At 40.3% G+C, this 134,500-nt stretch overlaps 1 protein-coding gene across 1 annotated transcript; it reads left to right on the plus strand.

Annotated features, from left to right (window-relative positions):
• Positions 1-15,192: 15,192 nt before the first annotated feature.
• LOC308687897 (uncharacterized protein) lies at positions 15,193-95,944 on the plus strand (the record flags this gene model as incomplete). The annotated part of the gene is made up of 8 exons (XM_081360722.1): positions 15,193-15,328; positions 66,134-66,228; positions 66,486-66,547; positions 66,711-66,868; positions 93,808-94,571; positions 94,733-94,794; positions 95,295-95,452; positions 95,788-95,944. 8 exons carry the CDS (start codon positions 15,193-15,195, stop codon positions 95,907-95,909), a joined length of 1,557 nt encoding a protein of 518 aa, XP_081216848.1. The 3' UTR covers positions 95,910-95,944.
• Positions 95,945-134,500: the final 38,556 nt, after the last annotated feature.

Consider the following 134,500-nt stretch of genomic DNA (forward strand, 5'->3'; position numbering starts at 1 on the left):
GCATGATTAGCATTTTGCTAGCATGTTTTTAGCTAGATGCTAACAGGATTAGCATGTTGCTAGCATGATGCTAGCTTGATTAGCATGTTGCTAGCATGATTAGCATGTTGCTAACATGATGCTAGCTTGATTAGCATGTTGCTAGCATGATGCTAGCTTGATTAGCATGTTGCCAGCATGTTTTTAGCAAGATGCTGTTGCCAGGTGGTTGCTAGGGTGTTCTGGGTGGTTGCTATGGTGTTGCTAGGCAGTTGCTAAGGTGTTCTGGGTGGTTGCTAGGCAGTTGCTAGGGTATTCTTGGTGGTTGCTAGGGCGTTGCTAGGTGGTTGCTAGGGTGTTCTGGGTGGTTGCTATGGTGTTGCTAGGCAGTTGCTATGGTATTCTGGGTGGATACTAGGGCATTGCTAGGCAGTTGCTAGGGTGTTCTGGTTGGTTGCTAGGTGTTCTGGGTGGTTGCTAGGCAGTTGCTAGGTGTTCTAGGTGGTTGCTAGGCAGTTGCTAGGGTGTTCTGGGTGCTTGCTAGAGTTTTTTGTGGTTACTAGAGCATTTCTAGACGTTGCTAGGGTGTTCAGGGTGGTTGCTAAGGTGTTTTTGTTAGTTGCTATGGTGTTACTAGGTGGTTGGTAGTTGTCAAATATGGTTACTATGGAGTTTTTATAGAGTTCTTAAAATCTTTAATAACGAGTGCCTTCTGTACGGCACTCGGCCTGCGGCCTCGTGCCTATGGCCGAATAGGCACAAGCATGGAGCAATATCGCAAGGCCACGAGTGTAATATTGCGTTAAAAAATACAAAAAAATGTAAAAAAAATGTTTTTTTTTGGTTTAGGGTGGTTGCTAGGGAGCTCTTAGTGGTTGCTAGGGTGCTAAAACTGGTTGCTAGGGTGTGGCTATGAAGATTGTAGGCCATTACTTATTGGCTGCTTGATAATATAATCCTCTGAGGGAGAGAGAGAGGGAGAGACGCAGGGGTGACAGGCCCTTTGGAGTCTGTGTGTGTGAAAACGTCGGTTGGGATTCAAATATTTTTAGAATGCCCAATGTTAAGTCAATGGGACTTTTTTGGCCGCTTTTTCGTCCGCTGTGCGAACATCGTACACCCGATCGCTTAGAAAAGATATAGCACACCTCTCCTAAATGAGCCGGTCGATTTGACACCTCACTCAGGGGTCTGAGACAAACGGTGTGGGGCGAGTTACGCGCCAAACTTTTGTCCAGAATAAGTATGAGCAATAACAATAGTGATGCTTTCAAAAAAGCACCACTAATAAGTATGAGCAATAACAATAGTGATGCCTTGCTTTCAGCAAGCACCACTAATAAGTATGAGCAATAACAATAGTGATGCCTTGCTTTCAGCAAGCACCACTAATAATAAGTATGAGCAATAACAATAGTGATGCTTTTAAAAAAGCACCACTAATAATAAGTATGAGCAATAACAATAGTGATGCTTTCAAAAAAGCACCACTAATAATAATAATAAGAATAATAAGTATGAGCAATAACAATAGTGATGCCTTGCTTTCAGCAAGCACCACTAATAAGTTTAAATAGGATTTCAATATGTTGGCTCTCTCAAGCCAACTTAATAATAAGTTTAAATAGGATTTCAATATGTTGGCTCTCTCAAGCCAACTTAATAATAATAAGTTTAAATAGAATTTCAATATGTTGGCTCTCTCAACCCAACTTAATAAGTTTAAATAGGATTTCAGTAAGTTGGCTCTCTCAAGCCAACTTAATAATAAGTTTAAATAGGATTTCAGTAAGTTGGCTCTCTCAAGCCAACTTAATAATAATAATAATAATAAGTTTAAATAGGATTTCAGTAAGTTGGCTCTCTCAAGCCAACTTAATAATAAGTTTTAATAGGATTTCAGTAAGTTGGCTCTCTCAAGCCAACTTAATAATAATAATAATAATAAGTTTAAATAGGATTTCAGTAAGTTGGCTCTCTCAAGCCAACTTAATAATAAGTTTAAATAGGATTTCAGTAAGTTGGCTCTCTCAAGCCAACTTAATAAGTTTAAGTACAATATCAGTAAGTTGGCTTTTCCAAGCCAACTTAATAATGTTTGACTAAACACCTGTATACTATGTATAATGTACAGTATTTCACATAGTCATGACCTTTTAATGAGTAAAGAATATGAAGACCTCTCTCTCTCTCTCTCTCTCTGAGCGGAAGTTGCGTGAGTGGATGCGAGATTGGGAGCGTGGATTTTGAGTGAGTGTTTTTTCTATCTTTTCTATCTTTTTTTCTATGTTCTTTTAGTTTTATTTAGTTTATCGTTAGTGGTGTAGTTTAAGTGGGTTAGTTGTTGTGGTGGAGGCGACGACCGGTGTAACCGGGAGTCATGCCGGTTCGCGGTGTTGGAGGCGCGGGGCTTGAAACGCTCACGCGTCGACATGCTTTTAAACTTTGTCCAACTATAGACTGTTCCGTGGAGGATTGCGCTTTGGCAGTCGGAGGGATTATTGGATATGATAGCGTTAAATCCGTGTCAAGGATGAACAATGGTGTTGTGATCTTTGTAGATAGCTTTGATAAAGTTGCAACGATTGTTGAACAAGGAGTAACGATCAAAGATATCTTGGTTCAAGCGGTGCTGCTCGTTAATCCGGCAAAAAAGATCATTTTGTCGCAAGTCCCTCCGTTTATTAGTAACGAAATGTTAGAGAGGGAACTTTCGAGACATGGACAGCTAATGTCTCCGATTAAAACAATTGGCCTTGGCTGTAAATCTCCGCATTTGAGACATGTTGTTTCTTTTAGAAGGCAGGTTTTCATGATTCTTAAAAACAACAATGAAGAATTAAATTTAGTGTTCAAGTTCAGAGTGGATGATTATGATTACAACGTTTATGTAACGTCTGAAAAAATGAAATGTTTTGGATGTGGAATGGAGGGTCACCTTATACGATCATGCCCAGAAAAATACCCTGCTGAAATTAATAATAAGACCATAGAACAGGGTGAGTCAAGTAAATCTCAGAGACAAAAACAAAATGAATCAAACGAATTTCAGGGACAAAAATTGGACAAAACAAATAAATTACAAGGACAAACACAGAATGTATTAAAGGAGTCTCAGGGACTTAAACAAAGTAAGCTCAATGAAATTCAGGGACAAAAACAAAGTGAATCAAATCAAACTCAGGGACAAAAACAAAGAGAATTAAATGAAACTCAGGGTCAAAAACAGAGTGAATCAATTGAAACTCAGGGACAAAAACAAAGTGAATTAATTGAGATTCAGGAACAAAAACAGAGTGAATCGGATAAAACTGAGGGACAAAAACAGAATGAATCAATTGAAACTCAGGGACAAAAACAAAGTGAATCAAATGAAATTCAGGGACTTAAACAGAGTGAATCAGATAAAACTCAGGGACAAAAACAGAATGAACCAAAACACTCTCAGGGACAAAAACGGAATGAATCAGACGGTTTAAAAACGAAAAAATCGTACAAAGCTCAGAAGCTTGAACAAAATAAAAGATCAATACAGAAGAATGAAGTGCTTTTTCAGGCTTCCTCTCCAGTTGAGAATAGTCGACAGCACGATATGGAAGAGGCCAGTAGTAGCACTCAGAAAGAAGTAGAGGAGGTAGAATGTCCTTTGACTGAAGAAAGTGAGATGCTAGTAGATGACAAATCTGATGAAGATAATGTTAAGAAAAGAAAAACAAGAGATGGTTTTCAATTCTCTGAAAAAACGACAACTTTTCCTCTTCATGATTTCTCCCAAACTTCTTATAGTGACGTAGAGGTAGACTCTGATGCAGAATCTATAGTTTCATCGCAATCTTTGCCCCTGGAAAGAGGTGGCTACTCTATGTTGAGTATTAAGAAGTTTCTCAAGAGTACTAAGGGAGCTAGGAATGTTAAACTTGAGAGTGCTTTTTCTGATCTACAACTTTTTATTGATTCAGTTAAGAATTTTCAAAAAAGTTCTGAAAGTGCCGGGGAGAAAATCTTTACTGATCAAGAAAGGTATTGCTCCGGCTGTTGGTAAAGACAGATTGACTTTTTTGGAAAAGGTAAATGATGCTATTAGAGATTGCAATGATAAAGAGTTTTTATTTATAGGTGGAGACTGGAATTGTACAGAGAGTAGACTTGACAGGAATCATGTAGAGCCTCATCCTGCCTCTCGCACTCGTCTGATTCAACTGTTAGAGACTTATGAGTTACATGATGTGTGGAGAGGGTTACATGGTAATCAAAGTCAGTATACCTGGACTCATTGTAAAGACAATTTATTGTCTATGGCCAGACTTGACCGTTTTTATTGTTTTAAGCATCATTCTAATGTTGTTAAAAACTGCTTTATTAGCCCTGTTGGGTTTTCTGATCACTCACTTGTTGTGATTTGTGTTTTTCTGAAGTGTGTAAAGCCCAGTAGTGCTTACTGGCATTTTAATACAGCTCTACTCGAAGATGCAAATTTTAAAGAAATTTTTGTATCTTTTTGGAAAAACCACCAAAGTACAAAAAATGTTTTTATGTCTTTACAACAATGGTGGGACTTTGGAAAAGTTCAAACAAAACAGTTGTGTCAGCAGTATAATTGTAATGTTACCAAAGTCTTAGTGAAGTCGGTAAAAGCTCTGGAGTCTGAAGTAGAAGAACTCCAGGTTTTGGCTGAGGCCACAAAGGATCAACGTTATCTGGAAGCTCTTGAGGTCAAAAAGACTGTGTTAACGACCCTGCTTGGGGTATCAGCACAAGGGGCTCTTATTAGGTCCCGCTTTAAGAATGTGGCAGAAATGGATGTTCCTTCACACTTTTTTTTTGGATTGGAGCGGAAAAATGGCCAAAAGAGGTTTATTCACAGTTTAAAGTCTGACTCTGGACATGTGTTGTCTGATCCTGCTGCTATTCGTAGGCATGCTGTGAGTTTTTACTGTGATTTGTATAAATGTGAACACCAAGAAGAGCAGATGTTAGCTCAGAGTTTTTATTCTGGTCTTCCCCAGGTGAAACAAGAAAGTAATGTGGTGCTTGAAGCAGATATTTCCCTGGGTGAACTGTATGTAGCTTTGCAGAGTATGCAGAGCAAGAAAACTCCTGGACTAGACGGTCTACCTGTTGATTTTTATAAGTTTTTTTGGTTCATACTTGGAGAAGATCTTCTGGCGGTGTTGAAGGATAGTCTAGCCAATGGACATCTGCCTTTGAGTTGCAGGAGGGCAGTTCTTACCTTGCTGCCAAAGAAAGGTGACCTGCAGCTCATAAAAAACTGGAGACCCGTGTCCCTGCTTTGTACTGACTATAAGATACTCTCCAAAGTATTGGCAAATAGACTCAGTAAAGTGATGGAGCAAGTTGTTTTGCCTGATCAGACCTACTGCATCCCGGGCAGGCTGATTTCTGATAACATTGTTCTCATTCGAGACTTGTTAGAAATATCGAAGCTTAAAATGGGAATTATTTCTATCGATCAGGAAAAAGCATTTGATCGTGTTGAACACAAATATTTATGGCAGACAATGATCGCTTTTGGGTTTACTTCTGGTTTTATCAACAAGATCAAGACTTTGTATTGTGATGTTCAGAGTGTTTTGAAAGTCAATGGTGTTTTGAGCGCTCCTCTTCAGGTCCAGCGGGGAATTAGACAGGGCTGTACCCTTTCTGGCATGTTATATTCCCTGGCTTTCGAACCTTTATTACATAGACTCAGATCTGTTTTACAAGGTGTGATTTTACCAGGGTGCAATATACCTTTAAAGTTATCTGCATATGCAGATGATTTAGTCATCATGGTGGATAATCAACAAGACATTGATATGCTAGCAAATGTTCTAGTTCAATATGGCATCATTTCTTCAGCCAGAGTAAACTGGAGCAAAAGCGAAGCTCTCTGTATAGGAGTGATGGAAAACAAGTTTCAATTGCCGTTGGGTTTAAATTGGAAGATAGACGGGGGGTTAAAATATTTAGGCGTTTTTCTGGGCGATGAAACTTTTGTCCTTGAAAACTGGGATAATGTTCTTGAAAGGACTAAAGGTTGTTTTGCTAGATGGAAGTGGATTTTACCGAAAATGTCTTATAGAGGTCGAGTTCTTGTGATTAACAACCTGATTTCATCCACTTTATGGCATCGTTTATCGTGTGTAGATCCTCCCCCAGATTTGCTGTCAAAGATTCAGGCACTTCTTGTCGACTTCTTTTGGGATCGTCTGCATTGGACGCCTCAAAGTGTGTTATTTCTGTCGAAAGATGAAGGAGGACAAGGCTTAATTCATCTGAACAGTAGAGGGGCAACTTTCCGTTTCCAGTTCGTGCAGAGGTTTCTGTGTGGTCCCGCAGACCTAGTGTGGAGACCGTTGGCATGTACTATCTTGAACCAGCTAGGTGGACTTGGCCTGAACAGAACACTGTTTCTGATGGACTTAAAGCAGCTCAATACCAGTGGATTGCCAAGTTTCTACCGTGGACTGTTCGGAGTCTGGAATCTGTTTAAAACGGAGAGGACAGAGCATCACAGGTCACTGTACTGGCTTCTTCAAGAGCCAGTTGTGTATGGGACCCGTTTGAGTGCGGCCTGTCAAATAGGTCCCAGTTTATTCAAACAATTCTGTTTGTCCAATGTAGTGACTTTGGGACATGTAATTCACTTTACAGGAGCAAACATGGACAATGCTCAACTCCTTGCTTCTCATTTGAAGGTGCATTCTATTCGCATAATTGAATTGTTGCTAAAAAAGTGGAAAGAGGCTTTAACAGATGCCGAACGCACATTGTTGCATTTTTATTGTGATGGTTCTGTTCAACATAGTGTTGATGATATTTTTCCTTTGGTGAAGGTTCTCCCAGACTTTAAGGACTGTACAGGTTTTTTTTTTAGAAACCAATAATCCCTGTTTGTCTATTCATGATGCCGATAAGAAATTGTTATACAGATTGATTGTAAAAATCTTGAACAAAGATAAATTAAATGGTAAAATTGACACTCCATGGAGAGCTCGCTTAGGTCTGATAGACGGTGTTGGACCTGAATGGAGATCGCTGTATAAACCACCATTGTTGAAGAAGGTTGCTGATTTGCAGTGGAGAGTTTTACATACAGCCGTGGCTGTTAATTCTTTTATCTCTGTTTTAAACCCTGATATTAATCATGACTGTCCTTTTTGCACTCTTCGTGAGACAGTTTTTCACTGTTTTATGGACTGTTGTCGTCCTGTGCCACTGTTTTCTATGCTGGAAGTGTCACGTTTAAATCAAGAAACATAAACGAGGACTCAAATGCAGATGAAAAAAAGGTAAGATTTTAATTAACAAACCAAACAAAAGTACAAAGAATAAACAAAACTCCCACGTGGGGGAAAACACTAGAACAAATACTAAACAGGTTTAAACACTAAGAACAAAACACAAGAACATAAGACAACGTAACAGCACAAGACTACAGACACAAGGAGACTAAATAGGGGAGCAAACCAAGGAGGGTAACGAACACAACAGGTGGGACAAATTAACCAATAACTAGATAACAAGACGGGAGGGGCTAGACAATGGACACGAGCACATGGCTCAAAACAACAAAACACCCAAGTGCAAAACAAGACAGGACAAGCTTGTGACAGGAAGATCTTTTTAAATTGTTTGGTGTAGTTTTTTCCAAACAGTTGTTTATCTTAGGTTACAGGTATTCCCAAAAAAACAGAGAGCAGTGTCAACTCTTTAATTTTATTTTGGGAAGAGCAAAGATGGCTGTGTATATGAGTAGACGAAATAAGGTTGAAGGATCTACAGATGATGATGCTGTTTTTGTATTTGTCAAAATGTTGAAATCGCGTTTACGAATAGATTTTAATTACTACAGTTTGATTAACGATCTAGAAAAGTTTTCCAATATTTGGTGTCACAGGCATGTGCTTTGCTCTATTGTAGAGAATAATCTCATTTTCAAGAGTGTGTTGATTTAATGTGATTTATTTGATTGAGTCTTGTTTTTTTATAACTGTTTTAATAAAGTAATTGTAAAATCTCAAAAATCTCTCTCTCTCTCTCTCTCTCTCTCTCTCTCTCTCTCTCTCTCTCTCTCTCTCTCTCTCACACACACACACACACACTCATCCATGTAGGGCTTCCAGCTGGCATGCACAATAGCTCAGCTGTCATTACACATCTGCACACACACACAGAATACCAGTGGTGTTGACAAGACTGATATTGAATTATACGTTAGAAAAACCCCGTACATGGGTAGATTGTTTACATAAGGCTGTCACCAATTGCTGGAACAAATGTGTGTGCAAGTGCGTGAAAGAGAGAGAAATAATCAGTCTAAGCCTCAAAGTCGCTTCACAAGCTATAGCGGTCTTCAGCAGAGAGGAAATGCATCATAAACGGTCCATTTCTATGATTATTAACTCCATAATAAAAACTCTATCATCATTTACTCACCCTCATGTCATTCCAAACCCATTCAGGTTCTATTAAAAAAAACATAACAGTATAAGAGTGATGAAAGTGAGAAAATGACAATTTCATTTAGGCCCAAAGTAGGAAAGAGGTGTTTAAGATATGATTCTCATGTGTCTGATTTCAGGTTGGATGAGATGAGAGACAGAGAGACAGTCAATCCACAGACATTATATTGACAGAGGGCTTAATGTCCTGCAGAGACATGACTCTAAACTGGGCCGGTTATTGACAGGTGATGAACCAAGTGGCATTCAAACTTTCAAGAGGAAGAATCAACTGCTGATCATGCAGACACACGTATAACTGCTTGATGGAATACACATAACAGGGCTTAGGCCCAGGCAGTTAGACTACACCACGATGGGACTTACACCCAAAGAATTAACTATTTTGTTCCAACCAGGCACTCAAGTTTGTTGATGGATAGCCAGAGACAGTGGTCCAGTACAAAAATAGAATTTTTATTTTCACTCCAACAATGATTGATTTCTCACAGCAAACATGCACTGTACACCAAATCAAATAACAAAACACTCAATATTCACTCCACTCACTAACTCTATTCACAACGCACACACACCCCCGAGAGAGGGGAATAGGGCGGAATCTTACCAGTGGAAGGCTAGTGGTCAAGCAATGAGCATCCATGAAAAACACCCCAATCACACGTGTCAAATTTCAGACACACCCCGCAAGAGAAATGACCACACTTGGTGAACACGCAGTCACCGCACACACCAAGGGACCCGCCACCGCAAGGGGCACTGATCCCACTGGCAGTTCTCAGCACCTGGACAATGGAAGTTAAACAAAATGACACAAATTACAATACACAATGTCTAATAAGCCACCCGTTCTAAAGCAAAAGGTGGTACTGAGGTTAGGAATATGAACAGAGACTCACAGTCACACAATAAATCAAAATAAACAATTAAACATGGACAACTCATAAAACAAAAGATCAAACAAAAACAAAAGGTCAAACAAAAGAAATCACAATTAGGCCAACCCTCTTGGATATCAGCAGCAAGAAAAGGCCTCCATACAAGAGTTAAAAGAAATAAAAAAATTAAAGTGGTGTCAATCCATCAAACGCTCTACACTCAAAGACTAATTCACAACAAAGACAGGAAGAATGATCAAGCAGTATTAATATATATATATATACTGTGGGAATTTCTTATGTGACTCTGCCAATTTACTGTAGCTGTGTGTTGACATACATGTAGGCCTACATGTTTACATGTAGCTCATCAGGTTTACCATTCGCATTTTACACATTCTGTCTTTCTAAATGAAAGAGAAACCAGTTTATTGTAATGTATTGTTTATTGTAACAATCTTGAACAATTAGTTGGCCTTTTCTATTAATGCGAGGACAAGATATGTGTCACACACTCTCTCAATTATACTGTGTACCAGGGCTGCCAACTCTCACGCATTGAGCGTGAGACTCACGCAATTGACACTTTTCACACGCTCTCACGCCACACATCCATTTTCTCACGCACAGAAAAATTGCGGAGCAAAGAGGTCCTTTTAATATTAAACTAATTCTCAGCTCTTAGATTCCATCAATTTTATTACGAAATTCGGACAAACATACATTTGGCGCTTGTAAATGTGACATGACAGATCGCTGAGCGCCTCAGTTCAAGTGCACGTAAACCGATCATCAGCTGTTACTTTTTTATTTAAAGATTCAGTACAACTTACCGAAAGTATACATAATATCGACCAATTAGTGTTTTTCAACCACGGAAAGAGGTCAATGTAACAGCAGGAGAACACATAACGTTACATTTATCTAAAGGAAAGCCATTTAATGACCATATCATGTTAATTGAATAGAAAAAATAGTAAGAGAGGAGATTTTGCTGAGCACTATAATACATATTTATTATATTTTTACTTATGTCATTAAATAATTGTTATTATAACAAAAACTGCATTATATTTGATTTAATTTGTTATTTTCAACCTTTAATAATACCAGCAGATTGGGCCCTCTATGTTTACAGCATTAGGTGAGATTATTTTTTTAAATAAAATGTAAAATGAACATGTATCCAAATTAGTCAATATTGAATCAAAATCGGAATCAAATCACAAGAATGGAATTGAAATCTTTAAATTTTTGTCAAGCAATAATAAAAACTGTATCCTACCAGTCATTGTACAATGTAAACATTGTAACATGTTGTCACTAAACTTCATAAAATTCTATTTAGTTACCAAATGTTTTGACAATCACAATTACACTTATTGTGATGCAATATTTGTTTTTACATAACCACCACCCCATATATATTCATCCCAATTAAGAAATTATTAGAATTATTAGTGTGGCACGCAGGTGATGCTCATTAGCAATTATTAGCCCCCGTGTATCACGCCACTCCAAATGTAGCAAAGTTGATAAATAAAAACTATTGTACAAATTATTTTAGAAAAAAAAATCTCCTTTAAGGCGTTTTTGACAGGTGCCAGAAACTTTTCACAGTATAGGCCACTGTACCTTTGTAGGTTGGTTACAAAATGTAGAGATCTAAAATATTATCTTTCTGTGGCAGAATAGCTATATTATATCAACATCAACTCCATAGGTCAGAATTTCCATAGGTTCCATCCACCATAACATTAAAATGATCTCAAAGAAAATGGGCAAATTTGTGCCCAGGGTGTTCATCCAGTGACAGAACTAAAAACAAAAGAGATATCACAGTATCATGTTCAGTACAAACATGACAGCAGCAACAATACTTTAGAACTGAACTACCCGAATAAAATGCCAATGCTTGCGAAACAACAACAGAAAGAGCCACTCCTGAAAAGTGCGTCATGAGTATGACAGCGAGGACAACAAATTTGACAAGCCTATATCTTTGCAATAGTTTGCTGCGTGGGATGTGTTTTGGAATTGTCACTATGTCCTTAATGTATTTGAGCTTGGGTTATGCAGTACATTTTTTTCTGACTGCAATTCTCTAAAGGAATTCACTAAATTCACCTAAGTAGGGGGAGACCGGGTATGGTTGTAACACTTTTTACTTCAGTATACTTAACTCAGTGATTTTTTTTTTAGCTATAGTGCTGAAGATTTTATACAAAGTACCCAAAATTGTTTACTACAAAAGGCACCAATCCAAACCTCTGTACAAATATCACATCCCCTATGAGTTAATGTCAAATACATGGTGTGCCTTTGTTACAACCCACCCCAATACCGTGCCCGGTTTATAGGTTGTAATACTGAGGCAAGTTGGCCACAAAAAATAGTGGCCACACCATGAAATATGTGTCAAAAACAGGTTTATTGACACAATCCAAAAGAATAATCTAAAACAATGCCTCTCTCTCTATGACTGACCATAACTCATATCCACTTTCCGTTTTGAGTGTGTGCATGTGTAAATTAGTCTCCCAGAACTATTATTAACTATTAACTATTAGATCTTAACGATATTTATGCTTAGTTAAGACTCGACTCCAGTGTACCTGTGTAAAGAATGTTTTTTTAGTTCTAACAAAAACTCTCTAATTCTCATCGTCACAATGGTGACAAATTAAAAGTTTTTAACCCTATAGTGCAGGCTTGGTGGGCCCAGGGACTGCATAGGGCACATTTTATGCCTAGATTTTGGGCTGTCCTAGACGAAAGATGACCAATCGTGGTGATTTGTGGCTCCTAAACGGTGGTCGTACAGTGAGAGACAGACAGTACAGACAGTCTTGCGACCAAAGATAGACTGCAATAATTTTCTGAGAGTGTCACAATCTTACAGTGTGTTTGCTGCTACGACCTACATTTACTGACGAGCCAATAAAAATTCAACATGAAATAGTGTATTGATCAACGCGACATGGCACAAAAACTTAAAACTACTTACCTCAAGCTCCATTTGCAAAATCGGCATGTCAAGTTGTCCTCTTTTCCCAAGCCATGACCGCATCCATATTCTCCTTTTTTCAGCGCACGTAAATATCACAATTGCCAAAGTGCGATTCATCTTGCTCTATTTTCTTTACTATTAGCACATGCTAATGACGTTTTATTCTTCTATACTAACCTCCGTTGTAGCCTACGATTCAATGTCATCATCATACAGTCTACATGCATGTCATACCCAAGTTTATTAGATCCATGTCGTACAGTGTGATTTGTAATGATCTTACAGGATTGCTGAAATCACCCTGTCAGTAGCAGGGATTACCCAGACTTCCTTTGAATTTGAGTTTCCAAATGGCTCTATACAAATAACACAAAAGTTTTCATTGTCTACATTCTCATAATTCTCTTCACTGGCTTTCAGCATTGTCTTCACAACTGATCTGCCCTCCTTTGAAACCCCATTAGTTGCTTTAAAAAAAAGTGGGCAGGCACACCTCTCTCTGTATCTCTTTTAATTTTCTTGGCATTCTGCAAAATTATTAAAAACAAACTGTTCTTAGTTGTTAGCAAGGGATGGATGTAAGTTAACACTTTTAAAAGTTGCGTTACTTTTTCTTTATTAAATCTGCATGTGCCTATTTCCAGCCTTGACAACCATTCATATAGGATCCGAGAGGATGTGGCTAAACAATGAAATTATCATAGCTTATCCCTGATTGATGGAATTGGTGGTTTTACAACCCTCCCCATGTTACAACCATACCCAGTCTCCCCTATGAGGATTGTTCATTAAATAAAGTTTTCTGCAGTTGAGATACATCATGCAAACCTACGGAGCCCCTAAAGGGGTGTGGTTGTGGAAAAAATTTTAGGATGGGAGAATTTTTTTTTCCAAATCTTTTGCGTTCCCTCGCAAAACTTTTGCGTTCCCCCAAGAAACTTTGTGTTCCCTTTCAAAAGCTACAATCGATGGTGCGCTGCTTAGCGCATTGGGAAAGTCTTTAATCGTGAACTGCTGTGAATATAGTGTGTAAACCAAGTGGCAACCTCCCTGTCTCTCTCTTGAAACCAACACGGAAGTGAATTAAACAGCCATTCATCAACTGGCCGTTTGAGGCGGGCTGCAAAAGTGAGTCAAATCTGCATCTCCCCCATGTTAAAATGCCCAACTTTACAGCAGAAAAAAAACATGTTTACAGCCTGGAGCAAAAAAGTGGCTTTGGTCTATACAGCTAATTTTGCCCTTCATGACAATTGTGAGGAACTCATCCGTTTAATTTATATTAAGCCTTAAATTCCTGCATAATTAAGGGTGTCCACTTTTGAGTGACAGGTGGATTCCCGCTGCAGTGGTCATTAGTCATCATTAGCCGTTTGTCTGCTGTTTGTTAGCCGCCACATTACCTCAGCTAATTGTCTGACTGTAAAAATAAATACATTCGGGAGTGACGCGCTACCAAGATGGCGCCACGCCCACTTTAGGCTTCAAAAACGAACCTGCATCGTCAGGTCTTTTGTCTTCAGAGACCTCTCTGTGTTTGGTGTGCAAGCATCTATTTCCTCTCTGTCTACTACAGATCTTGGTTAGGAGATATTTGGTTTTACATCTGGCAGTGTGCAGATTTTTTTTCTTTCTCATCTCTGAACAATCTAATAAAAGAGTTTAAAAGTCAAAAAGAGAAATGAGTCAGCAAAGTAAGCGCTGTGTCCCTCCATGTTCTCGTCCTATGTCAGAACTGGATACACACACTTACTGCTTTGTGTGTATGGGGTAGGAGCATGCGATCACTGCATTGGAGTCAGGAGAGTGCGAGCATTGTGAACTGTTCATAGTTAAGATGCTTTGTGCTCGTCTTGGCTACTTTCAGTCCGCACCCGCATTAACATCGTGGGGCTCCCAAATGGATTTGGCTGACGAGCAAGAGACGGGTCCGTCCCTTTCGCTTGCTTGCTCACCAGATCCACAAGTTCCCTCGCATGATCCCAAAGTGCACCCTGGTGCTTCTTCGGCTCACGCAAGGGACGATGTTGAATCTCTTGGGTCTACAGACTTCAAGCAGCCAACCTCTGTGCATTCCTCGCACATCGATAAGTCCGTCGAGGAATTACTCGAGGTGGTTACTGTTACCTCCAGTATCTCTTCTCCCGGGAGTTCTATCCAGAGTTCGCCAACAAGGGTCTTGCCTCTTACTGATAGCACCGCGTTGGCCGAACAGAGTATGGTTCTCAGAGATAATATCTCTCCTCGACGGCTCGCCATGGGCGATTCTGGAGAGGAGGGACCTTCTGTCCCAGGTGGAGGGCACGATATTCCATCCCAGGCCCAACCTGTGGAACCTTCATGTTTGGCCCCTGATGGGTACCAACTTAGGGACACTGGGCTTTCGCCTGCCGTTATTGAGACCATTCTAAGAGACCTCCTCCACTAGAAAGAGTTATGCCAACAAATGGGGTGTCTTTGAAAGGTGATGTGTCAGATTGCTTCAGTTCTGGACTTCATGCAGGAAAAATTATCAACAGGCACATGCCCCGCCACTCTCAAGGTTTATGTGGCTGCTCTTTCGGCTTGCCACGCCTTGGTTGACGGGGTGCCACTCGGGAGACATCCTCTGGTCGCTCGCTTCATTCGAGGGGCCAGACGACTGAGGCCTCCCGTAAGTACCAAGATCCCTTCATGGGACTTAGTTAATGTCCTCGAGGGTCTGGTTGAGACCCCCTTGGAACCTCTAGAGTCAGCATCTGACAAACTTCTGACCCTAAAGTAAACCCTGTTTTTTCTTATGGCTATAACGTCTCTAAAAAGAATCGGGGATATGCAGGCACTGTCAATATCGCCATCCTGCTTAGACTTTGCCCCAGGAATGGTGAAAGTGATTTTGCATCCTCATCCTGATTACCTGCCTAAGGTACCTTTCTCAGTTGTACATTCGGTCACTCTTGAGGCCTTCTGCCCTCTGCCGTTCACAACGCCGGAGCAGGAGAGATCTCACAGACTGTGTGAGACTTCTGCACATTTTATATTATTAAACATATTCAGTAGCTTCACTGTGACACACTGTACTGTCACCAAATTCAGTTCACACATCACTGCTCTGCAGGCAACGGGTCAGACTAAGAGCGGTTCAAAAACCCCTAATGAGAAGAATTAAAACGAGGACCATGACGTCGCCCGGTATGACGCAGCCGGGGCCCCACCCTGGAGCCAGGCCCGGGGTTGGGGCTCGTATGCGAGGGCCTGGTGGCCGGGTCTCTCCCCACGGGGTCGGCCGGGCTCAGACCGAAGGAGCGACGTGGGGCCACCTTCCCGTGGGCTCACCACCTGCAGGAGGGACCGTAAGGGGCCGGTGCTGAGAGGATCGGGCGGCAGTCGAAGGCTGGGGCCTCGACAACCCGATCCCTGGACACGGAAGCTAGCTCTAGGGATATGGAATGTCACCTCGCTGGCGGAGAAGGAGCCTGAGCTTGTGCGTGAGGTTGAGAGGTTCCGACTAGAGATAGTCGGGATCACCTCCACGCACGGCTTGGGCTCTGGAACCACACTCTTCGAGAGAGGATGGACTCTTCACCACTCTGGAGTTGCCCATGGTGAGAGGCGGCGGGCTGGTGTGGGTTTGCTTATAGCCCCCCAGCTCAGCTGCCATGTGTTGGAGTTCACCCCGGTGAACAAGAGGGTCGTTTCCCTGCGCCTATGGGTCGGGGATAGGTCTCTCACTGTCGTGTGTGCCTACGGGCCAAACAGCAGTGTAGAGTACCCGACCTTCTTAGGGTCTCTGGGAGGGGTGCTGGAAAGTGCTCCAACTAGGGACTCCATCGTTCTACTGGAGGCAGTAAGTCAGACTTCCACCTGGAGGGGCGTGATTGGGAGGAACGGCCCCCCTGATCTGAACCCGAGTGGTGTTCTGTTATTGGACTTCAGTGCTAGTTACAGTTTGTCCATAACGAACACCATGTTCAAGCATAAGGGTGTCCACCAGTGCACGTGGCACCAGGACACCCTAGTCCATAGGTCGATGATCGACTTTGTGGTCGTCTCATCTGACCTGCAGCCGTATGTCTTGGACACTCATGTGAAGAGAGGGGCGGAGCTGTCAACTGATCACCACCTGGTGGTGAGTTGGATCCGATGGCGGGGGAGGAAGCTGGACAGACTCGGCAGACCCAAGCGTATTGTGAGGGTCTGCTGGGAACGTTTGGCCGAGTCTCCTGTCAGAGAGATCTTCAACTCCCACCTCCGGCGAAGCTTCGACCGGATCCCGAGGGAGGCTGGAGATATTGAGTCCGAGTGGACCATGTTCTCCACCTCCATTGTCAAAGCGGCCGATCGCGGCTATGGCCGTAAGGTCTCCGGTGCCTGTTGAGGCGGCAATCCCCGAACCCGGTGGTGGACACCGGAAGTAAGGGATGCCATCAAGCTGAAGAAGGAGTCCTATCGGGCCAGGTTGGCTTGTGGGACTCCTGAGGCGGCTGACGGGTACCGGCAGGCCAAGCGAACTGCAGCCAGGGTGGTTGTGGAGGCAAAAAGTTGGGCCTGGGAGGAGTTCGGTGAGGCCATGGAGAAGGACTATCGGCTGGCCTCGAAGAGATTCTGGCAAACCGTCCAACGCCTCAGGAGGGGGAAGCAGTGCCCTACCAACGCTGTCTACAGTAGAGGTGGGGAGCTGTTGACCTCAACTGGGGATGTTGTTGGACGGTGGAAGGAATACTTCGAGGATCTCCTCAATCCCGCTGTCACGTCTTCCATTGAGGAAGCAGAGGCTGAGGGGCTCAGAGGTGGACTCGTCCATCACCCAAGCTGAAGTCACCGAGGTAGTCAAGAAACTTCTCGGTGGCAAGACACCGATGAGATCTGCCCTGAGTACCTCAAGTCTCTGGATGTTGTGGGGCTGTCTTGGCTGACACGCCTCTGCAGCATCACGTGGCGGTCGGGGACAGTGCCTCTGGGATGGCAGACCGGGGTGGTGGTCCCTCTTTTTAAGAAGGGGGACCGGAGGGTGTGTTCCAACTACAGGGGGATCACACTTCTCAGCCTCCCTGGGAAAGTCTATGCCAGGGTACTGGAGAGGAGAATACGGCCGATAGTAGAACCTCGGATTCAGGAGGAACAGTGTGGTTTTCGTCCGGGCCGTGGAACACTGGACCAGCTCTATACCCTCTACAGGGTGCTGGAGGGTTCATGGGAGTTTGCCCAACCAGTCCACATGTGCTTTGTGGATTTGGAGAAGGCATTCGACTGTGTCCCTCGCGGCGGCCTGTGGAGGGTGCTCCGGGAGTATGGGGTCCGGGGTCCTTTACTAAGGGCTGTCCGGTCCCTGTACAACCGAAGCAGGAGCTTGATTCGCATTGCCGGCAGTAAGTCAGACTTGTTCCCGGTGCATGTTGGACTCCGGCAGGGCTGCCCTTTGTCGCCGGTTCTGTTCATAATTTTTATGGACAGAATTTCTAGGCGCAGCCAGGGGCCGGAGGGTGTCAGGTTTGGTGACAACACGATTTCGTCTCTGCTCTTTGCAGATGATGTTGTCGTGTTGGCTTCATCAAACCGGGACCTTCAGCATGCACTGGGACGGTTTGCAGCCGAGTGTGAAGCGGCTGGGATGAGAATCAGCACCTCCAAATCCGAGGCCATGGTCCTCAGTCGGAAAAGGGTGGCATGCCCACTTCAGGTTGGTGGAGAGATCCTGCCTCAAGTGGAGGAGTTTAAGTATCTTGGGGTTTTGTTCACGAGTGAGGGAAGGATGGAACGGATCGGTGCAGCTTCTGCAGTAATGCGGTCGATGTACCGGTCTGTCGTGGTGAAGAAAGAGCTCAGCAGCAAGGCGAAGCTCTCGATTTACCGGTCAATCTACGTTCCTACTCTCACCTATGGTCATGAGCTTTGGGTCATGACCGAAAGGACAAGATCCCGGATACAGGAGGCCGAAATGAGTTTTCTCCGCAGGGTGGCTGGACGATCCCTTAGAGATAGGGTGAGAAGCTCGGTCACTCGGGAGGAGCTCAGAGTAGAGCCGCTGCTCCTCCACATCGAGAGGGGTCAGCTGAGGTGGCTTGGGCATCTGTTCCGGATGCCTCCTGGACGCCTTCCCGGGAGGGTGTTCTGGGCGCGTCCCACTGAGAGGAGACCCCGGGGAAGACCTAGGACACGCTGGAGAGACTATGTCTCCCGGCTGGCCTGGGAACGCTTCGGCGTCCCCCCGGAAGAGCTGGAGGAAGTGTCTAGGGAGAGGGAATCTGGGCATCTCTGCTTAGACTGCTGCCCCCGCGACCCGGCCCCGGATGAGCGGAGGAAGATGGATGGATGGATGGACATCACTGCTCTCCTGCTTGTTATACTACAATACTTAGTTTGATAAAAAAAAATCATATTTTATGATTATTTATTATGAAATAAAATCAATAACTTAATGTTATACCTTTTTAGAAAAAATATTCAATAACTTCACACTGTTATACAGAGTAAGACCATCAAATTCAGTAAGTAAATATAATGCAAAACCTATGGTTGTAACTATTATGTTAGCTGCGTACGGTACCAATATAATTTGTGTAAAGAATATAGGCCTACTTATTTTTTATGTGCAATTACTTTCCAAACTAAGTGTTGTATAACCAACATTAGAGCAGTGATGTGTGAATGAAATTTGGTGTGTTACAGTGAAGTTACTGAATATTTTTCATAATATAAAATGTGCAAAAGCAGTGTAGTATGACCAGTGGGTCACCATTGATGTGTAAACTGAATTGGGTGGCCCTACATGTTGCGGCATATACTTTAAAAACAATCCAAAAGCCGCCGCAGGCTAAGACATGAGGAGATTATACTAAAGACGCGTCACGGTGCCATAGTTACAAATGACGTCACACCGCAAGTGCACATACACAACAGTATAGAAGGAAAGAAGAAATATCACAAAAGACTAATCAAACCCGATGTTTGGCTCCTACATTCCGGCCCCAAATTATTTCATAGTAATAATTAACCACCACTATTACCTTGTGGGAGACAGACACCAATCAGAATATGAAGAATGAACTATTAGTCCTTTAAAGTCCAATAATAACAAAGTTCATTCAATGTACAAGATCTTCACTGCCCTTCTGCTTCCTGCAGAAGGCAGACTTTGGTTATTAGTCTGTTCAAATAGCTAGTTTTGGTCTTAATCCGTACACTTCGTACCAGTCCATTTTTGTCTAGAACAGTATCCACAATTCTTCCTGTAATTCAAGTGTTTCAAGGTGCCATATCATCCACCAGCACCACCAGATCTCCTGAAACAAAGTTTCTTTTTACGGAATTCCACTTCTGGCGCTCCTGAAGTCCAGGAAGGTACTCCTTTACCCAGCGCTTCCAGAACAAGTCCGAGATGTACTGAACCTGTCTCCAGCGACGACGAGAATAAACATCCTCCTCCTTGAACAATCCTGGAGGCAATAACGGCCGCGATTTAACCCTCTGGGGTCTAGGGTGTTTTTGGGGTCCTTGAGATGTTCTGACATGCCCTGACATTTGTGCTTTTTTCAGTTGCTTATAAACATATTAATGGCAAAAAATTACACACTATTTAGCACAAACAGGGCTACCATAATATGTGAGCAACAAGAATGTACATGTCTGCATTTTTGAGAGAATAATGTTTATGCATGGTTATTGAAAAAAATAAAAAATAAAGTTTCTGAAATAAGGCCATAAAACACATTCTAAATATGTGCCAATAAGACTTTTGTCTAATGGATGTCATCACCTAGTGTTTTTTCTTCAAAATGATGTGAAAATCACCCTGCCTTATCATTCACATAACACAATACATTTATTTGAATTTTGCAAAGCACTTTCTGTTTGGTAAGGCAATATGCGGAGTGGGCGTCAACGGTTTAGTGGTTCACACCTAAGGAGACAATGGGGCCTGCATACTTAATTAGCCATTCATTCAGGTGAGTCACTGAGCCACAAGAATGCAAGAGCAACAGTTGGAAGCATCTCAATTCTTTTTTATTTTTCCACATATTGTGCTTGCAATTTGGCCTATAATATCCAAGGAAAACATGTCTAGTAATTGTGCAGTTAATTCTCATACTGTATTTTCAGTTTTGGAATATTTATCCTCTCCCCAAATTTGTCACTAATAAAACACAATAAAAAATATTTAAAGAAACGGCTTATATTTACCTTTTAATAGTTTGTTTACATCTACCTTGTAAATATATTTTTTTTATTAAAAAGGTTACAATTACAACAACAATTCAAGTGTAATCTTTCTTTGTAAAAACTAAAGTATACATTTTATCATACATATTTCAAAGTTAAGGATTTGATTGATTATTTGATTACTTTATTTTTGACAAAACATACTATATTTAACATGAGCCAATATTGGCAAACAAAAGCTGATTTGAGGTGGCAGATATTTTACAGTAAAAATGTATAATCTATCCAAAACTAATCAACGAAATGTTGTCTTTCATATGTCTGTAACATAGGTCTTTCATTTTTAATTTTTAATAATTTTCACTTATACAAATACATTTTATTTCAACATATTTCAGTCGATTTTTACTCAGTTTGCTAAACCGAAACATTTATTCACAAACAGAAACGCCTGACTGTAACGTTGTTTTTATGAAATATTAGGGCATATAAATGTTCATGTTCAGTTTAATGCGTTGCTTATACAAATAGCCTACATTTTATTTCAACATATTTCTGTCGATTTTTACTCAACTCAGTATAGCAATACAGTTTGCTAAAACATCATCATTCATTCACAGAGACGCAATTTAAATTTAAATTTAAATTTAAACTGTTTTTTTGCGAGCTGTGATAAACAGCGCGCATCTCTGCGGCTGCCATTCATTCATTCACAGAAACGCGATTAACTTGAGAAGGAAAAAAAAACTTAATACAGTATTCGGATCCTCTCTCCTGCAATACCCGCACTCTGAGGTAGATTTTCCATTATTATTATTCCTCACAGCGCTGCCAGATGGTGTAAACAGTAGGCTACAATGATATGATTAAACTTGTGTTTTCTCGAGCTGATATGGGGGGCGTTCACAGGTTTGCTTGGATTGCCTCAGTAATTTGCGTTTGAATAGCACACGCTCTCCGTGGGCAGAGTCACAGTACATTTGAATTAGCTCTAATGAGCTCGACTGGAATCGCTCTCTTTTAATACAGATTTCACAAGATGAGAATATTTGTTTTTTATATAAATTACCTCATTTAAAAGAATAGAATTCAAGCTTCATGCCTGTGTGTCTGTATCCCTGTTTGACTGAGTATTCGCTGAGTTACAGTTAATTTTCGGACGCGTTTCAGAATGGTCTTCACTGACAGAGAGAAGGCAGAACTCGCATCACGTTTATTTTTCTTTATTTGGCAAAAAGCACAACACTTTGTTTTTATTGTAAGTATACACAAAAATAATACACATTTAACAGAATCGATTGATGTATGAAACTTGCTTGTAATATCAAAGAATGGTCTTAATTGCAGAAGGGCCCCCATTCGCTGCATGAACCACTTCTCACGGTTCCAGAGCTTGAGGGATGTTAGTGCAGATCAGAAGGTCTACATCAGCATTGATCTCTGGCATTTTTATATCTCTCAGATACGACCATCTTTGGAGGTCTTTCAAGCATGAAATATTACCTTGATGAACAGGCATACTCTTCTGAGTAAAAACCTCAGGCAGGCCACAAAAGTTGTCCGAATCTAATCCGGCTACTTCCAAGTCTGACAGCTTATAACTGTCCACCACTTTCTCTTGTCCCATAGTTCTAAGGAGAATTCCCAGTTTTTTTCCTGTAAGATTAAGCCGATTCATGAGTCGCTCTGTACATTTACATTTACATTTATTCATTTAGCTGACGCTTTTATCCAAAGCGACTTACAATTGCTATATATATGTCAGAGGTCGCACGCCTCTGGAGCAACTAGGGGTTAAGTGTCTTGCTCAGGGACACATTGGTGTCTCACAGTGGATTCGAACCCGGGTCTCTCACACCAAAGGCATGTGTCTTATCCATTGCGCCACACCACCCCTTGTACACCCCCTGTACAAAATGAAGAAGTACTCCCTGGATCCAAAAACGCAAATGTGACAAAAGTCTCTTGCCCTCTCTTGGATCTTACTTGAACAGGCAAAATAGAGAGCGTGCAGTCCTGTTTACCGGCCCCAGTCAAACCACTGGACTGAACTGACACCACAGCACCTTCTCTGGTCATTTCCAAGCCACTGATGGCCTGAGTCAAACTCTTTTGTTTAGCTTTGGAGTGGATAGGCAACAACGTAGGGTGTCTATAATTGCATATTCTACATATCAGTTGTTTTCTGAAATCCTTACTCATGTGCCCAACGCACAGACATCCAAAGCACATACGATTTTCCTTCAAAAAATACATTTTTTCATCTTGAGTCCTTTTATCCAAAAGAAGACAAACATCCAACGAATGTCCAGCTTCACAAAACAAAGCTTTTACTATTGAATTCTTCTCCCTTTTATTCACAGACTCTACTTTCTTCTCAGCAGGTGCTACAGCAGTGGCAAAGCTACTGCCTCTAGCCTTTGAACCAGTTTGAGACTTGACCATTTTTAATTCTTTTCTTCCTGTCACAGGTGTATCTTGGAAATTTCCAAAGAGAGGATCACTTGCTGCTATCTTGACCTGTCTCTCAACAAACTCCACTATGTCCAAAAATTTAGCTCTACGATGAAACTTCTCCTGAATATCACCAGCCACACTTCTCCAATGATCCCGCAGCTTATAAGGCAGCCTTGTCACAATAGTTTGCATATTTGTTGGTACATTTAGGTCACTTACGGCGGTCCCCATGGAGTTGCAACATTCCTGTAACATTAGACTGTAGGCCCGTAAAGCCTTGATATCTTCAGCTTTAACCAACGGCCATGAAAGCACCTTATCCATATAAGCGGAGGCTACTTTGAATGGATCGCCAAAATGTTCCTGAAGTAATGACTTTGCCTTAGTGTATCCATGAGACAGTAGCAGATGTTGACAGCTTCGGACCAAATCTCTGGGCTGACCTCTTGTATACTGCTCAAGGAAATATAAACAGTCCTTTTGACTTTGTGTTCTCCCTTCTATGTTGTGTTCAAATCCTCTTATGAAGGTTTGATACTCCAGTGGATCTCTGTCGAAAACTTGTAAGTCTTGCTTGGGTAATAGAAAAAGTGACTGTTGCCCAACCAATAAAGACGTAATTTGATTTTGCCTTTCCAAAACTGTGAGAAAACGCTGATCAGAGTTATTCACTGTTACAGGTGCAGCTTCATATTGAAGGCGAGTAACTGGTGGATGAAAAGCACCCCTGACAGAGTGGGGAGACCAGCATTATTCGTGACAACAGGCTGAAAAGATAAAGTGGATGGATCATCTCTGGTCACAACAGCAGGCAGCCCAATTTTATTGTGTGTCTTGGGCCTCACAGCAGTATAACCTGAAAGCAAAGCTTCATCTTCAGCCTCTGCAGCTGATGGTTGAGTGTTGAACTCAGGGACAAATGTTGCAGCGTCATGGCTTAACTGTGTATTTTTTCCTTTTTCCAAATAGGAGTTCTTCCCATCTGATCTCACAGATGCATGAGACGCACAAGATACTTCTGAAGCCTTCTCAAACCAAGCATTCTGTTTTTCTTGTTCTTCAGGTGGGATCATAGAAATCACAACACCATGAAGATGACTTGCTTCATTAAACAGGCTTGATATATTTTCAAGATGTGACCGTATTTCTTCAGCACTATCAGCACTTTGCATTAGGTCTTTAATATCTCTAATTGCACTTTTAATCTTTCTTATTTTTGTTTGACGTTCTTCTTGGAGCTTTCCCAATTTATATTCGAAAGCCCTAGGTGTCAATGATATCTGCCTTTTCGCTTTCAATCTGGTATCACTCAACTCAATTTTATCTGCAAGATAATCCAAAACAAATCACAAAAAATATCTGCTAATGACACTTAAACAGCACACTTTCATTAAATTTCCACCCAGAAACAAGATACGATGCACTGGTCTTTATTTCCCTCTAAATTATCCACAAAAGCTAAGCTAAACTCAACCTTAGTCTTCTGTGCATACTAGCGGTGGGTATTTATGTACCTCTATACCGATAGTCTTGAACCAGACCAACCGTCTTGGGACCAGAACTACGGCAGCACTCCCAAGCGCAATGCTTCACCCGCTTGACACACGAAACAAAATACTACAAAGGGTAACAAAACAAACAAACCAGTACGATCACCTTATGTGAAAGTACCGCTAAGCCTAGCAGGGAATACAATCCTTTTTTGACCAGCAACCCACATTGTTTACAGTGTACTTTTCAAATACAAACGGCTGTAGTAATCAAAAGTAAGCGTCGATTGTAATAGAACATTTGTGAATGAAATGAAAAGTTTTACACGAGACAAATGCGCGTTCACGTCTATCGCTTAACAACCTTGAACAAAATCAAACATCCATCCAGAGTTAAACAACACTATGTTTGAATCTGCGCTTCATAAAACTTTCTTTTGACATATTGTTGCGGCGTATACTTTAAAAACAATCCAAAAGCCACAGCAGGCTAAGACATGAGGAGATTATACTAAAGACGCGTCACATCGAAGCATTACATCTGATGTTATTTTATTACTCCGTTTCACCAGCAGAAAGAACAAACACCAATCACTTACTTTGATAGATGCATTCAGTCGAGGGAAGATACATCAAACAGCGCATAGAAACAGATAGTGATGGTAGTAACGTCATTGACAGTATTGACGGTCAAAAGAAAGTTTTATTGAATTTTTACATTGTTATTGAATGTATGAATCTTCCGTAAATTTTGCCTGTTCCAGTTCTGAGTTTTACCAAGTCTTTGTTAATTAAATTCTATTGCTGCATTTAGATCCGACTACAGTCTCTGCTTCCATGCAGTTCATGACAGAATAACTGACCCCGAACAAAAGAACACACAGGGTTTAAATACACAGCGGGATGAGGGAACAAGACACAGCTGGGGCAAATGAGCACAATAATCAGGACCATACAAACTGATAAGACCACACACCTGAAACAAGGGAACTAATAATTAACATGACTAGCAGACTAGGACTAACTGAATACAATAAACAGAAACAAGAAACTGAATGTAAAAACCAAAAACAGAGAAAACACAAACCAGAAACATGACAAAATAACACACCGTTACAATTCTAGAGCTGCTATTAAGCCAAAACAATCTCTGTTACTTTAATTTCCAATTATCAATGTAAAGCCGCTTTGGAAAAATCTACATTGTTAAAAGCGCTATATAAATAAAGATGACTTGACTTGACTAAAGGGCACATAACACACTCATCTTCAATACCTATAGTGTAGTATTGCATCCTCCATATCTCCGAAGAGTCTTTAGTTTTAGCAGATTTATAAAAGACTAATACAGCTGTACCGATTCTTTCCGAAAACAGTCAAGCTCCTGGAGGTGTGCCGTGCCCATACAAGGACTTCCGCTCTTTGTGATATCATTCAATGCCAATACTCGAAAAAAAACTTTCTGAAACTTACGTCCAACTCATTTTTTGGAACTTTGGCCTTGTTTAGCATGAAAATGCAACTCTTTAACAGTGTAAATAAGTCAGAATAGCATTAGACATCCCAATGTTAAAATCAGCAAAATTATGCATTAGTCATTGCTAACATAATTAGCTTTATTAAAAACCGACAATCAGTAATTTGTGCAGTTCATCTTAAAATTTTCTTTGTATTGCAGATCCACAATGTGTGAGAATGGAAACGTTGTGCTGATGAAGGTTTGTGAGGTAAAGTAAAGATTACTGTTACTAGGAAACTCAGAAGAGAAGACCAGGATACTTGGTTGTATCTTCAGCAGGATTCATTATTGAGAGGACGAGCTGTCGGTGGCTGCAGTCATCAAGTCTGACTAAGACAGTGTAGCCTACATTGTAGTTTATATAGATTTTAGTGAGAAGTGCTTAGATATGGAGACGCATACAAATTAAGTGTCCAGGTTTAGGAACCCACCCTAGACTCTAGAGTGTTACCAATCCCAATCCAATCAGCATAACTATTCAACGACTGGGACACGGGGCTCCAAGAGCCATTAAAGACAAAGGGTGTGAGTCTCAGTAATCTGACTCATTTAACTTACAATAAAGAGAACAGGACTGGCAGGAATCTCTTGCTGGAAACTTTGCTTAGCAGCTGATATCATCATCATAACCTTAAATGCTAAATTCAGTGTACTCTACCTTAGTTTTTTATGTTATGTTATGTAAGGACATGAGAGCAGCAGATCTTAAACAGATTCTCTAATTTGTAATCCTACACTGTATTAGAATAATATTGTGAATAATCATTGCTACTGGATAAAAAATTATATATTATATTATATTATATTATATTATATTATATTATATTATATTATATTATATTATATTATATTATTCCATATAAAGCACTTCTCCGAGGCCTGGTTTCACATCATCTGAGTCCACCACAACCGAAATTACCTTAAGACTAAACTTCTTTATGCTTCTTTTATGACTTGTATAGTTGCTTATTGCTTGTTACATATTTTAAAAATCTATTTCAATACTTGTATTCAATAAATATCTCTGAAATGTTACAGAAATGTTTAATGTCCAAATAATTATTTTAATGAGATTTAAACTAGGTCAAAATTGCAAACAAATTACACAATATGAAGACACCAGTTAATGCACTACGATCAATAAGAAACTGACAAACTCGTTTAGAGAGTATCTGTGCATTACTTTCAAAATCGGGAAACAGTCCCACAAGAAGTGAATGTGAAGAATGCTTTGGTTAACCAGGTGTCTTTTGACATCTCAAATGAGTAGCAAGCATGTTTGACGTAGGAAAAATAAACATGCAAATGCAAATGAGCTGCATGATGATCTAAATGAAAACATGCATGTATGCTCACACCTGACATCAATCCAAGTCTTACAGATTTTTGTATAGCTTTTTGTTTGTTGTTTAATTCAAAGAAAACTCTAAATGTAGGCTTGTAATTTGTCCTGTATCATTAAAAAAGAATAGACTGTTTATCTAAATAATTTTTTTAATTTTATGTTTGTAATATACATATATAAAATATTGGCATAAATGGAAAATGTTCTTCAATCTCATTTTTAAGGTTAACCAATGGCTTTTGGTAGCATAAGCTAAATGTGTATAGATTTAAGATATATTTCCAATATGGGTGCTTGATTGTCATAAAATATTAATGACAAGATAAGTATGCCGAAAAGGAATTCAAAGCATCGTAAAAAAGGCAATATGCATTAAGCATTTTTTTCTTTCATGACAGAAATTTTAATTTATCATTTATTTTTTTCACTTACTTTTTAAGTTACAATTAGATAAAAACATATAATCTTTGTGTCTCAATAATAATGACAATCAGCAAACAAGATAAGCTTCTGACATCACAAAAAAATATAAACGTGTCAACAAAAACAACAACAGCAGCAAGTCTAAAAAAAGAAAACTCTAGACAGTAGCAATCTCAACACAATTTACGAATTGTAAAAATTCCATATCATATAATATTGTCACATTTAGATTTGTTGTATTAACCTTTTAGAGAGAGGGAATGTCAAGTTGCTTAACATCCTCTATTTATAAACCTGGGATATTTTCTTTAGCATCACCACAGCTGTAATAAATTATTGTGCAAACAATACAAACTGTTGACTCATGAAAAAAAAAAAAAAAATTCAAAGCCTCAGCCAAGAAGCATTCCAATTGCTTATTTGTGCATTTCAATGAAGGCAAAAAACTAAACAAGAAAAAAAAAATCTGTCAGGTTGCCATAACATTCTACTTAAGAGGCAGTATTGACACAGGTGAGTCTAAATCTTGAGCACAGCATAACGTGGACTTGAAGCACTTGAGCCAACAGTGGAATAACAATTTTCTTTTTACAATTCAGTGTTCAATATATTTGCTCAAGGATTGGTAAGGGCTTTTTTATTGTTATATTATTATTATTATAGATGTTTGTTTTATTAATTATGAAGAAAGCGGGAAATTGTAACAATACATTTCTGTAATTAGAAAAAAAAATGATAACACTTAGCTGTGTAGATATGCTGTAGTCTGTATGATTAAAGTAGAGGTGTGTAGAATATGTCCTGTAAATATATTCTGTAAGGTTCTCAAGATGAATTTCTTCTTTTTACACATGGACTCAAATTTCTTGTTTTTTCTTGACTTGAATTTTTTTAATTCTGTAACACTTTTAACAGATACTTTGCTACTACTTCTGATGCGGTGTAAAATTTTGTGAAATTGTTTCAATATTTAAGTATTGTTTGAAGTTTAGGGTTATTCTAGCTGACAGTTGTATGTACCGACACCGGTTGTTCCTAGGCTGCAGTGATGTTTTTATATGTTTGTGCTTTGTTTTCCTCCAACATCTCTTTGATGATGGAAAATGTGTATGTATAAAAAAAAATCTTCAGTGATATATTGCTTACTTTCCAGACTCTTCTTCACCAATTGACCTTTACCAGGATGGAGAGGAGAACTTTTATTATAATGTGGATTTTCATCTGTAAGTTAATTATTAATTAATTAATAATTCAATTAATGAATTAAAAAGAAAACAAATATTGTTTTTGTGTTTTTTTTTTCTCACTTCAAAATCTGAAGTGAGGAGAAACTGAGGATATAGTTCTGATGATATTCTTGACTTCTAGTGCAATTGGCCAGTTTTACTGCTCAGGGGAAACAAGGGACTCATGGAAAACCAAATGGGAATGTGCGAAAGTGTACGTAAACTTTTGAACAGGGTCATTTTTATAAATTCAACTTTTATTTCGTCTTGTGGACTATATGTAAATGTCTTTTATGTAAAATATCTCATTCAGGACAGTACTAAATGAAAAAATTACATGCATTTTGTATGATCTCTAATTATTTTGTTAAAATAATTAACATTTTGAATATTCTGCAAGGTGTATGTAAACTTATGAACAGGACTGTATGTATTTAGGCACATTCAAAAATTAATAGACAGGAAGAATTTAGAGATTAGCACATAGTGTTATTTAGACTGTAAATATTATAACGCTACCTTGTGGCTGATTCTCGTCAAATGTATACAGCCTGTGTGGACTAATATTTAAAAAAAAAAAATCCTCAACTTCCTTAATCAAATAGTTTCATAGTTACTCTTGTGCATCCTGATTTTTTCAGACTTAGACACATTCCTGGGTCAACATATTTTGATGATCCTGAAAAACATTACGGTCCAAGATTTTTATTATAACCATATCCCTACCCTTAAACCTGCAGCAACAACAACAGCATTGTCATCAGCCACAACAACTGTGAGCACAAATTGTAAAACTGAGGCAACTACACCAGCCACAACAACTGAGAGCACAACTTTTAGTACAGCTAAAACAACTACACCAGCCACAACAACTGAAAGCACAACTGTTAGTACAACTGAAACAACTACACCAGCCACAATAACTGAGAGCACAACTTTTAGTACAACTGAGACAACTACATCAGCCACAACAACTGAAAGCACAACTGTTAGTACAACTGAAACAACTACACCAGCCACAACAACTGAGAGCACAACTATTAGTACAACTGAAACAACTAAACCAGCCACAATAACTGATAGCACAACTTTTAGTACACATGAGACAACTACACCAGCCACAACAACTGAGAGCACAACTGTTAGTACAGCTAAAACAACTACACCAGCCACAACAACTGAAAGCACAACTGTTAGTACAGCTAAAACAACTACACCAGCCACAACAACTGAAAGCACAACTGTTAGTACAACTGAAACAACTACACCAGCCACAATAACTGAGAGCACAACTTTTAGTACATCTGAGACAACTACACCAGCCACAACAACTGAGAGCACAACTGTTAGTACAGCTGAAACAACAACACCAGCCACAACAACTGAAAGCACAACTGTTAGTACAGCTAAAACAACTACACCAGCCACAACTGAAAGCACAACTGTTAGTACAACTGAAACAACTACACCAGCCACAATAACTGAGAGCACAACTTTTAGTACATCTGAGACAACTACACCAGCCACAACAACTGAGAGCACAACTGTTAGTACAGCTGAAACAACAACACCAGCCACAACAACTGAGAGCACAACTCTTAGTACAACTGAAACAACAACACCAGCCACAACAACTGAAAGCACAACTGTTAGTACAGCTGAAACAACAACACCAGCCACAACAACTGAAAGAACAACTGTTAGTACAGCTGAATCAACAACACCAGCCACAACAACTGAAAGCACAACTGTTAGTACAGCTGAATCAACAACACCAGCCACAACAACTGAAAGCACAACTGTTAGTACAGCTGAAACAACAACACCAGCCACAACAACTGAAAGCAAAACTGTTAGCACGGCTGAAACAACAACACCAGCCACAACAACTGAAAGCACAACTGTTAGTACAGCTGAAACAACAACAACAGCCACAACAACTGAAAGCACAATTGTTAGTACAAATGAAACAACTACACCAGCCACAACAACTGAAAGCACAACTGTTAGTTCAACTGAAAAAACTACACCAGCAACAACTCAGAGCACAACTATTAGTACAGCTGAATCAACAACACCAGCCACAACAACTGAAAGCACAACAGTTAGTACAGCTGAAACAACAACACCAGCCACAACAACTGAGAGCACAACTCTTAGTACAGCCGAATCAACAACACCAGCCACAACAACTGAAAGCACAACAGTTAGTACAACTGAAACAACTACACCAGCCACAACAACTGACAGCACAGCTGCTATTACAGCTAAAATAATAACACAAACCACAACAACTGAGAGCACAACTGTTAATACAACTGAAACAACTACACCAGCCACAACAACTGAGAGCACAACTGTTAGTAGAGCTGAATCAACAACACCAGCCACAACAACTGAGAGCACAACTGTTAGTACAACTGAAACAACAACACCAGCCACAACAACTGAAAGCACAACTGTTAGTACAGCTGAATCAACAACACCAGCCACAACAACTGAAAGCACAACTGTTAGTACAGCTGAAACAACAACACCACCCACAACAACTGAAAGCACAACTGTTAGTACAGCTGAAACAACAACACCAGCCACAACAACTGAAAGCACAACTGTTCGTACAGCTGAAACAACAACACCAGCCACAACAACTGAAAGCACAACTGTTAGTACAGCTGAAACAACAACACCAGCCACAACAACTGAAAGAACAACTGTTAGTACAGCTGAAACAACAACACCAGCCAAAACAACTGAAAGCACAACTGTTAGTACAGCTGAAACAACAACACCAGCCACAACAACTGAAAGAACAGCTGTTACTACAGCTGAATCAACAACACCAGCCACAATAACTGAGAGCACAACTATTAGTACAGCTGAATCAACAACACCAGCCACAACAACTGAGAGCGCAACTCTTAGTACAGCTGAAACAACTACACCAGCCACAACAACTGAGAGCACAACTGTTTCTACAGCTGAATCAACAACACCAGCCACAATAACTGAGAGCACAACTATTAGTACAGCTGAATCAACAACACCAGCCACAACAACTGAGAGCACAACTCTTAGTACAGCTGAAACAACTACACCAGCCACAACAACTGAGAGCACAACTCTTAGTACAGCTGAATCAACAACACCAGCCACCACAACTGAAAGCACAACTCTTAGTACAGCTGAATCAACAACACCAGCCACAACAACTGAAAGCACAACAGTTACTACAACTGAAACAACTACACCAGCCACAACAACTGAGAGCACAACTCTTGGTACAGCTGAAACAACTACACCAGCCACAACAACTGAGAGCACAACTGTTAGTACAACTGAATCAACAACACCAGCCACAACTGAGAGCACAACTGTTAGTAAAACTGAAACAACTACACCAGCCACAACAACTGAGAGCACAACATTTACTACAACTGAAACAACTACACCAGCCACAACAACTGAGAGCACAACTGTTAGTACAACTGAATCAACAACACCAGCCATAACAACTGAGAGCACAACTGTTAGTACAACTGAATCAACAACACCAGCCACAACAACTGAGAGCACAACTCTTAGTACAGCTGAAACAACTACACCAGCCACAACAACTGACAGCACAACTCTTAGTACAGCTGAATCAACTACACCAGCCACAACAACTGAGAGCACAACTGTTTCTACAGCTGAATCAACTACACCAGCCACAACAACTGAGAGCTCAACTGTTAGTACAACTGAAACAACTACACCAGCCACAAATGAGAGCACAACTGTTAGTACAACTGAATCAAAAACACCAGCCACAACAACTGAAAGCACAACTGTTAGTACAACTGAAACAACTGCACCAGCCACAACTGAAAGCACAACTGTTAGTACAACTGAATCAACAAAACCAGCCACAACAACTGAAAGCACAACTGTTAGTACAGCTGAATCAACAACACCAGCCACAACAACTGAAAGAACAACTGTTAGTACAGCTGAAACAACAATACCAGCCACAACAACTGAAAGCACAACTGTTAGTACAGCTGAATCAACAACACCAGCCACAACAACTGAAAGCACAACTCTTATTACAACTGAATCAACAACACCAGCCACAACAACTGACAGCACAACTGTTAGTACAGCTGAATCAACAACACCAGCCACAACAACTGAAAGCACAACTGTTAGTACAGCTGAAACAACAACACAAGCCACAACAACTGAAAGCAAAACTGTTAGTACAGCTGAATCAACAACACCAGCCACAATAACTGAGAGCACAACTCTTAGTACAACTGAAACAACAACACCAGCCACAACAACTGAAAGCACAACAGTTAGTACAACTGAAACAACTACACCAGCCACAACAACTGAAAGCACAACTGTTAGTACAGCTGAATCAACAACACCAGCCACAATAACTGAGAGCACAACTAGTAGTACAGCTGAATCAGCAACACCAGCCACAACAACTGAGAGCACAACTCTTAGTACAGCTGAAACAACTACACCAGCCACAACAACTGAGAGCACAACGCTTGGTACAGCTGAATCAACAACACCAGCCACAACAACTGAAAGCACAACTCTTAGTACAGCTGAATCAACAACACCAGCCACAACAACTGAAAGCACAACAGTTACTACAAATGAAACAACTACACCAGCCACAACAACTACACCAGCCACAACAACTGAGAGCACAACTCTTAGTACAGCTGAATCAACAACACCAGCCACAACAACTGAAAGCACAACAGTTACCTCAACTGAAACAACTACACCAGCCACAACAACTGAGAGCACAACTGTTAGTACAGCTGAATCAACTACACCAGCCACAACAACTGAAAGCACAACTGTTAGTACAACTGAAACAACAACACCAGCCACAACAACTGAAAGCACAACTGTTAGTACAACTGAAACAACAACACCAGCCACAACAACTGAAAGCACAACTGTTAGTACAGCTGAAACAACAACACCAGCCACAACAACTGAAAGCACAACTGTTAGTACAGCTGAAACAACAACACCAGCCACAACAACTGAAAGCACAACTGTTAGTACTGCTGAATCAACAACACCAGCCACCACATCTGACAGCACAACTCTTAGTACAGCTGAAACAACACCAGCCACAACAACTAAAAGCACAACTGTTAGTACAGCTGAAACAACTACACCAGCCAAAACAACTGAAAGCACAACTGTTAGTTCAACTGAAACAACTACACCAGCAACAACTCAGAGCACAACTATTAGTACAGCTGAATCAACTACACCAGCCACAACAACTGAAAGCACAAAAGTTAGTACAACTGAAACAACTACACTAGCCACAACAACTGAGAGCACAACTCTTAGTACAGCTGAAACAACACCAGCCACAACAACTAAAAGCACAACAGTTAGTACAACTGAAACAACTACACCAGCCACAACAACTGAAAGCACAACTATTAGTTCAACTGAAACAACTACACCAGCAACAACTCAGAGCACAACTATTAGTACAGCTGAATCAACTACACCAGCCACAACAACTGAAAGCACAAAAGTTAGTACAACTGAAACAACTACACTAGCCACAACAACTGAGAGCACAACTGCTATTATAGCTAAAATAATAACACCAACCACAACAACTGAAAGCACAACTGTTAATACAACTGAAACAACTACTCCAGCCACAACAAGTGAGAGCACAACTGTTAGTACAGCTGAATCAACAACACCAGCCACAACAACTGAAAGCACAACTCTTAGTACAGCTGAATCAACAACACCAGCCACAACAACTGAAAGCACAACAGTTACTACAACTGAAACAACTACACCAGTCAAAACAACTGAGAGCACAACTGTTTCTACAGCTGAATCAACTACACCAGCCACAACAACTGAAAGCTCAACTGTTAGTACAGCTGAAACAACTACACCAGCCACAACAGCTGAGAGCAGAACTGCTATTACAGCTGAAATAATTACACCAACCACAACAACTGAGAGCACAACTGTTAATACAACTGAAACAACTACACCAGCCACAACAACTGAGAGCTCAACTGTTAGTACAGCTGAAACAACTACACCAGCCACAACTGAGAGCACAACTGTTAGTACAACTGAATCAACAACACCAGCCACAACAACTGAAAGCACAACTGTTAGTACAACTGGAACAACTACACCAGCCACAACAACTGAGAGCACAACTGTTTCTAACACTGAATCAACTACACCAGCCACAACAACTGAGAGCACAACAGTTAGTACAACTGAATCAACAACACCAGCCACAACAACTGAGAGCACAACTGTTTCTACAGCTGAATCAACTACACCAGCCACAACAACTGAGAGCTCAACTGTTAGTACATGTGAAACAACTACACCAGCCACAACTGAGAGCACAACTGTTAGTACAACTGAATCAACAACACCAGCCACAACAACTGAAAGCACAACTGTTAGTACACCTGAAACAACAACACCAGCCACAACAACTGAGAGCACAACTGTTAGTACAACTGAATCAACTACACCAGCCACAACAACTGAAAGCAAAACTGTAAGTACAACTGAATCCACAACACCAGCCGCAACAACTGAGAGCACAACTCTTAGTACAGCTGAAACAACTACACCAGCCACAACAACAGACAGCACAACTGTTAGTACAACTGAAACAACTACACAAGCCACAACAGCTGAGAGCACAACTGCTATTAAAGCTGAAATAATTACACCAACCACAACAACTGAGAGCACAACTGTTAATACAACTGAAACAACTACACCAGCCACAACAACTGAGAGCTCAACGGTTAGTACAGCTGAAACAACTACACCAGCCACAACTGAGAGCACAACTGTTAGTACAACTGAATCAACTACACCAGCCACAACAACTGAGAGCACAACTCTTAGTACAGCTGAATCAACTATACCAGCCACAACAACTGAGAGGACAACTGTTTCTACAGCTGAATCAACTACACCAGCCACAACAACTGAGAGCTTAACTGTTAGTACAGCTGAAACAACTACACCAGCCACAACTGAGAGCACAACTGTTAGTACAACTGAATCAACAACACCAGCCACAACAACTGAAAGCACAACTGTTAGTACAACTGAAACAACAACACCAGCCACAACAACTGAGAGCACAACTGTTAGTACAACTGAATCAACTACACCAGCCACAACAACTGAGAGCACAACTGTTAGTACAACTGAATCAACTACACCAGCCACAACAACTGAAAGCACAACTGTAAGTACAACTGAATCAACAACACCAGCCACAACAATTAAGAGCACAACTCTTAGTACAGCTGAAACAACTACACCAGCAACAACAACGGACAGCACAACTGTTAGTACAACTGAAACAACTACACCAGCCACAACAGCTGAGAGCACAACTGCTATTACAGCTGAAATAATTACACCAACCACAACAACTGAGAGCACAACTGTTAATACAACTGAAACAACTACACCAGCCACAACAACTGAGAGCTCAACTGTTAGTACAGCTGAAACAACTGCACCAGCCACAACTGAGAGCACAACTGTTAGTACAGCTGAACCAACAACACCAGCCACAACAACTGAAAGCACAACTGTTAGTACAACTGAAACACCTACACCAGCCACAACAAATGAGAACACAACTGTTAGTACAACTGAAACAACAACACCTGCCACAACAACTGAGAGCACAACTCTTAGTACAGCTGAATCAACTACACCAGCCACAACAACTGAGAGCTCAACTGTTAGTACAACTGAAACAACTACACCAGCCACAACTGAGAGCACAACTGTTAGTACAGCTGAATTAACAACACCAGCCACAACAACTGAAAGCACAACTGTTAGTGCAACTGAAACAACAACACCAGCAACAACAACTGAGAGCACAACTGTTTCTACAGCTGAATCAACTACACCAGCCACAACAACTGTTAGTACAACTGAATCAACAACACCAGCCACAACAACTGAGAGCACAACTCTTAGTACAGCTGAATCAGCTACACCATCCACAACAACTGAGAGCACAACTGTTTCTACAGCTGAATCAACTACACCAGCCACAACAACTGAGAGCTCAACTGTTAGTACAGCTGAAACAACTACACCAGCCACAACTGTTAGTACAACAGAATCAACAACACCAGCCACAACAACTGAAAGCACAACTGTTAGTACAAATGAAACAACTACACCAGCCACAACAACTGACAGCACAACTCTTAGTTCAGCTGAATCAACTACACCAGCCACAACAACTGAGAGCACAACTGTTAGTACAACTGAATCAACTACACCAGCAACAACAACTGAAAGCACAACTGTAAGTACAACTGAAACAACTACACCAGCCACAACAACTGAGAGCACAACTGTTAGTACAGCTGAATCAACAACACCAGCCACAACAACTGAAAGCACAACTGTTAGTACAACTGAAACACCTACACCAGCCACAACAACTGAGAGCACAACTGTTTCTACAGCTGAATCAACTACACCAGCCACAACAACTGAGAGCTCAACTGTTAGTACAGCTGAAACAACTACACCAGCCACAACTGAGAGCACAACTGTTAGTACAACAGAATCAACAACACCTAACACAACAACTGAAAGCACAACTCTTAGCACAGCTGAAACAACTACACCAGCCACAACAACTGACAGCACAACTCTTAGTAAAGCTGAAACAACTACACCAGCCACAACAACTGAGAGCACAACTGTTTCTACAGCTGAATCAACTACACCAGCCACAACAACTGAGAGCTCAACTGTTAGTACAACTGAAACAACTACACCAGCCACAACTGAGAGCACAACTGTTAGTACAGCTGAATCAACAACACCAGCCACAACAACTGAAAGCACAACTGTTAGTACAACTGAAACACCTACACCAGCCACAAAAACTGAGACCACAACTGTTTCTACAGCTGAATCAACTACACCAGCCACAACAACTGAGAGCACAACTGTTAGTACAACTGAATCAACAACACCAGCCACAACAACTGAGAGCACAACTCTTAGTACAGATGAATCAACTACACCAGCCACAACTGAGAGCACAACTGTTAGTACAGCTGAATCAACAACACCAGCCACAACAACTGAAAGCACAACTGTTAGTACAACTGAAACAACTACACCAGCCACAACAACTGAGAGCACAACTGTTAGTACAACTGAATCAACTACACCAGCCACAACAACTGAAAGCACAACTGTTAGTACAACTGAAACAACTACACCAGCCACAACAACTGACAGCACAACTCATAGTACAGCTGAATCAACTACACCAGCCACAACAACTGAGAGCACAACTGTTAGTACAACTGAATCAACTACACCAGCCACAACAACTGAAAGCACAACTGTTAGTACAACTGAAACAACTACACCAGCCACAACAACTGACAGCACAACTCATAGTACAGCTGAATCAACTACACCAGCCACAACAACTGAGAGCACAACTGTTAGTACAACTGAATCAACAACACCAGCCACAACAACTGAGAGCACAACTCTTAGTACAGATGAATCAACTACACCAGCCACAACAACTGAGAGCACAACTGTTTCTACAGCTGAATCAATTACACCAGCCACAACAACTGAGAGCTCAACTGTTAGTACAGCTGAAACAACTACACCAGCCACAACTGAGAGCACAACTGTTAGTACAGCTGAATCAACAACACCAGCCACAACAACTGAAAGCACAACTGTTAGTACAACTGAAACAACTACACCAGCCACAACAACTGAGAGCACAACTGTTAGTACAACTGAATCAACTACACCAGCCACAACAACTGAAAGCACAACTGTTAGTACAACTGAAACAACTACACCAGCCACAACAACTGACAGCACAACTCATAGTACAGCTGAATCAACTACACCAGCCACAACAACTGAGAGCACAACTGTTAGTACAGCTGAATCAACAACACCAGCCACAACAACTGAAAGGACAACTGTTAGTACAACTGAAACACCTACACCAGCCACAACAACTGAGAGCACAACTGTTAGTACAACTGAATCAACAACACCTAACACAACAACTGAAAGCACAACTCTTAGTACAGCTGAAACTACACCAGCAACAACAACTGACAGCACAACTCTTAGTAAAGCTGAAACAACTATACCAGCCACAACAACTGAGAGCACAACTGTTTCTACAGCTGAATCAACTACACCAGCCACAAAAACTGAGAGCTCAACTGTTAGTACAACTGAAACAACTACACCAGCCACAACTGTTAGTACAGCTGAATCAACAACACCAGCCACAACAACTGAAAGCACAACTGTTAGTACAACTGAAACAACTACACCAGCCAAAACAACTGAGAGCACAACTGTTTCTACAGCTGAATCAACTACACCAGCCACAACAACTGAGAGCACAACTGTTAGTACAACTGAATCAACAACACCAGCCACAACAACTGAGAGCACAACTCTTAGTACAGATGAATCAACTACAACAGCCACAACAACTGAGAGCACAACTGTTTCTACAGCTGAATCAACTACACCAGCCACAACAACTGAGAGCTCAACTGTTAGTACAGCTGAAACAACTACACCAGCCACAACTGAGAGCACAACTGTTAGTACAGCTGAATCAACAACACCAGCCACAACAACTGAAAGCACAACTGTTAGTACAACTGAAACAACTACACCAGCCACAACAACTGAGAGCACAACTGTTAGTACAACTGAATCAACTACACCAGCCACAACAACTGACAGCACAACTGTAAGTACAACTGAATCAACAACACCAGCCACAACAACTGAGAGCACAACTCTTAGTACAGCTGAAACAACTACACCAGCAACAACAACTGACAGCACAACTGTTAGTACAACTGAAACAACTACACCAGCCACAACAGCTGAGAGCACAACTGCTATTACAGCTGAAATAATTACACCAACCACAACAACTGAGAGCACAACTGTTAATACAACTGAAACAGCTATACCACCCACAACAACTGAGAGCATAACTGTTTCTACAGCTGAATCAACTACACCAGCCACAACAACTGACAGCACAACTCTTAGTACATCTGAAACAACTACACCAGCCACAACAACTGAAAGCACAACTGTTAGTACAACTGAATCAACAACACCAGCCACAACAACTAAGAGCACAACTCTTAGTACAGATGAATCAACTACACCAGCCACAACAACTGAGAGCACAACTGTTTCTACAGCTGAATCAACTACACCAGCCACAACAACTGAGAGCTCAACTGTTAGTACAGCTGAAACAACTACACCAGCCACAACTGAGAGCACAACTGTTAGTACAGCTGAATCAACAACACCAGCCACAACAACTGAAAGCACAACTGTTAGTACAACTGAAACAACTACACCAGCCACAACAACTGACAGCAAAACTCATAGTACAGCTGAATCAACTACACCAGCCACAACAACTGAGAGCACAACTGTTAGTACAACTGAATCAACTACACCAGCCACAACAACTGAAAGCACAACTGTAAGTACAATTGAAACAACTACACCAGCCACAACAACTGAGAGCACAACTGTTAGTACAGCTGAATCAACAACACCAGCCACAACAACTGAAAGCACAACTGTTAGTACAACTGAAACACCTACACCAGCCACAACAACTGAGAGCACAACTGTTAGTACAACTGAATCAACAACACCAGCCACAACAACTGAAAGCACAACTGTTAGTACAACTGAAACACCTACACCAGCCACAACAACTGAGAGCACAACTGTTAGTACAGCTGAATCAACTACACCAGCCACAACAACTGAAAGCACAACTGTAAGTACAATTGAAACAACTACACCAGCCACAACAACTGAGAGCACAACTGTTAGTACAGCTGAATCAACAACACCAGCCACAACAACTGAAAGCACAACTGTTAGTACAACTGAAACACCTACACCAGCCACAACAACTGAGAGCACAACCGTTAGTACAACTGAATCAACAACACCAGCCACAACAACTGAAAGCACAACTGTTAGTACAACTGAAACAACTACACCAGCCACAACAACTGAAAGCACAACTGTTAGTACAACTGAATCAACAACACCAGCCACAACATCTGAGAGCACAACTCTTAGTACAGATGAATCAACTACACCAGCCACAACAACTGAGAGCACAACTGTTTCTACATCTGAATCAACTACACCAGCCACAACAACTGAGAGCTCAACTGTTAGTACAGCTGAAAAAACTACACCAGCCACAACTGAGAGCACAACTGTTAGTACAGCTGAATCAACAACACCAGCCACAACAACTGAAAGCACAACTGTTAGTACAACTGAAACAACTACACCAGCCACAACAACTGAGAGCACAACTGTTAGTACAACTGAATCAACTACACCAGCCACAACAACTGAAAGCACAACTGTAAGTACAACTGAATCAACAACACCAGCCACAACAACTGAGAGCACAACTCTTAGTACAGCTGAAACAACTACACCAGCAACAACAACTGACAACACAACTGTTAGTACAACTGAAACAACTACACAAGCCACAACAGCTGAGAGCACAACTGCTATTAAAGCTGAAATAATTACACCAACCACAACAACTGAGAGCACAACTGTTAATACAACTGAAACAACTACACCAGCCACAACAACTGAGAGCTCAACGGTTAGTACAGCTGAAACAACTACACCAGCCACAACTGAGAGCACAACTGTTAGTACAACTGAATCAACAACACCAGCCACAACAACTGAGAGCACAACTCTTAGTACAGCTGAATCAACTATACCAGCCACAACAACTGAGAGCACAACTGTTTCTACAGCTGAATCAACTACACCAGCCACAACAACTGAGAGCTTAACTGTTAGTACAGCTGAAACAACTACACCAGCCACAACTGAGAGCACAACTGTTAGTACAACTGAATCAACAACACCAGCCACAACAACTGAGAGCACAACTGTTAGTACAACTGAATCAACAACACCAGCCACAACATCTGAGAGCACAACTCTTAGTACAGATGAATCAACTACACCAGCCACAACAACTGAGAGCACAACTGTTTCTACATCTGAATCAACTACACCAGCCACAACAACTGAGAGCTTAACTGTTAGTACAGCTGAAACAACTACACCAGCCACAACTGAGAGCACAACTGTTAGTACAACTGAATCAACAACACCAGCCACAACAACTGAAAGCACAACTGTTAGTACAACTGAAACAACAACACCAGCCACAACAACTGAGAGCACAACTGAATCAACTACACCAGCCACAACAACTGAAAGCACAACTGTAAGTACAAGTGAATCAACAACACCAGCCACAACAACTGAGAGCACAACTCTTAGTACAGATGAAAAAACTACACCAGCCACAACAACTGAGAGCACAACTGTTAGTACAACTGAAACAACTACACCAGCCACAACAACTGAGAGCTCAACTGTTAGTACAGCTGAAACAACTACACCAGCCACAACTGAGAGCACAACTGTTAGTAAAACTGAATCAACAACACCAGCCACAACAACTGAGAACACAACTGTTAGTACATCTGAATCAACTACACCAGCCACAACAACTGAAAGCACAACTGTAAGTACAACTGAAACAACTACACCAGCCACAACAACTGAGAGCACAACTGTTAGTACAGCTGAACCAACAACACCAGCCACAACAACTGAAAGCACAACTGTTAGTACAACTGAAACACCTACACCAGCCACAACAACTGAGAACACAACTGTTAGTACAACTGAATCAACAACACCAGCCACAACAACTGAGAGCACAACTCTTAGTACAGCTGAATCAAATACACCAGCCACAACAACTGAGAGCTCAACTGTTAGTACAACTGAAACAACTACACCAGCCACAACTGAGAGCACAACTGTTAGTACAGCTGAATCAACAACACCAGCCACAACAACTGAAAGCACAACTGTTAGTGCAACTGAAACAACTACACCAGCAACAACAACTGAGAGCACAACTGTTTCTACAGCTGAATCAACTACACCAGCCACAACAACTGAGAGCACAACTGTTAGTACAACTGAAACAACTACACCAGCCACAACAACTGAGAGCACAACTGTTAGTACAGCTGAATCAACAACACCAGCCACAACAACTGAAAGCACAACTGTTAGTGCAACTGAAACAACTACACCAGCAACAACAACTGAGAGCACAACTGTTTCTACAGCTGAATCAACTACACCAGCCACAACAACTGAGAGCACAACTGTTAGTACAACTGAATCAACAACACCAGCCACAACAACTGAGAGCACAACTGTTAGTACAGCTGAAACAACTACACCAGCCACAACAACTGAGAGCTCAACTGTTAGTACAACAGAATCAACAACACCAGCCACAACAACTGAAAGCACAACTGTTAGTACAACTGAAACAACTACACAAGCCACAACAACTGACAGCACAACTCTTAGTACAGATGAATCAACTACACCAGCCACAACAACTGAGAGCACAACTGTTAGTACAACTGAATCAACAACACCAGCCACAACAACTGAGAGCTCAACTGTTAGTACAGCTGAAACAACTACACCAGCCACAACAACTGAGAGCTCAACTGTTAGTACAACAGAATCAACAACACCAGCCACAACAACTGAAAGCACAACTGTTAGTACAACTGAAACACCTACACCAGCCACAAAAACTGAGACCACAACTGTTTCTACAGCTGAATCAACTACACCAGCCACAACAACTGAGAGCACAACTGTTAGTACAACTGAATCAACAACACCAGCCACAACAACTGAGAGCACAACTCTTAGTACAGATGAATCAACAACACCAGCCACAACAACTGAAAGCACAACTGTTAGTACAACTGAAACACCTACACCAGCCACAACAACTGAGAGCACAGCTGTTAGTACAACTGAATCAACAACACCTAACACAACAACTGAAAGCACAACTCTTAGTACAGCTGAATCAACTACACCAGCCACAACAACTGAGAGCACAACTGTTTCTACAGCTGAATCAACTACACCAGCCACAACAACGGACAGCACAACTGTTAGTACAACTGAATCAACTACACCAGCCACAACAACTGAGAGCACAACTGTTAGTACAACTGAATCAACTACACCAGCCACAACAACTGAAAGCACAACTGTAAGTACAACTGAATCAACAACACCAGCCACAACAATTAAGAGCACAACTCTTAGTACAGCTGAAACAACTACACCAGCCACAACAGCTGAGAGCACAACTGCTATTACAGCTGAAATAATTACACCAACCACAACAACTGAGAGCACAACTGTTAATACAACTGAAACAACTACACCAGCCACAACAACTGAGAGCTCAACTGTTAGTACAGCTGAAACAACTACACCAGCCACAACTGAGAGCACAACTGTTAGTACAACTGAAACACCTACACCAGCCACAACAACTGAGAACACAACTGTTAGTACAACTGAAACAACAACACCTGCCACAACAACTGAGAGCACAACTCTTAGTACAGCTGAATCAACTACACCAGCCACAACAACTGAGAGCTCAACTGTTAGTACAACTGAAACAACTACACCAGCCACAACTGAGAGCACAACTGTTAGTATAGCTGAATTAACAACACCAGCCACAACAACTGAAAGCACAACTGTTAGTGCAACTGAAACAACAACACCAGCAACAACAACTGAGAGCACAACTGTTTCTACAGCTGAATCAACTACACCAGCCACAACAACTGTTAGTACAACTGAATCAACAACACCAGCCACAACAACTGAGAGCACAACTCTTAGTACAGCTGAATCAGCTACACCATCCACAACAACTGAGAGCACAACTGTTTCTACAGCTGAATCAACTACACCAGCCACAACAACTGAGAGCTCAACTGTTAGTACAGCTGAAACAACTACACCAGCCACAACTGAGAGCACAACAGAATCAACAACACCAGCCACAACAACTGAAAGCACAACTGTTAGTACAAATGAAACAACTACACCAGCCACAACAACTGACAGCACAACTCTTAGTTCAGCTGAATCAACTACACCAGCCACAACAACTGAGAGCACAACTGTTAGTACAACTGAATCAACTACACCAGCAACAACAACTGAAAGCACAACTGTAAGTACAACTGAAACAACTACACCAGCCACAACAACTGAGAGCACAACTGTTAGTACAGCTGAATCAACAACACCAGCCACAACAACTGAAAGCACAACTGTTAGTACAACTGAAACACCTACACCAGCCACAACAACTGAGAGCACAACTGTTAGTACAAATGAATCAACAACACCTAACACAACAACTGAAAGCACAACTCTTAGCACAGCTGAAACAACTACACCAGCCACAACAACTGACAGCACAACTCTTAGTAAAGCTGAAACAACTACACCAGCCACAACAACTGAGAGCACAGCTGTTTCTACAGCTGAATCAACTACACCAGCCACAACAACTGAGAGCTCAACTGTTAGTACAACTGAAACAACTACACCAGCCACAACTGAGAGCACAACTGTTAGTACAGCTGAATCAACAACACCAGCCACAACAACTGAAAGCACAACTGTTAGTACAACTGAAACACCTACACCAGCCACAAAAACTGAGACCACAACTGTTTCTACAGCTGAATCAACTACACCAGCCACAACAACTGAGAGCACAACTGTTAGTACAACTGAATCAACAACACCAGCCACAACAACTGAGAGCACAACTCTTAGTACAGATGAATCAACTACACCAGCCACAACTGAGAGCACAACTGTTAGTACAGCTGAATCAACAACACCAGCCACAACAACTGAAAGCACAACTGTTAGTACAACTGAAACAACTACACCAGCCACAACAACTGAGAGCACAACTGTTAGTACAACTGAATCAACTACACCAGCCACAACAACTGAAAGCACAACTGTTAGTACAACTGAAACAACTACACCAGCCACAACAACTGACAGCACAACTCATAGTACAGCTGAATCAACTACACCAGCCACAACAACTGAGAGCACAACTGTTAGTACAACTGAATCAACTACACCAGCCACAACAACTGAAAGCACAACTGTTAGTACAACTGAAACAACTACACCAGCCACAACAACTGACAGCACAACTCATAGTACAGCTGAATCAACTACACCAGCCACAACAACTGAGAGCACAACTGTTAGTACAACTGAATCAACAACACCAGCCACAACAACTGAGAGCACAACTCTTAGTACAGATGAATCAACTACACCAGCCACAACAACTGAGAGCACAACTGTTTCTACAGCTGAATCAATTACACCAGCCACAACAACTGAGAGCTCAACTGTTAGTACAGCTGAAACAACTACACCAGCCACAACTGAGAGCACAACTGTTAGTACAGCTGAATCAACAACACCAGCCACAACAACTGAAAGCACAACTGTTAGTACAACTGAAACAACTACACCAGCCACAACAACTGAGAGCACAACTGTTAGTACAACTGAATCAACTACACCAGCCACAACAACTGAAAGCACAACTGTTAGTACAACTGAAACAACTACACCAGCCACAACAACTGACAGCACAACTCATAGTACAGCTGAATCAACTACACCAGCCACAACAACTGAGAGCACAACTGTTAGTACAGCTGAATCAACAACACCAGCCACAACAACTGAAAGCACAACTGTTAGTACAACTGAAACACCTACACCAGCCACAACAACTGAGAGCACAACTGTTAGTACAACTGAATCAACAACACCTAACACAACAACTGAAAGCACAACTCTTAGTACAGCTGAAACTACACCAGCAACAACAACTGACAGCACAACTCTTAGTAAAGCTGAAACAACTATACCAGCCACAACAACTGAGAGCACAACTGTTTCTACAGCTGAATCAACTACACCAGCCACAAAAACTGAGAGCTCAACTGTTAGTACAACTGAAACAACTACACCAGCCACAACTGTTAGTACAGCTGAATCAACAACACCAGCCACAACAACTGAAAGCACAACTGTTAGTACAACTGAAACAACTACACCAGCCAAAACAACTGAGAGCACAACTGTTTCTACAGCTGAATCAACTAAACCAGCCACAACAACTGAGAGCACAACTGTTAGTACAACTGAATCAACAACACCAGCCACAACAACTGAGAGCACAACTCTTAGTACAGATGAATCAACTACAACAGCCACAACAACTGAGAGCACAACTGTTTCTACAGCTGAATCAACTACACCAGCCACAACAACTGAGAGCTCAACTGTTAGTACAGCTGAAACAACTACACCAGCCACAACTGAGAGCACAACTGTTAGTACAGCTGAATCAACAACACCAGCCACAACAACTGAAAGCACAACTGTTAGTACAACTGAAACAACTACACCAGCCACAACAACTGAGAGCACAACTGTTAGTACAACTGAATCAACTACACCAGCCACAACAACTGACAGCACAACTGTAAGTACAACTGAATCAACAACACCAGCCACAACAACTGAGAGCACAACTCTTAGTACAGCTGAAACAACTACACCAGCAACAACAACTGACAGCACAACTGTTAGTACAGCTGAAACAACTACACCAGCAACAACAACTGACAGCACAACTGTTAGTACAACTGAAACAACTACACCAGCCACAACAGCTGAGAGCACAACTGCTATTACAGCTGAAATAATTACACCAACCACAACAACTGAGAGCACAACTGTTAATACAACTGAAACAGCTATACCACCCACAACAACTGAGAGCATAACTGTTTCTACAGCTGAATCAAGTACACCAGCCACAACAACTGACAGCACAACTCTTAGTACATCTGAAACAACTACACCAGCCACAACAACTGAGAGCACAACTGTTAGTACAACTGAATCAACAACACAAGCCACAACAACTGAGAGCACATCTCTTAGTACAGATGAATCAACTACACCAGCCACAACAACTGAGAGCACAACTGTTTCTACAGCTGAATCAACTACACCAGCCACAACAACTGAGAGCTCAACTGTTAGTACAGCTGAAACAACTACACCAGCCACAACTGAGAGCACAACTGTTAGTACAGCTGAATCAACAACACCAGCCACAACAACTGAAAGCACAACTGTTAGTACAACTGAAACAACTACACCAGCCACAACAACTGACAGCAAAATTCATAGTACAGCTGAATCAACTACACCAGCCACAACAACTGAGAGCACAACTGTTAGTACAACTGAATCAACTACACCAGCCACAACAACTGAAAGCACAACTGTAAGTACAATTGAAACAACTACACCAGCCACAACAACTGAGAGCACAACTGTTAGTACAGCTGAATCAACAACACCAGCCACAACAACTGAAAGCACAACAGTTAGTACAACTGAAACACCTACACCAGCCACAACAACTGAGAGCACAACTGTTAGTACAACTGAATCAACAACACCAGCCACAACAACTGAAAGCACAACTGTTAGTACAACTGAAACACCTACACCAGCCACAACAACTGAGAGCACAACTGTTAGTACAGCTGAATCAACTACACCAGCCACAACAACTGAAAGCACAACTGTAAGTACAATTGAAACAACTACACCAGCCACAACAACTGAGAGCACAACTGTTAGTACAGCTGAATCAACAACACCAGCCACAACAACTGAAAGCACAACTGTTAGTACAACTGAAACACCTACACCAGCCACAACAACTGAGAGCACAACTGTTAGTACAAATGAATCAACAACACCAGCCACAACAACTGAAAGCACAACTGTTAGTACAACTGAAACAACTACACCAGCCACAACAACTGAGAGCACAACTGTTAGTACAACTGAATCAACAACACCAGCCACAACATCTGAGAGCACAACTCTTAGTACAGATGAATCAACTACACCAGCCACAACAACTGAGAGCACAACTGTTTCTACATCTGAATCAACTACACCAGCCACAACAACTGAGAGCTCAACTGTTAGTACAGCTGAAAAAACTACACCAGCCACAACTGAGAGCACAACTGTTAGTACAGCTGAATCAACAACACCAGCCACAACAACTGAAAGCACAACTGTTAGTACAACTGAAACAACTACACCAGCCACAACAACTGAGAGCACAACTGTTAGTACAACTGAATCAACTACACCAGCCACAACAACTGAAAGCACAACTGTAAGTACAACTGAATCAACAACACCAGCCACAACAACTGAGAGCACAACTCTTAGTACAGCTGAAACAACTACACCAGCAACAACAACTGACAGCACAACTGTTAGTACAAATGAAACAACTACACAAGCCACAACAGCTGAGAGCACAACTGCTATTAAAGCTGAAATAATTACACCAACCACAACAACTGAGAGCACAACTGTTAATACAACTGAAACAACTACACCAGCCACAACAACTGAGAGCTCAACGGTTAGTACAGCTGAAACAACTACACCAGCCACAACTGAGAGCACAACTGTTAGTACAACTGAATCAACAACACCAGCCACAACAACTGAGAGCAAAACTCTTAGTACAGCTGAATCAACTATACCAGCCACAACAACTGAGAGCACAACTGTTTCTACAGCTGAATCAACTACACCAGCCACAACAACTGAGAGCTTAACTGTTAGTACAGCTGAAACAACTACACCAGCCACAACTGAGAGCACAACTGTTAGTACAACTGAATCAACAACACCAGCCACAACAACTGAGAGCACAACTGTTAGTACAACTGAATCAACAACACCAGCCACAACATCTGAGAGCACAACTCTTAGTACAGATGAATCAACTACACCAGCCACAACAACTGAGAGCACAACTGTTTCTACATCTGAATCAACTACACCAGCCACAACAACTGAGAGCTTAACTGTTAGTACAGCTGAAACAACTACACCAGCCACAACTGAGAGCACAACTGTTAGTACAACTGAATCAACAACACCAGCCACAACAACTGAAAGCACAACTGTTAGTACAACTGAAACAACAACACCAGCCACAATAACTGAGAGCACAACTGAATCAACTACACCAGCCACAACAACTGAGAGCACAACTGAATCAACTACACCAGCCACAACAACTGAAAGCACAACTGTAAGTACAAGTGAATCAACAACACCAGCCACAACAACTGAGAGCACAACTCTTAGTACAGCTGAAACAACTACACCAGCAACAACAACGGAGAGCACAACTGTTAGTACAACTGAAACAACTACACCAGCCACAACAGCTGAGAGCACAACTGCTATTACAGCTGAAATAATTACACCAACCACAACAACTGAGAGCACAATTGTTAATACAACTGAAACAACTACACCAGCCACAACAACTGAGAGCTCAACTGTTAGTACAGCTGAAACAACTACACCAGCCACAACTGAGAGCACAACTGTTAGTACAACTGAATCAACAACACCAGCCACAACAACTGAAAGCACAACTGTTAGTACAACTGAAAAAACGACACCAGCCACAACAACTGAGAGCACAACTGTTAGTACAACTGAAACAACTACACCAGCCGCAACAACTGAGAGCTCAACTGTTAGTACAGCTGAAACAACTACACCAGCCACAACTGAGAGCACAACTGTTAGTAAAACTGAATCAACAACACCAGCCACAACAACTGAGAACACAACTGTTAGTACATCTGAATCAACTACACCAGCCACAACAACTGAAAGCACAACTGTAAGTACAACTGAAACAACTACACCAGCCACAACAACTGAGAGCACAACTGTTAGTACAGCTGAACCAACAACACCAGCCACAACAACTGAAAGCACAACTGTTAGTACAACTGAAACACCTACACCAGCCACAACAACTGAGAACACAACTGTTAGTACAACTGAATCAACAACACCAGCCACAACAACTGAGAGCACAACTCTTAGTACAGCTGAATCAAATACACCAGCCACAACAACTGAGAGCTCAACTGTTAGTACAACTGAAACAACTACACCAGCCACAACTGAGAGCACAACTGTTAGTACAGCTGAATCAACAACACCAGCCACAACAACTGAAAGCACAACTGTTAGTGCAACTGAAACAACTACACCAGCAACAACAACTGAGAGCACAACTGTTTCTACAGCTGAATCAACTACACCAGCCACAACAACTGAGAGCACAACTGTTAGTACAACTGAATCAACAACACCAGCCACAACAACTGAGAGCACAACTCTTAGTACAGCTGAATCAACTACACCAGCCACAACAACTGAGAGCTCAACTGTTAGTACAACTGAAACAACTACACCAGCCACAACTGAGAGCACAACTGTTAGTACAGCTGAATCAACAACACCAGCCACAACAACTGAAAGCACAACTGTTAGTGCAACTGAAACAACTACACCAGCAACAACAACTGAGAGCACAACTGTTTCTACAGCTGAATCAACTACACCAGCCACAACAACTGAGAGCACAACTGTTAGTACAACTGAATCAACAACACCAGCCACAACAACTGAGAGCACAACTCTTAGTACAGCTGAATCAGCTACACCATCCACAACAACTGAGAGCACAACTGTTTCTACAGCTGAATCAACTACACCAGCCACAACAACTGAGAGCTCAACTGTTAGTACAGCTGAAACAACTACACCAGCCACAACAACTGAGAGCACAACTGTTAGTACAACAGAATCAACAACACCAGCCACAACAACTGAAAGCACAACTGTTACTACAACTGAAACAACTACACCAGCCACAACAACTGACAGCACAACTCTTAGTACAGATGAATCAACTACACCAGCCACAACAACTGAGAGCACAACTGTTAGTACAACTGAATCAACTACACCAGCCACAACAACTGAAAGCACAACTGTAAGTACAACTGAAACAACTACACCAGCCACAACAACTGAGAGCACAACTGTTAGTACAGCTGAATCAACAACACCAGCCACAACAACTGAAAGCACAACTGTTAGTACAACTGAAACACCTACACCAGCCACAACAACTGAGAGCACAACTGTTAGTACAACTGAATCAACAACACCTAACACAACAACTGAAAGCACAACTCTTAGTACAGCTGAAACAACTACACCAGCCACAACAACTGACAGCACAACTCTTAGTAAAGCTGAAACAACTACACCAGCCACAACAACTGAGAGCTCAACTGTTAGTACAACTGAAACAACTACACCAGCCACAACTGAGAGCACAACTGTTAGTACAGCTGAATCAACAACACCAGCCACAACAACTGAAAGCACAACTGTTAGTACAACTGAAACACCTACACCAGCCACAAAAACTGAGACCACAACTGTTTTTACAGCTGAATCAACTACACCAGCCACAACAACTGAGAGCACAACTGTTAGTACAACTGAATCAACAACACCAGCCACAACAACTGAGAGCACAACTCTTAGTACAGATGAATCAACAACACCAGCCACAACAACTGAAAGCACAACTGTTAGTACAACTGAAACACCTACACCAGCCACAACAACTGAGAGCACAACTGTTAGTACAACTGAATCAACAACACCTAACACAACAACTGAAAGCACAACTCTTAGTACAGCTGAATCAACTACACCAGCCACAACAACTGAGAGCACAACTGTTTCTACAGCTGAATCAACTACACCAGCCACAACAACTGAGAGCTCAACTGTTAGTACAGCTGAAACAACTACACCAGCCACAACTGAGAGCACAACTGTTAGTACAGCTGAATCAACAACACCAGCCACAACAACTGAAAGCACAACTGTTAGTACAACTGAAACAACTACACCAGCCACAACAACTGAGAGCACAACTGTTAGTACAACTGAATCAACTACACCAGCCACAACAACTGAAAGCACAACTGTTAGTACAACTGAAACAACTACACCAGCCACAACAACTGACAGCACAACTCATAGTACAGCTGAATCAACTACACCAGCCACAACAACTGAGAGCACAACTGTTAGTACAACTGAATCAACTACACCAGCCACAACAACTGAAAGCACAACTGTAAGTACAATTGAAACAACTACACCAGCCACAACAACTGAGAGCACAACTGTTAGTACAGCTGAATCAACAACACCAGCCACAACAACTGAAAGCACAACTGTTAGTACAACTGAAACACCTACACCAGCCACAACAACTGAGAGCACAACTGTTAGTACAACTGAATCAACAACACCTAACACAACAACTGAAAGCACAACTCTTAGTAAAGCTGAAACAACTACACCAGCCACAACAACTGACAGCACAACTCTTAGTAAAGCTGAAACAACTACACCAGCCACAACAACTGAGAGCACAACTGTTTCTACAGCTGAATCAACTACACCAGCCACAACAACTGAGAGCTCAACTGTTAGTACAACTGAAACAACTACACCAGCCACAACTGAGAGCACAACTGTTAGTACAGCTGAATCAACAACACCAGCCACAACAACTGAAAGCACAACTGTTAGTACAACTGAAACAACTACACCAGCCACAACAACTGAGAGCAAAACTGTTTCTACAGCTGAATCAACTACACCAGCCACAACAACTGACAGCACAACTCTTAGTAAAGCTGAAACAACTACACCAGCCACAACAACTGAGAGCTCAACTGTTAGTACAACTGAAACAACTACACCAGCCACAACTGAGAGCACAACTGTTAGTACAGCTGAATCAACAACACCAGCCACAACAACTGAAAGCACAACTGTTAGTACAACTGAAACACCTACACCAGCCACAAAAACTGAGACCACAACTGTTTCTACAGCTGAATCAACTACACCAGCCACAACAACTGAGAGCACAACTGTTAGTACAACTGAATCAACAACACCAGCCACAACAACTGAGAGCACAACTCTTAGTACAGATGAATCAACAACACCAGCCACAACAACTGAAAGCACAACTGTTAGTACAACTGAAACACCTACACCAGCCACAACAACTGAGAGCACAACTGTTAGTACAACTGAATCAACAACACCTAACACAACAACTGAAAGCACAACTCTTAGTACAGCTGAATCAACTACACCAGCCACAACAACTGAGAGCACAACAGTTTCTACAGCTGAATCAACTACACCAGCCACAACAACTGAGAGCTCAACTGTTAGTACAGCTGAAACAACTACACCAGCCACAACTGAGAGCACAACTGTTAGTACAGCTGAATCAACAACACCAGCCACAACAACTGAAATCACAACTGTTAGTACAACTGAAACAACTACACCAGCCACAACAACTGAGAGCACAACTGTTAGTACAACTGAATCAACTACACCAGCCACAAGAACTGAAAGCACAACTGTTAGTACAACTGAAACAACTACTCCAGCCACAACAACTGACAGCACAACTCATAGTACAGCTGAATCAACTACACCAGCCACAACAACTGAGAGCACAACTGTTAGTACAATTGAATCAACTACACCAGCCACAACAACTGAAAGCACAACTGTAAGTACAATTGAAACAACTACACCAGCCACAACAACTGAGAGCACAACTGTTAGTACAGCTGAATCAACAACACCAGCCACAACAACTGAAAGCACAACTGTTAGTACAACTGAAACACCTACACCAGCCACAACAACTGAGAGCACAACTGTTAGTACAACTGAATCAACAACACCTAACACAACAACTGAAAGCACAACTTTTAGTAAAGCTGAAACAACTACACCAGCCACAACAACTGACAGCACAACTCTTAGTAAAGCTGAAACAACTACACCAGCCACAACAACTGAGAGCACAACTGTTTCTACAGCTGAATCAACTACACCAGCCACAACAACTGAGAGCTCAACTGTTAGTACAACTGAAACAACTACACCAGCCACAACTGAGAGCACAACTGTTTCTACAGCTGAATCAACTACACCAGCCACAACAACTGAGAGCTCAACTGTTAGTACAACTGAAACAACTACACCAGCCACAACTGAGAGCACAACTCTTAGTACAGCTGAATCAACAACACCAGCCACAACAACTGAAAGCACAACTGTTAGTGCAACTGAAACAACTACACCAGCAACAACAACTGAGAGCACAACTGTTTCTACAGCTGAATCAACTACACCAGCCACAACAACTGAGAGCACAACTGTTAGTACAACTGAATCAACAACACCAGCCACAACAACTGAGAGCACAACTCTTAGTACAGCTGAATCAGCTACACCATCCACAACAACTGAGAGCACAACTGTTTCTACAGCTGAATCAACTACACCAGCCACAACAACTGAGAGCTCAACTGTTAGTACAGCTGAAACAACTACACCAGCCACAACAACTGAGAGCACAACTGTTAGTACAACAGAATCAACAACACCAGCCACAACAACTGAAAGCACAACTGTTAGTACAACTGAAACAACTACACCAGCCACAACAACTGACAGCACAACTCTTAGTACAACTGAATCAACTACACCAGCCACAACAACTGAAAGCACAACTGTAAGTACAACTGAAACAACTACACCAGCCACAACAACTGAGAGCACAACTGTTAGTACAGCTGAATCAACAACACCAGCCACAACAACTGAAAGCACAACTGTTAGTACAACTGAAACACCTACACCAGCCACAACAACTGAGAGCACAACTGTTAGTACAACTGAATCAACAACACCTAACACAACAACTGAAAGCACAACTCTTAGTACAGCTGAAACAACTACACCAGCCACAACAACTGACAGCACAACTCTTAGTAAAGCTGAAACAACTACACCAGCCACAACAACTGAGAGCTCAACTGTTAGTACAACTGAAACAACTACACCAGCCACAACTGAGAGCACAACTGTTAGTACAGCTGAATCAACAACACCAGCCACAACAACTGAAAGCACAACTGTTAGTACAACTGAAACACCTACACCAGCCACAAAAACTGAGACCACAACTGTTTCTACAGCTGAATCAACTACACCAGCCACAACAACTGAGAGCACAACTGTTAGTACAACTGAATCAACAACACCAGCCACAACAACTGAGAGCACAACTCTTAGTACAGATGAATCAACAACACCAGCCACAACAACTGAAAGCACAACTGTTAGTACAACTGAAACACCTACACCAGCCACAACAACTGAGAGCACAACTGTTAGTACAACTGAATCAACAACACCTAACACAACAACTGAAAGCACAACTCTTAGTACAGCTGAATCAACTACACCAGCCACAACAACTGAGAGCACAACTGTTTCTACAGCTGAATCAACTACACCAGCCACAACAACTGAGAGCTCAACTGTTAGTACAGCTGAAACAACTACACCAGCCACAACTGAGAGCACAACTGTTAGTACAGCTGAATCAACAACACCAGCCACAACAACTGAAAGCACAACTGTTAGTACAACTGAAACAACTACACCAGCCACAACAACTGAAAGCACAACTGTTAGTACAACTGAAACAACTACACCAGCCACAACAACTGACAGCACAACTCATAGTACAGCTGAATTAACTACACCAGCCACAACAACTGAGAGCACAACTGTTAGTACAACTGAATCAACTACACCAGCCACAACAACTGAAAGCACAACTGTAAGTACAATTGAAACAACTACACCAGCCACAACAACTGAGAGCACAACTGTTAGTACAGCTGAATCAACAACACCAGCCACAACAAATGAAAGCACAACTGTTAGTACAACTGAAACACCTACACCAGCCACAACAACTGAGAGCACAACTGTTAGTACAACTGAATCAACAACACCTAACACAACAACTGAAAGCACAACTCTTAGTAAAGCTGAAACAACTACACCAGCCACAACAACTGACAGCACAACTCTTAGTAAAGCTGAAACAACTACACCAGCCACAACAACTGAGAGCACAACTGTTTCTACAGCTGAATCAACTACACCAGCCACAACAACTGAGAGCTCAACTGTTAGTACAACTGAAACAACTACACCAGCCACAACTGAGAGCACAACTGTTAGTACAGCTGAATCAACAACACCAGCCACAACAACTGAAAGCACAACTTTTAGTACAACTGAAACAACTACACCAGCCACAACAACTGAGAGCACAACTGTTTCTACAGCTGAATCAACTACACCAGCCACAACAACTGAGAGCACAACTGTTAGTACAACTGAATCAACAACACCAGCCACAACAACTGAGAGCACAACTCTTAGTACAGATGAATCAACTACACCAGCCACAACAACTGAGAGCACAACTGTTTCTACAGCTGAATCAACTACACCAGCCACAACAACTGAGAGCTCAACTGTTAGTACAGCTGAAACAACTACACCAGCCACAACTGAGAGCACAACTGTTAGTACAGCTGAATCAACCACACCAGCCACAAGGACTGAGAGCACAACTGTTAGTACAACTGAAACAACTACACCAGCCACAACAACTGAGAGCACAACTGTTAGTACAACTGAATCAACTACACCAGCCACAACAACTGAAAGCACAACTGTAAGTACAACTGAATCAACAACACCAGCCACAACAACTGAGAGCACAACTCTTAGTACAGCTGAAACAACTACACCAGCCACAACAACTGAGAGCACAACTCTTAGTACAACTGAAACAACTACACCAGCCACAACAGCTGAGAGCACAACTGCTATTACAGCTGAAATAATTACACCAACCACAACAACTGAGAGCACAACTGTTAATACAACTGAAACAACTATACCACCCACAACAAATGAGAGCATAACTGTTTCTAAAGCTGAATCAACTACACCAGCCACAACAACTGACAGCACAACTATTAGTACATCTGAAACAACTACACCAGCCAAAACAACTGAGAGCACAACTGTTAGTACAACTGAATCAACAACACCAGCCACAACAACTGAGAGCACAACTCTTAGTACAGATGAATCAACTACACCAGCCACAACAACTGAGAGCACAACTGTTTCTACAGCTGAATCAACTACACCAGCCACAACAACTGAGAGCTCAACTGTTAGTACAGCTGAAACAACTACACCAGCCACAACTGAGAGCACAACTGTTAGTACAGCTGAATCAACTACACCAGCCACAACAACTGAGAGCTCAACTGTTAGTACAGCTGAAACAACTACACCAGCCACAACTGAGAGCACAACTGTTAGTACAGCTGAATCAACCACACCAGCCACAAGGACTGAGAGCACAACTGTTAGTACAACTGAAACAACTACACCAGCCACAACAACTGAGAGCACAACTGTTAGTACAACTGAATCAACTACACCAGCCACAACAACTGAAAGCACAACTGTAAGTACAACTGAATCAACAACACCAGCCACAACAACTGAGAGCACAACTCTTAGTACAGCTGAAACAACTACACCAGCCACAACAACTGAGAGCACAACTCTTAGTACAACTGAAACAACTACACCAGCCACAACAGCTGAGAGCACAACTGCTATTACAGCTGAAATAATTACACCAACCACAACAACTGAGAGCACAACTGTTAATACAACTGAAACAACTATACCACCCACAACAAATGAGAGCATAACTGTTTCTAAAGCTGAATCAACTACACCAGCCACAACAACTGACAGCACAACTATTAGTACATCTGAAACAACTACACCAGCCAAAACAACTGAGAGCACAACTGTTAGTACAACTGAATCAACAACACCAGCCACAACAACTGAGAGCACAACTCTTAGTACAGATGAATCAACTACACCAGCCACAACAACTGAGAGCACAACTGTTTCTACAGCTGAATCAACTACACCAGCCACAACAACTGAGAGCTCAACTGTTAGTACAGCTGAAACAACTACACCAGCCACAACTGAGAGCACAACTGTTAGTACAGCTGAATCAACAACACCAGCCACAACAACTGAAAGCACAACTGTTAGTACAACTGAAACAACTACACCAGCCACAACAACTGAGAGCACAACTGTTAGTACAACTGAATCAACTACACCAGCCACAACAACTGAAAGCACAACTGTTAGTACAACTGAAACAACTACACCAGCCACAACAACTGACAGCAAAACTCATAGTACAGCTGAATCAACAACACCAGCCAAAACAACTGAAAGCACAACTGTTAGTACAACTGAAACACCTACACCAGCCACAACAACTGAGAGCACAACTGTTAGTACAACTGAATCAACAACACCAGCCACAACAACTGAAAGCACAACTGTTAGTACAACTGAAACACCTACACCAGCCACAACAACTAAGAGCACAACTGTTTCTACAGCTGAATCAACTACACCAGCCACAACAACTGAGAGCACAACTGTTAGTACAACTGAATCAACAACACCAGCCACAACATCTGAGAGCACAACTGTTAGTACAACTGAATCAACTACACCAGCCACAACAACTGAAACCACAACTATAAGTACAACTGGAACACCTACACCAGCCACAACAACTGAGAGCACAACTGTTAGTACAGCTGAATCAACAACACCAGCCACAACAACTGAAAGCACAACTGTTAGTACAACTGAATCAACAACACCAGCCACAACAACTGATAGCACAACTCTTAGTACAGCTGAAACAACTACACCAGCCACAACAACTGAGAGCACAACTGTTAGTACAACTGAATCAACAACACCAGCCACAACATCTGAGAGCACAACTGTTAGTACAACTGAATCAACTACACCAGCCACAACAACTGAGAGCACAACTGTTTCTACAGCTGAATCAACTACACCAGCCACAACAACTGAGAGCTCAACTGTTAGTACAGCTGAAAAAACTACACCAGCCACAACTGAGAGCACAACTGTTAGTACAGCTGAATCAACAACACCAGCCACAACAACTGAAAGCACAACTGTTAGTACAACTGAAACAACTACACCAGCCACAACAACTGAGAGCACAACTGTTAGTACAACTGAATCAACTACACCAGCCACAACAACTGAAAGCACAACTGTAAGTACAACTGAATCAACAACACCAGCCACAACAACTGAGAGCACAACTCTTAGTACAGCTGAAACAACTACACCAGCAACAACAGCTGACAGCACAACTGTTAGTACAACTGAAACAACTACACCAGCCACAACAGCTGAGAGCACAACTGCTATTACAGCTGAAATAATTACACCAACCACAACAACTGAGAGCACAACTGTTAATACAACTGAAACAACTACACCAGCCACAACAACTGAGAGCATAACTGTTTCTACAGCTGAATCAACTACACCAGCCACAACAACTGACAGCACAACTCTTAGTACATCTGAAACAACTACACCAGCCACAACAACTGAGAGCACAACTCTTAGTACAGCTGAAACAACTACACCAGCTACAACAACTGAGAGCACAACTGTTAGTACAACTGAAACAACAACACCAGCCACAACAACTGAGAGCACAACTCTTAGTACAGCTGAAACAACTACACCAGCCACAACAACTGAGAGCACAACTCTTAGTACAACTGAAACAACTACACCAGCCACAACAGCTGAGAGCACAACTGCTATTACAGCTGAAATAATTACACCAACCACAACAACTGAGAGCACAACTGTTAATACAACTGAAACAACTATACCACCCACAACAACTGAGAGCTTAACTGTTTCTACAGCTGAATCAACTACACCAGCCACAACAACTGACAGCACAACTCTTAGTACATCTGAAACAACTACACCAGCCACAACAACTGAGAGCACAACTGTTAGTACAACTGAATCAACAACACCAGCCACAACAACTGAGAGCACAACTCTTAGTACAGATGAATCAACTACACCAGCCAAAACAACTGAGAGCACAACTGTTTCTACAGCTGAATCAACTACACCAGCCACAACAACTGAGAGCTCAACTGTTAGTACAGCTGAAACAACTACACCAGCCACAACTGAGAGCACAACTGTTAGTACAGCTGAATCAACAACACCAGCCACAACAACTGAAAGCACAACTGTTAGTACAACTGAAACAACTACACCAGCCACAACAACTGAGAGCACAACTCTTAGTACAGATGAATCAACTACACCAGCCACAACAACTGAGAGCACAACTGTTTCTACAGCTGAATCAACTACACCAGCCACAACAACTGAGAGCTCAACTGTTAGTACAGCTGAATCAACTACACCAGCCACAACAACTGAGAGCTCAACTGTTAGTACAGCTGAAAAAACTACACCAGCCACAACTGAGAGCACACCTGTTAGTACAGCTGAATCAACAACACCAGCCACAACAACTGAAAGCACAACTGTTAGTACAACTGAAACAACTACACCAGCCACAACAACTGAGAGCACAACTGTTAGTACAGCTGAATCAACAACACCAGCCACAACAACTGAAAGCACAACTGTTAGTACAACTGAAACAACTACACCAGCCACAACATCTGAGAGCACAACTCTTAGTACAGATGAATCAACTACACCAGCCACAACAACTGAGAGCACAACTGTTTCTACAGCTGAATCAACTACACCAGCCACAACAACTGAGAGCTCAACTGTTAGTACAGCTGAAAAAACTACACCAGCCACAACTGAGAGCACAACTGTTAGTACAGCTGAATCAACAACACCAGCCACAACAACTGAAAGCACAACTGTTAGTACAACTGAATCAACTACACCAGCCACAACAACTGAGAGCACAACTGTTAGTACAACTGAATCAACTACACCAGCCACAACAACTGAGAGCACAACTCTTAGTACAGCTGAAACAACTACACCAGCAACAACAGCTGACAGCACAACTGTTAGTACAACTGAAACAACTACACCAGCCACAACAGCTGAGAGCACAACTGCTATTACAGCTGAAATAATTACACCAACCACAACAACTGAGAGCACAACTGTTAATACAACTGAAACAACTACACCAGCCACAACAACTGAGAGCATAACTGTTTCTACAGCTGAATCAACTACACCAGCCACAACAACTGACAGCACAACTCTTAGTACATCTGAAACAACTACACCAGCCACAACAACTGAGAGCACAACTCTTAGTACAGCTGAAACAACCACACCAGCCACAAGGACTGAGAGCACAACTCTTAGTACAGCTGAAACAACTACACCAGCTACAACAACTGAGAGCACAACTCTTAGAACAACTGAAACAACTACACCAGCCACAACAACTGAGAGCACAACTGTTAGTACAACTGAAACAACTACACCAGCCACAACAACTGAGAGCACAACTCTTAGTACAGCTGAAACAACTACCCCAGCCACAACAACTGAGAGCACAACTCTTAGTACAGCTGAAACAACTACACCAGCCACAACAACTGAGAGCACAACTCTTAGTACAACTGAAACAACTACACCAGCCACAACAACTGAGAGCACAACTGTTAGTACAACTGAATCAACAACACCAGCCACAACAACTGAGAGCACAACTCTTAGTACAGCTGAAACAACTACACCAGCCACGACAACTGAGAGCACAACTGTTTCTACAGCTGAAACAACTACACCAGCCACAACAACTGAGAGCACAACTCTTAGTACAACTGAAACAACTACACCAGCCACAACAACTGAGAGCACAACACTTAGTACAACTGAAACAACTACACCCGCCACATCAACTGAGAGCACAACTGTTAGTACAACTGAATCAACTACACCAGCCACAACAACTGAGAGCACAACTCTTAGTACAGCTGAAACAACTACACCAGCCACAACAACTGAGAGCACAACTGTTTCTACAGCTGAATCAACTACACCAGCCACAACTGAGCGCGCAACTGTTAGTACAACTGAAACAACTACACCAGCCACAACAACTGAGAGCACAACTGTCAGTACAGCTGAATCAACAACACCAGCCACAACAACTGAAAGCACAACTGTTAGTACAACTGAAACAACTACACCAGCCACAACAACTGAAAGCACAACTGTTAGTACTGCTGGAACAACTACACCAGCCACAACAACTGAGAGCACAACTGTTTCTACAGCTGAATCAACTACACCAGCCACAACTGAGCGCGCAACTGTTAGTACAACTGAAACAACTACACCAGCCACAACAACTGAGAGCACAACTGTCAGTACAGCTGAATCAACAACACCAGCCACAACAACTGAAAGCACAACTGTTAGTACAACTGAAACAACTACACCAGCCACAACAACTGAAAGCACAACTGTTAGTACAGCTGAATCAACAACACCCGCCACAACAACTGACAGCACAACTCTTAGTACAGCTGAAACAACAACACCAGCCACAACAACTGAAAGCACAACAGTAAGTACAGCTGAAACAACTACACCAGCCACTACTGAGAGCACAACTGTTAGTACAACTGAAACAACTACACCAGCCACTACTGAGAGCACAACTGTTAGTACAGCTGAAACAACAACACCAGCCACAACAACTGAAAGCATAACTGTTAGTACAACTGAAACAACTACACCAGCCACAACAACTGAAAGCACAACTGTTAGTACAGCTGAATCAACAACACCCGCCACAACAACTGAGAGCACAACTCTTAGTACAGCTGAAACAACTACACCAGCCACAACAACTGAAAGCACAACTCTTAGTACAGCTAAAACAACTACACCAGCCACAACAACTGAGAGCAAAACTGTTAGTAAAGCTGAAACAACTACACCAGCCACAACAACTGAAAGCACAACTCTTAGTACAACTGAAACAACTACACCAGCCACAACAACTGAAAGCACAACTCTTAGTACAGCTGAAACAACTACACCCGCCACAACAACTGAGAACACAACTGTTAGTACAACTGGAACAACTACACCAGCCACAACAACTGAGAACACAACTGTTAGTACAACTGAAACAACTACACCAGCCACATCAACTGAAAGCACAACTGTTAGTTCAACTGCAACAACTACACCATCCACAACAACTGAGAGCACAACTGTTAGTTCAACTGCAACAACTACACCAGCCACATCAGCTGTTAGTACAACTGAAACAACTACACCAGCCACATCAACTGTTAGTTCATCTGCAACAACTACAACAGCCACATCAACTGAAAGCACAACTGTTAGTTCAACTGCAACAACTACACTAGCCACAACAACTGAAAGCACAACTCTTAGTACAGCTGAAACAACAACAGCAGCCACAACAACTGAGAACACAACTGTTAGTACAACTGGAACAACTACACCAGCCACAACAACTGAGAACACAACTGTTAGTACAACTGAAACAACTACACCAGCCACATCAACTGAAAGCACAACTCTTAGTACAGCTGAAACAACTACACCAGTCACAAAAACTGAGAGCACTAATGTTAGTACAGCTGAAACAACTACACCAGCCACAACAACTGAGAACACAACTGTTAGTACAACTGGAACAACTACACCAGCCACAACAACTGATAACACAACTGTTAGTACAACTGAAACAACTACACCAGCCACATCAACTGAAAGCACAACTGTTAGTTCAACTGCAACAACTACACCATCCACAACAACTGAGAGCACAACTGTTAGTTCAACTGCAACAACTACACCAGCCACAACAACTGAGAACACAACTGTTAGTACAACTGGAACAACTACACCAGCCACAACAACTGAGAGCACAACTGTTAGTACAACTGGAACAACTACACCAGCCACAACAACTGAGAGCACAACTGTTAGTACAACTGAAACAACTACACCAGCCACATCAACTGAAAGCACAACTGTTAGTTCAACTGCAACAACTACACCAGCCACATCAACTGAAAGCACAACTGTTAGTTCATCTTCAACAACTACACCAGCCACATCAACTGTTAGTTCAACTGCAACAACTACACCAGCCACATCAGCTGTTAGTACAACTGAAACAACTACACCAGCCACATCAACTGTTAGTTCAACTGCAACAACTACACCAGCCACATCTACTGTTAGTTCATCTGCAACAACTACACCAGCCACATCAGCTGTTAGTACAACTGAAACAACTACACCAGCCACAACTGCAACAACTACACCAGCCACATCAACTGTTAGTACAACTGAAACAACTACACCAGCCACATCAACTGTTAGTTCAACTGCAACAACTACACCAGCCACATCAACTGTTAGTTCAACTGAAACAACTAAACCAGCCACATCAACTGTTAGTTCAACTGCAACAACTTCCCCAGCCACATCAACTGAAAGCACAACTGTTAGTTCAACTGCAACAACTACACTATTCACAACAACTGAAAGCACAATTGTTAGTTCAACTGCAACAACTACACCAGCCATATCAACTGTTAGTACAACTGAAACAACTTCACCAGCAACAACAACAGAATCATCATTAGCCACAACAACTCCTACTGCAACATCCACCACTAGTGTAACAGAAACATCTACAACAATAAAATCGTCTACAATTACATCAACTTTTGCCGATAACTCCACTAGTTCCACCAGCAGTGGAGCAGTTACTACAACAGTGCAACCAACAGCTTCTTCATTCAACTTGACGACTCTCTCCTCAACAGCCTTTGAAAATACAACTCTTAGTACAGCCGAAATGTCTACAAGACCAACAACATCATTATCAGCGCTCATTACAAATATCACAAGTAGAGCAAATGACACAAGACCAACAACTTCTGTTTTTACTTCATTAACTCCCCCTTCAACTACCTTTAACACAACGACTGGTAGTACAACTAGAACATCAACAACATCATTTGCCTCAACCACTAATACAACCACTGCCTCAACCACTAGCAGCACTGCCTCAACCACTAACACAACAACAACAAGACCCTTGACATCTTCCACAACTCAAGTGGTTACAATTACAACAACAGAATTTGTACCTGTGTATATAACAGATCTGGTTTTCCGCTCTTTGGACACATTTATTCTTGAACTCAACGATTCAAACTCTCAGGTCTTCAAGGCAAGGGCTCTGCTTGTCATTACACAGGTGAGTTAAAATTAACATGAAAAATAGATCATATCTTGACTGTACTTAAGAGAACAGACAACAGATATTTTAGGTCAAATCCAAGAGTTTGTTAGGGTATTATTATTGTTTAAATTGAGTAGTTTACCATAAATAAATCCATTTTTATTTATTTATAATATACCTCTGGAAATCAACAGTTATCATAAACTGTTGTTTCACAAACAAATGAAAAAAAGTTATTTCTGATTGTGGTTGTGACTGCCTGTATGTTACAGCTTGAACCAATCTACAGAAAAAGATATCCTTCCTTCATCAGAGTGACTGTCATGAGTTTCAGGTAAAAATGAAATATTGCAACGCTCCTTTTTATGTGCGCTGTTTGTGTCGGTGTTCTTGAAAAAACAAACAAACAAGAGAATGCAGTATACAGTACTTATTATATAATGGTAATATTAAGGAATTCTACCGTATGTGACATTTTTCTATACTGTATATTCCAGACAAGGGTCCATCATCACAACAACACAACTGATTTTCAACTCTACGGTAACTCTCCCATCAGTTCAAGAGATTTCAGACACCCTTCTGACAGCAGTGGGAGAAGGAGGTGCCAGTCCACTGAATATACTTCCTGGATCAATTTCAGTCAATGGTTCAGGTAAGTTTCCATTTTAAAACATATCTTGCACATTTGCAAGGCCTCAGAAACTGTCTTGCACTTTTGCTCCATAGAATAGTCTTACGGATATAAGAAGATGACACACAAAACATACAGTACATTTGGACTGGAATTAAATAAAAAAAAAAGGTCCTAAGACCTTATATTGTGTTTATCTAATTTGTTCATCTTTTCCTTACAGTTATTGCTACGACTGTAGCTGCTTCAACTACAGTTTCAAGTGGATTAAAGATTGAATCCAGTCTGCTTCAAACAACATGGATCATTATTATGGCAAAAATATTAAGGCTTTTTCTATAGATCCTTATGAATCAAATAAGGATGTGATTTAATTAAAGCATGCTCTAACGAATTTGTTAGAGCATGCTTTGTATGTTTATTATGCATTATTTACAGTTGTAGCTCACTCTTAATATATACAGAATATTAGATGGAAATAATAATAAATGGCATATGATTGATATAAATTGCATTGATTTTCAAGGGCACAATTTGTAAAGAGAGAAATTATTATATATTAATCAGAGGCTGTTGAAATCAATCCTATTTAGATTTTTTCCTTACAGTATTTTCATATGTAATGCTTTTGTTCAGCTCACTGCAGGTTAAATGCTCTTTATTCTCTTTTGTCTAGTATACAACATTGCAAGATTGTATTATTTATTTTAATAATCAAATAAACATATTTATTGAGTTCATATAATCCAAAATTGTTTGAAATGAAATGAGAAAAAGACGAAAATCAAGAGATTCAGGAAAAAAAAAAATTATGTGTTTGTTTACATCTAAATAAATGCATGTGTATATATCCACAATGAACGTATAATATATGGTTATTTAAAAAATGTATATGAAAAGTATATATATTTATTTAAAATGTGCAAGGTTTAATGTTAATTTAAATAAAGTCTTGATGCAACTTAAACCTGTGCACAATTTCTTCCATTTCAAACGGAATCTCTCAGGGCTCTTTATAGCTCTGTTAGGGGTTAACAGTTTAGGACCCAAGGACCAGATGTTTGAAAGAAGACCCGGAGTCAGAATGATAAAAAATTGAAGATAAGTTTTACTGAAGATAGTTGGCAGTTTCATCAGCAGAAGTCAGTTTATAGACTCAAACAGGAGTTCGTAGGGCGCCCCGCTTACAGTTGCAAAGATCACAGCAGTTATACCATTTCCAAGGTCTAAGCTGCGTCATTGCTTACAGGTTGAATGATTCTGATTGGCTAAGAAATTGATAAACATAGTAATTTTCCACACATATACAGATAGACAGAAGCATATCTCCATAGATTATGCCGCTGACACTCGGACCCTGAAGTTAGGCACGTCGTGACCTTCCAGGTCGCAGATTTGGGTTACTGGGTGCCAGCATGTCGAGAACAACAACTCAATCTCCAACAATGCCAGTGGTTCCTTAACCTGTAACCAAGAAGACTAACACACACACACACCAACACACATCTTTTCCAAGGTGGGATTTGCCCAGGCTCTAACTATAAACAGGAGTCTCGTCTCAAAACATCAAGATAACAAGTTCTTTCTCTCAGGATAGGACACTTTAGTCTAAATGAAAATTATAGGCTTTAACCCCTTAACGCCTGAATTTATATAGCTGTATATATAAAAAAAAAAATCTGTGTGTTTTTGACTTTAAGTAGATGGTAAATAATGTTGACATTATCAATTTCACTTTTGCACAACAAATAAATAGAAATTTTGGTATGTTGCAAATTTGCGACAACAGGCATTTAGGGCAATTTTGGTATGTTGCAAATTTGCGACAACAGGCATTTAGGGTAATTTTTTTACAAAATGGTAAAATTAATAAAACACATTTTCCCATCTCAGGTATGTAGATTTTATTCATGGCACAAAGTTGTTAGAACTTATAAACTTTATACTTATAAACTTTGACAAATTAATGAATCTTGACAACAGCAAGAAACAAAACACTCTCCTACTCCCTAACATTGACAGTAGTTTTTATACATTCCATGTTACACTCTGTTTAACGCTTTCCTTGTTTCTCCAGTGCATACATTATATATTCTTATAGTGTTATATCCTAACATGCTATTTTTTTTGGCTGAAACCATCTAAATACAGCATTATTATAATATGTAGCCATTAGCCCAATCCAGCCGTTATGGACCAATGTCGCAAATTTGCTACAAACAGAAATCTACAAAGTACGTAAAAAATATTCGTCACATGAAGTCTATATGAATAACATAGCTATAGAAGCAATCAATAAGCTGGTACATATTTTTATCTTAGCACAACTTAACTCATTTTGGCCAATTTCTCCACATTTGCGCACTTGATATGCGGATTTTGCAAACCAAAATATTAGCTTCGGTGAACCGGATGTAGTTCCCACTCCGACCGCTCCTACGAGAAACCAGTGCGTGCAAAATGTTCCTAGGTATGTATCGAATGTGCACAAACAGGCATTGGGGGAAAACACACGCTATCTCCCCTGCAGTCTGAATGGAAGGGGTTTGTTGCAAATTCGCGACAGTGGGCGTTAATGACAAATGGTCCCTTAAACTATAGACTTCAATGACCCCTATATGTTTTAACATGTTAAAGACCTTTCTCAAACACAAACTCCAGAGAAGTTATTCAACTCATTTGATATTTAGAACGAAAAAATATTGATTAATACCTTAATTATAATCACTCATTACATATACCTTGAAGCAGCAGTGGATTCCAATCCACCCCCTTCAGCTCGATTGAAAATAATTAAAAACTAAGACTATGAACAGACTATGAGAAGATTTAATGCATTAATGAGGCCTGGTATTTCTCTCTCTCTCTCTCTCTCGCTCTCTCTCTCTCTCTCTCTCTTTAGCAACATGACAAGTATTTAAGACGTGGTAACAAGACATGTTTATGGTATTAATGAGTTTAATTGATTGAAGGATTTTTTAACATAACACACCTCTGACATTTATTATGTTCCTTACTTTACTTTTTATAGAAATTGTATAGCCAGAGTGGGTAAATGACTGGAAAAGTAATGAAAGTGTCTTTAAACAAAACAAAAAAACTATCTTTAAAAGTGTTTTTTTGCATATATGTTTTTTATATCACCCTCTTTATTCGGGTATCTGTACCACTTGCAAACAGTGAAAAGCATTTAAAAAAGAAAATATGGTGTACACTCACAAATACTCTCATATGATCCATTTTCATCAACAACAACAAAATAATAATAAAGAGAAGCACTCAGTAAAATGAAATGCTAATAGCTAATAGGCAGGACTTGGCTTGGTTGCATTGAACCAATGACTTGACCAGTCTTGCTTGCTTGTTTGCATTACAGACTTGACACCTAAGGATGCGTGACTTGTTTGTTATTAGTGATATGCAAATTACTCTCAGCTATGGTAAATAAGTGCTAAAGTAGTTTAGATGTGACAAAATTAGATGTGACAAAATATCTTTTAATTGCCAGTAAGCTTGTTTCTCAACAGAGAGCATAAGAGTAACACCTATTTTACTTTATTTATTATTTATCTGTTACATTTGCAGTACTATACCTGGGGGCTGTTCCATAAACCAAGATTAGAGTATAAGCCAGGCTTATTTCGGTTAGTCAGGCTTATTTTTGGTAGATTCGGTTTCATAAATCAAACTTAAAAAAGTTCAAACTCAGTTACCCCGGCAACTTATGCTGGGAAACTAGCCTGGTCCAGGGCAGGCTAACTGTCAGGCTAAGCCTCAGTTGTTACACAGATCCTCTAACACTGACCAATAGGAACACAATGATATTACCACTGACACTCTCTCATACCATTATTGGACTTTATTAACCACTATTACTCCAAAAATAAATACACAGTATACAGAAAATCAACTTAAATAAGGCTACAATGTATATATATATATATATATATATATATATATATATATATATATATATATATATATATATATATATATATATATATATATATATATATATACTACAGGTTTTCTTTTTTTACTGGCTGAATGTTTTGTGCCCAAGATTTAATTAGATTGTTTTAAAGATTTATGAATACATTTCTCTCTGGTTTTGTTTGGCAGCTGTAGTACATGTTTATGATTAGAAGAACATTAGAACACAATCTAAAAAAAGCTTTGTAAAGCATAAGTTAAAATCACAAAATTAAAAATAAATAATTACAAAAACAGAGTATAAATTTTAACTGTAAGATGTACTTTATTATGTCTTTCAATTCAAACACATTTAACACAATTATACAAATTGACAGTTCCTTTAAAGACATCATATTTTCCCCCAATAAATATTCCTTATTTTTCCTTCTACTTTTTTTCTTTTGTGATAATACCCACCAACACATAGCCTAAAAACACACATGAATAGAACAATAACCAAAAGTTCATAGACACTTTTACATATGATTTAAGGGGGAAAAGATAAAAAACAATAAATAAATAGTAATAAAAATTTAACATTAACATATTTATATCAAACTCTTATAATGACATATAATTCCTAATAGTTATTCAAGTAATATTATTTGAATATCAAATATTCAATATTAAATAAGTAAATAAATAAAATAACAAATTACTAGAAATAAAAGGGAGGGAGTGTTATATAAAAATGTAGTTAATAATATATATTCCTTTATTTTATGGAATATTCTTTGATTTTAGAGTTGCACATATCTTTTCAAAATGTTTACATTTGCTCTTGATTTAATGTTATCCTCTCCATAATGTACTTTAGAAACTAAATCTACTCATTTAAAACGTCTCGGTTACGTATGTAACCCTCGTTCCCTGAGTAGGGAACGGAGACGTTACGTCGGATGACGACGAATGGGGTTTCGCTTAGAAATCCTATCATCTTCGAGTATTAAAACACGAGCCAATGGCAATGAAATGCCATGGGTCTGCGGAATTTGCATAGCGTAACTCCGCCCCATGCAGGGGGTATATAAGGAAGTGCGCGAGCAACATGCAGACTATGTCTTCGCTGAGGAGCCGAGACTGAACTCAGGCGTTCCAGCGGTACAGCGGAAGTGGCAGGGAGACGTAACGTCTCCGTTCCCTACTCAGGGAACGAGGGTTACATACGTAACCGAGACGTTCCCTTTCGTTGTCACTCCGAGTTACGTCGGATGACGACGAATGGGGTTCCCGTATAATCACGCCACCTCTCGACTGTCTACCAGTGCCCTGCGTAAGTCTGAGCTCCCTGTCGTGAAACTAGCACGGACGAAGGAGTCCTACTTAACACAGGAATACCAAGGTACACTGGGAAGCATATCCGGTGGAAATATGCAATCATGCCCAACCCGAAGGGGGGGACTTGGAATACACATATGTCCCCGAAGGGCTGCATACGGAGTAACACTGGGGTGTCCAGCCGCAGGTGGAATATTTCAACCCCAGGGGTGGCAAGGTGGCTTGCCAAGGGAAAGACACATGCTCAAGGAGGCTTACAGTGGAAATACACATGTGGGGGTCACCGAAGGGAACCATGCACATGGAGGCACCTAGCCAAGCGCGAAAGCTGCCCGTGGCATAACTCTGGCGCTGACGTCGTCAGTGCTGGAGGAGACTCAGGGCTTATGAAGCTCACCTGAGGAGAATATCGCACGTATCCCGTCCGTGGAGAGGAATGGCGAGCAAGCGAAGACACCTGAGCAGAATCTAGTACCGGCTAGTTGAAGCGAGTACATGAGAAGAAACTGGCTCTACTCGGAGATTGTAAAATCTCGCAAACGTGTTAGGTGTCGCCCAGCCTGCAGCTCTGCAGATGTCTGTTAGCGAGGCGCCATGCGCTAGAGCCCAAGAGGAGGCCACACTCCGAGTGGAGTGGGCCGTCACACCAAGGGGGCACGGTCGACCTTGCTGCTGGTATGCCAAAGCAATGGCGTCCACTATCCAGTGAGACAACCTTTGTTTGGAGAGAGCCTTTCCCTTCAGCTTCCCACCATAACAGACAAAGAGCTGGTCTGAGGTCCTGAAACACTGCGTTCTGTCTACGTAAGCACGAAGGGCGCGTACTGGACAGAGCAGTGCCAAGGCTGGGTCTGCCTCCTCCAAGGGCAGCGCTTGCAGGTTCACTACCTGATCTCGAAAGGGTGTGGTAGGAACCTTGGGCACATATCCAAGCCGGGGTCTCAGGATCACGTGAGAGTTAGCCGGCCCGAATTCCAGGCACGCTTCGTCAACCGAAAATGCCTGCAGGTCCCCTACCCTCTTGATGGAGGCCAATGCAACCAGGAGCGCTGTCTTCATTGACAGGAACTTAAGCTCCACCGATTGCAAAGGCTCAAATGGAGCACTCTGCAGGGCAGTCAGAACCACTGAGAGGTCCCAAGAGGGTACGAGGGGAGGGCGAGGAGGATTTAGTCTCCTCGCTCCCCTCAGGAACCTGATGATCAGGTCATGCTTCCCCAGAGACTTACCTTCAACTGCATCGTGATGTGCGGCAATGGCGGCAACATACACTTTCAGGGTGGAGGGAGACAGCCTTCGCTCCAACCCTTCTTGCAGGAAGGAAAGCACGACACTGATCGGGCATTTCGTGGAAGAACACCAGTTGACGAAGAGGTTCCACTTCAACGCATAGGCATGTCTCGTGGACGATGCTCTAGCGGAAGTGATGGTAGCCACCACCGCTGGTGGTAGGGTACTCAAACCTACCTCGTCCCGTCCAGAAGCCACACGTGGAGGTTCCAAAGACCGGGACGAGGGTGCCAAAGGGTGCCCCGTCCCTGAGAAAGGAGGTCCTTCCTCAGAGGAATTGGCCAGGGAGGTGCTGTCGCAAAGAGTATGAGTTCTGAGAACCAGGTGTGGCTGGGCCAGTATGGGGCAACCAATATAACCTGCTCCTTGTCCTCCCTGATCTTGCGCAGGGTCCGCGCAAGAAGGCTCACTGGGGGAAACGCATACTTGCGTAGGCCCCTCGGCCAGCTGTGCGCCAGTGCATCCGTGCCGAGCGTGCCCTCGGTCAGGGAATAAAACAGGTCGCAATGGGACGAGTCGTGGGAGGCAAACAGGTCTACCTGTGCGTCGCTGAACTGATCCCAAATCAGCTGAACCGTCCGGGGATGGAGTCGCCATTCTCCAGCGAGAGGCTGAACTCGAGACAGCTCGTCGGCCGCCTGGTTCAGGTGTCCCGGGATATAAATGGCTCGAAGCGACCTCAGATGCTTCTGACTCCATATAAGGAGGTGGCGGGCGAGTTGCGACATACGGCGGGAGCGTAGACCACCTTGATGGTTGATGTACGCTACTGTTGCGGTATTGTCTGATCGGACTAGTACGTGCTGACCCCTGAGCAACGCATGGAAACGGTGCAGGGCGAGACGTACAGCCAGCAACTCGAGGCAATTGACATGCCAAAGGCGCTGGGGTCCTGTCCAGGAGCCCGCGGCAGCATGACCATTGCACATGGCGCCCCAGCCCGTGGTGGAGGCATCTGTTGTGACAACAACATGCCGGGAAACTCGTTCTAAGGGCACTCCGGCCCGTAGAAAGCTGAGGTTCGACCACGGGGTGAAGGTCTGACGGCAGGCCGGAGTCACTGGGACCCGGAGCTTGCCGTGTTGCCATGCCCACCTCGGGACTCAATTGAAGCCACAGCTGAAGCGGTCTCATATGAAGCAATCCGAGCGGCGTTACTGCGGCTGCGGATGCCATATGCCCCAGGAGCCTCTGAAAAAGTTTCAGTGGGACCGCACTCTTGCCCTCGAACTGGCGAAGACAAGTCAGCAGTGACTGCGCGCGCGCGCTCGCTCGTAAGCTGCGCGCACATGGCGACCGAGTCGATTTCCATACCGAGAAAAGAGATCCTCTGCACTGGGCAGAGTTTGCTCTTCTCCCAGTTGACCCGAAGGCCCAGACGAGCTAGGTGCCGGAGCACAAGATCCCTGTGTTCGCAAACCTGGTCTCGAGAGTGAGCTAGGATCAGCCAGTCGTCGAGATAGTTCAGGATGCGAACCCCGTGTTCCCGGAGGGGAACAAGGGCTGCCTCGACGACCTTCGTGAAGACGCGAGGAGACAGGGCTAGCCCGAAAGGGAGAACCGCGTACTGTATGCCTGTCCCTCGAAAGCAAACCGTAGAAACGGTCTGTGTCGAGGAAAAATGGAGACATGGGAGTAGGCGTCCTTCAGGTCGATCGCTGCAAACCAATCCTGCGGCCGCACGCATTCGAAAATGCGTTTGGCCGTGAGCAACTTGAACGGCGTCCTCTTTTTTGAAGGGAGCGGTTCAAGACGCGCAGGTCCAGGATTGGTCGTAACCCACCGGATTCTTCGGTACAATAAAGTAGGGGCTGTAAAACCCAGACTTCATTTCGGCTGGAGGGACAGTCTCGATCGCACCCTTCGCCAGTAGGGTAGCGACCTCCGCTCTCATGACAGGGGCATAGCCACCGGCCATAGTGAGTGGATTCCCCTGAGGTGGGGAGGAGACCACGCGAACTGAATCACGTAGCCGAGCCTGATGGTTCTCCGACCCGGCGGGACAGTCCGGAAAGCTCTAGCCAGGCCTCCAGAAACTGCGCCAGCGGGGTTATTCGAACCACAGACGTACCGTCGGGGGTGCAGCGAGGCGGAATGACCGGCCCAGGCGTGGGTGGCATAGCGGCCCGGTGCGGGGGCACGGCCATAAACCGCGTCCTGCCAGAGGAGGCCAGGGGAGGACCAGCGTCCCACGGGGGCGTGCTCTGGCAGGGGTCTGGCGACAGAGGGGGATGAGAGGAGCGTGGCCCGTGGGCGGCGCGTGCTGTCATCCACAGCCTCTTGGGGCTCAGAGAAAGAGCATTAGTTCTTTTGTAGAGATCTTCACCCAGCCCTCAAGTGGGGGAAGGAGTGGTCCTGCTACCAGCTCCTGAAGAACTGAGCCCTAACTCCAAGCTGCCTGTCTCAGGTTTTGTGCTGCTCAGCCAGGTGTTAGCCGGCTAAGGGGCAGAGACAGGCGGTGCCAGCCTCCAGCGACCCCCTTGTGCTCAGGCCAGTGAAGGCTCGAGGGGAGGAGCCGCAAGGAGGCGGCGTCGGCGGGAAGCAGACTAAGCAGACCACACCGACAGATGACCGTCAGTGCAGAAGCCTCAGTCTGCTTGTGGATTGATCGAAGACTGTTGGGCGCAGTCCTCAACCACCCCGCCGACCAGGCAGCCCGCCTCAAGGTGCTGCTTAGGCTGGCGTGGCAGTCTAAGGGGCGGAGACGGGCAGCGCCGCCCTCCTGCGGCTTCCTCCTGCTCAGGTCCGTTTGCAGGCCAGAGGGGAGCAGCCGCATGGATGGGGGCTTGGCGGGAAGCAGACTGAGGAGGCCGCACGGATGGATGACCATCGGTGCCGGACCCGAGTCTGCTTCAGGTGGTCGAAGCCACACCGCCAAAGAGCTCAGCCTGGGACATGGGGGAGCTGAGAAAATGAATTCTCAGACCCTGCCACATCAACCTGGCTAAGCCCATGTCTGGACCACATAGTGGACATCACCTGACCCAGGATCACGCAGGTACCGATGTCGCCCGAGAGCGAGGTCAGTAGTGTGCGTGGCGGAACAACCAGGCCGGGCATGGGAGGCATAGCGTCCCAGCATAGGGGCGTGGTTAGAATTTCCGCGTTCTGCCAGGGTTGGCCAGGGAAGGACTAGCGTTCCACTGCGGCCGGTTCGACAGAACTCCCGGGACAGCACTGCATCGAAGGCGCAGGCGACACACAGCACTGCATGACCGTGCCACTATAGTGACAGGGAACATACAGACCATGATCGCCGTGCGATCGAAAGCAGCGAAGGCGGAGGACACCAGCGGGCCGCGAAAGTCACGTGGAGTTTCGCGCAGCGCAGGTGTCCTGATGCACGTCCGGGAGAAGCTTACAGCGCTCGGGGGGAGGGCGGGGCCACTCCAGCCGATGCTTTCAGCTGCCCGGGAAAGCATGGCTGACAGCTCTGGATCGGTCCCGGCAACGATGGCACTCCCGTGGGAGGCAACGCAGTCGAAACTTCATTTCCAGAGGAATCAAGCCCGCCTTGTGATGCTGTGAGTGCATGGTCTGCGATGTGGAGGGGGATGTGGCCCGAGGAATTGACTCGTCGGTTGTTGTGCCACACCAAACCCTCAGATCACCCTGGCCACCAGCCAAAGTATCCCTTCTCGAGGAAGAGATAAATTGGGGTGTGGCAGAGGGGACTCTACTCACATGGAGATCATTGAGTCTTGATCTATAAACATCGCGATGGTCATGTTCCCGCAATGAAAACATGACTCATCAACGAGCGCTGCCAAGCGTGATTAAGCCCAACACGCAAAACAGCGCTCGCGACCGTTAGGCAGATGACTGACGCACACACATCCAGAAAATACACGGGCGAACCGTCTTGAAAAAGACGTGCCGCGTGCAGCTCTTTTAGAGAGTGGAAAAGCTCAGCAGAGTGCTGAAGCACCCAGGGAGAAACACACTCACTGTCGGCAGATTACTGCACAAATCAGCAGCAGGAAATGCGATCTCGCTGGAAGCGCCGTCACACCAACACACTGAAGAGCCGCTCGTCTCGAAGAGATTTGAGATGACACTCAAAAGGCTTGTGGAGTGAAGTACTGAACTTGGCTCCGAAGCGAAAACATAGTCTGCATGTTGCTCGCGCACTTCCTTATATACCCCCTGCATGGGGCGGAGTTACGCTATGCAAATTCCGCAGACCCATGGCATTTCATTGCCATTGGCTCGTGTTTTAATACTCGAAGATGATAGGATTTCTAAGCGAAACCCCATTCGTCGTCATCCGACGTAACTCGGAGTGACAACGAAAGGGAACTGGGGATTCTTGCTTTCTCAAAAAAAAATATTGCATTAAAAGCTGTAATTCTCAGCATTCTAAATAAGTATACATCATCTTTATTAAGTAGCATAGGTCCTATACCCAAAACTATATTTTGTATCTTTATTTGGTTTCTTAAAATAAACTTCCCTGCATTATAGGCTACTTCACTGAAGTACTTCTGTTCGCTAGAAGTTCAGTGCAACTTATCCAACATCCTAAAGATAAATTATTATAATTAGAAGATATTTGTAGTGTTATAAAATATCGCATATTAATTTTCCAAGCAAAATGTATATTTTAGTCAGAATTATTGCGCTCCTATTTGACGCGCATGCGCGCAGCAGCGCTCGTTCAATATGAAAATTAGCAGCAAAATGGATACATTTGCATGACTTTCTAACATTTACAGATGGAGAATATAACTGTAAAATGTCCGTTTTGAACTAAGGGGGGGAAAAAACATGTCACAAACGCATAAAACAGCACAAAATATACGCTGTTTGATGGTGGATCGATTTGATCCACGATCGACCTCTAGGGCTGCTTCAGAAACGCGTGCACACGCAATTATCTAGACTAGATAAACCTGGATCAAATTAGTGAGATTGCGTGAGCTTCAATTACCTTTTATGAAACCACTTTAGCCCCAACTCATTTGTTAGGCTCATTCAAGTCCGGTTTTGGAGTTTAATCCCCGCTTTTCTAAGCGGCTTTTATGGAACAGCCCCCTGCTCTTATACAGAAGGTGTTGTTTTTATAAGTAGATATTAAGAATTCATAAACCCACTTTATGCGTGCATTCTGAGATGACTGGATATTTTTCTCTATTTCTCTTTGTTGTTTGTTTTCATTCAATAATTTGAATGCAGACAGAAGACTCATCTTATATAACAGTTTTGCTTTTTTTAACTATGTAGCCTACGTCATAATATTGTGTGTTTTGGAAAAGACTGAAATAAAGACCAAGTATAACATTAAATAGGCTTACATTAATCTTTAAGGCTTTAAGATGTCTTTCATATGTTCAAATTGCAAAGCATTTCTTTCATTATCAGTCTTATTTTTGAAACAAGCGAGTTTTAGGTCACTGCCTGAGGAATTATAGTTCTACAATCACACCTTACATATTTTCCTTGTTACTGACAGAGTTCTTTATAAAATGATTCACACTATAAAACGCCCATTTTCTGAATGTCAGCATTAAAGGAATGTAACATGGTCACATTCTTTGCTTCTGAATAACATTGCACAACCTACAATGTTCACACCAGATAATTATTGGATCCTTTTATCTCTATGTGAAGACAGGTTCCTTATGAATGGGACTTCAAAGTGATAATCTTTGAATAATTGTCCTGTAATGTGGTACCTTCATGTCTTTTTCAAAGGTGTTTTTATTATATTTTTTGTAAATTATGCTATGATGCTGAACTGACAAAAGTAATGGCACTGAATTGTGATCAGCCTGAGCAGTTAAATCGCAACAATAGATTAAAGTTTTATAACAAGGTTTATTTTATTTGTATACCAGCCTGCAGTACAAAACTTAAAAAGGATAGTTCACCCCAAAATTTAAATATTATTACAGATGCCTAATAAGGCATTAATTCCTTAAAGAGTTTTTCCACCAACAGTATTTTACAGTGAAGTCAAGTCTGCCCTCTGCTGGACAAATACAAGCTCATGTATAAAAAAACCCAAGAGTAGGTCATATGAGGTCAAAGAGTCTAGTCAATCACTTTCATTTATATAGGGCTTTATACAATACAGATTGTTTCAAAGTAGCTTTACAGTGATAACAGGAAAATTATGCATTTCGGCTGTTGTTCAGTTGAAGTCAGTCGGTGTTGATTAATTTCCTTTGTAAAGATGATCAACTATCAAATTAGTTCAATTATCAAATTAGTTCATTTCATCTATAAAACAGCAAAAACTGATGTCATGGTCTTGTTCAGTTCAGTTCTCAAACAACAGCGTCTGTACAGTTACAACTAAAAAAACTTCTATAAAAAATACAGTGGTCTTATCTAATTCCCTGGCTCTCCCAAACACAGGAGAAAAGATATAAACAAAAAAGAAAATGGCACCAAACCCTTACCGCTTCAGTGATAAAGGAAAAATTAGGTATACAATATTATAGAAAAAGGGCTACACAACTAACTACCACAATAAAGACACGATGAAACAATTAAGTCATATAGGAAAACGGATGAAAACACTAGGGACCAAAGTCAAAATGAGGACGCATTTTAAAACTAAATGATAATTGGTAACAAGTTAAAAGAATATACACAATTTACACTGATCACAAGCCAACTATTGTAACAATTTCTCAGTGACTACAACACGCCAACAACAACTATCTCCCCGCCCCGTCAGCATCCCTGGCATATTTCAAAGGGACGCTCTGTTCCAGTTTGCCAATCCCTGTGTGCATCTCGAATATGTCCAATTAAGGCAGAGCCACATGAAAGAGTGAGAGAGAGAGTGAAAGAGAAAGAGATAAAAAAAGAGATAGACACGCACACGGGCACCTCCCCACACACAGGAACAGAAAAACAGCAATACGTCTTCGGATGCAACACAACCACCAATCAAAACTCAAAACAGGTTTGTTTTGTTTTTTTGACACACTTTACACAAATCAATTAACTGTGATAGACACAGTGAAAGCATCTGTCAACACATTCTTGCTACCCTTTTTGTGGTGTATTTCAAGGTTGAAATTTTGAACCATTAATCTCCACCTCATCAGCCTTTGATTTGAGTGGGACATTCACAAAAGGAAGACTACAGAGTTATGGTCAGTAAACTACTACTGGTAAAGAACTTCCACCAACATAAATTTCATAATGTTGAAGGGGTAATGCAAGGGCTTCTTTCCTAAATGTACTGTAGTTAGGTTGTGCTCCAGAAAAAAATCTTAAATAACTCATTGGATAATCAATTCCTGATTCTCCTGAATCAACACAGCACCTGCTCCTAAAGCACCTCCAATCTGAATGGACGGGTGAAATTAGGGGTAGCGAGAACAGGAGCACTAAATTGAAGATCTTTGGCAACCTCACAATCTGCATTCCAGCAAAAAACTCTGAACGAACTTAGCAAATCTGTAAAGAGACAAAACAGTAGCAACATTTTTATGGAGTCCCCTATAATAACCAACCATTCCCAGAAATCGAAGCAGTTCTCTCTTAGAATTCCAAAATTGCCATCACTTTGGGATTTACAGGACGTACATGACCTTGGCCCACTTTTTACCCAGATATGTGATCGTTGCTTTCCCATATTCACACTTAAGTTAGAGAAGCATTGGTTAAACAAAGAAATACTTCTAATATCTATACTTCTACTTTTCCCAGGAACTAGAATAGACCACCTAGATATGCTTTTTTCACACTGTTCACTTTTAGTAGTGCAAAACCTAAAGGTACCACCCGATTTTTGAATTTTCTGGCTTTTGAATTCCAAGGGCTTAAAGTGTCGCACGTCCCTGCTCCAATAAGTAATTTACTTCTTTCCTCATCATATTTCTTTTCAATGGGTTCATGCGGTACAGATGTTGCTCAATAGCATCATAACATCAATGTCATGAAAGGGAACATTGGTTTGCGAAAGGTTATCTGAGAATAATGAAGGGAATTTGTGAATCAGTGATCTAATGTTTTTGCGATGTCCCTCAGAAAGATAATCTAGGTGACTTAGTACATAATGTTGTTTCTTCACTAAAACCTAGATTATCATCCTCACAGGTGACAGAAGACATAACAGCTACAAGTACAGTGTCCGTATTTACATCTGCTCTTTTCACATTTGGCTTGAGCATATCTTGCCTGCAGCGGAGAACCAGGACTTGGGAGCAGAACAAGAACCGAATCGCCAGGCTGAAAACTTCTGTACGCACTCCGTGTGTCGTAAATCTTTTTCATTTTCGTTTGAGCTCCAGTCAGATTTTTCTTAGGAATTTCACTCACACAAGGTAATCGCTTACAAACTTGACTCATGTATTCAAGTAAGGACACCAAAGAGCAAGTCTCTAGTTCCAGTATTTTCTCTTTTAACAATTTTAGTAGTCCATGCACGGTGTTTGTTTTTATGAATACTCAAACATCACAGAAAATGGCAGACAGCAACCAAGGCAGCTCTGGCATAATGTCAATAACAAACCTACAAATTACTTGCAATTTCTTTACAGTTATTGAGGTAAACACTTAGTACCAAAAAAAAGGTATCATATAGGCTACTACCGACACCGAATTTCAGGTACGTGGTAAAAATGTTAACGGTACCCAACCCTACTTATGCTGAATGATCACTACGGTACGCCCATAATAAATGTTTATATTTTGTCTATTTTAGACCGAGCGGGCCGACCGCTGCGGAGTAGCCCTGTACCTGCGTGTCATATACATAAACAGAGAGAAGTAGTTCTTCACTACTGTGTTCTTCCAAAAGACGCATGAAGTTTTGTTTATTAAATGCTAGAGCGCCAAAAGTTATATAGTGTACCTTTAGGGAGGGATGCAATATCTATATAGAGGACAGAATATCAAAGGTTTGGAGGGTGGGCTCTTCTGTTTCAGACCAGTATGTAACCAAAAACACCATTAACTAGCCTACATAGCAATTCACTAAAAGCAACTGAGAAGCAACTGCATAGCAATGCTCTGACAAGGCTGTTTTTCATGATTCCAAGCATTGTGCAAGTTGTCCAGCAGGTGGCGCTTTTCTTCCCTGAATCTCTCCGGGTACAATGTGTCATTTAAAATCTTATCTGCAGTCTACTGTTTGGTTAGTCAAGGTGTGGAATGAAACAAGAAAGTTGAAGTTGATCGAGACGCAGAACATACAAATATCATGATCATCAAGTTTGATATTATTCTTATTGTACTACTTTTAATTTCCTGAAGGGAATACCGTTTTTTCTATCAAAACCAATGGTGTTAAAATGTTTGAATCAAGGAATGCGGAAATTTAATCTGATTTTCTTTATTGACGGATTTCAATAAAGTTCTGCATTGTTACTGTAATGATTATTCACGAATTAGGCTACTGCAAAAATACTGTCTATATTCCAAGTCTATTGGACATCGGCTGTTATAGATGAAAGAAAATTAAATTATAGCCTAGCTATGCTGGTGAACGATCAATTCATCTGCTGTCATTCAAAATCCACTGATTATTAGAAATCTGGATTTTATACAATTTCACTATCTAGACTGGATCATCATCCATTCAGGCTATCAAGAAAATACTGTAGGTGGCACCATGTCATTTTAAATGCACATCTACGCTCTAAAAATGCTGGGTTGTTTCAACCTTTGTTTGAGTCAAATATAAACAAACCCAACAGCTGTCTTACTTTTTTTTTTTTTTTTTTTTTTTTTTTAATCCAAAGGTTTGATTTGTCCATATTTTTACCCAAACATGGGTTTAAAAAAAAAAGATCATTTTTAGAGTGCAATTATTATTATTACATTCTCACATGCATAGATTTGTCTTTTTTTTTTTTTTTTTTTTTTTTTTTTTTCGTGAACCCAATGGTTGGGTTTGTCCATATCTGACCCAAACATGGGTCGAAACAACCCAGCATTTGAGTGCAATTATTATTATTATCACTATTATTACTTCATTCTCATCTACGCAGATTTGTTTATGAACACATTATAACATAGCTTTTGTCTTCCAAGTGTTGCAGTTTAAGGAAGTTATGGGTGTTCACCTTTACCCACCACACCTAGGACTCATGCCATAGACTTAATGAGAAGAATGACAACAACCTCACTTGCCTTGATCATAAAAGATGGCACTTAAAATCAAATGACTGTACTTATTCTTTTATTATAGCCAACTTACAGCTTAGTAAAACATCTCTCCTCCTCAATTCAACAAACGTCATTTCATGAAATCATTTTTTATATTTTTCAAACTATAAATAAGCCTAAATTGTTGGTTTTCCTATTATAACAAGACAACACATTTCAAGAAGATTCTTTCAAAAGGAAAACTGTCATCTCTTCGATAAAGTATAAATCTAATCTTTAGGAAACATAAGCTCACCGACTTTTTCAGAAATGTCTAATAGGCCTATAATGATTTTAAATGTAGCTTAATAAAACCATTTAGGCTGTAGTCATAATTTCAAACAAATTAGGTAAACATGAAGCCTACTGATTAAGAAAAAGGACAAATTAAATGATAGTGTCAGAAGCTCCACAGATTAGATTTACAGGTGTATTTTTACATTTTACATTTCTCTTTACAATATAAAAGACATTGTGCGTCATTATGTCAAACATTCCTTTAAAACAGTTAATTAAAATACATTGTCCGTCTGAATAATTGTTATTGTAAGTCTAGAATAGATTTTTAGATTTTTTAATAGAATAGAAACAATCAATTGTTTTAAATAATAAAAAAAGAAGGGGTTTATTTTTTTTACCACAATTATGTAAGGAAAAGTTGTAGAATATATTTATAAACTTGGTTTAGGAAATACACCAGGTTTATAGAATACTAAAAATATGCATGTATCTGTGCTACAAGTTTATCTGTTGAGTGTTGAGGCCAGTGACGCTTTCTTTGAGAATGACTGAGGTAAAATGCTCTTAGAAACGTCAAGGATGGCGGTGAAACTATGTCAAAATGTGAGGAATGCTTAGGTAAACCTGGTGTCTTTTGTTTGACCTCTTGTTTAGTCATCTCACTTGTGTAATAATCATGATTAGCAGGATAAGTGGGATCCTTAAAAAGTACATGCTCCACGATCATCAGAATATATAGTCGCAATCTGCCCATAATTAATGGGAAACTCTGTTTTTGATGTTATTGTTGTTTTTTGAAAAGTGTAAACTTTTTGTGTAATTTTATATTTTCTTTCCACTAAAAAAGCTATTCATGAATGCATGCATGCAGTAATAACGACAAAGTCAAAGATTTATTCCTAAACCAAATTTTATGCAAATGTTATTAAGTAATTGCTCTGTCCTGCGAATGACATACATTTATGTGAATGACATAAATATATACATTAAAAATGAGAAACAATATGGCTTTGTCAAGTTATTTAACAGTTTCTATAAATACGCCTGGCTATAATTAATTGTTGCACAGACCACACCTTTTAGACACCCACAATACAAAAGATAAAAAAAAAAAAAAAAAAAAAATCTCACGGTGTCTGGCAAGGTACATTCCATATAGCTTATCTGTGCATATCAGGGAAGTTAAAAAGCCCAATCAGGACGTCATTGAGTGGTATTTAAGAAGAAGCGGCACAGGTTATTCAGGAGACGTGAAAAACTGGATTACTAGTAGGCTACTTAAGTAGGCTACTTACCAGTGCTTAAAGCCAACGTGACGACAGCAGATTACAAATCAACATTAAAATAATCTACCCAAGAATTGGTAAGGATATTTTATTTCCCTAAATATATTTGTGTTAATTATATATTTAGATTATAAAGTCAAGGCAAGGCAAGACAGGTTTATTTATATAGCACATTTCATACACAATGGCAATTTAAAGTACATTTTATTGCTGGAAATAGTGCAAAGAGACTATTTATTTAAGAAATAATAATAATTAAAGCATTTCTATGTTAATGACATATAGAATATTATATGATAAAATGTACAAGTTTTTTTTGTTTGTTTTTTTGTCTTTGACAGAGATTGCAGTTGTCTATTTTGTATAAAATGTGTCTAGTCAGAATATTTAAGCGGTCACAGGAAACTGCAGTTACAGTATGATATTCTGTACACAAAGTAATTAATTTATCTTGATATTGATTAGAAAACGTATTATCTATTGGATATTCCCATTATCAGGCATCCATTTGTTTACTGAACCATTTATGTTTAATATTAAGGGGTTATAATAAGAGAATATTGTAGTTTGGATAATGATTATCAGTTGGAATTTGCGTTATATTCTGTGTGATAAATAGAAGTTAAAAACTAATCATGATGTCAAGATGTATGGTGTCCAAATTCCTTCAGTTGGAGTAGAACAAGGACATGAATAGATAACTGTTAATTATAGAGTGTAAACTTTTGCATGGTAATTTACTATCATTTCTGATGTTGGGTAGAGGGTGGAGAATTGTCAAAATAATTTTTGTGGATTAAGTTTAATCTAACTGATGTTAACTGCATCTGATGTTGATGTCTGGCATTGTCTGACATTTGTTACTGTATATGCAGTGATATATATGCTTATGAGAATGTATGTAGATTGCTACAAAGTCTGTTACTGAAAACAAATTACATGATGAAAATTGTAGTTAGTAATAATCTAATGTATTACATTACACATTTTAGGTAATATACTTTACTTTCTGATTACTTTCTACCTACCTCATTTATCTATTGAAGCTTGCTTCTGCCCCGGAATGAAAAAAATATATTTTTATCTCACAATTCTAAGATTATATCTGAATTTGAGAAATAAAGTCATGATAAAATAAGTCATGTAATAAGATTTCCGCGAGACGTTCCTATTGATGATAAAATTTGACCTTGATTTCAGTTGAAAATGTACCACTTTAAAACACTATGGAGAAAGTCAAACATGATCTAAAACAGCCACTTAAACTAAAAAGACTTAAAAAAAGAGGGGAAATCATCCTCCTGCACCAACATAAATTCGAAAGCTTTAGAAAACTATGGCCACCTTTACTAGAATTTATCATGTTCTATTGTATTGTGGTAAATTTTGACTAACTTGTAGAATTTATAATAGATAATCCACTGGGACTTTGTTAAATGATTCACACTTCAACACCCCTCAATGTTCAAACTAAAACAACTTGGAACTGAGGGAGACACCCATATGTGGAAGTCCAGGCACTATTTTCCCACTTCAAGCATTGACTGTGTGTTTAAATGTAGCCTACTGTATATGTATATAAACTTTGTGCATATTGCTTGCTTTGCAGACTCTTATCGTCACCACTGGACTTTTCCCAGAATGAAGAGGAAAGCTTTTATTATTATATGCATTTTTATTGGTAGGTGAATTTAATCATACTCAGAAGAAAACAATAATATTGTTTCAATACACTTGTGTGTAAAATATAAATGTGCAAAATATGAAATAGAAAAAAACTTTAAAAGTACACTAACTTTTTTTTTCTAGCAACAGTCCAAAATGCAACAACTCAGACCACAACATATTCCACATCATCTGTTAGTACAGCCGACACAACAACTCCCCCAGCTACAACATTGTCATCAGCAGTCACAACAATTCTTGCTGAAACATCCACCAGTACTGTAGTTACCACAACACCACCACAAACAACAGCTGAATCCTCCACAACACCTACAACAACAGCAGTGTCCTCAACAACCACTACAGTTCCTGCTGGAACATCCACCACTACAGCAGGAGAAACCACAACAACACCACAAACTACTGTTACAACAGCTGAATCCTCCACAACACCTACAACAACAACAACAACAGTGTCCTCAACAACCACTACAGTTCCTGCTGGAACATCCACCACTACAGTAGGAGAAACCACAACAACACCACAAACTACTGTTACAACAATTGAATCCTCCACAACACCTACAACAACAGCAGTGTCCTCAGCAACCACTACAGTTCCTGATGGAACATCCACCACTACAGTAGGAGAAACAACCACAACAACACCACAAACTACTGTTAAAACAGCTGAATCCTCCACAACACCTACAGCTACAACAGTGTCCTTAACAACCACTACAGTTCCTGCTGGAACATCCACCACTACAGCAGGAGAAACCACAACAACAACACCACAAACTACTGTTACAACAATTGAATCATCCACAACACCAACTGCTACAACAACAGTGTCCTCAACAACCACTACAGTTCCTGCTGGAACATCCACCACTACAGTAGGAGAAACCACAACAACACCACAAACTACTGTTACAACAATTGAATCCTCCACAACACCTACAACAACAGCAGTGTCCTCAGCAACCACTACAGTTCCTGCTGGAACATCCACCACTACAGTAGGAGAAACAACCACAACAACACCACAAACTACTGTTACAACAGCTGAATCCTCCACAACACCTACAGCTACAACAGTGTCCTCAACAACCACTACAGTACCTGCTGGAACATCCACCACTACAGTAGGAGAAACCACAACAACACCACAAACTACTGTTACAACAGCTGAATCCTCCACAACACCTACAGCTACAACCGTGTCCTCAACAACCACTACAGTTCCTGCTGGAACATCCACCACTACAGTAGGAGAAACCACAACAACACCACAAACTACTGTTACAACTGCTGAATCCTCCACAACACCTACAACAATAACAGTGTCATCAACAACCACCACAGTTCCTGCTGGAACATCCACCACTACAGTAGGAGAAACCACAACAACACCACAAACCACTGTTACAACAATTGAATCCTCCACAACACCTACAACAACAGCAGTGTCCTCAACAACCACCACAGTTCCTGCTGGAACATCCACCACTACAGTAGGAGAACCCACAACAACACCACAAACTACTGTTACAACAATTGAATCATCCACAACACCAACTGCTACAACAACAGTGTCCTCAACAACCACTACAGTTCCTGCTGGAGCATCCACCACTACAGTAGGAGAAACAACCACAACACCACAAACTACTGTTACAACAATTGAATCATCCACAACACCAACTGCTACAACAACAGTGTCCTCAGCAACCACTACAGTTCCTGCTGGAACATCCACCACTACAGCAGGAGAACCCACAACAACACCACAAACTACTGTTACAACAGCTGAATCCTCCACAACACCTACAACAACAGCAGTGTCCTCAACAACCACCACAGTTCCTGCTGGAACATCCACCACTACAGTAGGAGAAACCACAACAACACCACAAACTACTGTTACAACAATTGAATCATCCACAACACCAACTGCTACAACAACAGTGTCCTCAACAACCACTACAGTTCCTGCTGGAACATCCACCACTACAGTAGGAGAAACAACCACAACACCACAAACTACTGTTACAACAATTGAATCATCCACAACACCAACTGCTACAACAACAGTGTCCTCAGCAACCACTACAGTTCCTGCTGGAACATCCACCACTACAGCAGGAGAACCCACAACAACACCACAAACTACTGTTACAACAATTGAATCATCCACAACACCAACTGCTACAACAACAGTGTCCTCAACAACCACTACAGTTCCTGCTGGAACATCCACCACTACAGTAGGAGAAACCACAACAACACCACAAACTACTGTTACAACAATTGAATCATCCACAACACCAACTGCTACAACAACAGTGTCCTCAACAACCACTACAGTTCCTGCTGGAACATCCACCACTACAGTAGGAGAAACAACCACAACACCACAAACTACTGTTACAACAATTGAATCATCCACAACACCAACTGCTACAACAACAGTGTCCTCAACCACTACAGTTCCTGCTGGAACATCCACCACTACAGCAGGAGAACCCACAACAACACCACAAACTACTGTTACAACAGCTGAATCCTCCATAACACCTACAACAACAGCAGTGTCCTCAACAACCACCACAGTTCCTGCTGGAACATCCACCACTACAGTAGGAGAAACCACAACAACACCACAAACTACTGTTACAACAATTGAATCATCCACAACACCAACTGCTACAACAACAGTGTCCTCAACAACCACTACAGTTCCTGCTGGAACATCCACAACTACAGTAGGAGAAACAACCACAACACCACAAACTACTGTTACAACAATTGAATCATCCACAACACCAACTGCTACAACAACAGTGTCGTCAGCAACCACTACAGTTCCTGCTGGAACATCCACCACTACAGCAGGAGAACCCACAACAACACCACAAACTACTGTTACAACTGCTGAATCCTCCACAACACCTACAACAATAACAGTGTCATCAACAACCACCACAGTTCCTGCTGGAACATCCACCACTACAGTAGGAGAAACCACAACAACACCACAAACTACTGTTACAACAATTGAATCCTCCACAACACCTACAACAACAGCAGTGTCCTCAACAACCACCACAGTTCCTGCTGGAACATCCACCACTACAGTAGGAGAAACAACCACAACACCACAAACTACTGTTACAACAATTGAATCATCCACAACACCAACTGCTACAACAACAGTGTCCTCAGCAACCACTACAGTTCCTGCTGGAACATCCACCACTACAGCAGGAGAACCCACAACAACACCACAAACTACTGTTACAACAGCTGAATCCTCCACAACACCTACAACAACAACGGTGTCCTCAGCAACCACTACAGTTCCTGCTGGAACATCCATCACTACAGTAGGAGAAACCACAACAACACCACAAACTACTGTTACAATAATTGAATCCTCCACAACACCTACAACAACAGCAGTGTCCTCAACAACCACTACAGTTCTTGCTGGAACATCCACCACTACAGTAGGAGAAACAACCACAACAACACCACAAACTACTGTTACAACAGCTGAATCCTCCACAACACCTACAACAACAACAGTGTCCTCAGCAACCTCTACGGTTCCTGCTGGAACATCCACCACTACAGTAGGAGAAACCACAACAACACCACAAACTACAGTTACAACAATTGAATCCTCCACAACACCTACAACAACAGCAGTGTCCTCAACAACCACTACAGTTCCTGCTGGAACATCCACCACTACAGTAGGAGAAACAACCACAACAACACCACAAACTACTGTTACAGCTGCTGAATCCTCCACAACACCTACAACAACAGTGTCATCAACAACCACTACAGTTCCTGCTGGAACATCCACCAGTACAGCAGGAGAAACCACAACAACACCACAAACTACTGTTACAACAATTGAATCATCCACAACACCAACTGCTACAACAACAGTGTCCTCAACAACCACTACAGTTCCTGCTGGAACATCCACCACTACAGTAGGAGAAACAACCACAACAACACCACAAAATACTGTTACAACAGCTGAATCCTCCACAACACCTACAACAACAACAGTGTCCTCAGCAACCACTACAGTTCCTGCTGGAACATCCACCACTACAGTAGGAGAAACCAAAACAACACCACAAACTACTGTTACAATAATTGAATCCTCCACAACACCTCCAACAACAGCAGTGTCCTCAACAACCACTACAGTTCTTGCTGGAACATCCACCACTACAGTAGGAGAAACAACCACAACAACACCACAAACTACTGTTACAATAATTGAATCCTCCACACCACCTACTACAACAGCAGTGTCCTCAACTACCACTACAGTTATTGCTGGAACATCCACCACTACAGTAGGAGAAACAACCACAACAACACCACAAACTACTGTTACAACAGCTGAATCCTCCACAACACCTACAACAACAACAGTGTCCTCAGCAACCTATACGGTTCCTGCTGGAACATCCACCACTACAGTAGGAGAAACCACAACAACACCACAAACTACAGTTACAACAATTGAATCCTCCACAACACCTCCAACAACAGCAGTGTCCTCAACAACCACTACAGTTCCTGCTGGAACATCCACCACTACAGTAGGAGAAACAACCACAACAACACCACAAACTACTGTTACAACTGCTGAATCCTCCACAACACCTACAACAACAACAGTGTCATCAACAACCACTACAGTTCCTGCTGGAACATCCACCAGTACAGCAGGAGAAACCACAACAACACCACAAACTACTGTTACAACAATTGAATCATCCACAACACCAACTGCTACAACAACAGTGTCCTCAACAACCACTACAGTTCCTGCTGGAACAACCACCACTACAGTAGGAGAAACAACCACAACAACACCACAAAATACTGTTACAACAGCGGAATCCTCCACAACACCTACAACAACAACAGTGTCCTCAGCAACCACTACAGTTCCTGCTGGAACATCCACCACTACAGTAGGAGAAACCAAAACAACACCACAAAATACTGTTACAACAATTGAATCCTCCACAACACCTACAACAACAGCAGTGTCCTCAACAACCACTACAGTTCTTGCTGGAACATCCACCACTACAGTAGGAGAAACAACCACAACACCACAAACTACTGTTACAATAATTGAATCCTCCACAACACCTCCAACAACAACAGTGTCATCAACAACCACCACTGTTCCTGCTGGAACATCCACCACTACAGTAGGAGAAACCACAACAACACCACAAACTACTGTTACAACAATTGAATCCTCCACAACACCTACAACAACAACAACAGTGTCCTCAGCAACCACTACAGTTCCTGCTGGAACATCCACCACTACAGTAGGAGAAACAACGACAACAACACCACAAAATACTGTTACAACAGCTGAATCCTCCACAACACCTACAACAACAACAGTGTCCTCAGCAACCACTACAGTTCCTGCTGGAACATCCACCACTACAGTAGGAGAAACCAAAACAACACCACAAACTACTGTTACAACAATTGAATCATCCACAACACCAACTGCTACAACAACAGTGTCCTCAGCAACCACTACAGTTCCTGCTGGAACATCCACCACTACAGCAGGAGAACCCACAACAACAACACAAACTACTGTTACAACAGCTGAATCCTCCACAACACCTACAACAACAACGGTGTCCTCAGCAACCACTACAGTTCTTGCTGGAACATCCATCACTACAGTAGGAGAAACAACCACAACAACACCACAAACTACTGTTACAACTGCTGAATCCTCCACAACACCTACAACAACAACAGTGTCATCAACAACCACCACTGTTCCTGCTGGAACATCCACCACTACAGTAGGAGAAACCACAACAACACCACAAACTACTGTTACAACAATTGAATCATCCACAACACCTACAACAACAACAGTGTCCTCAACAACCACCACAGTTCCTGCTGGAACATCCACCACTACAGTAGGAGAAACCACAACACCACAAACTACTGTTACAACAATTGAATCCTCCACAACACCTACAACAACAGCAGTGTCCTCAACAATCACCACAGTTCCTGCTGGAACATCCACCACTACAGTAGGAGAAACCACAACAACACCACAAACTACTGTTACAACAATTGAATCATCCACATCACCAACTGCTACAACAACAGTATCCTCAACAACCACTACAGTTCCTGCTGGAACATCCACCACTACAGTAGGAGAAACAACCACAACAATACCACAAACTACTGTTACAACAGCTGAATCCTCCACAACACCTACAACAACAACAGTGTCCTCAGCAACCTCTACGGTTCCTGCTGGAACATCCACCAGTACAGCAGGAGAAACCACAACAACACCACAAACTACTGTTACAACAATTGAATCATCCACAACACCAACTGCTACAACAACAGTGTCCTCAACAACCACTACAGTTCCTGCTGGAACATCCACCACTACAGTAGGAGAAACAACCACAACAACACCACAAACTACTGTTACAACAATTGAATCATCCACAACACCAACTGCTACAACAACAGTGTCCTCAACAACCACTACAGTTCCTGCTGGAACATCCACCACTACAGTAGGAGAAACAACCACAACAACACCACAAAATACTGTTACAACAACTGAATCCTCCACAACACCTACAACAACAACAGTGTCCTCAGCGACCACTACAGTTCCTGCAGGAACATCCACCACTACAGTAGGAGAAACAACCACAACAACACCACAAACTACTGTTACAACAATTGAATCATCCACAACACCAACAGCTACAACAACAGTGTCCTCAACAACCACTACAGTTCCTGCTGGAACATCCACCACTACAGTAGGAGAAACAACCACAACAACACCACAAACTACAGTTACAACAATTGAATCATCCACCACAACACCTACAACAACAACAGTGTCCTCAACAACCACTACAGTTCCTGCTGGAACATCCACCACTACAGTAGGAGAAACCACAACAACACCACAAACTACTGTTACAACAGCTGAATCCTCCACAACACCTACAGCTACAACAGTGTCCTCAACAACCACTACAGTTCCTGCTGGAACATCCACCACTACAGCAGGAGAAACAACCACAACAACACCACAAACTACTGTTACAACAATTGAATCCTCCACAACACCTACAACAACAGCAGTGTCCTCAACAACCACTACAGTTCCTGCTGTGACATCCACCAGTACAGCAGGAGAAACAGCCACAACAACACCACAAACTACTGTTACAACTGCTGAATCTTCCACAACACCAACAGATTCTTCCACAGTTCCCTCAATTCTTACTGGAACATCCACCACTAGCGCAGCAATCATTTCAACACTGCCACAATCAACAGCTTCTACTTTGACTTCAGTCAATTCATCTTCACCAGCCTTTGAAAGTACAACTATTAGTAAATCCACAGCATCCACAGCTGCTACAGAGTCTACAGCATCTACAGCTTCGACAGCTTCAACAGCATCTACAGCTTCAACAGCATCTACAGCTTCGACACCATCTACACCATCTACAGCATCATCCGCAGCTTCTACAGCATCTACAGCATCTACACCATCTACAGCATCTACAGCATCTACAGCTTCAACAGCTTCGACAGCATCTACAGCTTCAACAGCATCTACAGCATCAGCAGTTTCTACAACTTCTACAACCACTACATCTTCCACAACAACTACTGCAGAAATACCTACGGTGTTAACAGATCTGGAGTTTCGCTCTTTGGATACATTTATAGAAGCACTCAACAACCAAAACACTGAGGAGTACCAGAATAGGTCTAAGCTTGTAATAAATCAGGTGAGTTCAAATATATTTACTGAATTTACTGGAACACACTAAATGATACTTGACTTTTAAGCTTAGAGTTAAAAGAAGAGACAACAATTATGTAACCAACACTCATATATTACAATACTCTATTGTAACTGATGTCTGTAATTGTTTGTTATCTGTTCCAGCTTGAAGGAGTTTACAGACCCAAGTATGCTAACTTCCTCAGAGTGATTGTCATAGGATTCAGGTAAATAAATCTATCTATCTATCTATCTATCTATCTATCTATCTATCTATCTATCTATCTATCTATCTATCTATCTATCTATCTATCTATCTATCTATCTATCTATCTATCTATCTATCTACAGTACTGTGCAAAAGTCGTAGGCATGTTAATATAATATGGTTTTAAGTCAGTTATTTATATCTTTTGCTGTAGTGTGTCAGTAGGAAATACAACATTGGTATTAACATGCGCAGTACTGTATCTATCAATCTATCAATCTATCAATCTATCTGTCTGTCTGTCTGTCTGTCTGTCTGTCTGTCTGTCTGTCTGTCTGTCTGTCTGTCTGTCTGTCTGTCTGTCTGTCTGTCTGTCTGTCTGTCTGTCTGTGTGTGTGTGTGTGTGTGTGTGTGTGTGTGTGTGTGTGTGTGTGTGTGTGTGTGTGTGTGTGTGTGAGAAAGAGAGTAAAAAAGATGAGAATTTAAGCTAACAATTATTTCAACATTTATATATTCCAGACCAGGGTCAATCATCACAACAACTCAAATAGCCTTCAGATTCGACCAACCAGTCCCCTCCGTTCAAGAGATTTCAAACACCCTCTTGACAGCAGTTGGAGGAGGAGGTGTCGATACACTAAACATAATTCCTGGATCAGTTTCAGTCAATGGTTCAGGTAAGCTCTATTACTCCATAGATTTAAAGTCTTTATTAACTTTAGTATAATGGAAATCGGACACACAAAACCTAATTTTTAGTATTTATCCATATTTGTTCTTGTTTTTTCCTAATTTTTACTGTAGTTACATTGTACTTACTCAAATAAGTACTGAGTGATATTAATTAACTACATGTAATTACTATAGAGTTACGGTTAGGGTGCCCTATGTACTGCATGTACTATAGTAAGTACATGTAGTAAGCGTGTAACTACTTCACTTTAAGAAAAAGTATAACCAAAAAAAGCTTTCTATAGGGAGATCCAACTAATTTGCATATCTTTTATTACAGCTTCAACTACAACTATAGCTCCTATGGCAACTACAGCTTCAAGTGGATTAAAGATGGAATCCAGTCTGCTCCAAGCAACATGCCTCATTATAATGTCTAAAATATTTAGGCTTTTCCTATAGATCCCTTAACCATATATCCAACCAACAGAATACAACTAGACCCGATGTAATAAATTAAACAAAGATCAAATGTATTTTTTATTATGTGGTAGGCCTATATAGTATTTGCCATTGTATCACTCTCTTAAATAATGGTATAGGGCAATATAAAGATACGCTTGATGCATTGTTCTTTAAGAATACAATTTCAGATATTTGTTAAACAGCAGGCTGTTTTCTAGAGGAAGTGGATCTTTTTCCTCATGCATTTTCTAAAGTATGTTTTCAAAAGTAAATATTATAAAAGTTGTTTGTTTAGTTGCTTTTAGGATAACTACTGGTTATACTATTTATAAATGTTGTAATGTGTCATATTTTATTTCAGTCAAATAAAAATATTTATTGTATATGGTTCAAAAATATTTTGCTTTCATTGCTAAACATGGCTCCTTAATGTACACATTTAAATGTTATAATGCAACTAGTCACATTTTCGTCAATTTACACATGTGGTTTCAAAAACCATGATGCATTTACTCTTGTCCAGTTTCGTCTGGAATGCAGCCCAGACCACCTTCTGATGTGGTTTGAGCGATCGGATTCAAATCCGTGTCGAATGTGATTCGGAGGGCATTTACACCTGGGGCCTGTACCATGAAGGTAGCTGAACAAACTCGGGGTTACAGGATTCGTTTTGAGTTGACAAAACCAAACCGATGCAATCAGGCTTTATTGGTACTTTATTGGTATCATCAACTTTCTCTGTCAACTCAGGCTTTGATCCTCAAGCTATGATTACTCCACGCGCGCGTGCACATAAAAGAGTGACGTCGACACTGAACAACCAATCGCGGGTAGAGCGAGAGCGATATATTTTTCTGCGGAGGAGCAAGAGATAATCATTCAGAATTACGATGAATTTATATATGCATTTCAAGCTCGAAACAATACGGTCTCTGCTGCCAAATCAAGAGAAGACTGTTGGAGAAAGATTGCTGATTGTTAATGCGTAAGTTAAACAAATACGTTCTATATTTATGTAAAATTATGTATGTGTAGCCTATATATGTGTAATATAGCCTATAGCTTATTTTTATAATATATAAAAAATGTGCATGTATGTACTAAGAAAGATTAATATTCATTGATTTTTAGATGCAACCCCAACTCCAAATGTTCTTGGCAGCAGATAAAGACAAAATATAAAAATATAATTCAAAGTGAGTATTTACCACAACCTTTTATTACTTTTGTGAACATTTTATCACAAACACTTGTTTGCAGCAAACAGAAATAAAGAATTAAATTCAGAAAACCAGAATACACTGTGGCGGAGGATTTGGCTCTGAGTAGGCAATAAGGGACGGCCGGTTATGGGTGGGATTACAGGTGCTGTACAATCTGACCCTGGTGCTGGCTCCTCTGCAAGTAACACTGGGTACGTGTGCAATACATTACTACTTTTAAGATTTAAATATGGCTGACTGTATGTTCTGCAATAGAGGGAAATACAGTGTCCCTGTTGAAGCCAGCACACATACACAGTCTCCCACACAGAGGTCAGTATGCAGCAGACAGAACACCAAACATGACCTGCTTTACAACAGTTATGCTTTACATTAGCCTATTTTTATTTATTAGGGTGGAGGAAATGATGAAGACGCTCTGTCTGTGTGTTCTCAGACAGTTGCTGATGTGAATGCACTGGGCTTTTTATTATGACAAACTTTTGAATGTGTGGCATAAAAAAGGGACTGGCCCTTACACATCTCTTTTATTGTAGGATTTTTCACAACCTGCCCCAGAAACTGAGGCCTCTACCTCAATGGGTTTCAGAAGAAATGTGTAAGGATTTAAAACTCTTGACATAAATACAAATACAGTCAGTCCTGTGTTTGTAGGAAGTCAAGGAACTTTTTGTGATTTTGATGAGCCTCCAGAAAACTTGTAATGATCATGTTTGTGGTGGAATTATGTTTCAGGTGGAAACAGACTCAGTCAGGGCCCTGTACAAAAGGAGACTTGAACTAGACTGCACACTAAAGGAGACTTGAACTAGACTGCACACTAAGGGAGTCTTGAACTAGACTGCACACTAAAGTAGACTTGAACTAGACTGCACACTAAAGATGCTGACTGTGAGCTGAGGAGGCTCCAAACAAAATCAAACAGCTGGATAAAACTGATCTCAGTATGTATATAGTTATATAGTCTATCTATCTATCTATGTATCTATCTATGTATCTATGTATGTATCTATCTATCTATCTAGTAACATTTTAGTATGAATATTTATTAATGCAACTTTCTCTTGCTCTCTTTCTCCCTCTCATCCCACAAAACCAATAAAAGAGTTTGAGACCTATGTGCAGTTTCAATGTGCTTTTATTAAGTGTAATATCGCATGGTGATTGCATCTACATCTGCACCAGGGTGGTCAAGTGTGATCAGGTCAGTTTCATCGGGGAGAAGCTGGTTTTGTGGTGTTTCTCGCTCCTTACTGGTGGCTATATTGTGCAGAATGGCACATGCACATCTCTATCTTCACTCTTGTTTGAGGGCCACATTAAAGCGGTGTTGTGGCCCTATCTGAGGGTCATGATAGGGGGTTATTGTGTAGGTTTTTCTATCTCAGTTCAAATTAACAGTGTTTTGTATTGTACCAAATTTAACTTGCTTTTCTCAAAGTGCTGACACAACACAGACTAACGGAAAATTTGAGTCAAGCACTGAGCCAGGCCATTTGGCATCCAAACTTGATCATATGTTCATGACCACAAGTCGTCTGCAGATGAAATGTTTAGTAGATCATTACTATATCTGTTAATGTTACTATTAATTTAAAGATTCATCTCACAGAAAATAATCATCTAACATATTCATCTCTACCTGAACATTATGGCTGTGATAGGACTTCCTATTAACATAATCTGCCTCATGTTCCCTAGAGCTGTGGAGACTGGAGCAATAGACTGCATACATGTTGCAATGACTTGGGAATCCCATCATAAGATTAACAGAAGAATAATAAAAAAGATTCAAAATAATTCTTAGCATGTATTATATTGTATAGTAGTACATTTGTGAAATTTGCTTTTTGAAAAAAAAAAAAGTGTTCATGTGATGTCACCCTATCAATATATCTTACTGGCAATTTTATAAAAGCCCTCTTTTATGGACATGGTCGATAAATGTCCGGGGAACACTATTAATGAAACTTTTCATGTACTCCTGCAGGCCTGCAGGGCGAGGACCACCTTGCGAATGGTTTGACAAACATATGTTTTCCCCTAGCTTCTGTGTGTCACCCACCGTGCAAGTATGTACCACTTGCAAAAAAAAAAAAAAAAAAAAACCGCAACGCAATACAATTTGCGGTACAGTAAGTGCATGAATTCGACGTGTTAAATTCTTTATGTGCGGCTCAAGAAGTTCGCAAAGATAAGACATTCCTTCCGCGGAAAATCTGTATCTTTCATACAAGTAACTATCAGTTAAGGCAAGGGGATTTTGTCTGGCTAAAAACTCTTTCTCTATGAAGTGCCCGTCAAACAATTTGCGCTGATATGTCCACCGGATTTGAAAGAAAAGGTGAAGTCATTGCAACAGACACTTGGAATAAGTTACGTCACCTACAGGGCTCTAGAGTGCGACCAATTTGGTCGCATATGCGACCAAATTTTGTAAGTGTGCGACTAACATTTTTCCTAGGTCGCACCGGTGCACCTAACGTCCTCGCATCCGCTGCCTCTCCACGAACGTTTGTTGGCGTTTGTTCTCCTTTGACGGAACTCACACTCTTCTCTCACGCGATGCCACAGCTCGCACAACACGACAGCCCTGCTTAATGAGTGACGACGGAGGACAGAATTAAACATTCAAACGTACCCTGGTTACACTTAAAGGTCCCGTTCTATGCCCCTTTTCACAAGATGTAAAATAAGTCTCTGATGTCCCCAGAGTGTGTATGTGAAGTTTGAGCTCAAAATACCCAACAGATCATTTTTTACAGCATGTTTAAATTGACATTTTTTGGGGCTCAGAAAAACGAGCCGTTTCAGTGTGTCCCCTTTAAATGCAAATGAGGTGCTGCTGGACGACACAGGGGGCGGAGCTTCATGAGCTCGTGCTCAGTCTGTCAGGACAAATTCATCTCACGGAATGATGATAATATCAGAAACTCTCAGTAACGGCGTTCATTTCGAGTCGGACAATAATGCCTACAGAGTCAGATTGCTGTATAGAGATGAAACAGGTATGGTTTAGTAGTTTAATTACGGTTATTATAACGTATTTGTCATCTGCTTGTAGGCTATGTATCCATTATTTATTAATAGCCTACAAGTCTGCTGTCTGAATGATGATCAAACATGTACTGATGAGTTTAATAAAGTTTATTGTACATCACACAAAAGATGAAGCGTCAGTTTTACTTCAGAAAATCACCGTAAGAGCTGAGTAAACACAGTAGGCTAAGTTATAAGAAGTGCGCAAGTAGCCAGTAGAGTTGAGGGAGCATTCCTGTGGGCGGAGGTTAGTCAAGAAACGGTTCTGGTGATGTCACCAATGCAGGATGTAGAGGGGTGTAGTCCAATCGAGCCGTTTTTTGTAGTCAACTTCTGTTAAATAAAATATCTCGCTTGGCATTGAACTTTGAGCTTTATAATTTTACAGATATTATTTATGCTCTAACAGCAACATTACACACTAACTAAAGTTTGAAACATGGAATCGCATGCAACGGGACCTTTAAGGTCTGTTATATTAGTCTGATTTTATTTTAAATTTCGGCTTCCAAAGATTATAAAAAATAATATTTTGAGGTAAAATCATTAAAAACTACGTCCATTTAAGACATAAACTGTTTTTAGTGAATCTCAAAGCCGGTAATTTTGACACGCTTTTGTGTACAATTGATCGTTTAGACGCGCACAATCTGCACATGAAACCGAAAGTATAATTTGCTTGTCTCGGTCTGTTTCGGAGCGCGCGCCGCCATGCGAACATCTCTTGCGCAGATTTTTGTGTGTTTTTAATAGCTCTTTCAATTATTAAACCCGTCCCGCAATTTAGCAACAGTAGCTAGACTGCATTTACAACAATCACCGATCGTGCTGATTCTGAGTTTTAGGGAGAAATGACAGCGTTAATGCTGCGAAGGGAAGAAGTTGCGCGTAGTTAGATAGTTATGGAAATAGTTGGGAGAATATGGTGCATCAGTAGCCTAGATCTGCACCCGGTCTTAAAGGGGCCGCAGTCTAATAAACATGCTGACGATTGCGCCATTACTGCAAATCAAACAACAAGAGAAAAATCACTCACAGCTCTTGAAAGAATAAATTCAGCTTTAATAAGCATTAATCTATTTATGATAAATTTTACAGTGTTATTTTACATTTTATTACTTTATTAGATTTCTTTTTAGACCATGCCTGAACAGTAGTAGGCCTTCCTGAAATTAAAGCACTGTGTATGCCTATATAAAGTGTATCTTTGTTTAATTGTTTATCTTTTGTTTATCTATTGTTTATCTTTGTTTATTATATATAAAACAAAAAGAACCATAAGAATACAGTTAAAGTACTGTATCGATAAGCAGTATCGGTAAGAGTAGGAATACCGTTAATAATTGTGCTTCAAAAAATAAATAAAAGTTTTTACCTACACCTTCTTGTTTAAATTCATTTACATAATATATATGAATGTGTATAGAGTGTGATAAAAAGGTGACCTTAAAATTGTGGCGTTAAAGGTGATACAGCCGAGGAAAAATTTGGGTGCACCCAAATTTTGTGCTGGTGCACCTAAATAAAAAAGTTAGGCGCACCAGTGCAACCAAGGCAAAAAGTTAGTCTGGAGCCCTGCACCTATATGTTTCTTTGCTCTCAGCTGATTGGTCAAACTTCAGTCTGAGATCTTGAATCCAGAACATAACCTGCCCCGGAGCAGGTTAGCCGTGCAGCATAAGATACCATGGCAAAACGTGACTTTAGAGCAAACAAATGGCGTACGACAGGCAAGAAGAAATGCTTTTTACAGAAAAAAGTTTGGTTGATGTCATGTTGCTTTCATCAGTTCATTTTCTGATTTGGTATCGTTTCATTCCACAGTGACAATCTACAGAGTGCATGCCCGTTTGTCCTCGGGGTTCCAACCACACAACAGGATTCCTGATCAACATGTTGGATATTTACGATTTGAGATCAGTGCCAGGCTTAAGTGGGAATACAACTGGTTCCTTACTGTTCTTAAATGTATGGCCCGACGGTGGAAAAGCAGCTACGGTTAAAAGCAACGGTTAGTGTCAGAAGCGTAAAGTTGCGCAGTGCCACCTGTGTACCGGGGTATTTCTGTTTTACATTAAGCGCCATCTAATGTCAGGGAAAGAATTTGCATGTTCACTCGGCTCATCGTCAACAAAAATCGCTTGGGTGTGAACACAAAAAATGCGTTGAAAAACGCTAGCGAATAGCGCTTTCACTCGTTGGTGTGAGCTAAAAAGCACCTGGCGTTCTTGTTGATGGATTAGTAACTTCTTCGGAGGCTAGCTCGATGTTCGATGTACGACGATTTGAAACGCGTTGTGTTTATTCCCCAATCGAACTCGTGTAACTGTCTGTCACACGTTTTACCGTCCACAGCATTACTTGATAGACAAAAATAGGACAAGAATGAGCATCAAACAGAAACAATCCGCTTACGGAATGTTCGAGACGCACATACAATGCAGACTGCGACAGTTAAACAGGGCGCGCGCAGCTCTTAAAGGGGACACACCTTATTTCCACTCGTTACAGCTTCTATCCGACTGAACAGGGACCGGTTTACAGGGGGGAGGGTATCAGGCCATGAGTGAAGAGACTGCTCCGCGTGAGTGGTATTTACGACAGTAACGTTAAATACTAGCCTGGGAAAACCCAGACTACTTCCGGCGAATTTCAATTCTCTCTTCAGGATAGTCTGGAGAAGAGCCCATTCAAACTCATTACTGTGTTTGAATGGGCACTCGCGGCTCCAATCAGAAACTCTTCTGATTGGAGCCGCGATCTCTTCACTCGCGGCACCAATCAGAAACGTTTGGGGAGGGATTTACATGATGACGACAGCGCAGCGACGCTGAAGGAGTTCTCACGCAGTGAAAAATACATTGCGGAGCAGAGAGGAGACTGACAACACGCTGACAGACAGGACAGAGCAGGCTACTTTTCGGTTACTTTTGATATTAAACATATTAAACAAAGTCTCAGCTTACAAATTTGGAAATTTTTTAAAAGAAATTTAAACAATAAATACCGTTTTGTTGCTCTTTAATGTGCCGTGACAGATCGCTGTGTAGAGCATCAGTTAAAGCTGTTCTTGTGAACCGATAATCTCTTCCTTCTAGTTAATTTATAGCCTCAAATAAACATGAACAAACATAAGAAGGAATGTTGTTTTAACCACGGAAAGTGGTCAGCACACTCCGTTTTTCAAGTTCAGATCCTCCTATGTTAATCTACTCTCCTGACTGCTTTGTCGGACAAAATGGCGGATGGCGAAGTATGATTGGTCAGATCACCTGTCAATCAAGCTGAGCTACGTCGGTTGGTGACGCCCCTTTGGAAATGATTCGTCTACATAGCTTCCCCAGACCCTTCACTCAGTTTCTTTCAACTGAGAAGGGTCTGGTTTTAACCAGGCTAGTTAAATACAAGTAGTCCACAGCGACTCTAGGGGTCGTTGTTTGTCCAAAACGGAATTCCTACCTAGTGTGGCTTTAAGACTTCAAGGACTGTCAGCACCTTTTACTGCCCACTGAATGCCTATAGGATACCATGTAAAGTTATGTTAGTTAGACTTGATGACTGCAGCTACGACAGCTCGTGTTCTCAATAAAGAATCCTGCTGAAAAAAGAACCAAGTCTCCTGGTCTTCGATTCTGAGTTTCCTACAATTGTGACATCGCCACTCAGGATTGGTTGTTGCCTGGCTTCCAGTTTCTCTAGCTGGCTAAGCAAGCTATTTGAGCGAAGTAAACACAAATAAATAATAATAAAATGAAAAGAAAATTCTAATCATCCTCCATAACGGTTGCTATTTACATATCATATCATCTGAAAACTCTTGCGTTACCAAGGCAATGACTGCCCATTTCTATTACATTCCAAAGAGCTCCGTTATCAGTTCCACAGTGTAAAATGAAACCATATCCTTAACGGCTGAGCCAGATTAGCATGGAATGTGGAAGTGGAAAAGCGGCTTATGTGTGTGAATATATGCCTATCATTTACAGACAAACAATACAAAAATGTTATAAATTAAGCATCCATCAATCAAGCTTACAAGCAAAACCACTTAAAGTAGTTGTTCCTGACTGTCCAGACCCAAGATAACAATACTATAAATGTTACACACCTACAGAGATTAGCGAAAGCAGGCTGTTCTGCCCGTAAATTATGAACATTTTATCATCAAGATAAAAAGATTGGCATATCTAAAATCCAGCAGATTTAATGACTACCACAACACCTGTTGACTGAAATTTAGGATAGGTCTGCATGAAGAAGAGGAATGACATCACAGTCAACCTCCAAAGGCAACAGGACACACTTCTGCAAATTGGTATCTAAAGCACATCAGATTTGGTGGCAGATCTGACACAAAACAAATTCCTAAATCTGTGGAGTAAATGGAATAGTCAAAAAACTTTGCAATGTGTCAATATACTTTACAGAAAATGTATTCCTCACCTTCAAAGACAATTATATTCTGAGTCAATATTATCTCATTGTTCATCTTGATACATCTGTCCCTCTCTGATTTGTTGATGACAAACTCATCTTTGGGAGATGAGAGACCGCTCTTGTGAATCTTTATGGAACAGGTCCACCTGAGTGCAGAATATATATATATTTTTTTTTTTTAAATGTATATGTTTTCAAAGTTTCCTCATCTTTTAAACTTGTTGAATCAAGTTCAGAAATGCTGTGTATTACTTGCTGCAGTGGTGATCTAGGTTTTCTAACCATTCCTTTAATTTTACACATCACGTTTGAGCTTCAGCAGGAACCAATGAGGTTCATCCTCGTGTTACGCATCACGTTTGAGCTTCAGCAGGAACCAATGAGGTTCATTCTCGTGTTACGCATCACGTTTGAGCTTCAGCAGGAACCAATGAGGTTCATTCTCGTGTTACGCATCACGTTTGAGCTTCAGCAGGAACCAATGAGGTTCATCCTCGTGTTACGCATCACGTTTGAGCTTCAGCAGGAACCAATGAGGTTCATCCTCGTGTTACGCATCACGTTTGAGCTTCAGCAGGAACCAATGAGGTTCATTCTCGTGTTACGCATCACGTTTGAGCTTCAGCAGGAACCAATGAGGTTCATCCTCGTGTTACGCATCACGTTTGAGCTTCAGCAGGAACCAATGAGATTCATCCTCGTGTTACGCATCACGTTTGAGCTTCAGCAGGAACCAATGAGGTTCATTCTCATGTTACGCATCACGTTTGAGCTTCAGCAGGAACCAATGAGGTTCATTCTCGTGTTACGCAGCACGTTTGAGCTTCAGCAGGAGCCAATGAGGTTCATTCTCGTGTTATGCATCACGTTTGAGCTTCAACAAGAACCAATGAGGTTCATTCTGGTGTTACGCATCACGTTTGAGCTTCAGCAGGAGCCAATGAGGTTCATTCTCGTGTTACGCATCACGTTTGAGCTTCAGCAGGAACCAATGAGGTTCATTCTCATCGTTCATTCTGTTCCTTAAATAAAGCAATTGTGTCTCTTCAGAAAATCTGGACTAAACCAATGGGGATTCATCTGGATTACTTTTATGATCTCTTTTTATGAACTTTTTGAAGCACCAAAGTGGTTGTTGCGTAGCTGTCAGTGGGGGGACAGAAATCGCTCAGATTTCATCAAAAAGATCTAAATACATAATTATCATTTTTGGATGAACTATCCCTTTAAATGTATTTATAATTTAAATTTCACATAATTCGTATTGATTTATATTGTAACTCAAAGGTATACCAAAAGCTTTGAATATGGCAAATAAATTATACATTTAAAAACTGCAGTTTGTACATCATTTAAAAGGAAGATCTAAAAATATGTAACATGTTTAAGTGAGATAGTTTACACTTTAGATTAGGGGATGCAGAAAGCTTTGTAAATTATTTATTCATGCGTTTACACATCTATAACAGGCGTTGAACACTTTGCAATTTGTACTGCAATGCTGTCTGGGGATGGAATAGACAGCTGTCTTCTCTGACACACATGTGAGCTTCAATGGAAGGTTAAAACCGGTTCTGAGGTTCACATTATCAATAGATCCAACACACTCCACACAGATCTCAAGTCTGTGTTGAGTGAAAGGACTGAACATAACTCACGGAATCCCCCTGACTGTAAGACATTTATAAATGTTTATCCACTTGAAAACAAATAAATTACTCTTCTCAAAAATACTACTCAGCATACCCGCATGTTTGTGCTTTTGAACACAGACCAGCTTACAACTTCATGATACATCAATCAATGTAATTATATGTAGGCTAATTATATACTGATCATTTAGAAATGATTTTTCATTATTAGTTCATGATTAACCGTTGTTTGTTGAGATAATGATACTAAAACAATTTCAACATAAATATCTCAGTGACTTATAAGTGATTAATAATATATCCACTAATAATTTATTAACTGTCTACTAATGATAGTTTGATTATTTCATGATTTACTATTTATTTTGTTTTTTTATAACTTCCAATACATTGTTAGCATACCACTTTTTAACTACTTATGAATGTATAGTCATACTTTATAAATGAGTAGTTCATCATTACCTATTAACTTATAAATGACTTATAATTGAACATTATTAGTTACGTCCATTATCCATTGTTACGAATAAAAAAAGAAAGCGGGTGCATCTCTTTATCATGACATTTATCTGTGCCATTTTTGCCCTGAAATTATATAATTACTGGTAAAATTCCAGTAATAATTTATAATATGCATTATAAGCCATCTATTTATCAACAGGAAGACAAATATGCCTATAAATAGCAATTTTAGATTATACTAAACATGTTTCAGCACTGCGAGTTTAACTGTTGAGCATTGGAAAATTGATGCTATATACGCTAAACGGCTGTGGTTGCAGAAGGGAAACATTTATAAAAGCAGAGAAAGACATTCAAGGAAGCCAGTGAGACCAGGTGTCAGATTGTAATATGCTCTGGTAACCTTATATCTTTATGTTTGCCTCTTTTGATGTGTGTTGGCATGTGAAATCATGATCAGTTGATCATCATTAATGGATAAGCGCACACCAGCCATAAATCCGAATTTTTCAGTCTTCTAGTCTCTCAAATTATTCTCAAGTCGCAAATTAACTATTTATTTCATGTAAAAGTTTCTTTTTTATTAATTGTGTTTATGTAATTTCATTGTTTTGTAATAACCATAAAATAATATTGGTCACAGCACTTGCATATTGTTGTCCTATTCTTAGTTTAATTGCTTCTATTGCTCTCCTCATTTGTAAGTCGCTTTGGATAAAAGCGTCAGCTAAATGATTAAATGTAAATTATATTTTTCTTTATTTTTAAACACATATTCAGAGACAACAAACACAGAGACAACAATTATGTAACCAACACTCATATTTTACCATACTCTATTGTAACTGATGTTCCAGCTTGAAGGAGTTTACAGACCCAAGTATGTTAACTTCCTCAGAGTGAACGTCAAAGAATTCAGGTAAATACACCATGCTATGCTGCTTATTCATGTATACTGTGTGTGACCAACCAGTCCCATCCATTCAAGAGATTTCAAACACGCTTCTGACAGCAGTGGAAACAGGTGATGTCAATCAACTGAACATAATTGCTGGATCAGTTTCAGTCAATGGTTCAGGTAAGCTCTATTACACCATAGATGTATAGTCTTCAATAACTTTTTTATCATAATAAGAATAGGACACACATAACCCATATTTTGCTCTAACATTTTAGTATTTATCTATAATTGTTCTTGTTTTTTCTCACAACTAATTTGCATATCTTTTATTACAGCTTCAACTACAAATAGCTCCTAGCAACTACAGCTTCAAGTGGATTAAAGATGGAATCCAGTCTGCTCCAAGCAACATGCCTCATTATAATGTCTAAAATATTTAGGTTTTTCCTTTAGATCCCTTAACCATATATCCAACCAACAGAATACAACTAGACATGCTGAACCAAATTAAATAACAAGCAAACATATTTTTTATTATGTGATAGCCTATAGTATTTTACATTGTAGCACCCTCTCAAAGCTTGATTATGCATTTGTTGTTCATTAAATTGCATTTAATGATTGCACTTGCATATTGTAAATTCCTTGTAATTTGATGCTGTCTTCCGGGAGGGAGAAGTTGTTTCTTTAGCTCTTTTAAGGATAACTGGTTATACTTCTTTTTGTCTAAGGTCTAACATTCCAATATGTCCTATTTCATTATAATCAAATAAACATATTTAATCAAATAAACATAAACAAATTTTTTGCTTTCATGAAAAGGCACAACATAGCCTAACTTGGTTTTTAACACTATTCAATGTTCAAATACAAATACACTTACTCAATTTTAAAACACTTTAGTTTTTTTTTTTTTTTTTGTGTGTATTGTTGATAAGAGTAAAAACTAAAAATAATATGTCTAGGATGGCATAGGTCTCACTTTCCAGCAAGCAAATGCTCAGAAACATTCTTCTAATCAAAGCCACAGAAGGAATTGCCGAACATTAAACCATTGTATTGGATAAAGAGACACCCAAGCTCAGCTACACACTTGTTAAAATCACCAGTGAAGAATCATTATAGTATTACCCAAAATAACGCTCCAATAAATGTAAGGACTGGGCTACACCTGGAACCAGCTGGAAAGAATGGCCAAAGATGTGTGGGTGCTGTAACCTGATAACCGTTCAATGTTGCTGCAATTGGTTCAGATAGAAAAAGAAAGAAAATAAATAGATGAGTGTGCAAATGCAAAAGCAGAGAACAGCACAGCCATTCTCTTCAACAAAATATTTAGAGAGTGTATTTGTGTGTCTGTGTGCCAGTGTATGCACACGCTATAGGGCTGCAACCACTGGGCAACAATAATATTCATAGATCAGACAGAGCCGATCCTGGGGCCCTAAGCAAAATTCTGTTAAGGGGCCCTCCTACTTGACCCATGAGCCATGTAAGCCTATGCTATTGCCACACAGTCACACCTGACACCCCAGTGCTCCCACTACAATCCTCCCTCCTTTAACTAGTACTAATGAAAATGTAATTCCTGATATCAGAAATAGACATTGGCACTAGAAAAAGTACATTCTTAATATCAAGGATTCACATTTTGATATCAAAAATGCATCCTGTGAATGAATTAAAGCTAAAATGGCTTGCCATAACATGCCACTGTGTTTTAAATGATAAAAGTGATACTTGATGGTTAGTATTTACTGAGGGATGTGCATCCATATTGACAAGTATGTCCAGCCAATAAAAATTTCAAATGTAACATAGCCTATAAAATAAATTGTGAATGTCAATACATTGCTTTCTATCTTGCTTTATTGCAGAGTTGTAACTAAACTGACTCGGAGAGTAGATAATCATTGTCTTGTTTTTAAAGTATGTGCGCCTATAATGAGGAGTGCCATCACGCCCATATTGTACTGGTCCACAGATGTTTTGCTGGAATGTGCGCGTTTCATTTTGTGCACGCGCATATGAAAGCATGTTAATGCACGACATGGTTATCTTTTCCGAGCTGCAGTTTATAAACAAACGCCGTTGCCCTTTGTCGTTTATCAAATGTAATAAATAGTTGTATTTCACTCTCACTTTTTTTTTTTTTTTGTCAGGCACAAAGTCACAGAACACAGCCCTGGGAGTGGTCGGCATTTGCTAGCAAGGCTGGGTCAGCTGGGTTAGACAGACAGACAGACTAGAGAGACATCAAACTTGGAGGAGCGAACACAAGTCTACCTGATTGCTGTTCCCACAATTCACTCTCATGGTGTTTTTACTCTCTTTTCATGACCAGAAGGATAGTTACGCTTAATTTTCTCATCGATGTTGTAAACTTTGATTGACGCGCTTTGACACGAGGGGCCTTGAGTAATTAATTCAACTTGCATAGGGCTGAACGGCTCTGTTTGGGGACAGCCTATGCACTGGCACAAAATCAGGCCGACTCCCCGAATTATTTTAAACATGTTTGAAAGGTGCTCGTAAGGTACTCGGTACGGCTCGTAATTCCTCTCACACAATGCGAGCCGCGACCATACGAGCAGCAACGATTTCCAATCGATATCTCCAGGGAGATTTAAAGAATTCAACTGCGAGCTTGTACAAAAAATGTACCGTGTGCTTTACCTAGCCCTTTAGGACAAATCTATGTCCAGAAGTTACTGTCTACAAACATATTAAAAAAATAAATACAGTGCCCCATACAAACTTGTTAGCAAATGCAGCTATGTAATAATTTATAATAGCTTTTTTGGTCTGGTTCTCAAGGGAACACCTGGATATGCTGCTTTCTACTCGGTGAACGTGATTTCACCAAGTACCACGTGTTCCTGGATCAACATCTTTGTTGATCTTTTGTTTTCTTTTGGGTATTTATTCTTTATTTTCCTGGGTGGTGAAAACCTAGGTGGTCAAGTCTGGCTCTCTTAAATACTTTTAGCCAGAGGTTACAGATGGTTAAATAATGCCACTCGCGTGGACTCTTAAATAAGAATAAATGGCAGTAAGGGAGGCAAAAAAATCTCATTTCTTTTTGCAATTGATTGCTGACAATGCGAAAAGACCAAAAGTATTGTTTGACACAACTGATTCTCTTCTAAACCCAACTATGAACTCATTACCAGAGCCCTCTTCAAAGGTTTGAACTCCTTTGTTTCTTCTAAACTGTTTCACTTTCAGCAACCTCTTCCTATTAGTTGTCTGTCTAACTTTCAACCTGTTTCTTCACTTCAGTTAGCTGATATAATCTTTTCAATGAAGTGTTCTGGTTCTAATTTGGATATTATTCCGCCTCGCCTTTTTAAGAGAAAATACAAACAAGAGTTGGTTGTTAGTTGCCAACAACACAGCAGCTCCATACAAACAATGGCACTCAAAACCAGTGTTACTGGAATCAAAGCAGGGCAACCTGCGTGTCTGTTTTCAGGCCTTCCCGCTTCGCTCTCTCCAGCGCTGGATTAATGTAAAAAAAAATATAGCTATTTTAATATTAACGCGGGTCCTAAAGCTCTTTCCTGATCATATCCCTTCATTTTCCAGTGATATTCTTATGAACTTTTCTCTTTTGTATTGTCTCTCAGCCATCTCTCTTTCTATACAGACTTTCTTCAAAGCTCCCTCTTACTCGTTCTCTCTCCTCCACGGCCATTCGCCCCCTAACGCTGATTGGCTACACGTTTGTTTTTGGTCCGACCAACTTTCAAAAAGCATTTTTCTTTTTACTTTTTTGTGTGGTGTGCCCCAGGGGTCCATTTTGGGACCATTATTGTTTTCCCTTTATATGCTTCCCTTGGCCCACATTTTTCATATCACTGCTATGTTAGACTAACATGATCTTCTGCTATTATTTAAGGAAGCTATATCTTTTGAGATTATTGCAAAGATGAAGCATCTTCTCTCAAGCAAAGATTTGGAAGTTGTAAATTCATGAACAATTTGATTATTGTAATTCTGTTTATTCTGGTCTCCTTCAATCTTCATTATCTCAGTTGCAAATTGTACAAAATAAGGCTGCAAGACTTTCGACTGGGTCTGAAAAGTGGGAACATTTCTCCTCTATTTTATCATCTCCCATGGCTTTCCATTAAATTCTTATGTCTGTATATAAGGCGTTGTCTGGCTATGCACCATGTATATTAGTGACCTTCTTAAGCCATACTGTCCTGTTAGGGCACTCAGATCTTACTCTTAACTGTGCCACTATGTCGTTACAAATCAAAGGTCGATCGAGTCTTTTCTGTGGCTTGGCCGAGGCCTTGGAATGGTATCGCACATCATTTGAGGACATTTTTTAATCTACTATTAAATCTTATTTTTATTTTTTATCTTTTAACCTGTAATTGTTGTTCTTATTGTGTAGCCATGCTTTGGCACACTGTACAGCACTTTGGATCAATTTATATTGTGTTTAAATGTGCTCCATAAATAAATGTTGTTGTTGTTATTGTTGAGTTTAGGATGAGGAAGCTCTGTCCTTAAAATTAAAAATTAAAAAAAAGAAATATCTGAAATTCCTGAAATTCCCTGATGATTGCTTTTACCAGTAGCATGGTTCTTGTTTCATATATAATAATCAGTTGTCACGGAGGCTGTAGTGCCTGTAGTGAAGCCCACAAATAAAGGAGTAGATAACAAAATAGTCTTTATTATAATCCACCAACAAGCTCAGGAGATTGCAGAAGAATAACAAAACAACAGCTTAACATTAACGATACCAGACAAAGAAACACAGGAAACTCAGGTTTTCAATACACAGAGGATGACTGACTAAAACAGAACAGGTGTTAATAAGTACCAGGGATACTAAGAAGGAACTAGGGAAACCAGGAACTCAGAAACTAAACAAAACAGAGCATACATGTGACATCAGTAGCCTACTATATTTAGACAGAAATTAGAATATGAAATACTAATATAATAACTACATTGGAGACTATTCGCAATATTAGTATGCACACTGTTGTACCTTGATTTTAAGCTCAAGTGTGTTAAATGGGTCTGTTGCTTATGCTCAAACAAACAAAGCAGCAGCAGATAATTCTACCGCAAAGCGCGGACTTGCGTTCTCATGGAGACAGGTCTTGCCAGGCTACCTTGAAAGAACAAATTCGGAAGGACATGAGCACAGAGAACTAGCCTAGAAATCTAGACGCACCCTAGAGGCAGCAAAATGTATTTCGCAGCCAGGGTAGTCTAGCAACTCTCAATAAACCTTCTCGCTGCAAAAACCCAGATTGGGTCAGGCCAATCACGTTGTGTATAGAGTAGGCGGGGGCGGGCTTAACATACACGACAGAGTTGCGACGGTTACCTGGCTGCTGCTACTTGAAAACAAAGAATGGCGGCTGCTGATGGAGAACAACGGTCTTTCGAATCGGCTTTGGCCGCGACTCTGGAGGACTTGGAGTTAAGTTTTTCTTTGAGAAAAGAGCAAAGAACTGCACTTAAGTCATTCTTAAAAAAAGGAAGATGTGTTCGTCGTTTTGCCAGCCAGATATGGCAAAAGTTGAATCTATCAACTAAGCTCCGCTGTTGGGAAAACGCTCTGGTTGGTTGAAGCACTGTCCTATTGCGTGCAGAGGGAATTTGAAAGACAGCCGTTTATCCCGCCCCTCGGATTGAGCCGTGACTATGGTGAGTTTCCAGACCTAACATCTTGATGTAGGTCTGGCTTGCCAGGCTAACAGAGAACGCATCTTTGTGAGAAATTAGATGTTCTGTGATCTTATTTATTAACTGCCCACGATGACTTTTAACGATTCGATTTTCTCAAGTATGCAAGGATGCGTCCTCTGTACTTGCATTCCGGGCTTTGGCATAAGAATGTTTGAGGTGTGAGTGTGCATTTGTTGTTTACACTATCCGCGAATGACGTAGCTAATCGAGTCTTAAATACTTAAATATTTGAACAAATATGCATATTTTGCAATAAACTTAAACAATAAATAAAATTTAATTGCAATAAATATAAAAATCAACATTTTTAAATGAGTAGTTTTATTTTTGTCCATTGTTTTTTATTTGATGCTGTTCGCAATGCTTTAGCCTATAGCAGGGGTGTCAAACTCAGTTCCTGTAATGCCACCGCCCTGCAGAGTTTAGTTCCAACCAGCTCCAACACACATACCTGTAGTTCTTAAATAAGCCCGAAGGACTTGATTAGCTGGATCAGGTGTTTAATTAGGGTTGAAGCTAAAATCTGCAGGGCTGTGGCCCTCCAGTATCTGAGTTTGACACCCCTGCTTTATAGGATTTTAGTTCATACGGTCTTGTAGTTCTAGCCTAACAGTATTTTTGTCTAATTGTCAAATACTTTGTATGCTTCAAATCAAAGTTTGTAATGTTATGATTCACCTCGTAACTGGTTGGCTTGGTTCAAGGCTTATAACGCTTTAACGAAGACTTTAGGCTATAAAAATAAAATAAAAATCCATATGGAAGAAATTAATGGAAAGAATGCTGTTTTAAAATGTCCTGTTTTATAAAATATTTTAAAATGCCGTTTATCATTTTTAATTTTCAATGATTTAAATACAGGTGAAAAAAAATATGTTAAAGAATACTCTAATCGACGCAATGAGGCGCATCTGTCTGCAGGAGTTTGTTCGGAACTAATTTGCATATTCATAGAACCGCATATAGTAAATGAGCCAGATTAATCAAGCTATCTTAGGGCATGAAGAAATTTTTGTATCAAGGAAAAAACGTTTAAATATGTAATGTTGATGATCAAACATGAGTTTTAGTGGATGGAATTCTTGACTACAGGGGGACTAGAAGTCGCGTCGTGCCTTAAAATAGCTCCACTATAGGCTATTTTTTGGATTCTGTTAATTCAAAGCAATTACAGGGGACAAACACCTTATGACGATGTAGCCTACCGTCAGAATGACGACAAAGAAATGTTGTTTTCACGTTTGTTACCAAAACAGCAACAGAATATGCACCACTACTCCACAAATTGATGAACTGGTAATCCCCATCCCGTGCGTATAACACCCGTTTCACACATATTCCGTGTGCAGCGGCTGTATCACAAACACATACTCAGTATTTTTATTTCAAATCCAGAAGTTATGCAGCAAATTTTATTTAATAAAAAAAAAAAAGTTTTGTCAGCATTGCGATTCTCGTACACATATACAATCTTTAATGGACGTATGCACGTTGTAACCCAATTTAAACAACGTACAGTATGCCTATTATTCCATGCATTACTTAAGTTAACCAAGCAAGTTGGTTAAATATTTAACCATGTAGCCTACTTATATTAAAATCGCAAACATTTTAGATTAAAACTTAAAATTGACAAAAACACCCGACTCACATGCCTTTTCTTTTGCATTTAAATTTTAACACAATAAATCTTGCATGTCACAAAGAACTTGTTCTTCCACCTCCACGAATGAGCGTTGTTCATTATGTCGCCTTGTTGAGGTAAATTGTAGTTTTCCTTGCTTTACTCCGGTTTTAAAGTAAAAAGATGACTGTGAAAAACAGTAGTATTTAATTAAATAAATGTATGGTGCAGATAACTACATTTTATATAATTAAATGCATTTATGGTGAAATTACAAAATTTTCAGGTCACTCTGTGTTCAGTTTGACAACGAACCATGCGATGTCACTTTAATTCAGCGCGTGCAGCACAGCAAAAATAGACTCGGTGCGGAAACGATCTCTGCACTGCTGTATACCCACCGCAACTGGAACTGATAAAAACTGGAAAAAAATACGCACTACAAACGGAGTATGAAACGGGCGTAAAGCACACCGCATTACATCTGCGCTGCGTAAATTAATGCATCAATTTGCAATGAAAAAGTTCAGCGTCGTTTTATTTGCTAGAGTAGATTTGACAGGAAAGTGGAGGAGGAATGGCTTCTGAACAAGACGTAGGCCTATTCAATTAATAGAATATTAAATTTATAGCAATTCAGCAAAACTCTTATAGGCATAGTAAACACCAATAATTAAATGAATGACTGTTATTTAAATTATTGTATGTATCTCCAACACACATTTTATGACAAACGTGTATCAAACGATATAAATAAATTGCTATAAATGAATTGCTGGTATTTATATGGCCCATAATGACAGTTATTGACATCTTCTGAATGCAATGACAAACTCCACAAAGCATGTGTTGGGATTTACACAGGATATACCCAGCAAACATATTTGCGTTGTGGCAACGTCTGTGGCACGTTGCATTTCTGCTATGGCAACTTCGCTGTCTACGTGCTCGCAACATCGTAACAACGTACAATTGTAAGACGCGCCAGAAAGGCAATACGTATGTGTGCTCGGCAAGACCGTTTTGTGTTTGAGCGCCCCCAAGTTGTGTTTTACTGTAACTTCAGAAGCTCCAGACACGTGAGCAAAAGCGCCAATCTCATTGGTCGGATAGTTTTTGACGCGGCGCGTCAAACCAAAAAAAAAACGAACCCGAGGCGTTTTTAAAAAAAATGACGCTTTTAAAATGATCACGCGTGTGGCGTTTTTCGCGTCGGTGTGCACACTCACATTGGCGCCCTTTGTTTAGTTACGAGGCGTTAAACGTCGGCGAATATCGCGTGCGAAATTCGTCCCGGTGTGAACAGGCCGGGGGTGAAATGCTCATTTTCACTCAATCTTCTGTTAATCTTGAGTACCTTTAGAGTAATATTGCATCCTTCATATCTCCAAAAAGTCTTTTGTTTTATTATATTTTTAATTGAAAGATTGGCTGTACCGAGTCTTTCCGGAAAAAAACGAGCGGCTGGGGGCGGGCCGTGTGGGCGAAGCTAAAGCTGTGCTAACGCGCCAAGCTAACAACACACAGAGACATTTGTTCAACAGTTTTACTCACCGTTCCAACGCACGACCGCGAACCTTTATCATTGTGACTAGTCGATCCTTAAGCATTAGACGATCTGGGCTTTGTTTATAAAACAATCATCGTCGAAATGCAGGGAACAACAGTCTTGCACAACTCCGTTTATGCTCAGGAAAACAAACTCAATCCACGGGTTCCTTAACGCTGGGTTCTTTGGGAATCTTTGCAGGGTTGTCTTGCCCTGGCAACCAAAAACACACTTCTTTGGTGACACTGACTTCCCAAAAGCCGGGCAGGGCGCTTTGATGGCGAACTGCTTTCACTCTCTTGCTCTGTTTTACGAGTGCGCGCGCGCCCGCGATCTTACCGGAGAAGTGCCCTTAGGACCCATATAAGGAAATTCCGCCCTCTCTTACATCAGACAGAGCCATACTCGAAAAAAAACTTTCCGAAACTTGTGACAAACCGGAAGGACAATTTTTGGAACAAAAATACTCCTTCAAACGTACAACTTAACTTTTGAAACTTTGACCATGTTTAGCATGGAAATCCAACTCTAACAGTGTAAAAAACTCAGTATGCATGAAACAGTAATTCACCCCCCCCCCCCCTTAACGTTGCTGCGCGACATTCAGCAACTGAGAGACGACGTTTTTTATTTTATTTTATTTTTTATGCTAGATATTGATATCCCCCATTTTGTTTTGTTGTTAATTTTTAATTAGTCATATGTAAAAAAAGATATACTTTTTAAATATTGTTTATCCCTATTATTTATGGGCCTAACAGTAAATTCATTATAGGCTAATCAACATCTGCAAGTTTACACTTTGAAGAGTAAAAATGACATAGGTTACCTAATTCAACTTTATTAAAACTGCATATGGTAATCAAATTGCACTTCCAAAAGTCATACATTTGTGAGAAAACAAAACAGGGAGTGGATTAACGTTAACTAGCATAGCAACATGAGAACATTAGCAAAGAAACGAATGAGATGACAAATGAAAGTCAGGTTTTAATGTGACAATATTAATGGATCAACACAAATGTTAGATTCCAAAAACATCAGTGAATCAGGTTATTTCATGATGAATATAAAATCATCATCAGGTAACCATCATCACCTGATCTCATTTCACTTTAGCTTTCTTTGCTGCTGCAAATGTGTTTGACAAACACACTGTCACAGCAGGCAAAAAAGACATAAGTTAAAGGAGAACTCCGGTCAATTTTAACATTGCGCTCATTTTTTTGTACATTTGGAGTGCTGTCAATACAGAGAACAACGACAAAAATCGGTGTTGCCTACACCGAGTTATTCTATTTTTAAAATTTGCACCCTGTTGACTTCAATAGGGCAAGTACTAAACCTGCTTTTAGCCTCTTAACATCCTTGATGTGTCATTACAAGTGCACAGAAAATGTGAGTGATTCCTTCTGAGTGAACACGAGTGAATCTGACTGCAGTAGATGTGTAAGATATGTATAAAAATTATGTTATTTCAGCCAGTGCAAATACCTGTTTACATCCTGTTTTTCGGTTGAAGTCCAAAGTAGTCGATTGCCGAGTTCACGCGCATAGGTTTAGTTACCTATGATCACGCGCGTGAACTCGGCAATCGACTACTTTGGACTTCAACCGAAAAACAGGATGTAAACAGGTATTTGCGCTGGCTGAAATAACATAATTTTTATACATATCTTTTACATCTACTGCAGTCAGATCCACTCGTGTTCACTCAGAAGGAATCACTCACATTTTCTGTGCACTTGTAATGACACATCAAGGATGTTAAGAGGCTAAAAGCAGGTTTAGTACTTGCCCTATTGAAGTCAACAGGGTGCAAATTTTAAAAATAGAATAACTCGGTGTAGGCAACACCGATTTTTGTCGTTGTTCTCTGTATTGACAGCACTCCAAATGTACAATAAAATGAGCTCAATGTTAAAATTGACCGGAGTTCTCCTTTAAGAGCCCAACTAATGGAAACACTAATCACACTTATGGTGACTTTAAATGAAACACATTAGAGTTAAACCCCTGTTAATTCTAAATAAAAACTTCTGTTGACTTCTGACAGAAATAAAGTCAGTCTGGTTAGTAATAAGTGAAGCTGGTAATGCTGTTTGTGGAGTTGTTTAATCCTCCTCTGCTGAGATCTTCACAGATTTAATGTATTCTTTTCTCTTCAGTTGATTTCATCTAAGGCTGTGTCTGAAGTCAGTTGTAGTTCTTGTGTTTCTGCTCGTCTCTTTTTCTGTTCTCTTCTTTCCTTCAGTGATTCTGCTTGTTAACAGGCTTATTAAGGCTGAGATGACTCCATGTTTAATATACACAGACTTTGTGGCTCAGATAAGGTCCAGTTCTGGTTTATTTATTTGCTTTTGGCTGACATGTGGCACTGCTATGGCCTGCTTCTGGCCCAGATCTGGCAAACAGTAGTGGGCCACACAAGGGCCGTCATTCCACGCTGCATGTGGGCCAGATCCGTATTCCACAAGTGCCAGATGTGGGCCGGATCCGGGCCGAAACAATGTTGCTATCTGGGCACTCGTTTGACTGTTTCGCTTCCAGAATGTGCTTAAAAGTATCGGTCGCTCACCGAAGAACGAATCTGAAATCTCATTTCTGTATGCTTTAGAAATATAAAAAAATATAAAGCAACTGATGTTGAGCCTTCATCTAGAGTGTCCTAAAGGTTTTAAAGGCCGCTGTCAGGTGCTTCACAGAGTTATTTAAATATGGATTATATAGCCTACAGTAGGCTACGGGGTGTTTGTCCATGGATGGATGGATGGATGAGCATATTTATCATGATATTTATCGCTTACCTGTTCAGTTCACCACACAACAGGTGTTGTGCCAAAATTCGACGGCCTGCCAGAATTCGGATGCATTCCGCGTGCACGGGCGTGACGTCATTTGATGACATCTGTGCGGCAAAATGGATTTAATAAATGTTTGTGTTACTCTTTCATGTGCTTCCTTCTGGACAAGTGTTCAGTAAACAAAATTAGATGATGTGATTACAAAGACACTGAGAAATAACCCAACATTTCCTTTTACAATGTCAATGTCCCGATAAGATGCATGCTTTCACAATCAGATAAATGAAACAATACAGCAATTCATGACACACCCGAAGTCTCTGTTCTCATCACGTCACATGCCCGCGCGCAAAACTGTCCAAACTAGCGCAACAGCCACATTCTCTGCCCCATAGATGAATAACAGTCTAAAGAAGATATAGTTTTCATTTGCACAACAAAGCATTCTTGTTTTTCTGTTCGTCACATGGCTTTAGTTTTATTGTTGCAGCTATGACACTGCATGTGTGCCAGAAGGTTTCAAAGAAGAGCAACAGGAAGTTTACTGAAAGCTGTGACAAATACAGGTACATGTGATCTTTGCTCTGCTATCTGGTGGGTCATTCTTAAAATACAATGACACTTCTTAAGACGTCATGGTTTACTCCAGTCCAGAGCGGCTAAATATATATAGCCTATAAATGAACTATTAATAACTTTTTTTAAACAAAAATGAAACATCACTGAACTGTGATGATATTTTCCTCTGGAAACAAATTTGTTTGCATTATTTTCATGTTATCTCTGTAAAAAGCTGCTTTGAAACAAACTGTAGGCCTATTCTGTTATGTAAATAAATCTGACTTGACATTTTCATTATTGTTTAAAATTTGTCATGTCTCTAAAAACTTTACATTTATTTATTTATATGTGTTTTAACATATTGTTTTCCAGGATAAAGCATTAGTGCAAAGTACAACAATGGTGCAAAAAGCAAAACAAAATAGGTAAATAATATTATAAATAATTTTAAAATTACCATTATTATTAGTATTATTATTACAGTCACTGGTGTTATCAATGTTAAAAATTTAAAAAACATAGAAAGTTTCAAATTTGCACATATACATGTGATTTACCCACCTTGTTGAAAAAGAAATTTACATTAAAAAAATATTTGTTCATATTGTTGTATTTATACATGTCATTGGTGTTAATGTTTGTGTAAAGGTTTTTATGATAATTTGAATAAAAAAATTAAATGAACTAAAAACAATTTCAATTACAATAATGTTTGATATCTTTAAATATAAATTCTAAACATATACACTGTCAGAAGGGTACAGTAGGAGTCCATTTCTGTCCCCCAAGGTACAATCTACACTAAGGGACCCCATAAAACTTATTTAAGGTACATATATGGACCTTTTTGAGGGTCAAAAAGCATTAAAAGTTACATATATGTACCGTTTCTTTTAAAGGTTAAGGTACAATATTGTACCCTTGAGGGTACAGCCCCAGTGACAAGCCAATTATGTACTTTATTTTCTGAGAGTGTATAACAAATTAACAAATTATAAATATTATATTAAATATAAACATGCAGGTCAACTAGTCAACAGATCTGTTGACTAGTTGACACATCTGTTGACACATCTGATTTACTCTCTGGGAATCTGAAGCATGTGTGACATGTTACTCTGTAAAGTCATCATCTTGATTGAAGAGCTCAAGGCTGTTTCACCCATTCTGATCTGAAGTGAACCAGCATTTACCATCAATGCATATTTGAGTGCATGGCTCTGATTTAATTGCTATTGAGAATTTATTTTGGATCGAATTGAATGTTTAACAAAACCATGAAGAACCTGCAGCATCTGCCCCGAGGCATGGGCAAAACCCTTTTATTTAAGAGGAACTTCTTTCACTTGCGTGTTGTGTGCATAAGATCTCCTCCTAATCATGGTAGAATCACGGTTGCACATGTTGCACACACACATTTTTCAAAACTGCAGGGACCGACATAATATTTGGAAAAAAAAATACAGGTTTCATTTGTTAACATAGTTAACTACATTAGTTATTTCTACATCATTTATGAATGTACATTTCTACATTTACATTTTTAAAAAAATCAAAAGTATATTTTTCAAATTAGTTAATGCACTGTGAACATATTAACAAACAGCAATTGTATTTGAATAAAATAACTATTAGAAAGTTGAAGTAAGAATATATTGCTCATAGTTAGTTCATGAGACCTTAAAGTGTTACCAAAAATATTTCAATCATTTCAAATAATAACCATTGAAATGGTTTACATTTAGTTTTACACTTAATTCATATTCATATAATGGATTTTCAGTTCACGATCGAAAGTCTGTTCTTGGGAAAATTGTAAAACAATAAATATCTATGCAGACATTTGAAAAGGAACGAACTTAATTGATGATCGTAGGGTTAAAAAAATAGCTTCTAAGATGGTTTTAATATAATAATCATATCCTACAAGTTTAAAACTGATAAAAATAATAAAAGTGCCAGTAGAAACACATATCACATGAAAAGTGTCTATTATTGTTACTGTATGACTGTACCGGTTGAGTCATCATTAGTCAGACAGGCGTGTCTATAAGAGTGACACTTTGTGGTTTCCTTTTGTTTAATAAGCATGTGTCATTTAGATTTTTGATGCCAAGAAACCCCAAATATGATGTTTACTTGCAAGGGACCCTGCGTGTAATATTTATAGGGCTTTATAGGGTTGTCAATAGAATCATCACAGTAATTTTGCACTTTTTTAACAGGAACAAGAAGCCTATACTGTGGTTAACTTCACTGGAAAACAAAACTTACTTTGAAAAAATTATCACTCAGAAATAGTAAAAAAAAATAATCGAGAAGCATCTTAGGGTCAAGGGCGTCTTTGGTCTTTTTTTTTTTTTTAGATTCATTTTTATTTAAACAGGGACAATGCACAAAATAACATTAACCTTGTATCAAAACAAGGAGAGATGCATTGTGCCAGGTTATAGCACAAGTGCTATTTTCCGCCCGTAGTCCCAGACAGATAAGACAATAAGACAAAATTTCATAAAAGTAAAATACAAAACATTAAAATTTACAATTTTAAAACTACAGTCACATTTAATTTTCAATTAAAACTATCATTATGCTCTATTGTTCCACCTTCCTTAAACCAACCAACACACACACACACACACACACACACACACACTTCATAAATGTGTACAATTTTGTTGTGACAGTAACCATGCCTTTGTCAAACTCGAAAAGGTTAAAGGATTTGTACATGTAGTAATGTGTGTAGGGACAGTATTCCACTGAGTTATGGCCACAAAAAAAAACTTGATTTGCCAAAAGAAGTTTTGCGATTGGGAATATTGCACTCTCCTCTAGTGGCTGACCGAGTAGCTCTTTTTTTCTGAGATGAGCGTAATACATTTTTTTTTAGAAGAGGAGCGACAGTATTATTAATGGTTTTAAAAAGTAAGCAAACATTTGAATGCATTATCAAATTTCCAAAATTTAAAATATTGTACTTAGTAATTATTTTGCAGTGGTGATATTGACGTGTTTTTTTATCATGGATCTTAAGTGCTGTTTTATATAATGATTCAAGTGGATAATGACTGTCTTACCCGCTTGTGACCAACTTGTCATGCAATACAAAAAAATGTGGAACAATCATTGCACTTAAGTAAGTATTTGATGCCTCAGTAGTATGAGTTTATTCACAAGTTAGGCAACGTAGGCTAGTTCATTTTTATCCAAAGTGACATGTTAAAACATGAACTGCAGAGGTCGCCCTAAGAGCATATTTATCGTGATATTTACAGCTTACCTGTTCAGCTCATCGCCTCATCACCACACAACAGACCTGTGCTGAAATTCGGATGCCTTCCGCGTGCACGGGCATGACGTCATTTGATGACATCCGTGCGGTCAAAGGAATTTAATATGTATGTGTTGCTCTTTTATTTTCATTTCATTTTATTTATTTTAGGTAGTTATTGCAGCCTTATATGGATAAACATTGTTTGTAAGAATGTTTTGAGAACAACTGAATTGTTTTGTAGCCTATTTTAGAAATTCAATAGGCCTAAAAAAGACAAAAAATAAATAAATAAATAAATAAAGTTCCGCACTGTTTGCTCTTAGCATTTTGTAAGCTGTATTTTCCAAGTTACACCACCACGACAACATCGGACGTTCAAGAAAGTGTCAAGAAAACGGCTTCAAGAGTGTAGCCTATTTGTTCTCTTTGAGAAGCCTTTTTTTTTCAAAACGCAATATAAAACGCAATAAAAATTAAAATGAAAGGGAAACACAAACATTAGGCTTGTTTGAGATGCGCCTTGCCTCGCCTGAAATGTATGCGAGAGTAGGCGTTATTGCAACTGTGTGCCCAGATCTAAATTCAAGGTGGTAAGCATGAAACTATGAATATTATCATTACTATTTTTTATTATTATTAAAGATACCAATATATTTTTGTTTTTAGATTTTGAGTAAGAAATAATAGTTTTTGATTTAAGGCAAATTTTCAAAGTACTTTACATAAAACTTAACAGCAACATATGCAACATGAAAAGAAATTATATATATAAAAAAAATCCTTTCCAATTAATAAAAGGTAGTGGCAAACAGTAAAGTCTTTAAACTCGATTTAAAAGAATTAAAATATGCAGCATACATTCAGTTTTCAGTGAATTTGTTTCAGATATGGTGCATAAAAACTGAATGCTGCTTCTCCATGGTTTGTTTTGACTTTTTTTTTTTTTTTGACTTATAAATTTGATATAAAAGTAGCTGGCTACTGTCCCAGATGACCTGAGAGGTCTGCTCTGGATGGTTCATAATGCATCAGAAGATTAGAAATTTACTTTGGCCTTAAAATGTTAATTAATTTAATAACCAGCTGTAGTATTTTGATGAATTCTTTGACAGACAGATAGCCAGTGTAAAAACCTCACAACTGGAGTGATGTAATCCACTTTATTTGATTTAAAGACACTGTTTATTGCAAATTATCCAGCAATCAGTCAACAAAGTACTTGTCACTCTTGTTACCAACATTCTTCAAAATATATATTTTTGTGTGTGTGTTCAACAGAAGAAAGCCATACAGGTTTGGAACCAAGTGAATGCTTACATGATTTTTTTTTAAGTGAACTACCCCTATAACTATCTTTTTATGTTCATTAGAGTTATATGAGTAAGTGATAAAGAATGATTTATAGGGATAGTTCACTTTGAAATTAAATTTTGGCATGTTTTAGCTTACCTTAAGGGAATCCAAGATGTAGGTGTCTTTGTTTCTGAAGTAGTTTCAATTTTGATATTTTTAAGTCAAACTGTTCTTGTCTGTCAGTCAGTCATATAATGCAGGTCTATATGGTCACTACCTGAAAGAGCACGATTGTTGTCACGATTTGTTATGATTTCTCTTACATTATGAGCGCGCTTTTTGACATGCCTACATTTGTAATTAAAAAATTTTGGTCAGCAGTAAAAATTGTCTAACGAACAGTTCTGTTTGTGTTTAAAAATCCATACTGAAATCAAACCGAAAGCCTCGTACAGAATGGCTCAATACGTGTATCGTTACACCCCTAAAATATATGTATGTGTATATATATATATATATATATATATATATATATATATATATATATATATATATATATATATATGCATGTGTATATATATATATATATATATATATATATATATATATAATTAGTGCATCACCATTATGCAGGCAAAAATTTTCAATTATTGTTATTAATTTATTAATAATATTGATATAAATTATTGTCTATATTGATATAAATTATATAGTCTCAATCTATATTCCGTTAACTCTATATTGGCCAGCTCTAGTGTGCAAGCAAAAGTGAATGACTGTAATTAGTTCAAAATGATTGTCATCAATGCTTTTCTTGAGCAATATTTTTTTTCTTTTTCTCATTTGGCAGACGCAGTGATGACCAACTTTCCTTCGGCGACTGAATGGGAAATAAAAAATGCAATTTCTGGTCATTTTAAACAAGCACCAGGGAGACAATTAATTCTTAAAGCTAACAATTAATTCTTAAAATTTTTAGTATCTTTAAGTTGTTTTACATGTTACAAGTTGTTTTATTTGTTCATTTTTATGTTTGAATGTTGTCTAAGTTGTTAATATAATTGTTCTAAATAAATCCCTTCATAATCAATTTGTTTGGATGGATTTTCATTTATGATAACCTGTTATATTTGAGTGAAAAGAATCTTTATGCCTCATTTTGTTGTCTATTACATGTAGTGTAATTGATGACCAGTCCATTCTTGGGCTATGGTTAGACGTCTATTAGATTTTCACTTACAGCCCAAAATCAGCCTTGTTTTAGCCTAGACCCATATTGCCTGTCTATTAGACGTATCTATGTAGTCGTTTAATAGCTGTCTAATTGATGACTGGTCTATTTTTGGGCTATGGTTAGACGTCTATTAGACGTATAAATATAGTCATTCGATAGCTGTCTAACTGTCTATTCTTGGGCTATGGTTAGACGTCTATTTGACGTATATATGCAGTCATTCAATAGCTGTCTATTCTTGGGCTATGTTTAGACGTCTATTAGATTTTCACTGACAGCCCAAAATTAGCCTCGTTTTAGCCTAGACGTCTGGGCTGTGTTTTGACGGCTATTAGACGTCTATTAGACGCAAAATTGCTTGCTGGGTAATGTCCATTGGTTTAAACAACCGTGATGTATTGTTCTCTTTTGAAATGTTTGATTTTAAAACTCTGATATCATGTTTTATGTGTATACATTATGTGGTAATATTCCCAAAGTATGTCAGTGCGATCTCTATGGGTTATGCAATGTATTTTTTATAAAAAAATAAAAATAAAAAAAACTACTTTGGGTGTCTTGTTCATTATATTTATTTTCATATAAAAGCAACAGAACTTAAATTCCATCCAGTTTATTAACAACACTGTGCACGAGCGTGAATCCGGTGAATCCCGCGATATCCATCTTTGATCTCACAGGTGTCAGATCCACTGCGAGAAGAGAGAACTGTCCGTCTTGCCTGTGTTTTTTTTACTCCTCCTCTCACTGCAGCCGCCTCTCGCATACATTTCAGGCGAGGCAAGGCGCATCTCAAACACGCCTAACATTAAGCTGTGTCGTCAGTAAGTCGTTTCCCATCATGCTTTTGATCAGCGCAGTCGGTGGAGAGCAACTGCGCGCGACTGCAGAATCCGACACGTGCGCCTTGCGCTTGCGAGAGGTTTTTGACATACGTCATGACATCAGAGCAAGGCAGGCCATATGCTGCGTTCTATTATTTATCCGTGTCGGAGTTCCGACTAGAAAGACAGACGTTGCCTAGCAACACGCACCAACACGCCCCCTTTCCTCGGATTTTGCCGCTCGGAAGTTTGGACAACCGTGAGGACACCGAGCAAGAATTCCGAGACGGAATCCAAGATGGCTGCGCCCTGTGTGACTTGTTTTCATTGTTTGTGTACCGCTTTGGTTGTTTAAATTAATTTGTTTCAATTTTAATCACTCGTCTACTGCGTCCGTATCACTGCCTGTGGGTGTGGGAATCGGTCTTGTTGTGGGTGCAATATTGAATGAAGCCTTGTTTCAAACAGGTGTTACTAACGTGGCTAGCGTTGCTAACAGAAGGTAAACTAGTTACTAGGTGAAGCACATAGTGCTACTTATTTTGGAGCGCCTGGTACTCGGCCAGAGCTACATAGCAACAGCTTTCCGGGTGGCGTCCATGTTTTTCTCTGACTCGGACGCGCAAAACATACCAGAACGCTTGAAGTGTTGAAGTGACGTCATATCCGAGGTCCGAGTCGGTTCGTTGACAATAATAGAACGCACCAATAGATAAGGCAGACCGCACTCGGTAACCGGCATGCATCTCGCGCTGATCACCGGTGATCGCTTCTGCGCAGATTTTGCTCATCTCAAACAAGCCTATTAAATCCATAGATATATATAAACATTAAATCCCTGGCCGCACCGATGACATCAAATTACGTCATGCGCGCGTACGCGGAAGTCAGTCGAACTTTTTATTTTATTATTATTATTATTTATTATGCTTCAACAACACAAACAAACAGGTAAATTAAATCTCTGAATATAACCGCAATTGTTCAGCCTTAGGTTGAGCATAGCTAGGTACAAAGAATAGGAAACTCACAATATAACAAACAAATAATAAAATAAAAGAAATACAAAAGGTAATAAAATTAAAATAAATCAAAAGGGGCTTTTTAAATTAATTTAAACATCCAAAAGAGAAATCAATTTAAGGGCTTTCTTATTTTTAACAAATTTTAAATATTTGCACAAGAGTTTAACCTCATGCATCCACTGATTAAAGGTGGGTTTAGGTTTAAACCATCTGCATTTATGCATGAAAAACTTTACAAAAATAACAAGAAATTAATAACAAAATCACACTCTTTGTTTTCCAGACACAAACCAAACCTAATTAACTTCACCATGAGGGGTGGGAGTTTAAAGGGGGGGGTGAAATGCTCATTTTCACTCAATCTCCTGTTAATCTTGAGTACCTATAGAGTAATATTGCATCCTTCATATCTCCAAAAAGTCTTTAGTTTTATTATATCCACCTTATTTTCGAACGCGGAAGTAAACATGGGTCCAATATCCGGTTTTTGTGCGGCACTTCCGTTTCCTCGCTTCCCTGGGCTAAATAACATATCGATCGCGAAGGATTATGCAGAGTTGATAGAAAAATGTTACACATGCCGTAGCAGATGAATACTACAAAGAACTAAAGCCCCGCCTCACTCAGTTAGGGTACCGGACCTGGTTGAAAACACTCATGCATCTAGCTGGCAGAGTGCCAAAACTTCACCGGCTCCTTCAGCCCCGCCCTAAACATAGTCGAGCCAACGCTGGACTAATAGACCAATTTTCAGTTGGTAAACATGGTGACGTTTTTGTGTGGGCGGAGCTTAGGTGGTGGCAGAACGATCCCTCTGGCCGCTTTACTAACGTTGGTTTGCAAGTTTTGTAAGCTTGTTTTTTTAATAATGACTGGAGAAAATCCGATTTTATCTTAATGTGCAAGGTCACTCACTGTCCAGGACCGCGATTGTTATTTGGAAAAGTTTATTTTAACGTACATCCCAGATTGGCTGACCTGTACGCGCTCAGTCAATGAATGGACGATCTGACAGGATTAACGTCAACGCTAGCTCCGGTTGAGTGGCCTGACTTCTACACCTACCCGATAGAGAAACTGAGTGTAAAGAGAAACGGGCATATAAATCTTTAGATGCCTATAACTGTAATGGTCACGTACAATTTAAGCCTTGTGTGGTAGCCTACGATCCGCAGTTCTGCCTAGCCAGCGCCACGGCCAGACACAAAGACGACAATGTAAGTGACATTACGGTGCAATTTTAACGATGTGATTAAATAAAAATTCCAGATACAGCATATTCATTTTTAACTATGTATTTGATTACCCTTTTTTACCAGGTTCTTCAAAAAGTATAGTCACAATCAATCAAAACTATGTAGGCTATAAAATCATAGATGATTCACAAATAATCTCAATCATTTAGAAAACATTATGCGATAAAATTTCAAATTGGAGCCTGTACTCCGTTGATTGTTGCACCCAACAACACAACAAGATGACATTTAATAACAATAATAATAATTTAAGCTCTTTATTATGTAGCCGAATCTGTGCTGGTTTGTATTGGCCGCCTTCAGTTTTCCCTTCCTTTTGCCACCAGCTAGCGCCGTGACGTAACTGTGACGTCGGCTTGAAATTGGTCTATATGGAGGTATTTTGTCATGTCAAATGTATTAATAATGCCATAAGAATGCAACCAAAGCATAGGATGGATAGCAATAAGTAGATGGCTATAAATAGTTGTAAATCATACAAAATAAATGCCATGATCATGCCATTATGCCATGATCACTAGATTTTATACAGGGGTTACTATAATGATTTTGTTTCTCCTTGGAGTTTTTATCATGGTTTTTATTGAGACTTCATAGCCCAGCCACTTTTCTGGTATCGGGTGGTCTTCTATAGGTGCTCACGAAATGAAAAGAACAAACATACGGTCGTTTCGATGGTTTCTTCAAATGTAAAGCTTTTAACCACAGGCGAAGGGATTCCTCAGGCCGGCGACACACTGCGTGTCCGTTTTTATTTCGGCTCCCATGTTAACAGGTTAGAACGTGCACACTGCCTGCGTGACACGCGCGGAAAACGCGTGCATGCTATAAATAGAATCGACGCCTATTTTTCACGCGACACGCAAGCGTTTTGGAAGCGTTTCCAGACAAAATAGAATAGGAAAAGATCTTTGTATTTAATTTTACATGAATACATATTAATAAATTACATTTTGATGTTTGAAATTTTAGGTTTTGACAAATGCAGATATAAATGCAATGAAAAAAAATCGATTTTCTAATATTGCACCTGTCAATACAGAACGAAATATTCTGTAGCCTGTTTTGCCGTCAATACTGCCGACGTTGTCTTTGCTGCTATATATATGTTTAACATTAAAGGCCTTCCACAACTCTCTCCCCATTATGTCGAATATAATCACCAATGAATGAGGCTTATCATATGTCACCCAGCAGTGCCGCGTCAGACACGTTTCTGGTGTGCAAAGACATGTAAAACGCCACGCAACAGAAACGCCACGCAGCCAGTGTGTCTCTGGTCGTAGGGCGCCTGATTAAAATGTAAATGATTTCGATGATTAAAACACTCCTGCTCCAAGTAAACCTTTCTTTTGTATCAGTTTATGACAACCTCTAACTGCACAAACAATCCCGGTCTTCCCCGAAGCCATGACGATGAGTTAGTTGTTAGGAACACTTGTTTAATTAACCGATATGGTGAAAAGTGATCAGCGCGCCAGTGACCGGAAGTGCCTGACCGGAAGTCTCGCACAAAATACCGTCAACTGGCTGCGTCCGTATTTCCGTTAAAAATAAGGTGAATAAGAGAAAATAGGCTGTACCGAGTCTTTCCGGAAAAAAACGAGCGTCTGGAGGCGGGCCGTGTGGGCGAAGCCATAGCCAGAGCCATAGAGAGAAAGAGTTGCGACACTCTTTGATGTCGCCGCTATGGCTGTCACGTGGTTCATGTAAGCCCCAATAGTTCTAAAACATACGCTGGCTGTCATGTTCTTCTATGGGACAGACAGCAGCGATTGCATTATTGAACGGTAAATATAAAATAAAACACACCCCAAGTACTTTTTCAGCTGTTATTGCATTTTGTTAATGTCAGTTTTGCATTTGGAGACAAGTTTTAGGCTATATTTTTGGAGGGAAAAGCTTAGTGTTCATGTTTGCATGTCTTTAGCGGCTCTAACTTAACTTTTCCATATCATTCATCTGATGATGGACGTCTCATGATATTTATTTTAGCACAACTGGGCTGTATTAGGTTATTGATTCCCGTGATTTTGCTTATAAATTTTGATTCAGCCATTAGCCTACCTTCGTGATCACGCAAAGAGGTCTGCCGTGGCGGTCCGTTCAGAGTTCGCTTAAGCTAGCTCACTTCTTCTAATGAAAGTGGCCACCCCAGGACCACAACGTGAAACATTATCATGTTAAGACTAAGAATATTATTTTAATATTAAGCCATACACATTATCAAAACTATAACAGATTAAAAACGAATTTATAAGCATTGCTGATACAAATGAAGGTTTTCAAATAAACTATTTTTATTAAACAATGACAGACAACAAAAATGTGTGCTTGTGTGAACAAGAAAAGCAAAAATCAGGGGCAGTTGATCCATGAAACAGACACACACTGGTGATGGCCATAACAATCCTAGAGGTCCAGCATTGTTCTCACAAGCCGCTTCACTCAAGACAATAAAACATAATGAAAAGTTAGTATATCCCCAAAAAATAAATTAAATAAAAGTTGCTATAAAGGTGGCAGCGATTCATTACCGAACTCTTAACTGACGAAGTCGCGCTAGCTAACTAGCTAAGTTAGCAGGCAGTGCTTGAAAATTGGTTGAAACAACTAACATAAAATATAAATAATTACGCTGTGCATGTACAAATGAAGACCAGTATAAGCATCGCAAAGGGCCTCTGATACAAAATAGACAGTTGACAATTCAAAAGAGGTCGATATTTCAACAACTTAACTCTGGAACAACTCGACGCGCAGCAATTTAAGTGAATGGTGTCCAACGCCAAAATGACAGTGTTTAGAACTATTCCGCTCTTCAAATCCCGGAAGTGGGCGGTTAAAAGCGCCGCCATTGTTTACAATGGAGGTCTATGGGAGTGTCGCAACTCTTTCTCTCTATGGCTCTGGCCATAGCCATAGAGAGAATCCGTCGATCTGGGCTTTGTTTATAAAACATTCATCGTCGAAATGCAGAGAACAAACAGTCTACACAACTCGTTTCTGCATCCACTGTTCCTAACGCTGGGTTCTTTGGTAAGCTTTCCCTCACCAAAAACACTTTGGAGACACAGACACTATGCAGCGCTGGCTGCCGATGATTTCCTGTTGAAGCGCGTTGAGGTGCGCGGCCTCGCTCTCCTCTGGTCGACGTGTGCGCGGCCGCGCTTTTCCGGGAGAAATGCTCATATAAGGAGTTCCACTCTGGTCTACGTCATTAGATCCACGGTCCAAAAAAAAAAAAACAGCCGAAACTTGTACCAACCCGGAAGTAAGATTTTCGGCACAGAAATTCTCCATTATTCGTCCAAAATATTTTTAAGAAACTTTGGCCATGTTAAGCATGAGAATCCATCTCTTTAACACTGTAAACAACTCTGAATACATGAAACACCATTGTACCCCCCGTTTAACATAAACAATTCTGCACCTCAATCCAAAAGGGTTGCACCATCACAACAAAAGAATATATGCTCTAAATTTCCAATATTTGTTTTACAAAAAAAAAAAAAACAATTATTCACATAAAAATTTAATTTCATTCTTAAAAATGCATTAGTAGCCTAGGATAAATCTCGTTTAAAATTTTGAAGGTCACCTCCTTAGCTTTAAGAGGGAGGTGAAAAGACAAATATCTTTACACATTTTTTTTTTATTATTTTTTTTATTTCAACCATATCAAAATCTTTAAGCACAAATTCCCGTCTAATTGGGATTGGGTTGTAAAGCAAAATTTCTAATGACTCTATTTGTACATTTTTTATCACAGAAAAAACACAACCTTCTAAGGAGAGCTGCCTCAGTGGAAGTCAGTTGAACTGTCGAATTGAATTAAGAGAAGAGAAGTCCATTCAGACAGACTCATTAGACTTCATTCACATCTTATCCTTCATCGTATTTAAAAGCATTACATGTTTTGAACATTATTAGCCTATAAGACAAAACTTTAAAATACGTTTGTATACGCTACATTAGTTAGGCTATTTAGGCCTACCCCTGAACTAACAATGAACACCTTTTTTTTGTGTGTGTGATTAATCTTTACTATAACTCTTGTTCATTTATGGAGACAGACTTGAAACAAGTATTATTAAGAGTTTTGAACTAGATATTTGACGCCACATGCTAGAGAAAACATTTGTTTTTTGCAATTGGAAAGAACCTTACTGTTACTGAGACACCTGACTGCATCATTTGCTCATATTATGTGTAGCATACCATTCATTTAAAGCTATCTGCATGAAATGAGTGACAAACAACAAATATTCAAACCATTGCATATGTGGGATTACAAATTAAAACATCTGTTTAAGATCTGCTGATCTTATGTCCTCACATAACATAAAAATCTAAGGTAGAGTATATTGAATTTAGAATTTAAGGTTATGATGATGATATCAGCTGCTAAGCAAAGTTTCCAGCAAGAGATTCTTGTTCTCTCTATTGTAAGTTAAATGAGTCAGATTACTGAGACTCACACCCTTTGTCTTTAATGGCTCTTGGAGCCCCGTGTCCCAGTCGTTGAATGCTGATTGGATTAGGATTGGTAACACTCTGGAGTCTATAGGGCGGGTTCCTAAACCTGGATGGATACTTCATTTGCATGCTTTGTTTAAGGTTGCTTTAAGGCTGATTTAAGGTGCTTTGTCTCCATATATAAGCACTTCCCACTAAAATCTATATAAACTACAATGTACACTGCCTTAGTTAGACTTGATGACTGCAGCCACCGACAGCTCGTCCTCTCAATAATGAATCCTGCAAAAGATCGCTTCTGAGTTTCTTACACATACCATGATATATTCTATGTTTCCTGTTATCTATGCCAACCGGAAATCTGATATTGTTGATACTGCCCGCAATTAAAAAGCGAAAGAGAAACTTTGTTTGGGAAAGAACCCATGTTTCAAAGCATTGTATCTCTAGTAAACACATCAGATTCTCACCAAGCACGTGACTTACAAGAACCAAGAGCTCGGCACTGCACCAAACTTACCAAACGATGTGTTCACGTGACTGCTAAGAGATACACGCTTGTGAAAGATTACTGGAAATCACAGGCTTTTGTCTGGCAGTTCAAAACAAACTCATCATTGTGTTTTACAGTATGTCGATTGGTTTATTATAGTCTGTTTATTAGTGCACAGTGAATAAGGATCTACATTAGTAAGTCAAAGGATCAAACTTATACATAATGCTTTAGGCAGCCATGCCATTTAACAATGATAGTTTAGCCATCTTCTTGTGCCTTTCTTGGTTATTTGTATTTGCCGTTTTATCTCTTTCTCCATAATTGTGGACGATAAACTGACAGTGTACAGAATGAAAATGAAACCGTTTTGCTGTGTCACCTCCTGTGGCTTCAGTACAGAACACAAGACAAAAAAAAGTGTAACGTTTTTGTGCCATCAGTCAAGGTCAATGGCAGCTTGACAAAAACAGTCTGCTCATGCATTACCACAACATTTGCAACCGACTGCTTGTGTTTTATTTGGTTTGTTTGCTTTTACTTTCGTTTGCATGGACTGGGCTGGTTGTATTGTTGTTTTTAGATGTGGTATTTAGTGTGTGGATTTATACGGTACATAGTTGCCTTTGGCTTGCTCAGTTGGGGATATTTGGGGATATTTAATTTAATTAATCCATCAACAATACTATTGATCAGCATTACCAAACGTGGACGTTTTCCACTAGAAACAA

The sequence above is a fragment of the Scardinius erythrophthalmus genome, assembly GCF_964197995.2.
Source record: "Scardinius erythrophthalmus genome assembly, chromosome: 3".
Lineage (NCBI taxonomy): Eukaryota > Metazoa > Chordata > Actinopteri > Cypriniformes > Leuciscidae > Scardinius > Scardinius erythrophthalmus.